This window comes from Aegilops tauschii, chromosome 6 (genome assembly GCF_002575655.3).
Source record: "Aegilops tauschii subsp. strangulata cultivar AL8/78 chromosome 6, Aet v6.0, whole genome shotgun sequence".
Classification (NCBI taxonomy): Eukaryota; Viridiplantae; Streptophyta; class Magnoliopsida; order Poales; family Poaceae; genus Aegilops; species Aegilops tauschii.
In genome coordinates, this window is record NC_053040.3 from 110,690,447 (window position 1) to 110,834,625 (window position 144,179).

Consider the following 144,179-nt stretch of genomic DNA (forward strand, 5'->3'; position numbering starts at 1 on the left):
CATCTTCCACATCCACCCCCCTCTTCCATCCAAGCAAGATCCTCGATGGAGCAGCAGATCGAGCACATCGGCGGTGGCGAGAACGCCGACTTCGTGGAAATCGTTGGCGGCGAGAACGCCGACTTCATGGAGATCGCCGGCAGCGACCAGGTCAAGATGGCCAGGTTGACGGAGATCCGTTTTTGGTTTCACAACATATTGCAGATGAACTGGACGGCAATGGCCACTTTGAAGCAAATGACGAGGAGGGAGAGGGCAAAGCTCCCCCCCCCACACCCGCACAACCGATGCACAAGGTCGAGATCCTCCTCTGGGCGATGGAGCAGGCCGATTCGTCCAGCCCGTGGACCAGGCGTAGGTGGTGGGCGTTCAGATCCAGGGTAGAGCATCCACTGGATCAGGAACCCACGGTGCACGAGGTGCCGTTGCAGATTGTGGAGCCTCCAACCGAGTCGGAGATGACTCCGAAGCGCAAGAAGAGGAGGACAGTGGTCGCGACATCGCTTCCCCGCCGTTTTCCACGCTTCCCTCGCCGCTCTCCTCGTCTGAACGGCGGCCGTAGCTATGTTTAGGGTAAGATTGCTGAATTTCATTCATCATTACTTGCCACTTGCTTAATTTGATTCTCTGCAATATGTTCTTGCTACCTGTGTACTTGAATCCGTAGCCTCTGGATGGCAGCTTAGTTTGATCTACGAGGCTGTAATGAGTCTAGGCATATAGCATTGCTATGTTTAATTGCTACGTTTTGATGTGAATGAGTGGTATCCATGATAGGAAATTTTGTCTGTCACCTCAAGAGTTGTGTTCAAATTACGTGATGCAATCTGTGTAAATTGAACTTGCAATATTTTGGCTGCAAGAAGTGCCTCCAGAAAAGTTCAGTACACAGTTTAGAGTGATAGACTCTGGGTTGACACTGAAATATTTCAATATTGCAAGTTTAGTAGATAGTTGTAGGCATTAAAATATTTCAGTACTGACAGGTTCACACTGAAATATTTGAGTAGTGCAATTGCAGTACACACAGGTACACACTAAAAAATTTCAGTAGTGCAATGCAATTTTAGTACACACGGGTAGACACTGAATATTTCAGTACTGCAGTTTCAGTACACGCACGCAACCCCAGAAATATTTCGGTGTAGCAGTTTCAGTACACGCGCGTAGCCACTGAAAAATTTCGGTGGTGTTGTATCAGTACAAGCACGTAGCCTCTGAAATATTTCGGTGGTGCACTTTCAGTACACGCACGTACCCACTGAAATATTTCAGTGGTTCACTTTCAGTACACGCACGTACGAAATGAAATATTTCAGTGGTGCTGTTTCAGTACACGCATGTAGCGACTGAAATATTTCAGTGGTGCTGTTTCAGTACACACACACGTAGCCACTGAAATATTTCAGTAATGCACTTTCAGTACAGAGATGTAGACACTGAAATATTTTAGTAGTGCCATGTCGGTGATCTTGCATCCAAATATTTAGGGCTTCCTAATGATTCAGCAAAAAAATAGACATAAGCAGTGAAATAATTTTTGTAGGGATGTTGGCTTACTCATGTTGCCGTGCTGTACAACCTTTTGCTTCACTTCCTGTAAGTGCTTCTTGCATGTGCTATGGCCTACATGCTGTTTACTCTCATCACAGCAGTGATTTTGCATCTTGCAAAGGTCTTATTAATTCAACATTGACTTCTATGAACTTTGTATTCAAATTCGTATCCTCCTACAGTTGTTGTGACAGATTTCCTTGGCATCTTCAAATTACCGTACTGTCATTTTTCCAATACCAACTGTATTCAATCTGAAACTTTCAGTTACTTATATGGTATAGGTGGAATCATGGATAGGTTGCTGAAGATGCTGCGCCTCACAATAAAAGTCCCTTGCTCAACCTCAACATCACAAGCTTTTTTGCATTTCTAGTTATCTCACTATTTCATGTGATGTATTTGAATACCAGAAGTTGTTATGCATTACAAGTTCAATCTGATAATCGTAGTACCTGCAGTCTGTGTGTTATCTGTTTTGTATGTGTGGGATCAAAATCTAATACGGTTCTGATTCCTGTTTTCATGGCCTTGATGCTAAGTTAAGTACATGCTGGTCAGAGTGATCGGAGGGAAGGGTGGCGCTGGTGGGAAATATTTGAGGGTTTTATCGTCGTGATAACCCTAGAAAATTAATAAAAACGTCGAAAATCAATGGAACTAGTCATGGATGCTTCTCATGTTGGTACAAGGGTGAAGAAAGAATACAGGTCCATTTGAAGCAAGTCGAGAAAAACCCGTCCTTCCACACGGACCCTTACCTCCTACCGGAACGGCCGCCGGTGAAGGATCGACAACGTGCGCTTCTTGCGTCACCTCCGAGAAGTATTCTAAGCATTTAATCATATTAGAAAATCCATACAAATGCCGACAACCTTACCAAACTAGTCATGCTTCCTTCCCATGTTGATACAAAGAAGTGGAAATTTTTTGGGTCCATTTACATCATGTCCGGCAAGTATTTAAGCAGTATAAATTCAAAAAAATATAAAACCTTGGAAACCTAACTTTGTTTGTGCAAGAGATCATGTGTGCCAAATTTTGGGTGATTTGGAGGTGGTCGAAAAAATCACCGCATTCCGGAGGGACTATTTGGTCTAACTTAAGACGTTTTTTGAACAAAGGTGCTTTTTTCCACCACCTCCAAATCACCTAATTTCTCTATGACACGGTGACCCACATGTGCCAAACATGTCCATGAAAGAAAATTTGGAAAAAATATTTTACAATGCCCCCTTGAGGTATAGACCGATGTTTTGATCAGTCAGTCTAGAGGGCAGTATAAATTCAAAAAAATTAAAAAATATATAAAACCTTGGAAACCTAGCTTTGTTTGTGCAAGGGATCCATATGTAAAAACCCCATACGCAAAAAAGAGGCCCAACCAAAGTGCCCGACGGAGTTTCGAACCTAGGGCATTAGTTTGTGATGGGGAGGGTGTTACCGCTGGGATGATGATGCATTTTCATACAAATTACGTGCCCTCATATTTAAGAAATTCATTTACCATACCTATTATGTGAACCACTGCTGGTGTCCACGTGTCAGCAGTTTGAAGGGCGGCGCGGGGCATAGCGCACGCGAGGTGCACGGCGCGGGGCAAACCCCACGCGTCCACACTGTGGAAGGCCCTGGTAGGTGAGACAAATCACCCCCTCGACCCCTCGGTAACTCCAAGAGGCAGACGCATTCATTTTCTTTCCCAATTCGGGTAGAAAACCGTCGTCCTCTCCCACTCCAGCCATACCACCTCGTTCTCTCCCAAACCCTCCTGGCTTCCTCAGCAAACCACTCCCCCTCCTCGTCTCGTCGACCGCCGATGAAGCGCGGCCGTGAAGATGCGGCCGACGAGCCGGAGGAAACCATCGGTGGAGAGCAGTCTGCTGCCGTGGGTGCCGCCGCGGTTGCAGCGGCTGAGTCCGCCGTAGCAGCGACCGCTGGCGGTGCAGCAACTGCTGTGCCTCCTCCCGCTGCCATCCCAGCCGTCGAGCTACCAGTCGAAAAGTGTGTGCACGAGAAGGTGGGGGAAGATCTGGACAAGGAGACGGCGAGGCTCCATGAGGGAATCGAGGAGGAGTTCTACGGGGGGGGGGGGCACTGTGGACGAGATAGAGTTCGAGATGGCTATGGATCCCAGGAAGGGCGGCGACTTCGACGAGGATGTCATCGGCGAGCTGTCGGAGGTTCTACTCTGGTTTTTTGAGATTTATTTTTCCTTCATGTACTCTGTTTTTTCATGGCATTGGGGGTTTTCTTGTTAAGTACATGAGAATCAAATTCATATGGGCGTGCTAGTTGAAAGGATCTAGCATAGATTTTCTTGCATAATGAATGGTGGTTTTTGAATCTGAATCATTTTCTTAAAGTATTGATGAGGTATTTCTACTCATGTACTGGCCCCTCCATAATATTTGCGTACATGTAGGATTGTAGGGATCTAGCATAGATTTTCTTGTTGGATGATGATTTTAGAATCTGATTCATTTTCTGTTCGAATAGACAGAAGAAAAAAACCACTAGTATAGCTAAAACTCCATCAAGCAGGCAGATGATGCATTTGCAATATAATGGCAATTTACTGAATTGACACAAAGTTTCCATACTGATCTCTTGAAACACCACCCATCGACTTATGTCCTTCTTAACTATCATATGATGCATCTACATTCAGTTTTAATTGGTAAGAATCCTGTTCTGACCACATGATTATTTCTTTGACACCATTTCCTGTTTTGGCAATTGGTCTGCCTTGTTGCATGAGGACAGAACCAATACCTTGACCTGATGCATCTGTTTAAAAAGTAAAAGGTAGGGTCAAATAAGGCAAACCCATAACAAGAGCAGTGACCAGACAATTCATCAATGTTGTGAAGGCCTCAATTTGAGCATCTGACCACTGGAATGAATCTTTTTTTAGACAACATGCCCTGAATACTCAACTTGTATTTGTAAAACTAGAATTCAAGTTCTGAATCTTTTTTTAGACCACCGGAATGAATCTTTTCAGTATATATTTGTAAAACTAGAATTCAATTTCTGATTCCAATAAATAGACAAAAAACACTTTGTTTTGCATGACAACATTTCATGTTCCAAGTTAAGTTGCTCCAAAGTATTTTCCTCACCGGTATCATCAGAGTCACAAGATAAGGGATAAAGATAGTAGCCCATAGCTCCTTTGTAACTACCGACGACTAGACAGTTGGATTTAATCCTAATTAATTGCATATACCAATTGATGAGAGGCGTCGTAGCAAGGCATTGCATTCCACTGTAATAAAGCTTGGTCTATTTTGACATTTTGATTATGTCGTAAATCTAGTATCGACGCATCACTTGACAAGCACACTCACATCAGTTTAATGTCAAATTAGTCATACGAAATGACAAAACAATCTCTCTCTCTCTCTCTCTCTCTCTCAGATAGATGAAATCGAGCTGTATGGGCTGTAGCGTAGTTCTGCATTATGCGTTGACTTGTCAGTGTGCTCTTGGCATTTTCGTCCATACTAACAATGTTGGAGAATTAGTATTGCTGCTCTCATAAAGAATTATGGTTTCTTGATTCCAGTAGATAGGAGAAACCCCCGAAGCCTTTTTTCTGATTCCAATCAGAATTACACCTGTAACAAGTATCAAGTATCATTAAACCAAGCCACATTATGAATTCTTTCATGTGTTAACTATGTAATGCTTGTGCACTAATCTATCAATGCAACTATTCCACCGTCCATATTATTGCATGTCAAATTATTTGGGTCAATTATGTATGTGCATATACGCCTTATTTCAAGCAAATAGATAGTTGTCATGTTACACGTCTGTACTTTTCATACATTCTAATTAAGAGCAATGTAGCAGAACAGAGAGACTGAGTTCTTCTTCGTGTACTAATTCACAGGAGGATGACGATGATGTGGGGTATGACATGGACAGCAGGCACAGCAAGAGTCGGTACATCATGAGGCAGCTGATTGCTGGAAAAATCAAGTACCGTTTCTATGGAAAGCTTGGCTGCCCCTTCTATGGCAAGGCGATCAAGGGCGGCATAGATGGCTTGATGCAGCATGCCGTCTCCACTGGAAACTCCTACAGTAGGAATCAAAAGGCCAGTACTCTGGCAAAACAAGCGGCCTACGGGCGCTTCCTCAAGATTGTCAAAGTCAATGAGCCCTACTACATCCCGCCGCGCCGCCGCCGAACAAGGGAGACAAGTGATGTGCTGCTACACTGCTGCTGCTGCCCCAGGACCGCTGTGTCCTTTTATGTTATCGGTATTCGCTGGTCGAGTCTAAAACTTATGGTCTATGGTGTGTAAGAACTTATGTCCTATGGTCTATGGTGGGTGTGAACTTATGGTGTGCGGTCTGCCATTTAACTAAGTGTTTGCTGCTAATCTGCTTAAGTGTGGTCTAAGTTATTAATACTATTTTGCTGATGCATGTTAGGTATTGTACAATGGTAGATGCTAAGGGTGATGCTTAGAAAAATAAACCAGGTTTTTCTGAAGCACCATTGCCTATTCCTACAGGACAGACGCCTAGTTAAGCGTCTACCCTGTACAAATAAGCACCGGTGCTTAAGAAAAGCCTGGTTTATCTCTCTAAACACCTCGCCTAATCACCTTGCATTGTACAAGGCCATAGCAACTCAAGTATCGTACGGTGGTCTATGTTATGTTTGATGTGTTATTCTTCCGTTCTAGAATCGTATGGTGATGCATGCTAGGAACTCTACTACAATGACTATGGTAATTATACCTTGGCATGATTATGTTCAGTTTATAACTCAGGATGTTCCAGCCATATCTATGACCAGTTACAACTGAACTATGCATTAGTTTTTGCCAAAAGTAAAGCATGCAAATGATTGCCAATTCTACCTATTGCCATTTGAAGCTTTGTACTGAGGATGCATTAGTTATTGCAATAAGTAGAGGATGCCCATGTTTCCCAGAAGTGCCTGTTTCCACTTTCTGGTAAGAACTGGACATGTATCAAATTATGCTAAAAGTAGACCATGGGCATGAACATGTATCAATTGCTGCTTCCTATTTGTGTTTGAATGGGCTCAACATATCTTGTGATGGTTTAGGGTCTCTGCGTGACTGTGATGATAACTCAAGATGTTCCAGCCATATCTATGACCAGTTATAACTCAACTATGCATTAGTTCTTGCCAAAAGTAAAGCATGCAAATGATTGCCAATACAATCGTATTGCCTGTTCAATTTTTGTACTGAGGATGCATTAGTTATAGCAGTAAGTAGAGGATGTTCATGATTGCCAAAAGTACATATATCCACTTTATGATAAGAACTGAACATCTATGAAATGATTCTAAAAGTAGAGCATGAGCAAGATCATGTATCAATTGATGCTACCTATTTAAGTTTGAATTGGCTCAACATTTGTTTGGCTATGGTCTTGCTGTCAAATTTAAGTGGATCATTTAACATATGATCCACTTATGAGTTTAAGCAAACAACCTATTTGTTCATGCATAAAATAAGCGCAGTTTAACAAGGGTATCCAATTGCTTAACCACGTGAAGTTGTGCAAACTCTATGAGGGTTCAACTACTAAAAGAGGGCCCGACAACGATTAAAAAAAGCTATGATCAGGAAATACCTTCTCTCGGAGACGTCGGCGCCGAGTTGATGGCCGCGGATAGTGCGTGGCAAACTAGAAGTGCCCTATAGCGCGGTAGACGGCGGCAAGGATATACGGCGGGTTCATGCGAGGACGGGGCGGCGAGAAGAACACTGAAGTCCGACCCCTCATGGCGGTGGGCGGTGGCCGGCAACTCCTGTAATCTGTGTGTGCCCGGGTCTCCGATCTGATCTTGCAGCGGTCGTGGGAGCTGCGGATGGCACGACCGGGTGGTTAGAATGAGGCGCTGTAATCGCGGTATTTAGGGAGGGGTGGCCGCGTTGAGTTATGTGAGATTTCAATAATATCACAATGATATCCCAAAAGATCTAGAAAATATTGTCCTTGCTTTTTTAGTATTAACAATGGTTTCTTCGTGTCGCATATGCCCAAAAAACACCATGCGTGACAAAACTTGCAATACATGTTGAAAATGGTCGACATTGTACTAATGAACGAAAAAATCATGCATGTGACGAAACTTCCAAAATTTGTTGAAGATGGTTGATTTGGAGATGTTCTACAATTTCACTGCAATATTACATATTTATTTTATAATTAAAATTTAATGATGCAAGGTTTTACATGTTTTTCAATTGTTTTCAAACTTAAACTTTTTACACATGTCCAAGAAAGGCAATGTGGCAAGGTTTTACATGTTTTTCATTGTTATCAAACTTAAACTTGTCACATAAGACACGTGTACCTAAAAATAGGAAGTGTTATTTTAGTATAAGTCAAAATGTCTCATAGGCAAAAAAAGATTTCATAGGAAAAAGCCCACCTACCTAACATGATATTTCACACACCACAGCCCGCATACGACTACAAACCCAGTGATATGGGCTAGGATGCAGGCCCGTAGTGGGACTAAACTCAGACGCACGCGCACCCAGCAGTGCACAGAGCGCGGTTGCCACGACGGGCTGCAACTGCGCCCCACCACAACTACCCCCACGTCCTAGACGAACCGCCTCCCCCACGTCCCCATCCCAGGCGTGAAAAGCCCCAAATCGACTACATCACTGCCTCATTCCGAGAACCTCCATTGCCGCTTCCATCTCTTCTGCAAAAAACCCACAAACATCTCTCTTCAAAGCCCGCAGTCGCAGGACGAGGGCAATGGCGGAGGAAGCATCTGCCAAGCGTCATTGTGGCCAGACGTCCCACCAGAGCGGCAACCTCGGCGTCGTTCACATTCCCGGTCAGATGCGCGAGTACACTGTAACCCTCACAGGGGTTGAGCTCCACGGCAAGGAGACGCTGGAGGTCGTCTGCACCAGCAAACCAGACAAGGCCGACGAGATGATCTCTAGGATCAGGAGGAGCGCCTGCGGCTCGTACCCCCACATCATGGGCGTTGATGTGGAGTTTACCAAAGATGATGAACCTTCGCAGATGGCAGCAGTTCTGCAGATCAGCGTGGAGGGTCTCTGCCTCGTGTACCACATCACTGCGGCCACAAAATGGTGAAGTATCCTACTCATTCACCCTCTTCCATTCATCAATACTGCTCCCTCGAAATTTCATTAGACTAGTTTCATACTAGATGTACTAGTGTAGTTTGTGAAAATGGATGCACTAGTGCAGTTCCTCAAAGTAGATGCACTAGAATATATTTTGACCCTGATGCAGTTGATTAGTATCTGAAACTGTTGCACAAGATTAATTTGTGAGGTTGATGTACTAGTGTAGTTTCTCATCTTAATTCATTAGTGTAGTTTCTGAACTTCATGTAGTGAAGTAGTTTCTGAACTTGGTCTGGTGTTATTTTCACCACCGAAAAAACTTAAGAACTTGGTGAAGCAGAGGTATATGTTATTTTATTCAAAATAATAAAACAAAACTGGCACTAAGAAAGCAAATAGATCATTGACTCAACTATATATTCCGAAAAGAAAAATAACATGGTGTACTTGATTTTAATTTCAGAACTTTGTGTACTAGTTTCTGAACTACATTCATCCATGACTTATACTGTATAAGCATCTACTCCATGTATTATTCACTTGTAAACCATAAAAAACAGAAGATTAAATCTTGAAAAAGAAACACTAGTACTCCATGTATTCATCACATGTCTCTCCCCTAGCAGGCCAAAGCGCCTCAAAGAGCTCCTACAGGAGGATAAGTTGTTCACCTTTGCCGGTTTCAGCATTAAAAATGACAGGGACAAGCTAAAGTTGTCTGGTTTGGAGATAAACCCCAACAAGCACATCGACATTCAGCGCAACTGGAGAGTTCCATACAACGGAAAACCGTACGACTCCTTGGTTGATGTTGCAGCCAGCGTCATCCACCCATTCTACAGAAAGATGAAGAAGAAGATCGATAGGGAGGCAGACCATAAACTGTGGGGGGACAGCCCACTGCCAAATTACCTCATCGAGTACGCAACAATAGATGCATACGCCACCTACAAGTCGTGGAAGATAATCGACAACATCAAAAGAGGTCTGGAAATTTCAAAAGAGCAGGAAGCGGACCCCTACTACCACTGCCACTATGCGGGATGAGGAGACATCAAAGTCTGCCTTCGTGTTGCTTGCGCTTGTGCTTGTCATTTATCTTGTTGTTTGAAATTTGTAGTTTGCTTTTCTTGGGTTAAACCAGCTTGTTTATGTCATGTGTGTCAGAGTTGAACCAGTTTGTTTATGTCCTGTTTGTTAGGGTTGAACAAGTTTGCTTATGTCATCAAGTACATAGTTTGCTTATCTCGTTAAATAAGTTTGCTAGCTTCCTATTTTGTTTATCCATCAAAACAAATATTCAAGTAAATTGTGAATGGAACTTTGTGGCTGCTCTTCAATACACCCTACGTAAACTAATATAAGAGCGTTTAGATCACTATTTTAGTAATCTAAACCCTCATATTAGTTTACAGAGGGAGTACTAGTTATCAATGGAACTAATCACAGAAGGTTGTGCCATGTGTAGTTTTGGTTCAGAATTGTATGGAAAAGTAAACAATTACTACAATTAGAACTAAACTCCATTAACCGAACCTACGAAAAAGGGTCCCCCAACCCCCCCAGCTTTATACTATAAAGCAACAACACCAAGCATCCAACAACAAGTCAAGACAGATTCAAGCTCAAGGAAGTCTCAAATAACCACTGGGGCAACAACAAAACAAGCCCCAAACATAACAAGTTCATTTCACAGCGATACATGGCCCATTTACTGAACCTAGATATATATAGATAGGTACGGTAATACACGGCAAGTACTCGAAAACAAGAGCTAACATACCAAGTTCATTTCACATCGAAACATGGCCCAACCAGTTCTAAATGAGGTTGATGGTGATCATCATCCTCAAGTCACGGCGACGGGTGTTCGCAACAGTGAGTAGGATGCCCTTACCTACCCAAAGATTCTTGCCATGAAGGAACTTCTTCCACCCCGCTCGGTTGAAGACAGTGCGACCGTCCATGTCCACTGCGTAGGCACAGGTGGTGATGGAGCCCGTTCTGGTAAGGCGTAGTCCAGCAGTCATGCCTTCTTCATGCGGCTTGATGCCACAGCTAACAGATAACCTCTTAGGTAATTTCTGAAAATAGTTGATATGATATATGAGCATGTCACGTGCAATTATCAGCAAATCATACACTTGAAGACACATATATCATTGGATTCAACACTGAGCATATATATCATCACATCACTACACTAGACGCTAATCATCAAATTACTACAGTAATTAAGCATATCATTATTTACTACGTACACTAACCATATCATCGCATATTACTACACTACATAAGGGTATATCGCATTACTACAACCCATGCATACCATGAAAAATTCTGCACTAAATGAATCCTACACATGGCATATCATCACAGTACTACAACATGCATATCATATCAACTAGTACACTTATTAAGCATGCATATCATGTAATTACCACAGTAAGTAAAATACCATGAGATGTTGTTTAACATTCGTCCTTGTGAGGCGGGTCACGAATGGCATCCCGACGTAGTCTTCACGTAGCGGAAGCATGTCCCAGAGGTTGCACGTTTCATCGCCGCTCAGCCTCAGTCTTTGGGCATAGAGTGCTTCATCAAGTGGGTTCTCATCATCATCTGAATCCTCACCATTGTCCTCCTCATGAACTTCATCCTCACTATCGAAAATCAAATTCAGATAGATAACAGAAATCCTGGGCCTTTCTCCTCTGAAGGAGAAGCTGATCAATTCACCCCCACTAAGACGCAAGCGGGCGATGAAACGATCCCATTCATCTCCTCCAATCTGGGTTATCGTTCGCCCCTTATGGACCTGCATAGTGTACGGCCCCCCGAGAGCGTCGAAGGTCACGGTGTCTCCGACATTGAATGCCAGCCTCACGTTGCATGGGATGATCTGTGCAAGATAAAAACAAATAACAAACACAATGCATTAGTGGAAATAGCAATAAAAAACAAAATTAATGAACTGTCAGAAGGTTCATATAAATTGTTACCGCTGCAAAAACAAAAGTAGGCTGGAAGTAGATGCCGAACAGCGTGGCAGTACAAAGGCTGGTCCGGCACCGTGACTTGCACCGTCGACACGGTGCTTCCTCCATTCTACACAGAACATGTTGAACTCTAAGTTGAATTGTATGCTACCATAGTACAATACAAAGATCATACATATAATAAATCATAGTGACAACCTAAAATGCAATGCCTATTAAATCTGTTTACTATCATCTAACTAATAAATCCCAATCAGATCCAATCCAATGTCAGTACTACATACTATAGTGAAGAACGGATGAATTATTTTGATTTATTTTTTCACACATAGGGCCTCATTTTGATTTGCACAGGGCCTCTCTTTTCCCTGGTACGGCTCAGTTCCTACACTACGACATCCATCAATCTATCAAAGAACCATCATATCCATCAACAAATCATCTACCGCATGTATCAAATAAAATTTCTGGATCAGATCCGCGCCCTGAGGGAGACGCATGCGGTTTGGGAAGGGAAGAAGATTCGCGAGGGGGGTGAGGGGAGATCTCACCTACTTGCGGGAGTTGGCGGCGGCCGCACAGATCCGGCGGCGAAGAGAGGCGGCGTCGGGAGCTGGCGGTGGCGGCGCTTGTCGAGAAGGGGGCGAAGAAGTTGAAAATGATGTGGAGTACTAGGTGCACTTAGCCAAATGTGGTACATGTGGTGGCACATTTGTGTGGATGACAAGGGGACCCCACGTGTCGGTACCCATAGAAAAAAATTGGCATTTCCAACTGCCTCACGGGGATTCGAAACAGGGCCATGCGGGTGTGTGGTAAAGGGTCTAACCAGTTCGGCTGATGCAGTGTGTTCGGCTGAACCAATTTGCCTCTCCTTAAGACATTTATCCAGACACAGACACACGAAAAAAAACCATGCACCAAGGCTGTGCTCCATGTGTGGCATACGTGGTCCTGTGAAGCTGCAACTAGGACCAATGTTGATATATGTTGTTATTAGCTAGGGTACCAACACTATATAATGGCCTATGTGATCCTTGCTAGTAAAAAACCATTATCCATGTTGGCCCAAGTGGCACGTTTGAGTGCAACGTGTAAATATTGGTGCATTTGGCCCTTATGGCATCCGTGAGTCCAAAGAGACCATGATTAGTGAAAACACATGAAGATTGCTACATGACGGGCTGTTGGCGTGTCTTGGTATGCACTGTGCGTGCAACGTGACTACGAAAAGTTGTTGCATGTCGAGACGTAGTTTATCGGTGCATGTGGATCCTATGGGCTTATTTGTTCCTTGTTTGGGGGCATGGTGCGTGTTGGCCCAAGTGACATGTGTCAGTGCATTGTGACATCTATTGGTGCATCTGGCCCTTATACCAATTATTTGTGCAAAGATATCAAGATTGACACATGTCGATCCATTGTCGCATCTTGGAGTGGAATTTGACTAGAAGAATTGGTGAATGATTTGGACCCCTTATGGCACGTATCAATCTAATGAGACCAATGTTGTTGCATGTTGGTCAAGATGGTATCGACACGTGCAGTGTGAATATTACTGGTACATGTCTGTCATTATAGCTCTGTGTGTCGAAGGAGAACAAGTTTGGTGCATGCTCTTGTGTGCCAAGATGTTATGTGGGAACAAAAAAATGTCAATAGTTCATTTCTGTGGGCCCAGAAACAATGAGAATTATTTCTGGAGTACCTATTTGTAAATTTTGCACAGCTCTAGCTGGGTGTTGATGTGGAATGTGTTTTTTCCCGCGGTGCACTTACAAACTGGACTCACTTGTCACAAATCATGTCAACCCACCCAAAATGGCGGATTAGACCTAGCTGCAACAAATTACCCCAATATGTGTTCTTTTGTGCAACAAACCTGTAAAGTAGATGTTCTATGCAAATGTAACACCAAAAGTAGGTAATTTGTGCAATTTCCTCGCTAAACCACAGGTCAAAAAAATAAAAATATAAAAATTCATGACAAAAATTAAATGAAAGCGGTTGGGGCGTGCACGAGCGCACGACGCCACGCGTCTAGCCTCTGTAACTCCAAACGTCCACCCCCACACGCCAAATAAAGGCCGCCTCCCCCACCCCCCACCCCTGCTGCTTTTCTTCCCCAAATCAGCAAAAACCCTCTCCTCTCACCTCGAACCAACCTCCTACGAGCCAGCAACCACCTCCCTTGCCCTTCGTCGTCGGAAGATGAAGGACGGCCGTGAAGACGCGGCGGTGGAGAAGGACGCAGCGGTAGAAGCAGTGCAGAAGCCTGCTGTGGTCATTGCCGCCGCGGTTGGCACGGCCGAGGGCGCCGTCACGGCGATGGGAGGCGGTGCACCATCTGCTGCGACTGCTCCGGCCGCCGTCGCAGTGGTCGAGCCTGCGGTCGGGGAGCATGTGGAGGAGGAGGTGGCGGTGGATCTGGAGGAGCAGAGGCTCAAGCGGAAGCGCGAGCAGTACGAGCTCATCGACAAGAGCTACGAGGAGGCCCACCTCGACGCTCAGGAAGTGCAGGACGAGGCCGTCGAGTTCAACGAGGAGGTCGACGACGAGCTCTCGAAGGTACTACTCTTTTCTGTTCTATTCTCCTACTCTGTTTTTGGGGTTTTCTCCCTTGGGGTTTTCTCCTGAATTGCATGCAGCACGGATTAGATTTTGTCCAGATAGGTTATGTTTCTTGATCTCTCCCTTAGGGTTAGGATTATTACTAGTTGTTTCGTACATTTGGAAGGAAACCCCTTCAATCTGAAACCTGGCATGGAACAGTAGTCATGTAGGCCTAAAATCCCCCTATGCGTGCAACAGTAGTCATAATCAGTTCTGCTATAGAAAACGGTGTATTTGTTAGGTATCACCTCTTGGATTCGTACGATTTCCAAAACGCAGGAATAGGAAAAACGTGGGATTAGAGTGGCATGTCATCTTGAATCCTACAGGATTGTATGAGTGTTTGATTGTGCATACTAAAAACGTAGGATTCTTTCAGACAGGTCTGAGTGGATGGAAAATTTCCTACAAATTTGTTTATTTAATGACAGTCAATAAGAGGATCAATGATTAATATCTAGAACATGAAAAGTTGACATGCAACAGTAAATATTTATCAACATTGCTTGAGCTTCTATAAATGGTAACTTTTTAAACATGTACTCTGGAAACAACTTTGAATATTTGCTGTTGGATGAAGCCAATCCAACGGTGGACAAATGGGAAATCCCAGCATTTTTGGCCATTCGATATCTTATTTACTACAAAAGAAAAATTCCAAGCATGCGTACTATATAGAATATTCCATTTGTAAGCTCAAGCACAATGCTACCTATGCAAAAAACACCTCATAGCACTATGTTTATCCTGTTAGTACAACCCCTGTTTAAATCAGTACAACCCCTGTTACAACTATGCTCTGTTCCTCAATTGTGCAACCCATTATCTGGTTTTGCTATTCATGAAACTATGCTCCTTTCTTCAATAGTGGCAACCCATTATCTGGTTTTGGTATGCATGAAACTGGGCCACATCATCGAGTCATGCATCTGGTCAGTACTGATGCATGCACTAACAATTTACGGCCACTGCCTGCCATTAACAACAAACATGGATTAGTTCTTCTCTTGCACAAATCAATCCATGAAACTATGCCACATCAGTAATCATGCATGCCAAGTCCATGCAACAGTACATTTCTAGCAACAAAATTTTCTATTGCATTCTTACTATATAGAATTTTCCATTATTAAGGGTAATCATAATGCTCCATATGCACAAAGCTGATACCACATTTTCTCCTTTCTTATAGAATCTTTCTTACCTTAACAGTGCAAACTTTTTCTATCTGCTTCATGATTTCCATATAATGAAGTTGACTATGCATCTTATTTTCAATCTGATTACCAAATCTGTTGAGTCCTAGTAAACAGTACATTTATTTAGTTGTCAGAAAAACTGGTTTATTTGATGAAAATCATGAAGCCATACAGCTATATTGTGAAGACATTTTCTGATTGCAGTCAGCAATTCATTGCAGAGTTTCTTATGTACGCACCCTATGTAATTATTAGCAACAAGGATAAGTAATTAAAGCCATAATTTCTTATGTTCGCAACCGATGTACCTCAATCCAAAATTTCTCTTTTTTATACATAATTCATGACTTCATTCATATGTTTTGTTGTCTTCAAAATATCAAGTGAGGGCAATCTTTTGTTTGTTGATGCGGTAGTTTTACTTTGTAGTATGTACTCATCTAGTTTGAATATCATTAAATTAGATATTGTCTGGTATCCCTTTATGATAAAACCAGATCATACAACATATTGTTGCAAGAAATGGCAAGAAATGATCCTTTTTTTGGAATGATCTATTTTCAGTATGAACTAAAATATGTGCTTGAATGCAGTAAAGTGATTTGTTCATACCGTAAAACCTGAACACTTTAGTTAATTGTCAACTTAGATTGTACAAATAGCAGTACTTTAGAGGGGAGAACAGCTACGCATGCAAAGCAAAGAAAAAAGAACAAGAAAGATAACAAATAATACATAAACATATATTGCAATACATGAGGTACATGTTGTGTGAATCATCTGATTGGTCATATTTTTGTATTCCTACTTTAGGAATGTACTTGATACTCTTATGAAATGCTACATTTCTGTATTCCTAATCTGACATAGCTGTCGATCAACTAACACACAGGAAGGTGACGAAGATGTGGATGTCAACTAACACACAGGAAGGTGACGAAGATGTGGATGATAGTAAGGAGAGCAGGGACAGCAAGAGCCGCTACGTCCTCAGGAGGCTGCGGAATGGGGAAATCCCATACCGCAGCGGATACAACAGGCTCGACGGCAACATAGCTCGCCCCTTCTGCTACGCGATTATCAAGAGTGACTACGATAGCCTGATCATGCATGGCACCTATATCGGCCGTGGTAATGTGAGGAACCGCAAGCCCCACGTCCGGGCTAAACATGCCGCTTTTGGTGCCTTCCTCAGGAAGTACGCGAAGGGGCATCTGCCAATCTACCTCCCGAGGCCTCCTCGTCCGGCCAAGATGCCAAGGATCTGATGCGCTGCTTGGTTGTTACTGCTGGCCCACCCTAGTTAAGACTGTTTTTATGTTATGGTTGTCGTGTGATACTTCTGCCCCACCGTACTGCTTGAACTTATGCGCCGGTTTATCTTTTGGGTTTTGACTGTTTAACATGCTATGTTTAAGTGTTTGGTAGTACATTGCTCATTTCTGGTAATGGCCAACTTCCAATGCTACGTGCTTAGGTACATGCTAACAATAATAAACATGGTTTTCTGAAGCAGCAGTGCCAATTTGTACATGATAGGCACCTAATTAAGCGTCTACCCTGTTCTAATAAGCGTCGTTGCTTCATCAAACTATTGTTTATCTTGTTAGCACCTACCCTAAGTGCATTGCGGTCAACCTTGCCTAATACCTCCACTATGGTGATATATGGTACATATATGTTATGACTCTAACTGAAGATGCTAATGCTATATCTTGCACTGAATTTGGTATGTTTAGAAATAATGACATTCAAGTTATTTCTATGGACAGTTAAACCATTATAAATGAGCTTGTATTAATAGCTGCCAAAAGTAGAGCACACAAATGTTTGCCAGGAGTACATACTGCCATTTGAAGCAAAACAAATGAGCATGCATTAGTAATTGCCAGAAATGTAGCATGCACATGTTTGCCAAAAGTACCTATTACCACTTTTTGACATGCACTTAGGTTGTACTATAAGATATTGCCAAAAGTACATCATGCAAATGATTGGCAGAATGACCTATTGGCAGTTCAACCAAAAGAACTGAGCATGCATCCCTAATTGCCAAAATTACATAATGTTCGTGATTCCCAAAAGTATGTACTGCGACAGCAGAGATTGCTATATTGTGGTATGTTATCATACCCTACTTTTTACGGTCTTAGCTGGTGTTAGCAAGCCATCTTTCACCGCTCGTCGATGCACGTTTGATAAAGTTCAATCACCAAATCGTAAATGACAAATGTATCATAAGTAGTGCTAACTACAGTGCTACCCAGTACGTACCTAAACTACCATTTGGTTAACTTGAATGGGCTCGATATAGCTTGTGATGGTTTTTGATCGTCTTGACATGGAAGAAGCCACTTGTTTAGCAATGGTCTTGCTATCAAATTTCACTCTGAGCTCTTCCATAGTTTTTGTTTTTTTAGCTTGCACTTCATCGACAAGCTTCCTCGGGCGTCCACGTCCTCTCCGCTTTTTTGGGGAGCTCGGGGTGTCGGGATCCTTTGGGGAGCTCGACGTGTCTGACATCTTGCACTCAACAGTACCGATAATTTCTTGGACATCGTCTTCTGAACCCATAGGTTGCGATGCAACGTGGGCTTCATATGTCTCCGCCTGTAAAGCAGACATGAGTGCATTCGGTAGCGTCATGGCACATATGAATAAAATAAAATATCCGTGCTTTTCGCTAACCGTTATGGGGTACTTGTATGTTTCCATGCGAAGACTGTTGCAATCTGAACGCAGCAAGCTTGAAACTATTTTCCAGCTAAATATATCTATCTGTGACTACATTTGATAAGCGACACATATGTCAGCACAGCGTTCAGTCATAAGATATTCTACAAGAAAATATAGTGTTTGGCTCACCTGCTCCACTTTGTCCGTAAATACTTCACCGTTCCATGTCAACATGTACTTCAGTGTGAAAAACGCACATGAATGCCTGCAGTGTTTAGTTTAGGTTTTAGTAAACTTGGACGTGTCGGCAAGGAATAATTTAGGAGGTTGTACGTACCCGTCATTCTGTTGCGGTATGTCGTCATAGCGTACTACTTCCCAGTCGGTAAATTTGATGGGCTTAGCTGGTGTTACCAAGCCATCCTTCACCGCTTCGTCCATGCAGGTCTGAATCGCCTCCACCTAGCATAATACGAGTATTATGAAGGGTTACGATGATTTGGGAGTTCATGTGCCATGTGACAGTAAAGAGGCAGGAAGATAAAGCTTACAAGAGCAGTTTCCTTGGACTCGTCAAATTGATTTTTCAAGGAGTTTATGATTTGAATCTCTTCTTTGTCGAAATTGAACACCATTGCCATCCAGTGGTTATCATTCACATTCAGCGGGATGTGGACCTGCCGTAAAGTCAAAGAGGACTCATTCCACGGAATAATGTATATAAGGTAACAATTATGGTTCGGGGGACCCCTGAAATATTTCATCTACACTATCTATTACGATATATGAAAGTGAGGAAAACAGTTACCTTCCGGCGTCCTACAAATTTATTTGCAATACGCTGAACCCACGATCTTCCATGGCCCTTTGGAATAACCCCTTTTGTTTGTAAAAGCTTTCTGGTTTCATTGGGGGATATGCCTGAGGTAGTATCAGTCTCAACTCCGCTGATGTGAGCATACGCCATAATAACCTGCCAAATTTGTAATCATATAATGATGTGCCAACAGTTCAAATAGTTGATGTACAATGGAGTACAAGGGGCTTACATCACCACAGATGTATTTTTATCGTAAATTGGCTTCAGTTGTTCCGCTCTTAGGGGAATGTCTCCGATTTGAACGACTTCAACAGGGCCATGTGTTCCCCGGATGAAGATGGCTGCCTCTTTGTCCTCAGCGGTGATCATTATCAAACAGAGGCTTCATCGGTGTGATTCGAGGATCGTCCTTGTCTGGCAGGACATGTCTGGCACTTGGTGTTGGAGTCGAACTACGTGGCGTAGATGCGTCGAACTTAGGAGTCGCCATGAAGGGATCACTGCACACATTGACTTGTTCCTACAACAATAAAAAATGGTCAATTATAATTAGTTTGGCAATACTACTTATGTGGTGGGCCATAATTATTACCTCGACGCCTGCTTTCTGTGACTCGGATTGTCGGCTGACTTTAATTTTGTTTTTTAATTCCTGTAACAATTATAACAATAATGAATATGGAGGAACATATTCGTAACAATAAAAAATGCACAACATGACATACCATCAGTTCCCTCCTTAAGTCCTTAATTTCGTCCTCGAGCAGCGAGAGCCTAGGATTACTGCCAGATTTACTCTTAATGTCGATTAACTCTTCGCTCAGGGTGAGGAATTTCGCAAATCTATGCTGAAATTCCATTAACTGTCTGCCTATCTTCTTTTCTTGCTCAGCACAACGTGCATTCAGGGATGCAACAATCATTTCCACCTGTGCAAACGAAATAACACCCCGTTCACAAGAAATCAAAATGAATGAGTTTTGATGCGACCTTTTACTGATCTTGGAAAATGAAAATTGTCTTTGTTGGGCTTACTTGGTGGCTACTCATATTTTGACCTTGTGATTGTGCTCGAGATGAATCACCTTCATCCACACGTACACATTTTTTGCTTCCTAGATCCTTTCTATTGTTGGCCTCTGGTTGTCGAGCACAAATTTCCATCACAACCTCTGAATCTGGTACAATGAATCAGTAGTAGCAAATAAATAACCGGATATATACATGGGTCAAATCTAGAAACACACCAGTCCTTTATGAAGACCTCCTGAGGTGTATGCTTCCGCTCTTATTACGCACGTGCATTCGTCCCATCGTGCGACCAATGGTGGGGGTATAGGAGTATACATCAATTTGCCGGAACGCAGGTGCTCCCAGTACCAAATCTTCACAATAAATTGAAGGAAATATGCCCTAGAGGCAATAATAAAGTTATTATTTATTTCCTTATATCATGGTAAATGTTTATTATTCATGCTAGAATTGTATTAACCGGAAACATGATACATGTGTGAATACATAGACAAACAAAGTGTCACTAGTATGCCTCTACTTGACTAGCTCGTTGATCAAAGATGGTTATGTTTCCTAGCCATAGACATGAGTTGTCATTTGATTAACGGGATCATATCATTAGGAGAACGATGTGATTGACTTGACCCATTCCGTTAGCTTAGCACTTGATCGTTTAGTATGTTGCTATTGCTTTCTTCATGACTTATACATGTTCCTATGACTATGAGATTATGCAACTCCCGTTTACCGGAGGAACACTTTGTGTGCTACCAAACATCACAACGTAACTGGGTGATTATAAAGGTGCTCTACAGGTGTCTCCGAAGGTACTTGTTGGGTTGGCGTATTTCCAGATTAGGATTTGTCACTCTGATTGTCGGAGAGGCATCTCTGGGCCCTCTCGGTAATGCACATCACTATAAGCCTTGCAAGCATTGTAACTAATGAGTTAGTTGCGGGATGATGTATTACGGAACGAGTAAAGAGACTTGCCGGTAACGAGATTGAACTAGGTATTGAGATACCGACGATCGAATCTCGGGCAAGTAACATACCGATGACAAAGGGAACAACGTATGTTGTTATGCGGTCTGACTGATAAAGATCTTCGTAGAATATGTGGGAGCCAATATGAGCATCTAGGTTCCGCTATTGGTTATTGACCGGAGAGGTGTCACGGTCATGTCTACATAGTTCTCGAACCCGTAGGGTCCGCACGCTTAACGTTACGATGACAGTTTTATTATGAGTTTATGAGTTTTGATGTACCGAAGGAGTTCGGAGTCCCGGATGAGATCGGGGACATGACGAGGAGTCTCGAAATGGTCAAGACATAAAGATCGATATATTGGACGACTATATTCGGACATCGGAAAGGTTCCGAGTGATTCGGGTATTTTTCGGAGTACCGGAGAGTTATGGGAATTCGTATTGGGCCTTAATGGGCCATACGGGAAAGGAGAGAAAGGCCCCAAAGGGTGGCCGCACCCCTCCCCATGGACTAGTCCGAATTGGAGTAGGGAGGGGGGGCGCCCCCTTCCTTCTTTCTCCTTCTCCCTTCCCTTTTCCTACTCCAACAAGGAAAGGAGGAATCCTACTCCCGGTGGGAGTAGGACTCCCCCCTTGGCACGCCCTCCTCCTAGGCCGGCCGCCTCCCCCCTTGCTCATTTATATACGGGGGCAGGGGCACCCCATAAACAATTGATCATTGATCTCTTAGCCGTGTGCGGTGCCCCCCTCCATCATATTACACCTCGATAATATCGTAGCGGTGCTTAGGCGAAGCCCTGCGTCGGTAGAACATCAACATTATCACCACGCCGTCGTGCTGACGAAACTCTCCCTCAACACTCGGCTGGATCGGAGTTCGAGGGACGTCATCGAGCTGAACGTGTGCTGAACTCGGAGGTGCCGTGCGTTCGGTACTTGATCGCTCGGATCGTGAAGACGTACGACTACATCAACCGCGTTGTGTTAAATGCTTCCGCTATCGGTCTACGAGGGTACGTGGACAACACTCTCCCCTCTCGTTTCTATGCATCACCATGATCTTGCGTGTGCGTAGAATTTTTTTGAAATTACTACGTTCCCCAACATAAATTACTTCGTCAATATAGAGATATATAGAAAAGAAAAATCAATGTACAATGTTAACTAGTGATGTTGCACGAACCTATAGCAGAGGTAGATTTCCCTGTAGAGATACTTGATCAAGAGAATTAAATTTGTGTATGGACATGAACAAGTGTTTCATTGTGAAACATCCCCAGTTCAATCTCGGAAGGCTTTTAATATCCGCAACAAGTTTAAGGTATTTCGCATCGACATAAGATTGTGTTGTTGGTGCTAGAACTGTGCCAATAGCGAATAGAACGAACCGCGCCAGGAAATCATTGTCCGGTGTTTTGGAACTTAAGATCTCTCTCTCTCAAGGTCAGCCAGATCAATGCTCCCATTTTTTCGAAATGTGTTAAACAAAGTTGGATCCGGTGCGCTTTCCAGCTTTTTATCGACATCCTCCCCTTCTATCGCAAGGCCAAATATATGGTGCACGTCTTCTGCGGTGATAGGAATGGGTGTTTTACCTATGGTAATGGACGATGTCTCACTATCGAAGCTCTTTGCTAGTCTTATCAACATAATGCGCCGGAGTTTAAATTCATGAATCATGTTTAGACACCCAAGACCGGTATCGCTTATGATTTTCTCTATGTGTTTTGATGACAACAATTTCATGACTTTGGCGAGCCTTGACGGTGAGCACACTAACTTCATATGGCCGTGTTTCCTCAAGATTTCCTACAAAAGTGGCAATAGATTTTATCGAGTATGAAAGAAGGGTCTGCAAGTACAGTTTTCAAACGAAATGTCAACTACGTACCTCATCGGTCATTTCGGAGACGTGTTTTTCTCCATTAGCAGGACTTTTAACAGTAGTTTCCATTTTACTGGCACCTATGGAACAGAAGCAAAACCGGTTCAATTTATTTGACCTTCACGTTGAGAAATGTGTAACAAAAATAAAATCTTATACGCAGGCACGGTTGAGTTTATTAAATAATATGAACTACATGTAACTTTAAGCACACTACAGATTTTGGTCATGCATAACATTGGGACAGTTCAACTAGGGTTTTGGGATTGCATAAACATACGACGTGTTATTTCATGAAAGAGATACCCTTGTTGTGGTATTACCTCTTCGGACGTTCGTGTAGTGTGCCAAGATTGATTACAAGATAGTTATTAATGAGAGCTATGATCAGGTAATCTTGACGACTGGAATAACTTGTGGGAAACCTATTAGGGCTTTACTAGTACACGTGCGTGTCTGAGAAAGATTAAAAAGAGCTATGATCACGTAACCTTCTGTCATCGGCGGTGGCGGCCCAATGCTCCACGCGGATAGTGCGTCCCACACTAGATGTCGATGTGTGGCGCTCGATGGCAGCAACAGGAGCAGCGGCGCGTTGACGCGCGTAGTAGGCGGCGACAACACCACTCATGTCCGACCCCTGAGGCGACATTGGCGGTGGGCGGTGGGCAGCGGGCGGCGGGTGGCGGCTACAATCTGATCTTGTAGCGGTCGTGGGAGGTGGTAGGGGACCTGGATGCTGCGGGTGGTTACGAGGGAGGAGCTGTAATCGTGGGATTTCGGGAGATCTGGGAGGCGCGAGTTATGGGAGGTTGAAACATTAGCATGTAATTGGCCAAAACAAATGTAATGTTCCGAAGAAAAACCAAATGTGCCGTCGAGAAAGGAATGCATTTTTTAAGTGGTAAAATATGTTGTTTGTTCTGAAAATGTCCGAAAATTGGCCGTACGTGACTAAACTTGCAACTTCGCTGAAAATGGTTGAAATTTGAAAGTACCCCAATAATTATCATGGCTTGCAACCCTGCAAAGTTGGGTTGATTTCAGGTAGGTCAACAAACCAGCATGTGATTTCGGAGGTGCCAGTCAAGGCCGCAAGGGCGTGTTTGGGGGCACCCCCATGTTTAGTAGATCATCTACAATACAAAATGATGTGTACTAATTCCCATGGAATCCCATGACCAAAACAAGCTGCCATGCGAAATGCTTCTAAGTTTAGACTAAGATTTACACATGAAAAAACTTTCAAACTTAGATGAAAATGGTTCAAACTTGGCATATGTATCCCTAACATGGCCATGGATTGTAACGATACAAACTTGGCGGTCATTTAATATAGGTCAATAAACCAACATGTGCTTTCGGAGGGTACAAGGATAGCCCGGAAGGGCCCGTGTCGGGCCACCACCTTCAATACACCATGTACATAGGATTCCAAGTTATTTTTATGCCATCCCATGAACCAAATCAAGCATGCATGCACAGTGCATTCAAGGTTACACATGATTTTCATGATTTTTTCACCTCCCAGACGGTCTACCCGTAGACAACCATCGAAAGTGGTAGCACATGATGCCTTCAAGCTTTATTGCCTAAGGTTAGACCTAATTGACACCATACCAAGTGCGAACATTGGTTCAAACTGGATTCCATCCATGGAGTCGATGCAGTACACGCACTGCCTCCGTCGAGAACCTTCGTGCTACACTATCGAATGTACAAACCAAGTAGATCATGCTTCATGTGGAATGAACCCAAGTTATGACATGCAATGGAAAATGTTTCATTACAGGCTTCCAGGACAACATCAAAATGAGTTTCAGCAAAATTTGCAAGTTTTGGCAATTGCGGCCACTTTTCGAGCATTTATGACCGAAAAATGGAAGAAAATGGAAAATCTAGTAGAAACTTACAACCATTGTGCATGCATGCTTCATTTGGTCATGGGAGGCCATGAAATATATTTGACAAAAGATAAAGATGGTGTGAACATGGAGGTTCCCCGACACAAGCCCTTCCGGCCGAGCCTGGCGCCCTTTGAGAGCAGATGCTATAGTACTATCCTGAGCTGTATGAAATCGACCCAACTTTTTGGGGTGACTATTGAAGGCCATGTTTGAACCACTTTTTGTAAAGTTTGCAATATGATTCACGTGTGGCCAGTTTTCGAGTATTTTCGGCCGAAAAAATTACCGTACATGCAAAATTTTATGTAAACGGAATAGCATTTTTGCATGCTTGCTTGATTTTGTCATGAGATGTGCATTAAAAGCTTGGGAGAATTTCACAAATTTCATGTTGTACTTGCTTCACAAAGTGGACAGTGCAGTTCGAAGGTTCTAGACGGGAGCAGTTGATGTGCCCGAGCTTTCATACGACATGGAATCCGGTGTAGGCTAATGATCCAACTAGGCTTGGTGTGTCAACTAGGTCCACCATAAGACAAACAAAGTGTAATGCATCATGTGCCCCCTTTTTTCGATGTGTGGCTAGGGGGGTAGACCATGCAGGCGATGTTTCTTTTTCGCTTCGAAATTGCAGAAGGATTATAAATTTTGGACAAATTAAAAACCATTGTGAATGCATTATTGATTTTGTCATGGGAGATCATGAAATAAATTTGGCATCATTTGTGGATATTGTAAACACGGAGTTGCTCCAATACGCGCCCTTCCTTTGGGCTAACATGGCATCCTCTGAGAAGACACATGCTGGTTTGTTGACCTTTTTCTTGAATCAACACAAACTTTTTGGGGTAACAACTCATGGTCATGTTAGTCCTCCATGCCAAGTTTGAAGTATTCTTAGTAAAGTTTGCAACTAATGTCACGTGGGGCCAGTTTTCGGGCATTTTCGATATAAATAAATCCCAATAGGTGGAGAAGTTGTCGAAACTGAGAACCATATTTGCATGTTTGCTTGATTTCTCATGGGACGGCATGAAAAAAAGTTGGAATCATTTGTATGTGGTGTTAACAAGGAGGTGCTCCCGGACTCGCCCTTCCGGGCTAGCCTGGCACCCTCCGAAAATGCCCGACGGTTTGTTCACATATCTTAAGTCAACCGAACTTTTTTGCGGTGACAATTCATGGCCATTGTACGCCTCCATGCCTACTTTGAACCATTTCCGACAATGATTGCAAGTGTTGTCACGTGCGGCCACATTCGGGCATTTTCGTCCGAAAATGAAAAACTTCGCTAAACTAAAAACCATTTTGCATGCTTGCTTGCATTGGTCATGGCATGTATAGTTGTGAAACTTATTTGGAAAAAGGACAAGGCCAATTTTGGAATTGTATATCGTTCAAACTTGTTTCGAACCAAAAACCTAGTTCACCCTTATGAAATGTATTTTTTAGCACAACATAATGTTCTTTTTTTTATCTTGATGATATATGTTAAAAGATCCCATAACTCACGCACGCCACCTCTCCCGAAATCCCGTGATTGCACCGCCTTCCTCCTAACCACCTGTGGCATCGGGGCCTCCTACCACCGCCACGACCGCTCCAATATAAGATCGGAGACGCCGGGCGTACACGCTTTTCGAAATCTCCGGACGCCGCCGCCGCCATCGTCAGCTTAGGGGTCGGAAGTGACTGCTCTTTTCGCCCCTCCTCCTCACGTCCCTCTCTCGAGCGAAAATGGTTAAGGAGATCAGTGTGGTACGTATTTGGACTATAGAATCTGTCAGATCTGAATTCAACTGCTAGCACTAATCTTTAAGACTGTACGTACTAGTAATGAGATTGATCTCGATTTGCAGTGTGGCATTTGTTTGGACACCAAGGGTTTGTGCCCCGGTGAGCATCGTATGAGGGAGTTTTGTACCGTCACCCTGCGCGCGGGATTTGCAAACAAGACAGTAAGATCCAGTCTGACATGACCCGTAGCAAATATCATGAGAAATTTAGTACTCCGTCCGATCCAAAATTAATGTGTTAGATTCATGTAGATACGCATGTATCTACTCATGTTTTCTGCATAGATACATCCGTATGTACAAAAATTTGTCCACAAATTTTTCGACGGAGGCACTAATATTGAACGAATATTGTACTCAGACCCTTTGTACTCAGTCAGTTGTTCGTAATGTTTACTGCAAAAAGAGTTATATTGCATGTTGATTTCTTAGATGATAAAATGGTTTTGTGTACGTGCATGTAAATTTAAATCTTCTATGGGGTTATATGATAATACTGCTAAGAAGTAGTGAACTATACTATGCTAGTCATCTATGATTGGACAAATTCTTTAGATTAACAGGCAGTTCATATATATTAACAATCGTACATATGCTACTCAGGTAATCCCCTGCTACGACAGATACAGTTTCACGCAGAAATTTGGAGTGCCCTTGGGAAAATGCGGGAACTTTGAAGCAAGTTTCAGTACCAATGAGGGGTTTGAATTCCCATGTGAGATTACCAATGACAATGAGTTGACATATATTTCAGGGGAGTCTTGGAAGGAATTTGTTAGAGTTTATACGCTACATGTGGGTCAGGAGATTACGTTCAGTACTGACAATTCAGAAGTACCAAGTAGCGTTGTGACAACTGGGAATTTGCCTATCATACATCCGAGTAAGATACTTTTTTGCTCCTGCAAGTTTTATTACTCTAAATTTATCATATACCATATATAATAAATTAAATTGTATGTGCTATAATATTGTAGCATACTACCAATTGTCCAATGAGAAAAGAGATATTATTGACAATGTCGCTATAACTGAGGGGACAAGCTTAAACTGGAGAATGATGGAGTATGTCATACGCCAAGTGATGGACCTTGACAAGTTAGTGGAGCGTCATGATGCTGGAAACTATGATCAAGGAAGAGCATATGCATTCCTCCATACGTTGACATGGTCAGATTGCAACAAGAACTTCTCGGTAACCATCTTTCTGTTCTTCATTTACTTTGTGTCATTTCAGTATGTTTTTAGCTTTGTTCCAAATTAATTGTTCTTCCTTTACTACATAACAATAAGTTTCCACGTGTTGATGTAACAAATATTGTTTTCAAGCAGAATCTGCCTAATCGTGTTGTCCCCGAAGAAATGGAGGAATATGGTGCCATAACCATTGTTTGTCATCCACACAGTAGTGTGTCAAGTACATACACCATTTCTGATATTGACGGTCGTGTCTGCGTCAACAAATGGAACGAGTTCATGAAGAAGGAAAAAATCTTGCTGTTAGGACAGAAGGTGCTGATGTTGCTGTACCTGGGAGATCATGGGATTTATCTGTTTGTTTCCCATGTTCCTGACGTGCCTCTAGAGTAGTTTTGGCAAAACGTAGTGTGATAAAATAAATTAAGGGATTTTTAAGTCATTGCTGTAATGGCATACTTTATTTTTCTATCATGGTACTCTTGTGTTCGTGCACAACATAGTGGGCAAGAATTTAAATGGTCGTTTACGTTTTTCCATTCGATTGCCTTCATTGCAACTCGGTTTATTCATTATTTTTTAGCAATTTTAACATGCTCCGTCTTGCCCCTTATTTTCTCATAATAGTCAAGAAGGTAAGAAATAATCAAAACAACTATTTCATGCAATCATCGTGTAAGATTTATTTCTTACTCTTACCTATCATGTTAAAAGAGGGGTGGGGGCCGGGGGGTGTAAGAGGTATCATGTTAGAACACCTCTTCTTATTAAGTTGTTATTACATGTGACCATGATAATCGCCTTGATACGATCACAAATATATTATTTCTTCACAATCAACATCACACACAACACACACAACACCATTACACTAGCCGTCAACAGCTTCAGCATGAAAACAATTTGTCTCCCTAGTCCTAACATCGTATAAGCTTGGTGCTTCGTAATGGTTGCCACATTGCTCTGACTGTAATTTGTCCTGCCTCCAATGTTGCCAGTCTTGGCACATGCATTCTTTTCACACTTTTTTTAGCGTTGTAGCTGTTCCCTTCTATCCTGTGCCGCAGCCATTGCATCAAGGGCATAAGCACCAACAAGGACACTTGTACCAACAAGATGATCCACGTACTCTAGTTCCCAGCGCCAGAAATCACATGGATCCTATGAATCAAGTGAACTCAAATCAAACCAGCACTAACGAAACAGTAGAAAAATTACTCATGCAGTAAATGTCATGTAAAGGGATTGTACATCGTGGTGCTTGCACTTGTAGAACACCCAACCATCATGCTCTTCGGTACTGGAGAGATAGAATCTAACCGTTTCACCACAGTCAGGGCAAGGGATCAGGGGCACATCAACTGATCGGCCCCTCAGCGCGCACCTAATCGAGCTCGACGACGACATGGTTGATTTGGTGTCAGGCGACTGTGGCAATGACAGACGGTGGTCGTAATCCTTTGGGTAAGGAAGAACTAGGGACTCCTCCGCTGGGCTAACAAACCCTAACACCAGGACCAGAGCATCGTGCTCCCTCTAAATAGGCTAACTAACAAATCTCCCAACCGACTAACCCACCCTAAAATCACGGACGGACCATCCATGCGCATTACTTGTAAATATATCGTCAGATATCACGGGAGATATGTACCCTTCCATCGTACCGCATATCCCTCCCATCTTTTCTTTCCGCATATCGCTCCTTCCTTCACCGCCCAGAAAGTTTTGGTGCCCGGAGGTAGCCGTCGCCGGGATAATCGCCATCGCTCTGCGGAAGCCCACGCCGATGGCCGAGTAAAAAGAAAAAGGTATCATCCTCCACGTCTCCTCCCATCTCTTGAAACGTTCATACTTTTTCCGTCGATTGGACCAAAAAGGAGGTTGTGATGAGATTTGAGATGCCATATTTGTGTGCAAGATCTTTGGTATTTGTTCCTGGCGGATTAGTTTTTCGTCGAAGGTACTATTTTGGTGCAAGATTGTGTGTGCTTGTATTTACTTGGAGTAAAGGCCGTTATGAGATTAGATGTGATTGCAAGTTCACAGTAGTTCATTATATGATCTGGTTACGGAAATATTATGTTGGTGGAGCTAATTTTCTAGCCCTTTCTGCTATACTGGATTACTATGAATGATTTGCATAAGGTTGGAGTGAAGAATTTTATGCAAGAGCTTTGCGATTGGTTGTTAGGGGATCCTGATCATACTTTCTAGTTATGGATATTTTTTTGTCGTTGGATTTTCTTTACAAGACCTTTAGGCTATGTTCCATTAGTAGGAATGATTTGGATGATGTTTGATTTAGCCACTTAGATGTGGCGTACAAAGACTTGTTCTCAATACTACAGTAAAGGAGTTGCTGGATTATTTAGGACTGATTTGGATGAGGTTGTTCATACCAAATTAGGAATACGAATTTTAGGAGATTAGAGCGTTTGGTGGAAATTCATGACTCAGTTTGTCTCACACATACCATGCTATTCTATATTACGAGGTATTTAAATAGTCCTATTTTTTAGTGAGAATCGGTATATTTTGACAATCTGGATCTCATTAATCGCATTCTACTATCTGGCGTTGTAGGCACCATGGATTCACATGTGCATGGCAATAAGCGTGCGGAGTAACACAGGTTGTTGCGTGAAGCCCGCCGGGAGATCGACGCGAAGGTCCAACACGAACGTGATGAGATGGACAGGGCACTCAAACAAGAACGTGCGTATGTCGATAGGATGCTTAAGGATGAGCATGCTGATATGTCTTAGAAGATTAAGCAGATGCGTGAAGAGATGGAAAAAAAGTTAAATCAGGACTGCGAGGCCATGGAAAAGAAATTCTAGCTGGCGTACAAGGAGATGCAGCTTAAATTGCAAAAGGATCGGAAGGTTGTCGACGGCCTTATACAGACAGAGCGTGTCAACATGGACGCGAATGTGTTGCAAGCACGTGCCAATATGGACATTAGGCTGCAACAGGAGCGCAAGGACATGGACTACAAGGCTATGGTGGAGCAGGTCATGATGGAAGGAAAGATGCTGGAAGACCGTGCGATGTTTCAATCCCACGTTCAATGCCACAGCAGTCAACCGCAAGAGCATGTTTTCAGTACTCCCCCCGTGAGTACCTTGCAACGATGCTATTCAGTCACGATCACGACCGATATTGTGTATTAATAGTTTTTTTTGTGAGTAACTTTGTGTAAGCTATTCATATGCAGTCCAAGAAGCGTTACGCGGCACAATCTCCAAACACTAAAGGCCTAGTGATGTTGGTGTCACCCGTTGAATGCCACAGTTCTCCACTCGAAGAACATGTCTTCAAGTCTCCACCTGTAAGTACGTCGCACCCATGGTAAACATTCACATCCAACATTTTGTATGACCATATTTAATTCGTGTGTAACTCTATGTTGGCGATTCATACATAGGCTAAGCATCCAGTGACGGAACATTCCCGAATCCTCGCAGATGAAGTTTACATCCCATATAATAATAGGGTAACTTTGTCGCGATGTTGCTACGCACAAAAAAATTTATTTATGGAACTTTGGTGATTGCAATGTATTAAATTTGACGTGAGATACTCGTATGTAGGTGCTGGTAATGGAATTTTACATTCATAGGGATTATGAGCTTTCGCATGTCCCGACAGGATACTTTGACGAAAGACCCATTGAGATGAGATTGTTTGAACCCGGCGTATTGGACTATGATTTTCTCATGAAAGAAGTGGCTGGATATGGTTATAAAAAGGATTCAGATTTGTACCACTTCTTACCTGAGCATGCGTGCAACCTACCGGAAGGAATGTTCCTGATTTCAGGACTAGGTGATTTTGCAAAGATGATTTCCCACCTGAACGGCAGCAAAACATGTCATTTGTATTTGGTGTATAATCGTCCACCGAAAGATGATTATGAGTGGTGGTCGGACATGGATTTAGAGGTTCCTATTCTTCATGTTACATCAATTTTGCGGCTTCATCATCCTTAACCTTAAATTTTTCCTAATATGTTCTTATGATTTTTGACAGGAACTGCTCATCCGAGACATGCAGGAGGCAGAGGGTCTGGCTAGAGAGCTTGAGGCAAAGGAACAACCGAACTCCTTAGGTTACATTGATGTACCGTGTAAAAATATGGGAGAAGGTGGGTCGTCGCCAAGTCTGACGCAAACTCCAACGACCAATACGAAGAAGTCACTGGATTTTGGCACCGGAGACGAGCTTCCGTAGGAGGGCTAATGTTATTTTAAATGTTTTAAGCTGGAGACAACATTTTTTGGTTTTTTTACGAATGTTTGCTGTTATGGAACAATTCATTCACGATGGAGGTCTTGTAACAACATTTTTCCTAGAATGTGATTTCCATTTCCGACGCGACATGCATGTGTTTATACCCAACTGTACACTCCATCCGTTCCTAAATACTATATGTTTTTTAAGATATTTCAGTATGAACTACATACGGATGTATATAGACGTATTTTAGAGTGTAGATTCACTCATTTTGCTCCGTATGTATTTCATACCGAAATCTCAAAAAAGACTTATATTTACGACCAGAGGGAGTAGTTGTTAATGAGCAGGTGCTGTAGGATCATGTACAACTGCGAATGAAAAAAAGTTGCTGCAAAATGGTGCAAGAAATAAACCAAATGGACATTTTATGTGGCACAAAGTGACAAAATTGCTGGCGAATCATCCTCGGGATCCGCGGAGTCAGACCTGTCGAGATCTGCTCCGGGATCGGTGCGGTGTCAGGGCGCATCGAAGCACAGGCGGATCCCTGCCAAAGCGCACGAGAAAGGGTCGTCGCATGCCCGCGCGTCGTCACCCGGAGACAGGCCGACCGAATTAATCTATGCGGGCCCCGCACATGTACGCCTGTCGGGCCCAGTTCGATAATCCCGCGCCATCCGCCTGCTGTGCAGGTCCATGCATGCACGTAGGTTTCCCACATCCGCCACGCCTCCTCCCCCAAAGCTCGACCCATTCAAGCAATTCAGGGCGGGCCGGCCCACGTCGTGCCGATCTCGTGCCAGGATCACGTCTTACTATTTTTAGTCCCACCTCGCCCCCCCCCCTGAGCAAGTGCTGCACCGGCTTAAATACCTTCATCTATTTGATTATCACAAGCGTTGGTCTTCCTTGCACTCTACGTGGAGGATATGTAGGATGAGTATGATTAATCATCTGTATTCATCCTATATATTCTTCAATTGGAGAGCAAGGATGACTGATGTATTTTTTAGGATTTATAGAAAATGCAAACCAAATATCGCAAAAAAGAGAATTTGAAATAAGATGTAACATGTTATTTTTTGAGTGGTCAAGTAATTTTTATGTAAACAAAAGGAAAAGGAAAAAAATAAACAAAAGGAAAAGCGTGGGCCAGCCTAGACATCTAGACCCACGCGTGGTCCAGCACGCGGGATAGGCTGGCCTGTGAAAGCCCATCTAATCTGGCCCATCGCGTGGGCGCACCAGGGCAAAGCAGACTGTAGTTGGAGTTTAGTCCCACCTCGCCGAGCGAGAGGGAGACGCGCCAACTTATATACCCGGTTGTGCCTCCGCACTCAAACTCCTCTCATATGCAGGCAGTACTTTGCCTAATGTTTCATGCTCTTTGCCCAGTTGGCCCCACCAGCAGAAGAGTAATCTGCACCCCGGGCCTGTATCCTGGCCCATAAACTGTTGGGTTCCTAGTCGTATACATGCCGTGGTGTATGAAAAATCCTGCCTCTTGTATGGTAGGTGTGCATTTTTTTGCATTCATATTGAAATTAGTCAACAAAATTGAACACATGCTCACTGACTTACCTAGCTTTGTTTGTGCAAGAGATCATGTGTGCCAAAATTTGGGTGATTTGGAGGTGGTCGAAAAAATCACCGCATTCCGGAGGGACCATTTGGTCTAACTTAAGCCATTTTTTGAACAAAGGTGATTTTTTCCACCACCTCCAAATCACCCAAATTTTTTATGACACGGTGACCCACATGTGCCAAACATGTCTATGAAAGAAAATTTGGAAAAAATATATTTTACAATGCCCCCTGGAGGTATAGACTGATGTTATGATCAGTCAGTCTAGAGGGCAGTATAAATTCAAAAAAATATAAAACCTTGGAAACCTAGCTTTGTTTGTGCAAGAGATCATGTGTGCCAAAATTTGGGTGATTTGGAGGTGGTCGAAAAAATCACCGCATTCCGGAGGGACCATTTGGTCTAACTTAAGCCCTTTTTTGAACAAAGGAGGTTTTTTCCACCACCTCCAAATCACCCAATTTCTCTATGACACGGTGACCCACATGTGCCAAACATATCCATGAAAGAAAATTTGGAAAAAATATATTTTACAATGCCCCTTGAGGTATAGACCGATGTTTTGATCAGTCAGTCTAGAGGACAGTATAAATTCAAAAAAATATAAAACCTTGAAAACCTAGCTTTGTTTGTGCAAGAGATCATGTGTGCCAAAATTGAGGTGATTTGGAGGTGGTCGAAAAAATCACCGCATTCCGGAGGGACCATTGAGGTGCAGGAGATTTCGTGGCCGCAGAATATCCCGTAGCCCTTTCTGGAGACAGGACAGCGACGGAATCCGAGGCAGATTAGCCTGCAGCAGTCGGTTTCGGGCGGTCCTGATCTTCTGTGGCAGCGGGCCAAGGCGCTGGTAATAGTGGAGCCGCAGAAGATCCAGGGCGCCTCGCAGACTCATCATGAGCCCATGATGCTGCAGGCCCACTGGAGTCAGGGGCTGTCTCCACGTCCGCCTGGCGAACGGCGGGGCGCCGCTTGTAGCACACGGGCTGGGCCGCAAAGCGCGTGCGTCCCTGACCATTATCTGGTTGCCGCGTGGCCGCCGATTATTGGTGCGGGCCGGAGGGCGCGCCTCGCCCGGTCCGAGGTGGCCGCGTGTCGAGCGACAGGTCGGAGGCGCGCGTGCAGCCGACCGCAGCTGGCGCGTCTGGTTGATCTGCCATGGATCCGCAGCTGTCACCTGGCGCTGATCCCGGAGACGATTGCCTCGGACTCTGCGACGGAAATCCCGAGGAGGATATGTTCCCCACGCCGCGGCACACGCGATATAACTCGCCCGGAACGATTTCTTCACCTGTTTCTTCGCCGTTTCACTGTTTTGTTCGCCTGGCTCCCCTGTAGCATGGTGAGTTGTACATGCCGATACAAACACACTGTGATAAGAAGTCGCAAGCAGTTTTCCTTGCACTCTACGTGGAGGATATGTAGGATGAGTATGATTCATCATCTGTATTCATCCTGTATATTCTGCAATTGGAGAGCATGGATGACTAATGTATTTTTCGGATTTATCAGGCTTTTATTTTGTTTTCGGGAGCGAAATATAATTCCTCCATTACATCTATTTCCAAATTTTATCGTGCAACCTAAACAAGCTACACGCTGGCCACGAAGAAACCATGATTCTTGAGGTTGCACTTGAAAAACTCACATATAAAATGCAAAAAAATATCCCAAACTAATACTGTTACAAGGGGGTGGACAACCAAATAGCTGAGTCATACAATATGAGTTAGTCACTAACTGACAGAATGAAGTATTTTAGAGAAAAGGTCACACGATACTAGACATAGATGACAATGCACATGCCAACATCAGGTTGATCGTCGACGTACTTGATGTCCGACCGTGCGCACAATGTTGTAGCTATCATAGTTCTGCTTTGAGATCCTGCACATAAGGATATTATTAATGCCATGGAATATATTTGGACACATTAAAACATTAAATTATGGCATATTAGGTACCTCTATCAACTTGGCGCACGTACGTTGATTGTGACCATCTGCCTCATGACAATAGCTACATCTACCCTTTGTTCTGGTTTTCTTCATCTTTGCCTGTAGCCTTTTCTTCGGAGCACCTCGGCCTGGCACATGCACGGGATCCAGAACCTTTTTGAAACCTTCACCATCAAGGTTAGCCGATTGTGGCATCAACGGGCCAAACCTAATGCTGTTACCCTGAGCATTAGTTGATCCCTTGCTATCAGCTTGTTCACTTGTTGATCCCTTGCAAACATCTTGTCCTTCCAAAACCCTTTTTAAATGCTGAAACGCCTCATCAGAGTGGCATGCCTTGAAACATGCTGCATGACTAAAATTCCTTAGCTTACGGTACCTTTGTAGGGTTGTAGAGTATGCATACATCTCGCTCTTTCTGGTCGGTGCGAATGCACATTTTGCACTCATTGTCCACCTAGTGGGAACACAACACCTGGGCAGTGTTTCTTCTTGTAAAATTCCCAATATGTAAAATATGTGGGAACATGGTGTGCCTGCGCATTCCAATTTGCGGCAAGAACAACTGATACTGCGAAGCATACCTTCCTCCGACTCCGTGCACACTTCGATCTTTTTATCCATTCTTTCCTTCTTAGACACAACGTATGTGGTAACCTCTACTGCATCAAGTACCTCTCTGATCTCACATTTTTTGACATCATCTATGCTCCATAAGACCAACTTAAACACAGCAGAAGTGAAAACTTTCGCGGCGTGTTTCTCAAGAACTGAAGCATTTTCCTCTGTGAACGGAACGGACTGTAAGGCCTCGACGTCTTGGAGAGCCTCATTCAAGCGTCACGACGTAAGGCAACGCTCATAGTGCTCTAGCATTTGAAACAACGTCATCTTAGCCTCAAGATGCGTATGTAGCAACGAGTTTAAACTCTCACTCCGCTGATTGCTGCTCAGTCCTAGAAAACAACGGCCCTCAAGATATGGGGCACACCACAGTTTTCTCATCTTATACATCTGATGCAGCCAGGAGTTCTCACTTGTTACTTTATTTCGTTGTAAGAAGTGTAACCATTTTCTCTCATGCTCTTCAATGGAAGATGTATCATATATGAAAGATCGGAATTCCTCCTTTACCGCGTCATCATGCCGATGGCGTACAATGTTCTGCTGAATGTGCCATATAGAGAGCCTATGGTTTGAGTCAGGCCACACCACCCTGATTGCTCTCTGCATTGCAAGGTCCCCATCCGTGATCACAGATATAGGATGCTTCTGTCCCATAGCATCAGAAAAGGTCTATAACATCCACTCGTATTCCTGGCTTGTTTCATGTGAAATGATACCACATGCAAAAATAACGGTGCTGCGGTGGTGATTCAACCCGACAAACGGCACAAATGGCAGATTGTACTTATTGGTTCTGTATGTGCTATCAAAAACAATAACGTCTCCAAAAGACTCGTAGTCAAGTCGGGATTGACTATCACACCAGAACAGTCCCTTCAGATGGCCAGCTTCATCAACCAAGTACCTGAAGACAAAATCTGAATCTTGCTCTTGCCTCACCACCATGTGATTGATCACCATTTGAGCATCCTCGGAAGAAATTGTTTCCTGCTTGTTAGCATGGCAGAAATTGTAAATGTCCCTCATAATGCATCCAACCTCATCATATCCACTGTATTGCATGCACATAATATCCATAATATGGTGTTTTCTGATCCTAGATTTTTCCATGTCTGCAATGTCCGCTTTCTGCTCATCGCTAATTCTTCTGTGTGAATGCAAAAGACACGACAGATCCCGTGGGGCTAGGGGATGGTTGTGTTCATCGATGAAATCCTTGACAAACCACTGACATGTTTCCTCCTGTCTTGCAATCACCAATTTAGCTTTACACCCTACACGAGTTATACTCCGTGGCCTCCTCTTTCTATCTTCCATCTTCCTCTTCATGTGCTTCTCTTCACGAACCCCTTCACGACAACACACAAATTTCCTTAAAATTATATGGCAGTTGGATCCATCCCACTCGACATAGCTTCTCCGGACACTAAAACCTTTCTCAAGACCATATTTGTTATAGAATGTATAACCTTCATCCTCACTATTAAACATCTTGTTGGCAATATGATAGTACTCCATCATTGATTCGTGACTTGCGTCCGCCATGTCTTCCTACATCACAATTCGGACGAATAAAAATCTGAAAGGACAGACATAAATGCATGCAAAACCCAGTACGAAATCTTGCATGGAATTTTAAACTTTGCTCCTTGTACATGTTATGGCAAGCGATCATAAACGTCCATAAACTGGGTCCCCCGTAAACTAGTGAAGTGACCATGGATGATGAAAAATTCTAAATTGAATTGCATGCACTAGGGAAACCTAAATCGATGATGACTAAACAAATCTAAGTAGGAAGTGTGGGCTACAAATCAAAGTAAGTTGAGATTCGGGCGATTCATACCTTAAGATGCAAGTCCGGAAGCGATGGGATCAGCGGGGGGCTTTCTCCTATACCGCCGCCGCCGTCGCCGCCGACACTGCCGCCGTAGATGTCACGCCTTTTATAGTAAAGGGGACCAGGAGGAGGATGAGAACGACGCTGACGACGGTGAATTGGTTCCTCTTGCCGGGCTCGTCGGACAGAAGGAAGAGGACGAGAACGACACCGACGACGGTGAATTGGTTCCTCTCGTCGGGCTCGTCGGACAGAAGGAAGAGGACGAGAAGGAGGACTTGACCGAGCTACTAGATCTATACGTGGTTCTGGTCGTGGACGTGATCGGTTGAAATTTTGTTTTTACCCTGGACCATTATGCCCTTCTCTGATTAAACTAATTAAGTTAATTCATTCTTAATCCCCCACCAGATCGGACAGCTAATAAAAACCGGAGGGGTAAGTACTCGAAAGTACTCCCAGTACCGCCCCAATCACCGTAAAGGAGCTCATTCTTTTAATATAACATGAATGCACGGCCAGCTGCATGTTGTTGACAATTTTTCTTTCTTTTGAACGAGGCAAAAGATTCGCCCTTTTCGTTTCATTGATTAAGGAGTTTGAAAGTTACACACCGACATTGTACTCTCGCGGCATGACATTACCCAAATGCACAGTATCTGCATAAACTCAAAGCATTGCTTCCTCCTTGATAGCATTAACTATCACCGCCACAGGTGTCACTTTGTTCCTAATGATACATGCTTTTTTTCTTTTCAGATTTCCTATCCAACAAGGTGGATCAGGGAGGAAAGGGCCTTCTTTTGCTGAGCATGGTTGATTATCTCTTCCAACCAAGCCTTGATCGTGACGAAGCTATGCCAAGTTGTTGTATCAACATGAATGTCCAGCCAGGAGAACACCTCCCTCCAAATTCGCGTTGCGACCCAGCACTTGAAAAGGAGGTGGGCCGTAGATTCCCGCACTTGCTTGCATAAAGGGCATATATTGCAATTGGGCCATCCTCGGCGTTGGAGTCTATCCATCGTCCAAATTCTGTTTTGAGTGACTAACCAAGCAAATAATTTGCACTTGAGCGGCGACCACGCCTTCTAGACCATGTCCTGATGTTCCGAGTGGACAAGCCCAACAAATTGTGCCTTGTAGGCCAACGAATCGGTGTAGGTTCCTCCATTAGAGAGCTTCTATAAGATACAATCTTTGACTCCAGGCTGAATGTTGACACTAGCAAACATTCCCTAGAGCTTGGTGAATTGTTCCATGTGAACAAGCGTCATCCCCTGTTGAGTGTCAATATGATTAACCCAAGCACTATCACTCAGGGCATTCACCACCGTGGCACCTTTCTTGCGAGAGATCTCAATTTTTTGGAGCAATGTTTTTTGGTCTCACCCCTCTAATCAAGATGACTCCCAAAATCTCGCTGTTGTACCTTCACCAACCGTAACCTTAGTTGCCGCCAGGAAGAGACCCCGGTCCTCCTTGTTGCATGGTGTCCCCAACCCATGCCAAGCTCTCGGGGAGGGGGTGGGGGTCATAACCATCTTAGATGCAACGTTAAATCGAACTTCCCAAGGTTAAGGATACCTAGCCCTCCAAATTCCTTTAGCTTGCAAACCAACTCCTAATTGACTTTGCACTTTCCACCAGACACCTTGTCTGAGCCCGCACAGAGATAGGCGCGCCTCAATTGGTCAATCCTCTTCAGCACCTCCACCGGGAGGTCAAGTGGTGTTAGATGGAAAATTTCCACTGCGGTAAGCAACACTTTCACAAGGGTCATTCGCCCTGCAATAGCCACATGTCTCCCCATCCATGGTGCAAGCTCCCCACGCAAATTTTTCTTACAAGTGTTGCAAGTGGACTCTCCTTAATCTTCTGATAGCTAGTAGTAGCCCAAGGTAACAGATGGAGATGGAAGATCGGGAGACCGGGAAAAACTGCAAGATGTCATCAAGGTCAATGCTCTCATAGTGAATAGATGATACTAGACTCTTAGCACATTTTGTGACCAAGCCAGTGGCGTCCCCGAAGGAGGCGAGCTTAGCAGTGAGGGACTGGACATCATCCTTAATAGGGGCACAGAAAACAGTTGCATCGTTGGTGTATAGAGAGGCATGAATGCCCATATTCCGACCAATGAGATGGTGGAGGTGGCCATGTGAACTGGCTTTGCTCGGCATATGGTGCAGTGGGTCGATGGCTAGCATGAAGAGCAAAGGAGACAACGGGTCTGCCTGGTGAAGGCATAATCGGATCCCCCACGATTCTATTTAGGAGAACCCAGGAAGAAGCCGAGGAGAGCAAGGCCGAGATCCAATCTCGGAAGCGAGGAGGGAAGCCGTGGTGAGTGAGTGTGTCATCAGGTAATCCCATCTGACAGAGTCAAATGCCTTCTTATTGTAGAGCTTGAAGAGAAACGTTGGTGTCTTGGTGCGACGGAATTTTCGGGCCAAATTTTGAACGTAAAGGAAGTTGTGATGGATGCTTCACCTCTTGATGAATGGACTATAGGCAATGGAGACAATATCACTCATTTGCGGAGCCAGACGGATGGCAAGGATTTTTGCAATAAGGTTGGCCATGGCATGGATTAGACTAATGGGCCTAAAATCAGTGATATCCGGAGTGCCATCTTTCTTTAGGATGAAAGCAATATTGTTGAGTTAAGCCAATGAAGATTTTCCACATGGAGGTTCGAGAAGTGGTTGATCGCAAGCATGACGTCGTCTTTGATAATATCCCAACATACTTTGAAGAATTTCCCTGTGAAACCATCAGGCCCCAGAGCCTTGTCACTAAGGAGGGCATGAATCGCCGCCGTGCCCTCCTCCTCCGTGATGGGGTCCCCAAGATGGGATCGTGGTTGGCAGTAGGAATGGCAGCCCAATTGATTGTCTTGATTCGTGGGTTGCTCTTTCTAATTTCTCAGAGAAGTGTGCATGAACAATACTCTTTTTGTGATCATGATCCATTACCCATCCACTCCCATGCCTAAGGCTGTGAATCAGATTTTCCCTCCTCCTTCCATTGATTTTTAGGTGAAAATAGCAAGTGTTAGCATCTCCTTCTTTGATGTTAGTGACCCTGGAGCATTGCCTTTTTCCTAGCCATTTCCATGACTGCAAGGCCGACCATCCTTCTTTTGAGCCTTTTCCGCAGGCTGTTGACAAAATGGGCTTGATTTTCACGTCTCAGTGCGATAATAACATGTGCATTTCTTTGCGTTCAAGGATATGTCCATGGCTTAGCCGACTGAGAATACTTCATCTCTCATATGCATTTGTTGTAAAAATAAATAAAATAATATTCTAACACATTGCAATAATTTGATGGTTTAGTAGAAAAATTCTTTGTTCTCATAGTTTAGAAAATGTCTAATCATGCACGGATCTCGACGTTGAATAAACAGTCTCGGGATCAACCTAGGAGGAATCTGAATTTGCCATGCAACTTAGAATTAGCAAAACCTTTGAAACATACATATTTTGCAAACATGCTTTACTCGTGTTCTCTTGTGCAGCAATTGTGTGTTAGACTTCGTATCGTAGCTCTACTGTGTAAACCATACCTTATTGGTATTGGACTTGTATGTCATCAATATATATATGTGATAGGCCACCCCTTTGAGGGTTGAGCCAGTTCCCCCAAAACTTACGTTTTACATGGTATCGAGTCTAACCTAGGTCCTCTACCTCCACCCCACCCGCCGCCGCCGCACCAAAACCCTAAACCCTAGGGCTGCCGCCGCCGGCGCCATGACCGCTTCCGCTTCGGGCGCCGCCAGCTCCGGGTCTATTCCCGCGTCGCTTGCCGCCCTCCTCAACCTCCCACCTCCCCCTGGCTCCGTCAGTGCCTCAGTTCTTCAGCACCACCGCTGTCGGCGCCCTGTTTTCAGCGCCGATCCCACCGTCACCGCCCGCGACGGCCTCAGCACCAGTCGTGCCACCGGCGCCCGCGATGGCCTCCTCTGGATCCTCCTCGACACTCGCCGTCATCCCAGCGACCTCGAGGGAGACGCTGCCCGCGGAGCCACCCGCGGCCTCGCTCACGGCACCACCCGCGGCCGTGATCCCGATCGTCCCTGCGCCGCCACCCGCGGCATCGGTCGTGGTCGTGGATCCTGTCGCGGCTCCGCCGCCAAACGTCCCTACTGCTGGCGCAATCACGCCCATCGGGACGTTCCACTTCGACAACTTGATCACCATCCGACTCACGCCGGACAACTACTTGTTCTGGCACGCCAAGGTCCTACCGCTGCTACGCAGCCGGTCTCTCCTAGGGTTTGTGATGTAGGGCGGATCCCTAGGTGGCCGATCTTTCACGAAAGGAGCGGATCCCTACGAAGAACGTGATGAACGCGAGGGGAAACACGAGGGAAACACGAGAGAAATCACTCAACCAACAAGAATAGATCACACAAGCACTAGATCGATGAACACAAAGGTAAGATACAAGATCCAAATCCAACAAAGGACGATACAAATGTAACCGGTTCTTCTCCGTGAGGAGGTCTTGAATCCACGAGGGGATCTTCCCGTGAGGGGTCTTGAATCCAATTTGGATCTTCTCCGTAGAGGGGCCGCGGTCTCTCTCGTGGAGTAGATCCGATATGGATGAGCAATGCTCTATCTCTAAATGAGCTAATCCTTTGCTAACCCTAGAAAGATGGGAGAGAAGGAGTATATATAGTTTAGAGGGTCGAAGGGGTACACGGGCGTCGGCCCTTTACTGTGCGCAGACAGGGTGGGCCAGATGTCCGGGCCTTCCCGAGGGGCCGGATGTCCGGGCTGGAGGTGAAAACTTCTGTATGTTCTATGGCGTGGCGCCAGATTTCCGGGCTTCTGGCCGGATTTCCGGGCTGGGGCCAGATGTCCGGGCTGGACACCGGATGTCCGGGCCCTGTAGACTTGGGCGTCTGGGCTGCTGCTGCTGTGGCTGCTCCAGGGGCCGATGTCCGGGGCCTTGGCCAGATGTCCGGGGCCTGGAAGGTGAACTTGCCCGTTTCCGTTGGTTCTCTTCATCCATGGACTTGGTGGCTTGTCCGTCTTCACGTGCATCCTCGGGAGGTTCCTCTTGACACCCAATCATGCATAGCATATCGGACTTAGGTAGTAGCCATGTCTCGAGTGGATCATATGTGATATCACTAAGGAAGGAAGTCACCTCGTTCTCGAGAGCTCTAGCTCGTGCTCATGTCATAGGTCCTCTTGGCTCTTGATGAGACGATGGTAGGTCCATGGGGATGATCGTAGGATGCTCCGCATCATCTCCCCTCCCTTGGGAAAGATCCGACCTCGGATCAAAATCCTCATCACCATGGTACGGGGAGAGATCTTTGATGTTGAAGATGTCGCTCACGGAGTACTTGTCTCGTGGGATGTCGATCTTGTATGCGTTGTTGTTGTAGCATGCAAGCACCTTGAAGGGTCCATCCGCTCGGGGTAGTAGCTTGGACTTGTGTTCCTTGGGGAAGCGATCCTTGCGAAGGTGTAGCCACACAAGATCTCCAACATTGAACATCATGGGTTGCTTGTTGACGTTGAGCTTGGTCGCGAGTCGTTGTACTTGGCGCTCGATGGTGTTCCTTGTATCTTCATGCATCTTCTTGAGGAAGTTGACTCGGGCACTCGCGTCCATGTTTGTGCGCTCTTGTAGTGGTAGAGGTAGAATGTCCAATGGTGACAATGGGTTGAAGCCATAGACGACCTCGAAGGGGGACTTGCCGGTAGTCGAATGTCTTGCACGGTTGTAGGCGTACTCGGCGATAGGTAGGCACTCCTCCCACTCCTTGATGTTCTTCTTTATCAACACGCATAGTAGAGTGGAGAGCGTGCGGTTCGTCACCTCCGTTTGGCCATCGGTTTGTGGATGGTATGCCAAGAGAACAAAAGCTTGATTCCGAGCTTGGTGCACAAGGTCTTCCAAAAGTAACTCAAGAACTTGACGTCACGGTACGAGACAATCGTCTTTGGCACTCCATGAAGTCGCAAGATTTCCCTACAAAACAAATTTGCAACATGTGAAGCATCGTTTATCTTGTTGCAAGGAATGAAATGAGCCATTTTGGAGAATCGGTCAACAACAACAAAAACGGAATCCTTGCCATTTCTAGTTCTAGGCAAACCAAGCACAAAGTCCATGCTAATATCTTCCCATGTATGATATGGAATTGGAAGTGGCATATAGAGGCCATGAGATTTGGCTTTAGACTTAGCTTTGCGACATGTAGGGCATCGTTTGGTGAAGCGATTGACGTCGCGAAACATCTTGGGCCAAAAGTAGTTCTTGGAGAGCGTAGCAAATGTCTTGTCGCATCCAAAGTGTCCCATGAGTCCGCCTCCATGAGATTCCTGCAAAAGCAACAAGCGAAGAGAGGACTCGGGGATGCAAAGTTTGTTAGCTATCATAAGATATCAATCTTTGATGTAGTATCGATCCCAAGAAGTATGCGTCAAACACTTGGCATAAGGAATAGCAAATGTGGGGCATGCTCATACAAGTCTTTTATGTGCTCAAAACCAATGACATTCAATTCAAGTTGAGTGACAAGCATGCATATACGGGAAAGCGCATCCGCCACAACATTTTCCTTACCTTTAATATAATTGATGACATAAGGAAAAGACTCAATAAACTCACTCCATTTAGCATGACGCTTGTTCAACTTAGTTTGACCCTTAAGGTATTTAAGCGTTTCATGGTCGGTATGGATGATGAACTCATGAGGTCATAGGTAATGTTCCCATTCATGCAAAACTCGCACTAAAGCATATAGCTCTTTGTCATAGATGGGGTAATTGAGTTGTGCTCCGGAGAGTTTCTTGCTAAAGTATGCAATGGGGCGCTTCTCTTGCGTTAACACACCTCCTATGCCATTACCACTAGCATCACAATGAATTTCGACAGGTTTGTCAAAGTTGGGTAATGCAAGCACGGGGGCATGAGTAAGCAAATTCTTAAGCTCATTGAAAGCAATATCTTGGGATGGTCCCCAAACAAACGGTGCATTTTTCTTACTCAAAGCATGCAAAGGTGAAGCAATGGTGCTAAAATCCTTCACAAATCTACAGTAGAAACCGGCTAAACCAAGAAAACGACGCACTTGTTGCAAATTGGTTGGTTGGGGCCAAGTTTTAATAGCATTGATCTTAGATTCATCAACATGAACACCCTTAGAAGATACTACAAAACCCAAGAAAACAAGCTTATCAACACCATAAAGGCATTTTTCCATATTAGCATAAAGTTGCTCTTTTCGAAGAGTTTGTAGCACGGTGCGAAGGTGGGTGACATGTTCTTTGAGAGATTTGCTAAACACATATATCGGACGGTGATAGCATTGATAGGTCTACTATCGGAGCACATGCGAAAGGTACCGTCTCGTTTTGGCACAAGTATGACCGGTACGGCACAAGGACTCAAACTTTCACGCACATGTCCATGATCTATGAGATGCTTTACTTGCCTTTGTATTTCTTTGGTTTCTTCGGGGTTGACGCGGTAGGGAGCCTTGTTTGGAAGCGGCGCTCCGGGGATGAGATCGATTCGGTGCTCAATGCCTCGTATTGGAGGTAGACCCGGAGGTAGCTCATCGGGGAAAACATCTTGGAATTCCTGCAATAAAGAAGATAACACCAAAGGTAGATTGTGAGGGTTGTTAGTTTTTGGTGTCTCGTCCTTGCACAATAGGACATAGTGTAGGACACTGGATGGGATCTCACACACTTCTCTCATCTCACATTTGGTGGCAAAGAGAACTAAGTTTTTCTTGTCGCTCACCGTGGAGGCACTCAATTTGGGCTTGTGGCGCTCACTCTCTTTTTGGTGGTTCGCTCTCTCACTATTCTCTCCACGATGGGTGTTTTGCTTGTCGGCGAGCACTTGGCTTGGAGACATAGGACGTAGCACAAACTCTTTCCCCTTCATCTTGAAGCTATAGTGATTTGTACGCCCATTGTGAATGACACCTCGGTCAAATTGCCATGGCCGTCCAAGAAGGAGGTGGCACACGGTCATCGGAAGGACATCACACTCCAAAGTGTCTTCATAGGCGCCGATCTTGAAAGAGACTTGTACTCTATGCTCGACTTGGATGGTGCCAGTGTCGCTTAGCCATTGAACCTTGTAGGGGTGCGGGTGCTTCATCTTGACCAATTGGAGTTTGGAGCATAGTTCTTCACTTGCCAAGTTATGGCAACTCCCGCCATCGATGATGACCTTGACGGACCGTCCATTGATGCCGGCCTTTGTGTGGAAGATATGGCATCTTTTATCTTCGTCTTGTTGATGTTGAAGAGTCGAGACCTTGGAGACAACAAGAGCGGGACTTGAGTCTTCGTCACAAAAGATGTGATCATCTTCTTCTTCATTCTTCACTTGTTGGTGCATGGCCACTTGCTCAAGGGCTTCCATTTCTCCTTCACTCATGGAGTCATAGGTTCCGTCGTCGTTGAGGATCATGGTGCGCTTGTTTGTGCACTCGAAGGACTTGTGGCCTCGGCCTCCGCATGTGAAACATTTGATGGAACTTGTCTTGATGGTCTCATCGGTTGGAGTAGATGATGATGAAGCTTTCGGCTTGAAGTTGCTTGTAGTAGGAGGACGACTTGAGCTTGTCAAAGCTTTCTTGTAACTTGACTTGTCGCCGTTGCTTGTAGATTGCTTGTTTGAAGGTGTTGGAGTCGTCGAAGCTTGATTGTTGGAGAGGCCATAGGACTTGGATGAGAACTTGGCATACTTGAAGTCATCTTGTACTTGCCGTTCCGCTTTGGTAGCTTGATGAACTAGCTCGATGAGGTTCGAGTATGGTTGGAAGTCGGCAATCTTCTTGATAGGGTTATTGAGTCCATTCAAGAAACGTGCCATAGTTTGCTCATCATCTTCTTTGACATTGGCTCGTATCATGGCAATCTCCATTTCCTTGTAGTACTCTTCAACGCTCTTGGTTCCTTGCTTGAGTTGTTGGAGTTTCTTGAAGAGGTCGCGGTTGTAGTAGTTTGGCACGAATCGTGCTCTCATGACATCCTTCATTTGTTCCCAAGTGGTGATGGGTGGTTCACCTCTTGCCGCTCGGCGCTCAATGACTTGTTCCCACCAAATGAGGACGTAGTCTTGGAATTCAAGGGATTCCACTGTGATCTTCTTCTGTTCTTCGTAGTTGTGCAAGCGGAAGATTTTGTCAACCTTCAATGCCCATGATATGTACTCTTCGGGGTCATTGCTTCCGGTAAACTTGGGCATGGTGAACTTTAGCCTGCCATATCATTGCTCTTCATTGTGTTGGGGTCGGGGATGATGACACCCATGTCGTTGAGGATTGACAATCTCATGTTGCTCTTGGTGAGGAGGGTTGTCTTCCTCATGTTGCTCTTGGCGAGGAGGGTTGTCGACCTCATGTTGCTCTTGGCGAGGAGGGGGTCCATTGTCTTGTTGCTCTCGATGGACTTGACGTTCTTGTCTCGCTTGAGGAGGAGCTTGTCGATCTTGACGAGGAACTTGTCGAGCTTGTCGATTCACGCGTGCTTCGTAAATCCTTTCTTGAGCTTCGTGGCGAAGTGCTTATTGATGTAGTCGATCTTGTCGGCCTCGATTGGCTACGACACGACTTGAATCTTGAAGGGCACGTTGCGCCTCAAGTGCTTGAGCTTCAAGTAGTTGATGTTCTTGACGTTGTGCCTCGGCGTCTTGTGCATCTTGATGTTGTCGCGCTCGCTCCTCTTGTTCTTGTTGTCGTTGGCGTTGCCGATCTTGTGCTTGTGCGAAAGCATCTTAGTTTTGACGATGTCGATGCTCTTGAGAGTCGGTGTCGTGTAGAGGATTGCGGTTAGCTTGACGGTCTTGACGCGCGGCACGACGAAGAGTGTTTGATGTCGGTGTACTTGAACCGGAGAGGGTGTCGTCGTAGTGTCGACTTGAGCGGCTCCGTCTTGACGAGGACGAAGTTGTAGAAGAGCGGACCATCATGGTTCGGATATCTTCTTGGAGGGAACTCATGGATTGTCGTAGGTCGGTGGCGAGATTGTCGATGTGGTCGCCCAAAGCAAGTTGTTCTTGATGCAAAGCCCGATGTGCACCAAATAGTTGAGTCTTGGTGACGTAGGATGACATGTCGTCGTCTGTCTCCAGGAAGAGTGGGTTGGTAGAAGTACTTGGCCTATCCATCATTCCAAACAAAGATATGTGAGTGGGAGAAAGAGAAGAACCAATACCAAATGTACCTTGACCGATGTTGAAAATGGGTCAAAGATCACTCCAATGTGTAGCAAGGAAATAACACAATTGGTACCAATTCTTGTCGGTTCTCACACCTACACAAGTAAAAGCTTATGGTGGAGCTTGGTTAGGATGGTGGCACAAAATTTGATGCAATTGTAAGTGAGACTCAATAATGTTGGAAAAGATTCACAAATTTGCAAATGCAACAAGTAGACCAATAGCAAGATATGGTACACGGAAACACACACGCAAATAGATAATGTGGGGTTGGGCAACCAAGGATGAGCCAAAATGTGGAATCCACCAAGATGCTCTTGTTGCACAACACTAGAGAGACGCTAGCACGATTGCACAATAGGCGGATACGAACTTGTGCACAACCTACTAAGCAAAAATGCAACGACTTCTATCCCAAGTATGTTATATTTATGATGTTTCTATGCTTTGATCCAAGATAATCGAGTATGACAATCTTAATGTTGTATGATGCTATGGTTCTTGCTTATAAGCTCTTTGTTTATCTTTCCCTTTTTCTTAAAAGCTTGTTTGGCTCTTTGTTGTTTGAGCTCTTTTCTCATGCAATGCTTCACGAACCAAGATAGCATTTGTGTATGCGAAGACAACTTTCTGACACAAGAGATGATACCAAGATATGCAACTCAATGATGGTATGTATGCTATGGGAAGTATGAACACTAATGTGCACAAGTCACGTTGCCGGCAATACTCAAAGGCTTGTCTCGATGGATAAGCTACACAAAAGTAAGGCTATGGGGTATCAATGCAAATGCAAGAGAGTATGATGATATCATGATACCAAGATGATAAGAAGGTGAAGGTGATACCAAAGTGATGTAGCCGTTCGTAGTAGTCCTTGGCGAAGATGAGCGGTGGTGATGTTGATGCCGAACCGTACCTAGATAGCCGAAACACAATAGGACACGGAAACCACAACTCAAATTCTCAAAGCAAAACAGGTCAAAATTGTCGGAGTTGGTAGCGGGAAAGGCTATGGTGGTGCTATGCGGAAGTGGTGGTGGTATGCGGAAGTGTATGTGGGCACCGGAACAAAATTTGGCGAGGGTTAGGCGGGAAACGGACTGGAGGATGGAAATTTTGCTGTTAGGGGCCGGATGTCCGGGCTGATGGCTGGATGTCCGGGTCGGGCCGGATGTCCGGGCTTGGGATCCGTGGATGAACACCGCGTGGAGAGGTCAAATCCGGGGCAAAATTCGGAAGATTTTGTGGATGGAAATTGGGGAAAAGATGGGGAAAACTAGATCTACCTGCAACACACGAAATCCGCGGATCAAATCTAACAAAACTTCATCACACCAACAAATCAAAAAAAAATTGGGGCTGTTTTTGTGGGTCAATTTTCGGATTAGGACGAAAAACAACAAAATCAAGCTAGAAAACAAAGAGAGGGGGCTCCGAAATCGTGATCAACGTGGCTCATGATACCAAGATGATGTAGGGCAGATCCCTAGGTGGCCGATATTTCACGAAAGGAGCGGATCCCTATGAAGAACATGATGAACATGAGGGAAACACGAGGGAAACACGAGAGAAATCACTCAACCAACAAGAATAGATCACACATGCGCTAGATCGATGAACACAAAGGTAAGATACAAGATCCAAATCCAACAAAGGACGATACAAATGTAGCCGGTTCTTCTCCGTGAGGAAGTCTTGAATCCACGAGGGGATCTTCCCGTGAGGGGTCTCGAATCCAAGGTGGATCTTCTCCGTAGAGGGGCCGCGGTCTCTCTCGTGGAGTAGATCCGATATGGATGAGCAAAGCTCTATCTCTAAATGAGCTAATCCTTTGCTAACCCTAGAAAGATGGGGGAGAAGGAGTATATATAGTCTAGAGGGTCGAATGGGTACACGGGCCTCGGCCCTTTACTGTGCGCAGACAGGGGGGCGGATGTGTGGGCGATGGGCCGGATGTCCGGGCCTTCCCGAGGGGCCGGATATCCGGGCTTGGGGGCCGAATGTCCGGGCTGGAGGTGAAAACTTCTGTATGTTCTGTGGCGTGGCACCGGATTTCCGGGCTTCTGGCCGGATGTCCGGGCTGGACGCCGGATGTCCGGGCCCTGTAGACTTGGGCGTCTGGGCTGCTGCTGCTGTGGTTGCTCCAGGGGCCGGATGTCCGGGGCCTTGGCCGGATGTCCGGGGCCTGGAAGGTGAACTTGCCCGTTTCCGTTGGTTCTCTTCATCCATGGACTTGGCGGCTTGTCCGTCTTCACGTGCATCCTCGGGAGGTTCCTCTTGACACCTAATCACGCATAGCATATCAGACTTAGGTAGTAGCCATGTCTCGAGTGGATCATATGTGATATCACTAAGGAAGGAAGTCACCTTGTTCTCGAGAGCTCTAGCTCATGCTCGTGTCATAGGTCCTCTTGGCTCTTGATGAGACGATGGTAGGTCCATGGGGATGATCGTAGGATGCTCCGCATCAATTTGTTGATGGTTCGCTACCATGTCCGCCGCAGGTCATCCCTACCATCCACGGCCCGGCCATCAAGCCGGAACACCGTATGTGGGTGCAACAGGACCAGGCGATCCTCTCTGCCATCCAGGGTTCCCTCGGCGACGGGGTCGCTGGCCTTTGTCTCTTTGCCGCCACCTCCATGGACGCCTGGACGACCCTGGAGCACGCCTTTGCCTAGGTCTCTACCTCCCGCTCGATGGCCCTTCGCAGCGAACTCGCCGACATCAACAAGCTGGACTCCTACGCTACGACCTACTTCAACAAGATGAAGGTGCTGGCGGACACGCTCACCTCTATTGGTCGGCCGCTTAGCGACGAGGAGTTCGCCGGTTTCATCATCAAAGGCCTCGACGCCGACTACGACAAGCTCGCCGAGGCCGTCCACAACGCCAAGCCAGTGATGCCTCCTCGTGAGCTCTACTCACGCCTCCTCTTCACCGAGCAACGCGTCGAGGCTCGTCGCTCCTCCGCCACCATCACCGCCCAGCCAGCGGCCTTCTGGGCCTCTCGCGGCTAGCGCCCATCTGCCCCGTCACCTGGCAAGGCAGCCCCGCCCCCTGCATCGACCCTAGGTGGGGGCCCTAACACTAGGGTGGTGTGCCAGCTATGTGGTCGTGAACGCCATGTCGCCTCCAAGTGTCACCACCGCTTTCAGAGGAGCTTCCTTGGCATCGGCAACGACGGCAAGGGCAACGAGCGCCAGTTTGCCATGGCAGACTTTGGTCCTCCCGCTGCCGCCCCGTCTGCCCAAATCGCCGCCAAGGGTAAGGACCCGCGCGTCGAGCAGGGATACACACCATCCTACCCTGTTGATCCAGCCTGGTACATGGACATCGGCGCCAAGGATCACATGATGAACGAGCTCAACAAACTCTCCACCTACCAGCCCTACTACGGGCACGATCAGGTTCACACCACCAATGGTGTAGGTATGCCCATCTCTCATATTGGCCAAGCATCTCTTTTAACTAGTCATCCCTCTAGGCAGCTTCATCTTTGTAATGTTTTACGGGTACCCTCGGTAACTCGTAATCTTTTATCTGTCCCTAAGCTCACCCTTGATAATCATGTCCTATGTGAATTTCACCCTTTTAATCTTTTTGTTAAGGATCGAGCAACCCGGGACGTTCTGCTTAGTGGCCGGTTGAGCCAAGGCTTGTACCGTTTGGAGGATCCATCCGCCCCGTGCGTCTTCAGCGGTGTTCGTGTGTCACCTTCCCAGTGGCACTCTCGCTTTGGTCACCCCGCCACACCCATCGTTCACCACATAATCCACCGTCATGAGCTGCCATTAGTGTCTAGCAATAAAGAGATGTCCGTGTGTGATGCCTGTCAGCAAGGCAAGAGTCATCAGCTACCTTTCGTTTCATCTACTAGAGAAGCAAAGAACCCTCTTGAAATTGTGTTTTCTGATGTGTGGGGTCCGGCACAAACTTCTGTTAGTGGTCACAACTATTATGTCAGTTTTGTTGATGCCTATAGTCGCTTCACTTGGCTTTATCTTCTTAAGCGCAAATCTGATGTGTTTGATATATTCATACAGTTTCAATTGCATGTTGAACGTCTACTCCAGCATAAAATTATCCATGTTCAATCAGATTGGGGGGCGAATATCGCAACCTCAACACCTTCTTTAATAAGCTTCGGATCTCTCATCGTTTATCATGCCCGCATACACATCAGCAGAATGGCGCTGTTGAGCGCAAACATCGCCATATAGTTGAGACCAGCCTCACGCTTCTTGTTCATGCTTCTATACCCTTTCGTTTTTGGAGTGATGCTTTTGCTACCGCGTGTTTTCTCATTAACATATTACCTACGCGTGTTCTTAATATGAAAACTCCGATTGAGCTTCTCTTAGGTGAAACTCCTGACTATACCTTTTTTAAGGTGTTCGGGTGTGCCTGCTGGCCTCATCTTCGTCCTTATAATGATCGCAAAGTTTAGTTTCGCTCCAAAAAGTGTGTGTTCTTAGGGTATAGTTCTCTCCATAAAGGCTACAAGTGTCTCCATGTCCCAACCAATCGAGTCTACAAATCTCGGGATGTTGTTTTTGATGAGTCCGTCTTCCCCTTTTCTGCCATGCCTCAATCATCCACCACAGCACCATCTATATATTCATCTCCTCTTATGCCTGGCCAATTTGAAGATGTTGCATATTCGCCTGTGTTGTTACCTAATCATGGTGCAGGAATTGGACGTGGAGCTCGCCTGGAACTCCTCCGTGACGGACCCGCTACGTCGCCTGTGGTGCACGTCGATTAGCTGGTGCATGCACCGCCTCCCGCCCTCGACCCTGCACCGGGCGCCCCGTCTCCAACAGCGCCTGGGCCGGAGCCTGCGATCGGGCCAGAGCCTGCGACGGCCTCCTCTGAGCAGTCTCCGTCGCCACCTCCTCGCCTGGACTCCCCTCAATCGTCGCCCTCACCATCCGCGTGGGCGTCCTTGGTGCCTACTTCGCCCGGGTCTGCAGCGGCTCACACGCCGCCGGGGCCTACGTCGCCTGGCCTGTTGTCGCCTGGTCCGCCGTCGCCCGGCCCGACGTCACCCGGTCCTTCTTCGCCGGAGTCCCCTGGACCGGCCTCACCTGCTCCGGACATTTCGCCGTCCCCGGTGTTTGCTCCCCCGCGGCGTCCACACACTCGCAGCCGCAGTGGCATTGTTCGTCCCAAGGAGCGCACCAATGGCACGGTCACCTATCTTGCTGCTTGCCTGGCTCATGCTGTGGATGATCCAACCGCCGAACCACGCAGTTATCAAGCCGCTATGAGTATTCCACACTGGAGGGCTGCTATGGAACAAGAATATCATGCTCTTATGAAGAATAAGACCTAGACGCTTGTTCCCCCTCCGTCTCGCGTCAACATCATTGATTCGAAGTGGGTGTTCAAGGTGAAGAAACATGCAGATGGTTCCATTGAGCGCTACAAAGCGCGCCTCGTAGCTAAGGGCTTTAAACAGCGTCAGGGCCTGGACTATGAGGATACATTCAGCCCAGTTGTCAAGCCTACCACTATTCGACTTCTTCTGTCTCTGGCAGTTTCTCGTGGATGGTCTCTCCGCCAGCTTGATGTGCAGAACGCTTTTCTTCATGGATTGCTTGAAGAAGAGGTTTACATGCGGCAGCCACCTGGATTTGTTGATCACACTCAGCCTCATCATCTCTGTCATCTGACGAAGGCCATATATGGACTGAAGCAGGCTCCCCGTGCCTAGCATGCTTGCCTGGCTTCACTCTACGCACTCATGGGTTCATTCCTTCGACGGCTGATACTTCACTGTTCTTGTTTCAGCGACCGAGTGTGACCATGTACCTCCTTGTGTATGTGGATGAAATTGTCCTGGTGAGCTCATCTCCGACAGCTGCTGATGCTCTTGTGACTGCACTTGGTCGTGATTTTGCAGTTAAGGATTTGGGACAGCTTCATTTCTTCCTGGGTATTGAGGTCGCTCATCAGTCTCGTGGCAGTTTGGCTCTCACCCAGAAGAAGTACTCTCTTGATCTCTTGCGTCGTGCTGGTATGCTCAAGTGCAAGCCATCGCCTACGCCCATTTCCTCCACTGACACCCTTTCTGCTGCTGATGGTGCTCTTCTCTCTCCTGAGGATGCTACTGAGTACAGGAGTATTGTTGGTGGCCTGCAGTATCTGACGATCATGCGTCCTGATCTCTCCTTTGCGGTTAACAGTGTGTGCCAGTATCTTCATGCTCCTACTGATATACACTGGTCTGCTGTGAAGCGCATACTGCGTTATGTGCATCTCACTGTCTCCTTTGGTCTTCACCTGCGCCCCAGTTCCTCCGGCGTTCTTTCTGCATTCTCTGATGCTGATTGGGGTGGGTGTCCAGATGACAGGCGATCCATGGGGGGACATGCTATGTTCTTGGGTCCTAATCTGATCACCTGGAGTGCACGCAAGCAAGCCACTGTTTCCCGTAGCAGCACAGAAGCTGAGTACAAGTCGGTTGCCAATGCAACTGCTGAACTTATATGGATTGAATCCCTACTTCGAGAGCTAGGAGTTGCTCAGCCACATCCTTCGGTCCTTTGGTGTGACAACATCGGTGCTACGTTTCTGTCGTCAAACCCAGTGTACCAAGCACGGACTAACACATTGAGATTGACTATCATTTTGTGAGGGAACGTGTTGCACAGAAGCTACTACAAGTCAGGTTTATCTCTTCAAAAGATCAACTTGCCAAGCCTCTACCTTCTCCCATGTTTGAGGTCTGTATGCGCAATCTTAACCTCCTAGATACTTCAGGAGTGAGTTGAGATTGAGGGAGGGTGTTAGACTCCGTATCGTAGCCCTACTATGTAAACCATACCTTATTGGTATTGGACTTGTATGTCATCAATATATATATGTGATAGGCCACCCCTTTGAGGGTTGAGCCAGTTCCCCCAAAACCTACGTTTTACATTGTGCAAACAAAGTCTTAAATGTTGCCATGCATCTTTAGATCTTCTTCCTATTAACTCCACTCTCTCCTCCTGTCTGCAACCTTGCAAGTAAATTCAAGAGTATTCAATTAAGGCAGAAACGTTAACCTTGCAACTCCAGCTGTCTATAATCCCAACGAAATCTGATGAATCCTAAAGACGGTGTAAAGCTTCCTCTCTGTCTTGCAGACGCAGCGCACAAAAGACAACTAGACTCTGCTTCCCTCCTTTCCATCTTTTCTGCCCGCCTCCCCCTCGTTGCGATATCAAGAAGAGGACGAGCAGGCAACGACGCACATGTGGGGCTCTTGCGCGCCGACGGCCATGCCGACTACGAACGAGCTCGAGGAGACGGCGGAGCTGCCGTCCGGGTGGCTGCAGATCGCCACCACCTCCTCCGCGACCAAGAGAAAGCGCCGGCGAGCTGGGACACCAGGTAATCAGCTAGTTTACACCGATGCATACACGGTTAGGAAGTTGCCGAGATATGTTAGCCTGCATTGTGTGAGCCCTGCTCCAGTGCTCCCCCTAACCTAATTTCGGAGGGGTATTTTTGTCCCCGCGAGTTTTTTTTCCTGGCCCGCCGCAGCCCAGATCCAAGCCCTGTCTAGCTCTGTATAACCCATACCGTATACGTACCCTGGTCCAAAAAAAAACATCACACGACCCCACATCCACGTAAGACCTTCCGAATCCAATCATTCACGCAAGCAGCTCCATCAATCTCGCGAGCATTGACGCAGCTCCATAAGTCACGTAGTAGATCTTCAGCAGCGGCTATCTCGTCGCCGGCGATCTCGTCGGACAGCGGGCGCGACAACGTCGTGAATCTCCAACGAGCGCGCACAGGTACCGCATCCCGCGTCCCCCCTCTAGTCTCGCTCGCGGCAACATCGAACGAATTGCCGCCGCACCAGTGGTAGTGGTTAACCTAGCGGGGCGGGTAACCTAGCTACCCGGCGGCGCATGCGATCGTGGATCTTGTTTCGGTAGTGCTGCTCCTCGTGATCTGGGTTCACGTAGCGTCGGTTGCCATCGCCTGAGTGCACCACCAGTATTGTTATTTGATGTGGCGGCTAACCTAGGTATCCGGCGGCAGAGGTAATCACAGATCTAGCTAGGTTTTGAGATCGTGCAGTTCCTCGCGATTGAAAGTGATCACGACGGGTGCCGTGGCCATCTTCCTTACTAAGTTTGGCAGATCTGAACGGCCTTGGTTGTGGTTGTTTACATAACATCCGTGATCGTGTGCTATGTGTTGTATATTTCATCATTGATAATGTTTGCACATGTGATGATACATATTATTGGTTGTAGGAAATGGCGGACGAGCAGTTAACTGATATCATGGTAGACATGGAGTTTGGAGAAATGATGAAAGACTGGATAGAAGATTGGTCAGATGATGAAAATTCAGATCGTGAAGATCGGTCAGAGAATGGGAACGAATGGGACGATCTTAATGTTAGTGACATTGTCATGTTGTAATTTTTTGGTGGCATCCGACAACATTAAATCTTTGTGTTGAAAATTTATAGATCGATGAGCTTGATGATGACCAGGAAAACAACTCGGAGCTCTCGAATGAAGAATACATTAGTCAGGTACGTAAGTGAAAAATTTTGTTGGCATGCAAATTGAATTTCTTCTGGAATATTATATGATAAGTAATTATGTATTTGTGTTGTATTTTTCAGTTCATTTCCGAATGTCATAATGCGTACGACTATTACGGTGAATCTGACGCGGAGACAAGCCTTAATGACGAATCATTAGATGCACCTGATTCTGGGGAGTCCGAGTCGTCGGTCATCATGAGTGAGGTATGTGTGTAATCAATGTTCTATGGAAGTAAGTAATGTTAAACCATAGAAAACTGTTTTCATGGCTGTGGTTTGATTGTGTAGGTGACACAAGATGATGGGGCAAAGAATGTCCAAGATACTGCCAGTGCAGATGATAAGAGGGATATGTTCATGCAGATAATGGAAATGACCTTTACGTCTCACGATGCTGCGTATGATTTCTACAACAGCTATGCTAGAGATAATGGTTTTAGCATTAGAAAGAATAAGGTCAGGTATAGCAAAACGGAGTCACGTCATATGCGTTATAGGCGGTTTGTTTGTTCGAGACAAGAGAAACATGACAGCAAGTTGCTAACCGAGGAAGGACACAGCCGTAGGCTCAGAGCCGAGACACGCTGCTTTTGCGAAGCGCACCTGACCGTCAAGCTTGACCAAAAGCGTGGGGTTTGGTATGTTGAAAGTTTTGAGGGCAAGCATAGCCATATGTTGGCAGGACCGGACGAGGTACCTTTTCTTTGGTCCCACAGAAAAATCAAAGAGTACCAGAAGCATGAGATAACGTCCATGGGAGCTGCAGGGATTAGAATTCACGGCATGATGGATTGCTTCATCAGCAAACATGTATGGTACGGCGGTGTTGGTTTTACCAGGCGTGAAATATACAACCTTTGCGCCAAGGAGAAGAGGAAGCTGCTTTCAAAAGGTGATGCTGCCACAGCCATAGGCATCATGGCCAGTAGGAAACAGAGGGATCCTAGCTTCTTTTTCGAGTACAAGCTAGATAAGGAAGGACATTTGAATAGGATGTTCTAGTGCGACTCCCAGTCTTGTCATGACTATGAGGACTTCGGCGACATGCTTGTATTTGACAGCACGTACAAGATGAACCGCTATGGTATGCCATTCATACCTTTTGTTAGTCTTAACAATCACCGGAAGACCAATGTTTTTGGTTGTGCATAGTTTCGGACGAGATCGAGGAGACATACGTGTGGCTTCTGCAGACTTTTTTGAGGTCCATGTGTCAAAAGATGCCTAAGAGTGTTATCATAGACGCTGACGCTGCGATGATCAAGGCAATTCGCGAAGTCTTGCCAGACGTGTGGCACCGTATATGTACGTGGCACATAGAGAAAAATATGAAGATTCACCTCAGTCACAAGTCCTTGAAGGAGTTCCGAACTCTTTTGTACTACAGCACGTCCACGACCACGTTTGAGGAGAGATGGCACGCATTTTCCAGAAGATGGCAGTCGGAAAAAACTGTAACATGGTTGAGGCAGATGTATAAGAAGAGGAGATTGTGGGCCGCGGCTTATCTAACAGAGGGGTTTTGGCTTGGCATGAAAAGCAACCAGCGGAGTGAAAGCCTGAACTCATGCCTTCACCTCCACCTAGACGGTGAAATGACCCTGGTGGATATGATTTTGCACTATGAGAACGCCGTTGTGCGTATCCTTGAAAACAAGGTGCAAGATGACTGCACGGCCTCACAGAGTTTACCGGTGCTAGTTACTAGCTCGAGGGAACTTGAGATAGCTGCTTCTCACGTCTTCACTCCAGCAAACTTCTATATGTTGCAAGATGATCTTAGAAAAATTGACAGCATGGAGATTGTAGAAATTAAGCTGGGAGACGGATCACAATAGTACATCGTGGCCTAGAAGTTGTAGAAATTAAGCTGGGAGACGGATCACAATAGTACATCGTGGCCTAGAAGAATAACCGGAAGCGCCGTTTTTGGGTGGAGTATACACCAGTAAATTCTGCAGAAACTATAAGGTGCAGCTGCAGAAGAATGATTCGAAAGGGTCTACCTTGCAAGCACATATTCCATGTACTAAAGCACTTGAACATATCTGAAATACCAAAGTGTTTAGTTCTTGTTCAGTTCATGAAAGAAGCAAGGTTGGGATAGACCGCGAGGCGCACAAGCGATCTGTTGGGATTTGGTTGGACTGGGGCCGGGGAAAGAATGAAATATAGCCAGGTCAGTGTGTTAGCGTCTGAAGCTATGCATGTGGCATGCAAACACCCTGCTTTCTGGGATCAGTTACAGGAGAGTTTGAAGCTGTGATAGCTAAGAGTCATGAGTATGATCTGCTACAGGAAAATTTGTTGAAGCAAACAAATGACATCAGTAAGTGTGTAGTTGAATATGTGGACGATGGTGAAGGCAACATGATTGAGGTTAAAGATCCTATGAAAGTGTCAAGCAAAGGTGCAACAAAGGTAGATGAGAGCCGCCCTATCTCGAAAAATGGTAGACCACTCTCTTTTGATGAGTTGAAAACCCGGTGCGGTGCTTGCAAATTGGTAGGACACACTAGACGTAACAAGAAATGCAAACTTAATCAGAAGTAAGTGTTTGTATGCATTGTGGATTATTAAATTTTGTATCATTCATTAACTTAGCTTGTCTTTTATCATGCGCAGAAAAGTGGAGAAGGAACAAGAGTAGAACACTTGCTTCAATTATTTACTGTGTTAATCGGCCGGCTCATACTTTGGCTAAGGTAGCTGTAGGCGATTGTGTTTCTTTGGTTTGGAGACTTTCGCCCCCTGATTGTATCCTTAGTGTATTAGCAAACGAGATCCCAGTCTTTGTTTAAATAAAGTAAGATGTTTCCCTCTAAACAAAAATCAAAAAAATTCTTTACTGTGTTATGGCCGGGGCGGGAGGTAGAAAGAATATTGTACATTTCCCCTACCCATGTCCTAAATGCCATTAAATAAGTAACTGTACCACTCTCCTCCCCACCACACACTCACCCACCTCCCACGGGTGCCGGTTTGAACTCCCCTCTTATTCCCACCTACAGTAGATCGAGAAAACCCTCGCCGGCGACCGCTGCAGCCGCCTCCACGGAGAGAAGCCTCGGCTGGCAGAGAGCGATGATGGACCTCGCCGGCGATGACAAGGGGTGGCGCGCAGTTGACGGAGGTGTGCGGCTGGTTCCCCAACACGGAGATGTTGGTCAACCACGCGCGTGGCCTCGTCAAAGTCCTCACCGACACCGAGAGGAAGCGCGCCTTCCCCTACGGCCGTGGCGTCCCGCCGGCTGTCCTCCTCGTGTGGCCACTGCGAGAGGCCATGCTGAGCGACTCCCCTGTTCAGCGTGCAAGGTGGTGCATGTACCGCTCCACCACCATGACGCTGCGGCCAGATTTAGCACGCGTCGCATCGAGGGCGGAGCGCGTCGACGTCGAGCTCGCTCTCCCTGTGCCCGTCAGCCCGGACTACCAGGTCTGCCACGTGCCGAAGCCAGTGCTGCCGTTGGGCTCTGACGTCGTGGAGGACGACGTGGAGGAGGTACTGGTCATCCCTGATGACCATGAGGAGGGCGAGGAGGACGCTGTGCAGATGGTAGCGCCGGTCGCCGTCGAGGGTGGCAAGACAATGCCCATCGACGTCGAGCTCCTTCCCCTCCTCCCTGACATAGTGAAGGTGGAAGAAGAGGAGGTGGCTCAGGATCAGGTGGCTCAGGATCAGGTGGCGCAGCTGTCGAACAGAATGGCGGTCAAGAAGAAGGCTTCTCCGTGTTTGGTGCGCCGCTCACGCCGCCTCAAATTTCTGAAGAAGTGAAGATGGGCACAGTTGCTGAAGGAGGAGGAAGCTGCTGGTTATCTTAAATTAGGTATGCTATTATATGTTTCAGCATATAAGTTAACATTATTTTGGGTTTGATGTTGGTTAGGTATGCTTTTATATGTAAGCATATAAGTTATGCAATCGGTACGGTTTGATCGGGTTCTTTGTGGCTGAAGAACTGAATATCTACTGCTCACCCTAAGTGTCAAGTTCAGTTAAATTTCTGAATGTTGAATATGTACTGTTGCTTTGCTTCAGTGTTGCATCAAAGGAGGAGGAAGCTGCTAGATGTTGCTCCTATGTTGCAACAAGACAATGAACTGGGCTGCTGCATAAATCAGTAGTGTTGCTAGGTGATGTGCCCATGTGCATCACATACCAAATATAGAACATGCCAAAAGTGCATTGTCTGCCAAATATAGAACATGCCAAAAGTGCATTGTCTACCAATCATGATGGCCCCATGTTATTTATGCTGCAATCTCTGTTACACTTTGCCCATAAACTGAATAGCAAATAATTCAGCAGCATTTCATCATGTCAATTACAATGATGTCAATAACTTTACGAACAATCTACTTGCTAACTATGACAGCAATCATAATGGCAAGTAGGCCAAGATACAGAAGACCTCCAAATCCTAAAATCCTATCCCTATAGAGCAATATTTCCTTGTGCATCTTAACCATTGCCCTCTTTTCTTTCTCATTCCTTTTAATTTCAGCTTCATATTCTGTAATCTTAGTCTCCAGTTTCTTGTTCTTCATGGCAAGATACTTAATGACTGACTTTGCTTTGCTATCCCACTCCCCATCAACCCATTTAACATACTCAGAAGTGATATCATCCTAAATAAATCATGAGCAATTCAAGTCATCTTATAACTGAACTTGTCACTGCAAGCGTTAAACACTGAACTTTTTTGCAGCTTGACCGCAATAGCAGTACTAGTTTGAAGATCATGCTCAGTAGACTAACCTCAAACACACATCCCCCGAGTGCGCTGCCAAAATTGTCTGCATCTATGCAGACACGGCCACCAGGAGTTTCCTGATGACCACATAGATGGAGCTTGTCATGGCCACAGGTGATGAATTGTGGGCGATAATGCTGGGATGTAAAGAACAATGGTAAAGAACTTACCTTTTTGCCACCAAAGTGTAGCACTGAAGAAACCCTAGCCGTGGGTTCTCCCGGCCCGCCGCCGCCCACGAAACCCCCGCCTCCTGTGCCACTGAATCTACCCCACCTGCTTGCAGGACCCAGGGTTCGACCTAACTTGCGGTCGCCACCGCTCTTCTCGCCGCAGCCGCAGCCGCCCGACGCCCAGCTCGCTGTCATGCTTTCGCCGTCGAGATTTGGAGGCGCAAATGGAGAGAGAGGGCTAGGGATTTGGAAAGGGAAACGAGAAAAGGGGAAAGATCGATGTGAACCTGGCAAAATGGGCTGGTGTAGCGCTGCCGGCACAATAGCCCGCCTGTGGGGCCCCTCACGTGGTTAGATGGGCCGTGCCTGGCATCATGGTGAATACAAAAAAAGTTAATTATACATATAATAAAAAACGACGGGTTTGTAAAACAAAATAGAAAAACATGATGCCTGACAACATGCCATAGAGCCAACGAGCTGGCATGCCTAATTTTGATCAGTGTAATATTACATTTTGGCTCGATATATTTACTTATCTACCATGACTACTTTTCATAATCATGTGATGAGGGGGAATTACCAGGAGATTATGCAAGATGATGACATGCAGATAGCTAAGGCAGAAGGCTTAGCTTGGTAGAGTTTTAAAAAAAGTAAAGATTGTGAAAAATTTAATATGAAACTTACGAGAGCAATTGAAGAGAAAAATAGACTATTATAAAAAATTGGAGAACGAGAAAAATATTAAGCAAGAACACTTGATAAGTGAAGTCATGAAAAATACAATTATAAAAAATTGGAGAACGAGAAAAATATTAAGCAAGAACAATTGATAAGTGAAGCCAAAACTTTATTGGTACGACCAAATTGTCTTCTCCAAGCGAATTGTATGACCGAATTGTCTGATACGAGCGAATTGTCTGACAGACACATACACATATATGTGTCACAATATTCGAGATGCCCTATTTATTACATAAAAATGATAGAACCCCTAAGATAATCATGCCGTCGAAACCTTCGACCGGACTAAATCCAAACCACTAAAACTTCAATCTTGCATGCCGCATGAATTCTTCAGGCATGCCTTTTCCTTGCGATTTCGCGAATTTTGTTCTTCACACACTCCATCGTATTCGAAGGTGACATAATCAACTCCGCGACGAAACGTCTTCTCCTTGCGTCAACGGTGGCCTGCAAAAAATGACATAAAGGTTACATGAACCGAAGTTGCTACACGACCATAGTAGCTAGTCTACAAACGCAAATAACAACATACCTGTGAAAAATCGCGGGTCATTCGGTCCCGTCCCAATGTTCTAGACATTCTGTCACAAAAAGGCCACAAGAGTTCCTGGTACATATGCTAACATTAGCGGTGGGCAATACGAACATGTGTGTTGTTGTTTGAATGTGCATGATGTCCTATTAACTCACCCATCCTCTTGCTGGGGCATGTCATACTCCTTGATAGGCCACTTACTTACGTCCGGATATTTCCCTGGTGTAATAAGATTTGCTAGGTGCATATCGTGTGCTATAGCCATTCGCTATAAAGAGGATAGTGTTAAAGAATAATCATAAACAACATGTAAGACCAATGGTACAAATGTTGGTTATATTACCAGTGCTTTCACAGTCTTTTCTGTCAGGTCCAAAGGATAGAGCGAATCGAGAACTTGGAATTCTTGCTTGATCAAGTGCATGACCACGGTCATCCAGTGGGCATTGTCGATATTCAACGCGATATACGTCTACAGTGCAAAAAACCATTGTGGATCAAACGAAATACTTGTTGAAATATCCTGTAGTTAAGAATTACAAACATAACGTACCTTATCATGCACAGTATACTCTTTCGTGACTCTATTAACTGCTCCAGCTTTGGACAGAGCACTATCCATGTTGCAGCTCGACGGCAATGGATCGTCTCGTGCGATAGCACGATCTATAAGAAATTTGGACCTCCACGCTGGACAGAGGTAACGATCATGACCAACGCGCAGCTCCAAATGTCCCATATAAGCATCAATCACCTTCATAGAATATCAGGGCATTACATGTTGAAAGTTGAGACATAGATTATTGAGAATTTTAATAACAGGACATGCAAGTAGTACTTACATCGTCCGACAGCCATCTGTGAGTTAGTACCGGTCGAATCCTTTCAGAAGTCAGAGATATGCCACACCCTTCACTGTAGTAAACTTTCTTCCCCTTATTTTTCTCGGTGCTAGCAGCTAACTCGACAAATGAAACAGCTGCATCAATTATTTCCGGCATCAACTCATCTGCCACAACCTCCGGCTCATGATTTTCAGAAAACAGAGCTGCATGAAATAATATGAACATCAACAATGGTGATCATATGCATTCGTGGCATATAACAAAATAAGAAAGTTAGTTACGATACCTCTAGTAGCAGTAGAAGTACCGGAGGGTTTCTGACCACGGTTGGGACGCCTGCTGGGCTTGTCAAGTGCGTAGGGGGGTTCAAATTTCTTAGGAACGGTTCTCTTGCGCTTACCGGACATAACTTCCTCATCCTTATCGATTGTTGCACCCTTTTTTCCATTCGCCTTAGCAGTGAACTTGCTAACAGAAGATGGACAAATGTCTATGTCTGATGAAGGTGCTTGAGTAGAAGTACCAACGACCCAAGGGTTTTCGGGTGTAGCGCCACATTCATCATTACGCCTAATAGGTGAAGCTTCCTTGTGTCCATTCATCTTCCGTGGGGTTTTCTGTTTGGCAAACAAAATCATGTGAACATTTCAGCACGTAAATAAATTAAAGGAGAAAATTATAGACAGAAATATATATACATAGTACCTCAGGTACGGTTTTATGGTTGGGAACCACTTCATCAGGCTGCGTCATGTCAATGACAGGCTCTCCGCGTGAGTCTATGTCATCCTTGTACACGAATTCCTTCTTTTCATATGGACCGTTCTCGAACGAATCCAGTTCTTCATCCACATCATTGTCCGCGGATGGCACGGCAGCAGCCAGCTTGTACATGACACCTGATTTGTTCAACTTCTCCAACAACCTCTGCAATAGAAATATAAATTTAGTAATTCTAGCATGGTTTAAAACAGCAAACATACTGTAAACTATAAAGTTTGGGTGTGACACCTCAGCAACTTGATCAGGGATTTGCCTCATCTGGGTGTGTATGAAGTCCATGCACCGCTTCATTAGAAGCTCCATCAAATCTTCCGACATTGGGGCTGTCGTCGACTTCTTTGCGTTTCCATTTGCAGGCTTGGTTTTTGGCTTCATGGTAGGCACATTATTTGGGATGTTGGGCTCCTGAGCCCTATACTCCTGGGTGATATTATTTTCGACCTGCATGCGATATTGAAGTACATGTGATGAATAAAAAATAAATATTATTAAGTTACAGAACATTTAAGAAAGACGGAACACAATGACTTACCCTGACGTTACCACGGCCGCGCCCATTGTCATAGTCGAACCGATCTCTCCTAGTGGCTGCACCTTCGGTCCAGTTCCTCATAAGAGGTTGTATGGACAAGTTGGGATTATAGGCGCATTCGCCTTCGACCGGTTGCACCTTCTCCCAGTACAAGTACTACAAAAAAATATAAGGATTTAGAGTTAGTACAATACATCACATAAAATTGCAATGATATGATAATTGACATTATGCAACAGGTCTCATATGTGTACCTACAAAGGAGCCAAATTGCCTTTCGGCCATTGGTGGAGGTGTTTGCCTTTCTTCACCATGCGAAGGCAATCAAGGAGAACACGCATGGTGAAGGCATTCCAGTTAATCTTTGAAATACGTTTCACATCATCGACCAAAGCGTAGTACTGCTTTGGCACAATCTTGCTCAACATGGGAGCAATAATTGTTCCTACCAGGACAAGGACTACTTTCCGAAGGAAATCGTCGTCGGTGGCTTTACTTTTAATTAGGTCCTCAATGAGATTATCTATCACTATGTTTTCTGATGTCTTACTGAGAAATTGTGGCGGCACCCGCTCCTTGATGTCCTCGCCTTCTTCAGTCAGAATGTCCGAAGCGGACAGTCCTTGGTTCTCGAGGTTAAAGATGCACTCGACGTCGACCGCACCGAGAGTCACCTCCCCAACCTGCTCTTGTATAATGAATCTGGCCGTGCTGGCCTGAAAATTCTCAATCATATACCTAATCAGTAGGGTACGCATCTTAATAGATGGTATCTGCAGCATGCTGCGCAATGTTGTATCAACCACTAGCGCGTTGACCGCTCGATAGAGCTGCAACAAGCTTGCACCATTTCTCAACGGCGCATACTATTTCTCCATTCAGCTCATCTATCCTGTTGAAAGAAAATATATAACTTCGTGACATTAGCGAACACTAAAGCAAAAATAACAATAGACATGCAAAAATATAAAACCTTCTGGCAGTAGCTAACACTAATGCAAAAATAACACTAATGCAAATACAAAACTAGCACCATGTATACTGCAACATGCAGCCAAGCGTGTGCTAACATGAGGCAATAAAAAAATAACTACAATTGGTAATTGAATTTACATGCATCTGATCATGTTTTTTGAGTATCAGATAAATTATATAATCAATAAATTTAATATGGTAAACTGTTACTAATTCGTCTGGTTGTCTTATTAATAGGGTGACAAATTGATCAGCTGTAAATAACTAGAGTCTATAGCAATGGTACCTATTTGAGGTTCATCAACATATAATGCTAATAACTCTTTAATGTTCTATGTGCACAACAATATAATTGGATCGTGTGACAAAAATATAATTGGATCATGTGACAAAAAATCTATTGCATCATGCTTCTCGAGAAACAACATCTTATTCTACCATGCTATGAAAGAACCAAAGATTGTTTTCATCTACGCCATCTGGTCATAACGCATCTAGTCGAGTTGATACTAGTTGAAAATATGTGGTAAACCTAAGTCCATCAAAGCAATGAGACGGAGGGAGTAGCTTGCTATGAAGGCGCGAGGTAAGGAGGACAATTTACTTGATCGGTCGACGAAGATGAAAGAAGTCGGCGATGCGTTGTCGACGTAGTTCCTCGAGGTCGGCCTGCACGTGCAGACGACCTTGATCTTCTCAGGGTTTTTGTGGCGTGTGGGATGCGGCGGACGGAGCTGTCGACGACTCGCCGGCAGGAGGCGATCTAGTCAACGACATGTGCGAGGAGTAGATTATATACGAGGTGGACTCCTAGGTCGTCGTAACTTCCCTGTGGCCAATCTCGCGATCTATATTTTCCTCCATTGAAGCGAGGCTGAATGTGCTCCTCAATCGTAGGGATTAGGAACATATGGATTAGCACGATCCCAGAATTGTGTAACAGAACGGCAACTACTCCCGTGATCGACGTGCGTGTGATCGACGTGCATGGAAAGCGCAGCGTTGTGGGCCCCAACAATAGGGATCCGACAGTTATTTGCGGTCTGGGCCGGCCCACCTACCTGCATTGTTTCTTCCCTCAAAATAAATATCATTGGTTCTTCCCTAAAAAAACTCTTTGTGACACCTATTAGTTATTGTATACTTGTATATGTTCAACAATATTTATAGTATCTCTATCATTTCTACAATATTATACATTCAAATGTATTGTTCCTCTTTCCCTTTTAATTTGGTTTTCCTGTTATTTTATGTTTTCTCCTTCTTATTCCTATTTTTTTTTGTTCATGTTTCATAATTCCATATCACTTCTTCTCATTGTTTTCAATTTCATTTCAAATATGTATGATTAAATGTTGTCCTATTTATGACTTCCTAATTGGTGGGACCGGCACCACATTCAGACCTGTCCTCCGGCAGACCCGAATGGTCCTGCTTGTACATGGTGCATGTGGAGGCATGCATGAGATGACCCCAACTTTTGGGACCATGTGGGCATGGCCAATGTGGTCACCCAGGGAAGGTGTGCACAAATTCAGACACAAAACGCACGTTGCGTCACGTGGGGGCAGTGTTGTAGGGTTTTGTCGCCGGAAAAACCCTAGAAAATGCATCGAGTGTCGGAAATGAACGATACTTGTCATGCATGCATGCCATGGTCATCCTAGGGTATGCATAAAGTTTGGGATCATTTGGTGGGACCGTCAAGGAAAACCACTTTCAGACCTGCCCTCCAGCAGACCCGAATGGTCCTGCTTGTACATGGTGCATGTGGAAGCATGCATGAGATGACCCCAACTTTTGGGACCATGTGGGCTTGGCCAATGTGGTCCCCCAGGCAAGGTGTGCACGAATTCGGACACAAAACACACGTTGCGTCACATGGGGGCAGTGTTGTAGGGTTTTGTTGCCGGAAAACCCTAGAAAATGCATCGAGTGACGGAAATGAACGATACTCGCCATGCATGCTTGCCATGGTCATCCTAGGGTGTGCATACAGTTTGGTCTCAATTGGTGAGACCGAGAAGATAAACCTGCTTCTAGTACATGGTGCATGTGGAGGCATGCATGCGATTGTCCCAACTAGATTTGATTTAATAATATTTCAAGTATCAAACAGAAAATAAAATTTATAATTAGGAAGGACAACATATTATCTTACATTTAAAAAATAATTCAAATGTAAAAAAGATAAGATCTATCAGAATGAAGAAGTGCAATAGAAGATAACATATTATCTTACATTTTGGAAATATTTCAAATATAAAGAAGAGAGCAAATATTAGAATGAAGAAGTGAAATAAAACAGAACATTTTATCTTACAAACTAAAAATATTTCAAAAATAATAAAGATAAGAAATATTAGAATGAACAATTGAAATAAAACACACCATTTTAGTTTATATTTCGTAAATATTATCAATATACAAAAGAGAACAAATGAAATAAAACACAACAGAATTTGGCATATTTTTTTAATTTTAGTAAACACTGTTAGAAATAATATAGAAAAAAATAGATTTGATTTTAAATATTAGAAATATAAAGAAGAAAAGAAATTTTGGAGTTAAGAAGTGAAAAACAAAGAAAATATAAAACAGATCAGCGCGCGGGTAAGGCTGCCCTGGGCCAGCCCGCCCCAATTGGGCCCAAGGCAGAGCCGTGCAGGGCACAGCGCAGCGCACAGCCGTGGGGTGGTGGGAGTTTAGTCCCACCTCGCTAAGCGAGAGAGCGCCGCACCGGTTTATATACCCGGCTGCGACTCCCCTCCCAAGCTCCTATCATATGCAGGCAGTACATTGCCTAACTCTCGTCCCCTCTGCCCCGTGGGGCCTACTAGCAGCAGAAATTCTGCACCACGGGCCTGCATTCTGGCCCATGAACGGCTGGGTTCCTAGTCGTATGCTGGCCGGGGTGTATGAATTCCCCTGCTCTGGTAGGTGGGCACATTTTTTGGCATTTTTCCATGTGTTTTGATCTTCAAATCACACACTAAATAATACACATGCTCACTTGCATTCAATACACATTTTTTTTGCATATATGACAAGTTAATGTTTTCACCTTCAAATCATCTAATAAATTTTACACATGCTCACTTACATGTAATACACATGGATATTAATGGGATTTCAAAAAAAATGAGGTCGTGGTGTATGAATTATCCTCCCACATGCATGCCATGGTCATGGTAGAGTGTGCAAAAAGTTTGGGATCATTTGGTGGGACCGGCAAGGAAAACCACATTCAAACATGCCCTCCGGCAGACCCGAATGGTCCGGCTTGTACATGGTTCATGTGGAGGCATGCATGAGATGACCCCAAATTTTTGGGAGCACGTGGGCATGGCCAATGTGGCTCCCCAGGCAAGGTGTGCACGAATTCGGACACAATACGCACGTTGCGTCATGTCGGGGCACTGTTCTAGGGTTTTATCACCGCAAAACGCCTACAAAATGCATAGAGTGTCGGAAATGAACGGTAATTGCCAGGCATGCTTGCTATGCTCATCGTAGGGTGTGCATAAAAGTTTTGATATCAATTGGTGAGACCGAGAAGAAAAACCTGCTTGTAGTACAAGTGGAGGCATACATGCAATTGTCCCAACTATATTTGATTTAATAATATTTTAAGTACGAAACAGAAAAGAAAATTTATAATTAGGAAAGACAACCATGAAAAGTGAAATAAAAGACAACATTATATCATACATTATTTAAATTTATAACTATCAGAACAAAGAAAAGAGGAGAATATAGAAAACAGAAGAAAAATTTGAATGAATAAGTGCAATAAAAGACAACATATTATCTTACATTTAACAAATAATTCAAATATAAAAAAAGATAAGATCTATTAGAATGAAGAAGTGAAATAAAAGATAACATATTATCTTACATTTTCAAAATATTTCAAATATAAAGAAGAGAACAAATATTAGAATGAAGAAGTGAAATAAAACAGAACATTTTATCTTACAAACTAAAAAAAGTTCAAAAATAATAACGATAAGAAATATTAGAAGGAAGAATTGAAATAAAACACACCATTTTAGTTTATATTTCGTAAATATTATCAATATACAAAAGAGAACGAACAAATGAAATAAAACACAACAGAATTTGGCATAATTTTTTAATTTTAGTAACCACTGTTAGAAATAATATAGAAAAAAGAGATTTGATTTTAAATATTAGAAATATAAACAAGAAAAGAAATTTTGGAGTTAAGAAGTGAAAAACAAAGAGAATATCAAACAGATCAGCGCGCGGGTAAGGCTGCCCTGGGCCAGCCCGCCCGAATTGGGCCCAAGGCGGAGCCGCGCACGGCACATCGCAGCGCACAACCGTTGGGTGGTGGGAGTTTAGTCCCACCTCGCCAAGCGAGAGAGCGCCGCACCGGTTTATATACCCGGCTGTGACTCCCCTCCCAAGCTCCTATCAATTGCAGGCAGTACATTGCCTAACTCTCGTCCCCTCTGCCCCGTGGGGCCTACTAGCAGCAGAGATATTCTGCAGCACGGGCCTGCATCCTCGCCCATGCACGGCAGGGTTCCTAGTCGTATGGAGTCCGTGGAGTATGAATTCTCCTGCTCTGGTAGGTGGGCACTTTTTTGCCATATTGACATGTGTATTGATCTTCAAAACACACACTAAATTATACACATGCTCACTTGCATTCAATACACATTTTTTTGCATATATGACAAGTTAATGTTTTGACCTTCAAGTCATCTAATAAATTTTACACATGCTCACTTACATGTAATACACATGGATATTAATGGGATTTCAACAAAAATGAGGTCGTGGTGTATGAATTCTCCTCCCACATGCATGTCATGGTCATGGTAGGGTGTGCAAAAAGTTTGGGATCATTTGGTGGGTCCGGCAAGGAAAACCTCTTTCAAACTTGCCCTCTGGCAGACCCGAATGGTCCGGCTTGTACATGGTGCATGTGGGGGCATGCATGAGATGACCCCAACTTTCGGGAGCATGTGAGCATGGCCAATGTGGCCCCCCAAGCAAGGTGTGCACGAATTCGTAGGCATGATTGGCACATGTGGGTCACCATGTTCAAGAAAGTTTGGGTGATTTGGAGGTGGTGGGAAAAATCACATTTATTCAAAAACTGGCTTAAGTTAAACCAAATAGCCCCTCCGGAATGCGGTCATTTTTTCGATCACCTCCAAATCACCTCAACTTTGGCACACATGATCTCTTGCACAAACAAAGGTAGGTTTCGAAAGTTTTATATTTTTTTGAATTTTGTATTAATTTATAATGCCCTCTAGACTGACTGGTCAAAACATCGGTCTATACCTCAGGGGGCATTGTAAAATATTCTTTTTCCAAATTTTCTTTCATAGGCATGATTGGCACATGTGGGTAACCATGTTCAAGAAAGTTTGGGTGATTTGGAGGTGGTGGGAAAATCACATTTGTTCAAAAACTGGCTTAAGTTAGACCAAATGGCCCCTCCGGAATGCGGTCATTTTCTCGACCACCTCCAAATCACCTCAATTTTGGCACACATGATATCTTGCACAAACAAAGCTAGGTTTCCAAGGTTTTATATTTTTTTGAATTTTTTATTAATTTATAATGCCCTCTAGACTGGCTGGTCAAAACATCGGTCTATATCTCAGGGGGCATTGTAAAATATTCTTTTTCCAAAATTTCTTTGAAATTTCTAATGCCCTCTTATATTTGTTTATAATGCCCTCTTATATTTTCTTTGAAATTTATAATGCCCTCTTATATTTTCTTTCTATTTTTTGAATTTTTTTAATTTATAATGCCCTCTTATATTTGTTTATTTTTTAATGCCCTCTTATATTTGTTTATTTTTTTAATGCCCTCTTATTGTTTTGAAATTTTTTTATTTATAAAGTTAGGTTTCCAAGATGGCTAGGCTAGCCCATGCTTTTCCTTTTGTTTATTTTTTCCCTTTACCTTCAGTTTACATAAAAATTACCTGAGCACTCAAAAAATAACATAAAAATTACATGACCCCTCAAATAATAACATACCAAAAATTCAAAAGGTATTTTTATCAAACACATCTTTTTGAATATTTATATTTTCTTTTCTTATAAATAAGTGACATTTTCAAAATTCTGATAAGTAGGGTAATATAACTTTATTAAAAATAAAGTAGACCTTATTTCAAATTCCTTTTTTTTGCACACATTATTTTTAACTAGTATTACATTACTCTTCTAAATTTACATTTAATTCCTTCACACTTTGATGATGGAATATTTGCTCTGTTATTGCAACATTGGTTCAAATGATGGAACATTTGATCTTTTTGCTTATTCAAATTATGCATTGCTGGAATGTGTGAGGATGAACAATTATCAGTAACTTTACGAAACCCCATGTACTATAATTCATGACAACCAATTTGGAACATTGCCAGATTCAATATTTGGTATAATTGGCACATGCGCACAGCATGTTGCACTTGCCCACAGCATAGACAAGTGTTGCAGCATGTCTGAAGCAACACTGAAGCGCCATTTGTGATCATTGCACCATCGAAACAACAAGTAAACATGAAGGAAGCATTCACCACCAATAAAGTTAAGGCCACACATATATAGATAGCATTCTAGGTTACCACATAGGTACTAGGCAGTTCACAACAGATCCAGTTCAGACACACAATACATTACATTACATTAATAGAGGTAGTTTCCAACCAGTTCAGACCCAGATGCAGCTTTCCAAAAGTAAAACATCATCAAATATACTGATGATGAGTACGGCTTCCAGCTTCTGATGATCAGCATGATGTAGGACTAGAGGTTAGGGTTTCTCAGGACCTTCAGGAGGGCAGAATGCTCAGCCCTGATCTTGTACTCATCACTGGAGATCGATGTAGCCCGGCAATGTTCCATCAGATGCTCCAATAACCCAGACCTGGGCTTGGGCTTGCTGCAGAAGGGGCAGCGGTACTTTTCCGTTCTCCAGTTGTGGTACATACCAGGTCCTTGGGCCCTGATCTTCAACACCACCTTCTCTTCAAACGACTCGACGTTCCCCTCGACCACATCATCTCCTGATTCATACTGCACACATTAATGACTGACATTAATACATTATGCATTCAAATACTATAAACACGTAATACTAACTCAATGATAACATTTCAACTAGTCCTTACCTCATACGGCTCATCTTCATCAGAGTCATATGGGTAGAACCCAGTCTTGTCCCACTTCCTCTTGTTGCCCACAAGATCCTCCTCCTCCTACTATATTGTCAAACAAACACATCAATTACAATGAATTGAATTGCAGTTCAAACAATGTCATTACAGACAAAATTGTGAATGTGAACCACATTGATATGTTGCAAGTGACCAAATGCTTTCCTTATAAATACAGAATCTAAGCAATCAATCAACAGACAAATGCTTTCCTTCATAAGTGCTAATGAAAACCCAAGCAGGATTCTTGACATTCCCTGGATTAACCCAACACTTTTCTTTTGAGGGAATCCCCCCCCCACACACACACACTACTTAATGGAAACATATAGTATATTTTGTTGCTAGGATCCTGCCTTGGAATGTTTACTTCATAGTTATACAATGGTGACATCCTAACTGCATATTTTTGTAATTCGTCATAAGTATTTGCACAAGAGGAAAATCTCTGGCCAGGTTAATTTTATGAGGCTGGACAAAATAGGCCTGCCTACAACATTTGGTTTATAAAATTTTGGGCAAGGACAATATTTCAAGGCCATGTTACTGTTTTTAGGCCACCCTTCTGCAATTGTAAAGTGAGTTATCTCTTAGCCCCCTAAATATAAAATTACATCCATTGCTACTAATTACAGAAGCCAACTACAAATTTTAATATGCACAAATTACTGTTTTTGGGATAATGCAGCAAAGCTCCTACACATATTAACATAATGCAGTAGTTAATTAGGTACAACTTCAACTATAAATGCATACATCTCCAACAAACATCTAAAATTTCATTACTTACCTAAACAACAACAAATTATACTATAGATGAATCTTGTATCATCTAAATCAATTCATTGGCACATCAAAATTAATGCATTCCAAATCAAATATGTTTCCATCCAGTATCATTGAACCACAGATCAAATCAAATAATCATATATGTCTGCAGCATTGAAGTACAGATCTAATAATCATATGACGTCTATCTGACCTTAAATTCCCTAAATAAGGTATTCAACCTCATACTAATTAAAATTTAACAAGCAAAAATTCCACTACTAACCACTGGAAAAACCCCAAGGTGCTTTTATCTCTGAAGCAACGGCATTGGAGAGGATGTTCAATGCTGTAAATATCTTTGAAGCAACGGCAAAATTCCACTACTAACCCAAACTAAATAAGCATAGACTGCCCCTTCCCCTCTCTTTCAGAAGCCCCAATCCAACACAAACAAATCCAGCCCTTGAGAAGCTCTTTTTGATTAACATGACAACACCCATTACATGAGCACATCCTTCACTATATTTACAACCAAACTAATGCACCATCTAATCACCTCAGGTAGACATTTTCCAAAAACACAAGGACATGCACAACCCATCTCATAGCCTCTGCCTGACAGGCATCAATCAAGCATCAAAGAATTGCAACTATGACAACATGCATCAATCAAGCATCTAAGAATTGCAACTATGACAGGCATAATTCCTAGAACTAAGCATCCATTTAATTAATCATCAAGCCAAAGAACTAAAGCAGGCACCAACCCAAACCAATAGAGAAGTATATATTTGACTAATCCATCGTCTAATCCTCAAGCCAAACACCTAAAGAATTGCAAAAATTCCACTACTAATCTAATAAGCATCTGAAAAAAACCCCATCCCTCAATCCGGCTACTTCTAACCTAATCTAATAATCATATGAGGTCCACCATTCTTGCACGAATCAAATACACAAAAACCCTAATGCAGAGAAAACTCTACATCCAACAAATCTAACCAAAAAACCTTCTGGCCACAAACCCTACAATCTAAAAACTACCACATTAAAGTGATAAGGAGATACCTTCTGCTCCGCCTGCTCCTCGCCAGAGCCGGCCTCCACCTTCTCCACTTTGTGCGCCTCGCCAGAGCCCGCCTCCATCTTCTGCGCCTCGCTAGAGCCCGCCTCCACCTTCTGCGCCTCGCCGGAAATCGCCAGAGCGGGCGCATCTGGCTAGACTGCGCCGCTGCAGCCCTCCCCCGCCTTCTCCAGATCTGCAGCGGGGGGAGCACCGCGCTGGACGCCGGCACGTCCCCTCACAAAGGTGCCCGCAGCGACCTGCCGCGCCTGCTCCACCAGATCTGCGCCCCAATCGGGGCGCTCGCCTCCTGCGTCCGCCATGGCGATGGAGAGGATGCGGTGAGGGCGACGAGGAGGTTGGAGAGGAGAGGGAGTGGGGAGAGGGAGACGATGCGGCGGGGGGAATGGTGGGTGATGCGGCCGGAGGTGGTTGCCGTCCACATTTATATGATGGGACGGTTTTGGAATCTACCCGTGACACGTGTTGCCCCACGCACGGGCGGCTCCACGCGTGCACGAAACGCCGCCATATACAAATACGTATACGGCCGGGCATACGATCTAACCGGGCCCGTACGGGCCTCCCAGGGCTCCTCGACGGCTATACGCGGGGGCAACAAAGACGATCGTGCCCCTCGTTATGAACCCTTTTTGGTTCATCCTGGCCGTCAATGTGTATTTCCACCTCGCGTTCAGCCGGGGGAGCACCGGAGCAGAAACGGCATTGTGTCTGTGGAAAAGCTAGCACCTGACATCCATGGACCTCGCGGCGCACAGACCCGGACGCGGAGGTGGTGGCGCTCTCTCCGCGGGCGCTGCTGGAGCGGAAGACGTACGCGTGCGAGGTCTGCGACCAGGGGTTCCCGCGGGAGGCGAGACTGCAGACGCACCGGCTGTGGCACGGCGTGCCGTGGGAGCAGCCGCCGAAGCGGCAGGCCGGCAATGCCAATGCGGCGCCGCCGGCCCGGAAGCGGGTGTTCGTGTGCCCGGAGCCCAGCTGCGCGCACCACCACCCCTGCCACGCCCTGAGAGGCCTCGCCGGCATCAAGAACCACTTCCGCCGCAAGCACGCCGCCCACCGCCAGCGGGCATGCTCCCACTGCTCCGGGTCCTACGCCGTGCACGACGGCTACATTGCCCACCTCAATGCATGCTGCGCCCGCCTCAGCTACCCCTGCCGCTGCGGCTGCGTCTTCTTCCGGTACGTAATTTACGACGTGATTATTGGTGCCCGGCCCTCTACTAATCGGTGGCCGCGTCTCCAAATGCAGTGCAGGGTGGACAAGTTTGCAAAGCACCAGTACACGTGCAGTGCCGGCCCTCCACAGGCGGACGCGTCGTCGGCGCCGGTGTGCGGGGCGTTGTCGGAGCCGCGGCAGCTGGCGACAGCACTGTCCCTGTCATGCTTCGCCAGCCCGTCCAGTGACATCCTCGTCGGCGGGGTGATTTGGACCGGCGACGCGGCAATGCGGAGACCGAGCGCCCCCACGTTCCACCGGCTCTTCGACGAGCTGCCGCCGCCCGACACCAGTTGCGTCGGGCACGACCTCGAGCTGCGGCTCATGCCGCCATCATGCCACGCAGCGCCGCGCTCACCGCCGGCGCCCATCTCGCGGGGAGACGACGACGCCATCCAGCTGTAGCTTTCAATGGCCCAATGCAGCGGCGAAAGCCGTGGGGCAGAGGTGCGGCAGAATTAGATGATGCATGCCCGTGTTTTGAGTGTTTTGATGTGCATGCATGGAACTTTCCCATTGGTTTTCTTGAAATATCAAAAGTCAAGTGTACTGACCGAAATGGACGCGCTGCTGCATGCATGCAAATGCAACTGGACAAAATTTAACCGAAACATGGTTCACGAACCGGCTTAGCTAACTGGAGGCGCTTTATTTTTATAAAAAACTGGCTACGATGAGGATTATAGAACACCCTGTTTTATAGCACTTCTAGTGTACAACTGTTCCTACGAGAGACATGCATGAACAATAGCAATCTCTAGAAAGAGACGAGGCCGGAGACCATGCTGGCACGCTGCTGGTACATGGTGCAACAAAGTGTCCTTGATGGTTCGTTAGTGAAATCAGAGAGAGCCCCTCTTTCTTTTATTATACTACTAAAAAATGAGTAAGGTTCTTTTACCTGCCAGCGGACTGCGTTCCGCCAAGTTTTCGTCCGTTCCTCCACCGCAACCCTCATCCTCTTTTTTTTTTCCCTCGGTCCACCCTCTCCGGTGCTTCTCCCTTCTCTCCCACACCAGCGCACCTACCGACGAACTCTGCACGCCACCTCATCTTCCACCCCTCGCCATCGCCGCCGCACCGCATGAGCCTCTTCTTTATACCCCGTTTTGGCATCATCTCTGCCCTGCGCGGAGCCTTTCATCGATCTGGTCGTGTTTCCCGTCCGACATCTCCATGCCGCGCTCGTCTACCCTATGATGTCGTATTGGACGTGTGGGGGCGTCGTTGGGGGCTGCAGGCATAACATATCTTCAACCATGAACTGGAGTTAACTAACACCTTGTGTTAGAAAAAAAAAATCATTTTGTTATTCTGTGTTTGTGAGCAGTCTATCATGATTCGGTTCAGTTGGACGGTCTTCTATGGCTGCATAAGAAATAGTACGCATCTAACCATCCAAGATCCAACATTCTAAGATTTGCTTAGCAACTTCTTTTTTTATGTACTTGGGCAGCTAATTAACTGATTTTAAGGTGGATTGCGGAAGAAATTGCAATAGATAGTCATGATATTTGGCACTTTTAAGGTGACTAAAAAATAGCCGTATGTGCCTTGTTGAATTTTATTTTGAACCATCCATCATATTAGACACAAGATGTTGGCTTGAAATATCACATGCCTTTATTAGGCATCTTTAGGAATGGAGGTTAGGCATTGTCAGTGAGTGGGTGGGGAGAGGGAGGGAGGTGGGGTGTGAAGCATATCATTTCTGAAATTACCAACAGCTACCGATACTTGGTTATTTTGAATGCACAGAAGTTTCATTGTTTGTCAATTTTATCCACGACCTTCATGTATTTATAGGAAATTATTTTCAATACTATGATTGTCACTCTCACTATCTATTATCCTCCTTGATTATCTTGCATTGCAGAATTCTTGTACGATTTGAAGTATCGATCGAGAAAATAAGCGTCTAAATTATATTGTCAGTGAAGTATTGTCAGTGAGTGGGTGGGGAGAGGGAGGGAGGTGGGGGGGTCTTCTTCACGCCCTCCTCTGGCCCCCGCGTCGCTCCGCTCGGGGCGACACGGGAGGCGACGAAAACCCTAGCCGCCGGCCCCCCTTCCCCCCTCCTCCCCCTCTCGCCGCCGCCCGAGGAGGCCTCCGGCGAAGCCCGCGTGGTCGCCCAGGACGGCGGCGGCGAGGATCTGGCTGCTTCGCTCTTCGCGGAGGGCTTTGGGCGCCGAGGCAGCGGCCTCGGGTGGCGCGGCGGCGTCGTTTTCTGCGGCGAGCGGCGTTGCGGGTGTTGTCCCCCGTCTCCTTGGTCGCGAGGGCGGCAAGTGACGGCGGGCGCTGGCGCCGGTCGCAGCGGGGGCGCGGCATCCATGTTCGCGTCTGGATCTGAAGGCGGCTTCCACTTCCCCTCAGAGCGCTCCTCCTCGCCGGATCTGGTCGCCGGCGGCCTCTGGACGCCGGATCCGTGGTTGGTGGGGTTGCCTAGAGCAGCGGAACTGGACCGGGAGAAATCCCTGGCTGGTTCTCCGGCCACGGCGTCGACGACACGGGCAGGTGTCGTTCTCCTCCTTGGAGGCTTCGTCGAGGTTCGTTTCCTCTCCCTCCTGCTCCATGACCCGGGTGAAAACCCTTGTCTTTTCAAGACTGGACGGCAACGGCGCAACGTGCGTCGCCACCTTCTTGAAGGTGTCGTCTTGGGCATGGTAGGAGTGTGCAGAGTGTTGTGAGGTGGGTGTCGGGTTGGCTGCGTCAGCAACGAGGGAGATGAAGCTTGGTGCTCTGTTGATGTAGCAGTGTTGCTCTGCTTTGGATTGCTCGCCGGATCCTTGCTTGCTTGCTCGTCGTTTGGCGCCATTCTTGGGCAGAAAGGGGATAAGGCTCCCCTCTTTTGCTAGCAGCAACTTGATACGGTGGCTTGGGCATGGAGCCTATCCATACGGGCTTGATCTGCATCCTATCAGGTTGCTTCATCCTGCTTGTTGTTCGTTTGTTCAGTGTCAGTGCCTTTGTGCAGTTTTTCCCCTTGGTGGTTGTAGCGGCGACCTGCGGTGTGGCAATTCGGCTGGTTATCCTCGTGTAGTGTTGCGTCGGGTTGAGTATCTCCCATGGTGCCCGGCGTCGTGTCCAATCCTGGCTCTAGGGTGAGCTTCTCCATCTTCCAGCGGTCCGGCGCCTTTCGAGCCAAGGCGAGGGGCAGGGGTCCCCTCTGGATTTGGAGAGGAGAGGATCGAACAAGGTGTCACCCTTCGGGGTAGATGAGGGCGCGACCATCGCTGTACTTTGTCTCCGTTTGAAGAACCCCTCCGTTGTGCTCTGCTTGATCTACTTCAATTGGTGGACTCCATCGACTTCTAGCTAGTGCTTAGTTTGCTTATCCCTCGCGGGCTTGTAGTCTTTGGTGCTTGTAAGCTGCGTCGGCAACACTATGTATCTGTTGTTGTTTTTCTGTTCTTGTTAGCTGCTTTTCGCAGTTGTCTCGTGGTTGTAACGATGGCCTTGTGTAACCCCTGGCCGGTTGATGGCTTTGTTAGTTCAAAGTCGGGCTCCCCTGGAGCCTTCGTTCCAAAAAAAAAAAAGCGTCTAAATACCAAGTAATTTGTCCGAGAATTTGACACTTCGGTTTAGGAATTCAGTACTGTTTTCTTCATCGTACTATCTTGAGTTTGTTGCGTAGGAAGTATTGACTATCTTTCTAAAAGGATAATTAGAAGCCATGTGATCATAATGCACTACTACTTTCTTCATGTTTACATGGAAGAATGGATTGGTTAAAGAGCACAAGCAAGTACCATTTTAATTTGAAGTGGTACAGTATGTTTTGTTGTTGTGAGAAAACTTTTTAATATGGTACTTAGAGATTTACATATATATATTTGACTCATGCATGGAATGAACGCACGCTATGGAGGAACTTTTTAATCAACCGATTGATGTATGGCGGGAATCCCCTATATTTAGTGATTTATGATTCATGCAAGTATATGGGGAGTATTTTAGCCACATCGTAGGAAAATAATTTAAAATAGAGATTTGTGGTGAACTTGGCTACAATGATGTGAGCTTGCTTCCTTTTATTTGAACTTCGTGTTTAGTATCCTTGATTCATGCTTGCTTTGACACTAATACGTGAAATTGATGCTTACATATCTCAATGTTGCTCAAAATACCATGTTTGTAAGATCAGGTAGATCTTTTGGTGATCTCATAGCATCATGTTTTTTTCATTATAATCTTGGTTGTGTTGAAAAAATGTTCGCTCCCGTAGCAACGCACGGGCAATTACCTAGTTGGTAAAGAAAACACGGTGCAACAAAGAGACAACAAACACTATTGCATAGGGCATCTCAAACGCGAACCGCTAAAATGGACACGATATCTGTCCGTAAACATCCGAGGATATGGATACAGGAGACGACTTTCCAACCGTGTATCTCAAACGGCTAGACACATTTCAAAAGGAATTAGAACAATGTGAACGATTTCATGCAAACCCCGCATTCATGAGACTTTCGACATACTTCATTAAATAGAAGTGACCGAAAGTTAAACTAGTCTAAATCTTCGCCGACGTCCATGCTACAAGTCCTTGTTCCTTCCTATGCCCGGCATTTTTTGCCAGCCGTGAGCTCCAAGTCCTTGTTGTTTCCTATGTCCGACATTTTTTGCGAGCCGTGAGCTCCAAATCCTTGTTGTTTCCCATGCTTGATGATGCAAGGTACAAGCGCTCCAGCTCGTACCCTACGTCATACTAAAGGGACACAATGACCCCCAGGATTCCATGGCGGTTGACAGTTCACGTTACGAGCGCACGAGCTCAGATAGACGGTCATACCACCCTTCGATGAGTCAATTGCAAGAAACCACCACATTTGCGGCTAGGTTTGCAGGAAACCACCAACTCGTTAATCCGTTGCAGAAAACACCGGAAAATTTGTTAAGTCGTTGCAAAAAGCACTGATTGGGTGATTTGGCCCGTTTGATCACTTTCTGACAAGTGGAGCCAGATTGTAAGGAGCTTAACCGGCAAAAAATTAGCACACACACCCCTAGATATTTACAGAAAAGGCAATCAGGCCCCCGGTGTGGACAATCGCGGCGCACTGGCCTTGCCGTCCAGTACGCACGGACCCAACGAACCGTCGTGCCCCGCCGGCGATCGACGCCGGCAAGGACCCCGGCCCCGGGAGCTCGCCGAGGTGGAAGCAATGCCGCTTGGCGCCGGAGTGGGCGCCGTCCGGCCGAGCGGCCTCCGGACCAGACTTCAGATCCCCGTGGAAGAACCTGCTGCAGGGCACCGACATGCCGGCGGTGGCCGAGGCCGGGCAGGAGATGGTCTTGCCCCCGAGCTCCGGCTGCGAGTGGCCGCCCCCGCCGCAGCCCTTGGTCGTGGAGCCGGCGCAGCCGTGCGTCCTGAGGCGCAGGCGCGGGCTGAGCACGCAGGTCTTGGCGGCGGCGGAGTCGGCGCCGGCCGCGAGGGCGACGTCGACGACCAAGCCGAGCCCCACCGGCTCGGCGTCCCAGGTCCTCGGCGAGCGCGGCGAGCGGAGCAGCAGCGCCTTGGGGTCAAGCGGCGACGTCGGGCTCCGCTCCGACTCGCCGGCGCCGTCCGGCGCGCGCTTGGCAGCCGCGAGCCCGATGAACAGCCTCGGCACGGCGAACAGCGCGCCCCCGCCGCCGCGGGGACCGGGGGCCTGATTGCCTTTTCTGTAAATATCTAGGGGTGTGTGTGCTAATTTTTTGCCAGTTAAGCTCCTTACAATCTGGCCCCACTTGTCAGAAAGTGATCAAACGGGCCAAATCACCCAATCAGTGCTTTTTGCAACGACTTAACAAATTTTCCGGTGTTTTCTGCAACGGATTAACGAGTTGGTGGTTTCCTGCAAACCTAGCCGCAAATGTGGTGGTTTCTTGCAATTGACTCCCCTTCGATGGAAGCAACATAAAGCATTGTTTGCCAACGATGGGTCATGGTATGAGAGAGCTGCTCGTACCACCGGTTGTACCGTCCTTGGCGAAAGTAACAGTAGATCTTGATTTCCAAGACGGCCTTTACTAGAAGCTGGCCGCTTCTACCCGCGGTCGTACCAGTCTTCGACTTCACCAACAGGTTTGAAAAAAAAAAACTCAAGGCCATTAATGGTACGAGCGGCGGTACATGCGCTCGTACCATAGGCCGCTGATCGGTCTGTTTGCCCTATTCTTTTCAGATTTGGTTTCGATTTTATTCTAACTTCTTCTATAAGATTGGTCTCGAGGATATAAGGGTTCGTAACTATTACATAGGGGTTTTGTTTACAGGTGTCTCTTAATGGGCAATTCCCGACCAAAAAGAAAACAACCGACCGAGACATGTATTTTTTTACGGGGTTATTTAAATAGAAAACGATGATCCAAACAGGGCTTTTGCCACTAAATTATGTAGTTTTGGAATGTCGCCGTGTATCCTTGAAGCGCAGTCTCTTCGCTCTTGTTGAAGTAGCAGTAGTCAAACGGAACGTAACCACTAAACTAAACTTTGCATCTCTCTCTCTCTCTCTCTCTCCCCCTCCCTCCCTCCCTCTCTCTCTCTCTCTCTCTCCTGCAACTGCATGCTAATCTAGTCTAGGTCTCAGCGTTGCATAAATATGTGATGTGTTCTTCGTGCAATATAGTGTGTCTTCTTGTGTTTGTGCTTTTCGTGACAGAAAATGGTGTCGTCTTGCCGAGGTGTTTAGCCCAAGCCAGGTCCGTGGACGATTGGAATCTGGAAGTAGAAAAACCTCGGGTCCTTCCCCATTTTGCACTGCCAGCTCCATTTTTATGGTAGCCATCAAAGGAGGGAAACAAAGATGGCACGTCAAACAGTTGCCTCTTCCGTGAAAGACAAACCCCGAGAGGTTGCCACAGCCTGAACCAGCAGACGGCAGCTCCTGTGCAGCAGCCCGGCCGCATGCATGCATCTTGTCGCTTTGTCCACAGGCTCTTTGCGGTCTCGTCTCTCGTCGTTTCCATCGTTTGACGTGTTTCGTGTCATCGAGATCTTGTAGAATCTGCGTGACTTGGTCCGCCTGTAGCCATGCATCAAAGGAGGCAAGCAAGGGATGAGCGTTCGTCAACCGGTTGATTGCCTCTTATGGGAAAATAGAAAAGAGACCTCTGAAAAGTTGACATGCAGCCTGCTCAGGGGTCGCAAAGAGGTTTTCACAGGTCTGCAGCAGCCTTGCTACATCTACTGTGCACCGGCCAGCACCGCATATTTGTCTTTTTGCACGGACTTGCGGTGTACTATCTGCGTGCATGCATGCATGCATGGTCTACTTTCTCTTGCAGTTTACACGATGGCTGTTCTTGTGGGAGTACAAGGCACGACCACGGAGTTCTTCATTTTCTGAGTACTGTAACCATTTAATAGAGTATGCGATCATTTTATAGAGCACTGTTGCCATATCGCATGCAGTATATATGGATGTCGTTCAAGGTTACAAAATAAACTAGTGGTACTAGCTAGTGTTAAGACGGATGTACAAATGTACACTCGACCGTCGTGTTATTACATGTGATAGTATATATGGATACTACTCCCGCCTTCCACCGCTTTTATACTAGTACTACCTCGGTCTTAGTTTATTGATGCCCTTATATTTTATGTCAAAATTTGACCTTAAAGTTCACTAATAAAATGTTAATGCATGTAATAAAAAAATATATCATTAGAAACTATGTTCAAATACGAATCCAACAAAATATTTCTTTATGACATGCATTATTATTATTTTTGTTAAATCTACTATTAAAATTTAGCACTAAATACTAAACCAGGACGGAGGTAGTAGTACTTCATCCTACACTAGCAATGAAGGTTTCTTAATTTTGCCCAATTTGGTGCCCTACGCCCCTACCCCATCGTGTATCCATCTTCATTAATTGTCACCACCTGAACATTCATCCTGGCGACCCGGCATAAATGAAGCGTGAGCAAATGATTAACCCAAAATTTAATGCCGCATGCGAAGCATCCAAACCTTAAATGAACGGCGAGTTGCCTACCGTTGCAAAAGTTCACTCTTGCAGCGAGACGAGGTGCGCTCATAGATTGTGTCGTTCAATGCGACTCAAGACCGCCAGGTCTCTCCCTCACCATCCGTCTCCTGCATTTATTTCACCGCATGCGACAATAACCCGTGCAGGTCATTGCATTCAAGCATAGCCCGGGTGAGAAAACTTCATTTCACATACACATGTCTTGTATAAAAAATCTTAAAAATATTTAGCATACTGTAATAATTTGCTCATCTAGTTACAAAAAGACTGCATTCTCACAGCTAAAAAAATACTTTCTGGGCATAACAAAGGAATAAGAATTGCCATGCCATTCAGAGTTAGCAACACTTTTGAAACATAGGAGTACAAGTTTTTTGACTTTAACACATGCTTTTACTCTTGTTCTTTTGTGCAACAGTTCCAAGCTGCCCCAAACATACACCCATCATATGTGTAGAAACAAAAAGTCCTAATTTCTAGGAGTGGCCTACAGCGTGACCGTCGCGCAGCGCACATGCAGCTGCAAAAACCTCAAGACGGTGGAAACCTCAGTGCCTCCTTTTTTGTCTGTCTTCACTCCAAGACTCTGCCTTTCCCTCCCCATCTCTCCTGGCTGCCTTTCTCCTTACAATAGTCGAGATGAGCACGATCGCCACGGCCGCGCCGGCTACGAACGAGGTCGAGGAGACGGCGGAGCCGCCGTCCGGGTGGCTGCAGATCGCCGCCCCCTCCTCCGCGACCAAGAGAAAGTGCCGGCCAGCCGGCACACCAGGTAATCGACGCCGATGCATGCATTACATTCGTAGGTCGATCGGTGCCAAGATTTGGTAGCCTGCAGTGTGTATGTGGAAATGTGGAATGGCACCTCACATCCATGCGTGGACCTCGCGGCGCGCAGACCCGGACGCGGAGGTGGTGTCGCTCTCCCCGCGGACGCTGCTGGAGCCGAAGACGTACGTGTGCGAGATCTGCAACCGGGGCTTCCGGCGGGCGACGAACCTACAGATGCACCGGCGGCGGCACGGCGTGCCGTGGGAGCAGCTGCAGAAGCGGGAGGCCGGCAAGGCGGCGCCGCCGGCCCGGAAGCGGGTGTTCGTGTGCCCGGAGCCCAGCTGCCCGCACCACCACCCCTCCCGTGCCCTCAGCGGCGCCAGCGCCGTCAAGCACCACTTCCGCCGCCAGCACGGCGCCCACCGCCAGTGGTCCTGCTCCCGCTGCTCCAGAGCCTACGCCGTCCACGGCGACTACAAGGCCCACCTCAAGACCTGCGGCGGTAGCCGCACCCGCGCCCGCGTACTCCGCTACCCCTGCCACTGCGGCCGCGTCTTCTTCCGGTACGTAGTTGACGCTGTGATCATTCGTGCCCGGCCGCGTCTAAAACTGTGAATGCGGTGCAGGGTGGACAAGTTCGCATATCACAAGCAAACGTGCCGCGCCGTTCCCCCACAGGCGGGCGTGCCGTCGGCGCCGGCGTGCGGCGCGTCGTCCGGGCCGCAGCAGCAGGCGACATCACCGTCCCTGTCCAGCTTCGCCAGCCCATCCAGTGACATCCTCATCGGCGCGGTGTTTCGGCCCGGCGCCGCGGCATTGCGGAGCCCGACCGTCCCCACGTTCGTCGGGTTCTTGCCGCCGCCAGACACCAGTCGCAGCAGGCACGACCTCGAGCTGCAGCTCATGCCGCCATCGTGCCACGCAGCGCCGTACTCACCGCCGGCGCTCATCTCGCGGGGAGACGACGGCGCCATCCAGCTGCAGCTCACCATAGGCCTATGCAGCACCGACAACCGTCGGGGAGAGGAGTTCAGGCCGTCGTCATTCCAGGCGCCACGTGGTCGAGCCCGGTGGCGGCGTGCAGTCCACCTCCACGGAGGAGCAGGAGGAGCTGCGGCCGGTGATGGCCGTGAAGGCGGAGCTGCAGCCACGTGCTCTCCATCGTCACCGAGCCCCTCATCCTCGACGGCATACGGCGGCGGCGTCACCAGCCTGCAATGGGCAATGCGTAGCTTGCCATCTTGGACTGCCTCTTAATTAGTTGCCTTTCTGTTTTTACCGCGCGGTGAGGTGTGGACTGTCGTGCGGTTGATCAAGCTGCATGAAAGCTAAGCAATATGGTAGTCTGCTGATCGACTAGCTAGTTTGTGACTGATGTCCTTTCCTGTTGGATTTTCTTCAAACAATCTCATCTATCTTAGCCGGAGCTGGGGAGAGTTCATGTTGCTACCTGCAAATTGAAGGTCAGATGTTCGAAAACATGCCCAGAAACCGGCTTAGCATGCATACTGAAGGTTGGTTTTATAATTAGATAAACCCGCTATGACGATCGTCCCAAACGGATGCAGGCGGACAAAATGGATCGCCCCATTGGAGTTGCTCTTAAACCTGCAATGGGGAATTGATGAACTTGCAGTGAGGGATCGATGAACTTGTGCCGGAGGAGGAAGATGTGACTCCTGATGAGGTGATAGCTCTGGCCATGGCGTGGAGGCGTTCGACAACGAAGAGTGGAAGAACAAAAGATTAAAGTGGGCTCAGGCAATGTGGATAACAGAGGTCAGATAAGAATCTGAAGCAGAAGAACAAGAAGAAGAAGCAGCAAAAGAAGAGAAGAAGAAGCAGTAGCACAGCAGCACCAGAGGAAGAGGAAGAGGAAGAGGATGAACTTCCATCTAGTTAGCATCGTTGAACCTTCCCCTATTCAGCCATATTGACTCTTAATAACTTGTAATGTCATTTGCTAGTAGTTAGGATAAAACGCCATATATTTCCTAGTTAGGTCAAGACAATGTTCAGTGTGAGTGCGGTAAGGTCACGCTAGTGAGAAGTGGTGATCACATCTTTAGCAGTTTGCAACCAAACAACGACAAAGCAGGCAATCAAATAACATGCTAACTAATTGCTCTCTTCATACATGAAGCCTACTACATGCATATGTTGATTTTTACTCTACATTTGCCCAACCAGACCCAATCGAAACAAATATATAAAATGCCCTGAAACAAAGATGTGAACCAAAAAACTACCGCCACCAAATCAAACACTCGGAACTGGTAGAACCCTCGAGCTGCATGCACGCAATGCTATGCTGCTTCCGGAATGCAAAAAACCGCAGGGCTCAACACGTAAGACAAACTTTTCATAGAAATAACACAAGCCGACATGACCTACCAAACATTACATTGACAAATACAGGGCTACAGGATAAGGAAGTGATTATACTATATGGAGATACAACGACCAGCATGAAAAGTTCGACCACTCAAAAGAAAAAAGTATGAAAATTTCGAAAAAGGACAGAGAAGATGCAGCGACAGGGCTGTGCTACGATAATGTCCAAAGTCCGGCAGCCTTTCGTCCCCTGCCCCTGCCCCTGCCCCTGCATTTGCACCAAAAGAGAGAGTCAAAACATGTCTAGACTCCGGATTTGACCGTGCCACGCCACCGGCAACGAGCAAGGGCTGTTACTCTTTTTTTCTTTTTTTTAGGGTCCAAAGCCTGTTACTCTTGCGAGTAATATGGTAACTAGTCTTACTTGGCGACTTTTTTTTTACATCAAAGCACTCTTTTTTTCTCCCTTTCTTCCTTCCCGACTAGAAATATTTCTCAGTGATATGTGAGTGGATAAATTTACAACCATACTAAAATATCAAGAGCTAAAAACATATTTATTGAAAAACATTTATGTAACACATTCAACATGAAATTTATGATGTCTGGCAGATTGGAAACAAACACAATGATGACTTACCACCAAACCCCAATTAGGATGTCCGTAATGGGAGTATCATATGTAGTATCATGCGAGCCAGCTAGACTATTTTGATGAGGTGGCATAGAATTAAATGAAGAAAAAAAGAGTTGAGTATCATATCATGATACCATATCATGTTAAATTATGTGCTACTATGTGCCATGCATGACAATAAATGAAGTCATCTATGATACCAACATATGATACTTGTATCATATACTATTATCATATGCATGATACTAGTATATGATACTCCCACTACGACCAGCCTTATATTTCCGAACGTGGTTGTCACACCAATGTGTACCTGCAAGATCTCCCCCCTTCCTCCAACCCTCCCTCCCCTCCCTCTATATCTCTCCCTCCCCCTCACTTTCTCTCAATCTCTCTTGATCTCGAGTGTGTCTCCTTCTCAAGAAGGCTCTAGCGCTCTAATAGTCGTCTCGTGAGTGAGTCGTCATTGTTGCCCTTTGTGGTGGCGGCGACGATGAGGAGGAACACCACAACAGGTTGTTGATGTTCTCGACCTTTTCCCCGTGGTCATGGTCACCTCTGTATTAGCAAAATGTTCTAGACAATTGTACTCCATTTGGGGAAGTCTATATAAGTAAAAAAAAATTTCCCAATTTGGGGGAGGAGGTGGGAGGGGAGGGCATTGGCCCCCTACCCCCAAATGAAGTTCCAAAAGTTGTTCATTCACCAAATCATAAAGGCAACTTATTGGATCAAACATATGAACTATTACCGTAGTGAGATTGAATAAAATAAGTCTAGGTAGTACTGCCCAATTTGGTTGATCTAGATGGTAAGTCATAGAAAGGATGCCAAGTTTTTGTCTTATATGCTAACTAGGCGTGCAAAGTGATACATATGATGAGTACACGAGCAACTCAATATATTGCGATAATGTGTGATGCTTGCCCAGAGCTGGTATATTTCTTCGCAGCGTGGTAGTGACACCGGGTAGCCTAGTGTTGAATGTTGTTGATTATCAAGTGTTTAAACTGATGCAAACTAGAAGAACGAGATTTTAGCTTACAATCACACAATTCATCCAACCCAGGCGCATGTTTTCCAAGTTATGGACAATATGCTTGTCCGCTAGAACATTTTGTCCAATGATTCCAATTGTTAGCAGAAAAGACAAGATCGACTCATGCATTACACTTGCTAAGAATGTTGCTAGGAAAATAGATTTGAGGATTTTGCTAATCCAATATGGCAACTCAACAACTAAATTTTGTACTAAAAGTTAGTTTACTATACCTCCAAGTGCTTGACGGTAATGTATTCTTTTATCAACAAATAGGTACAAATAAACAGTGTATATGTGATTATAGATTAATGCTGATTATAAGATATAAGTGCCCTAATATACAAAACTGGTTGACAAAAGACAATTTGCGGGGGTGGGTAAGGGGCTATAGCCCCCCGCCCCCGCCTAATGCTAATTTGGGCAGTCGTTCATAGTTAATAAAGTTAGTTAAGTACGTGGAAGCGCATGTAGAGTATGTTTTACAAACCAAATCCAAAAAATAGTATATTTTACAAACCAGATCCGAAAAAGAGTAGGTTTTACAAATAAAATCATGTTACACACCAGGAGTACTCCGTTTTACCATGATGTTCTGGGAAATTCTACACAAGCAACAAAGTTATTTTTCTTTTTGAGGGAAATAGCAGGACTCTGCTGTGTATTTTTATGAACTTTTAGATAAGTAATACAGAAGTAATGTCCAAAAGGATGAAACAATAACTACACGGGCACTAATTAAGCAAAAAAAAAAAGAACCTAAGAGAAGAAGAAAATAACCAATAGAATACAACATCAAGAGCAGAATCATCTAAAAGCCATATCCAGTCTTCAAAGTCACTGCATCCTTCCTCTTAACTCTGTAAATGACCCATTCTAGTTCCTCTTTGAATTTTCTCCTGAAAGTATATAGGCTTGGGGTGATATGTTAAAGATGAAGTCATTCCTAGTAGTTCAAATAACCCAAGAAACTAAGATGATGATCTCCATAGCAGAAGTCACATTCAGAGGCTGTTTAATATTTACAATTTCCTCTTGTATGCCCAAATGATCAGGGGTCCAATTGGCACATGTGTATTGGCAACAGAATTGAGCAAAAGGGCAGTAGAAAAAGAGATGATCTCTTATTTCTAGCTCCTCCATGTGGCACAAGTATAGTCCTCCATAACGATATTTTTCCTCCGCAAAAGAGCTCTCGTATTCAGTCTGTTATTAACGAGAAGCCAAAAGAAAATTTTATACTGTACTTGAGTGGACAACAAATTTTCCAAAGCCATTTTAGAATTGGCAAAATCTCTGAGGCTATGATCAAAGCTTTATATGCCTTGGAAACCTTATAAATGGCAGAACCAGGAGAAAATTGCCATAGGTCATGAGCATCAATTAAATATGTATTTTTCCAGGGAGCATCAATAAAATTCAACTCCTGCATAGTTTTTCAAACTCCCGGTATTCTTAATTTTGCCTGATTGGCGCCCTAGCCCATCCTCTATCCTGAGTGTATGTAGTAGGTGTATGTTAGTATCCACGATGTACCGTGTTCAAAATAAATAAATAAATGGCACATCCTCTGTCCTCAATACATTCTCAACTCCTGCATAATTTTTTTCATCCTCTGTCCTCAATACAGTCTTAACTTCTACATAATTTTTTTCAACTCCTGGTACGTTGGCTACAGAGGATTAGCACTGCAGTAGTAGTACATGAGATTAGGGGAACCGTTATTATTTGGACATGAAATTAAACTAAGTTAACCTACATAGGGAAGCATTAAATGAGTGAGCCGATCGAGCGGCACTTCCAGCCCACCACTGCAATTTCTACGTTGTGTCACTCTTGTCCCAGTGACTACCACTGCATATACTCTTCCACTGTAGCCAACGTACGTGTTGAGACGAGACACGTTGGGGTGACGCTTACAGCCATCTCTTCGACCTTTTCTTGCAAACTGCGACACATGAAGAGAGAGAGAAGCAGTGAAGGAGAGAGAAGAAGGAGCGAAGGGGCTAGCTGTGACGTGAGACCCGTGCTCTCCCATCCGTGACACGACGGAGCGGTCCGCTTCCGTAGCGACACATGCGAGGCAGAGAGGCCGGGAATTCGTCGGAAAACGTAGCCATCGCCGTTTGCTCCATGGAGAGACGAGACGGGTGCTCCGCGGCAGTACACCAGCCGTGCTTCGCATCACACAGTGTGTCACCAATCCATGTCCATCCACGCCAGAGCTTCGATCTGCTCCTGCTCATCGAACCAGTGTCCGACTCACGCCCATGCGTCGCGGCCCCGCTCACCCCACGGCCGGCCTACCTGAAGCCCTAGGCTCGGTAGGAGGCAACGGGGCAGGCACTGGGCCAGTGGTGCACCGGCGAGGGCGGCAGGTGGCAGAACCGGAGCAGAAGGCTGGCAGAGGGTATACATGTCTTTGCACCGATTAGGCAAACAGAACGCCGCGACCAATGAGGATCCAGATCGGCCCTACTGGGAAACCCTGCAGTGCAGCCCATGGAAGGCTGCATGCTTCTGCTGCGGCCAAGGTGATGCAGAGGCTTGCGCATGCATGCGAGGGAACGAGAATTTTTTCCTTGTGATAATAAAAAGGAAAGAGGCCAGACCGTGCATCGGTGCATGCATGCATGGTGCACGGCACAACATTAGCAGGCGTACGGTACTGGAGATCATGAGGAGCGCGTCCAATCGACATCGACACGTCAATTTTCTTCTTCTTTCGATTATAAGTATATACTCTTGGGTTCGAATCAAAAGGCCAGGGGCATCATTACGTCCACAGGCTCATGCACCATGCGAGCGACTTGACAATGAACCGAGAAACCGGCATGCAGTTGGCTGAGCACAGCTTGTTACACCGAACCATGGATGGATGGATGGACGACTCCTGCAGCAATCTGCGCAGCATGCTCTACCCATCATAGCGGCATGCTCTACAGCGAACCATAACAAATGGCTAGTATTACTAGATTTTGTGTGTGTTTATAAGTACTCCATCTAACTAAAATTGTTATCCCCTAAAAAAACACTAAAACTGTTACTCTAGCGCCGATAATGACAATGTGTCAAATTGGAAGAGTCCTTTTGTTTCTCAGGTTAGAGCAACTCCAACGGCCGACCCAAACCGATGGTGTTTTTGTCCGTTTTTTGTCTGTTTAGGTTGGCCGCCCGCCCGTCATCCGCCCTCTTTTAGTTTTGGGTCGGCAGTGCGCCCAACGAGCCGACCCATTTCATGACCGCGCGCGTTTAAGATCATGTCGTCGCCCTGGTTTTGGCGCTCCAGCGCGCAGGAAAGGTTCGCGCGCACGGGGGAAAGCGGCCTAGCGCGCGCTGGTTTTGGCGCTCCAGCGCGCGGGAAAGCTTCGCGCGCGCGCCGCGGCCGGCGCTCGTTATAAAGAAGGCGCTCCTTCCACACTCTGTCCGCCGCCCACTCTCACCGCCTCTGCGCCACCATGTCGATCCGCCGCCTGGGCGCTTCGGATTTTCGCGGAGTCCGCGAGCGCCGCTCCGGCGCCTTCTCCTCCGAGATCTGGTTTCGCGAGAAACGTCTCATCCTCGATACCTTCGACACCGTAGAGGAGGCCGCCCGCGCGCACGACGCGGCGGCGTGGCGCCTCCTGAGGCCTCGTCGGGATATGAATTTTCCCAACGTGTCGAGCCAGCGGGCGCAGGATCTGGCGCCTCTCCCGCGGCTTTTCACCGACGAGGATCGTCGTGTCCACTGGAGGCGGCAGCGTCGCCTCGCCATTGCAGAGAAGGACGTGGAAGCCTTGGTGGTGTGGCGCGGAGGCTTCCCGCAGGACATCGTCGACGAGCGCCAGTTCTACAAGCAATTGAGGTTGGAGAGGGACGCGAGGAGGAGGGAGCGAGCCGTCTATCGGGAGGACAAGCGTTCGCGGAAGCAGGCAGCTCAATTGAAACTGAAGCTACGAGAAACGTCGGGTTGGGACTTTGAAGACGAGCAGCTTGCTGACGCCTACCTTGAGACGTCGGAGGAGGACATTACCGAGTCGGAGTCAGAAAGCGAGGAGTAGTAGTCTTTTTCTTTTATCTCTGTAAGCTAGAACTATCTATGTATCCATTTTAATCTGAAAAAATGGCCGGCGGCATCGATGACGTAGCAAGCGGGCGAGGGTGTGAATCCACTGTGCCGCCGACCAGCGAGCCCGGTGAGGAAAGAGGGCGAGCGCGCTCGTCCGTCTTGTGTCCGCGCCGACGCAAATCAGGCTCAAAAAATGGACCGGGAATGGGTCGGCAGGCGGACAAAAGCGGACGCGCGTCCTTTCGGATCGGCGCGTTGGGCCGGCTTTTTTGTGCGCGCCGACCCAAACGGACGGCCGCGGCCGAAATGTTGTTACTGCATGACGAATTGGAACAGAGACCAACATGCATGCACGCCCAGCTGCTGACTGCTGATGGGACAGAGACGCAAGAGGCACCTGTTTGCTAACGCACTTCTGCTAACAACAGATTACATGGAGAGCACAGGGCTATAGGCCAAGACACTGATGCTAAAGTGATACTACTAGCTTGGAAATGATCCGAAGTAGAGAGAGAGAGAGAAAGAGAGAGAGAGAGTCCGGCAGCCTTCACCTCCGCCCCTGCCATCGTTGCACCAAATGAGAGGGGGGAGGCATGGCGAGACTCCGGATTTGACCTTGCAACGCCACCGGGAACGAGCAAGGCAACAAACGAGCACGCGCAGATCCACGCAGCAGCTTGCGTCGTTTGACCTCAGGGCCTAGCTGCTAGGATCGAGCAGCTAGCTAGCCTCCTCGACGACGCGCGTGCACGGGCCTCCACGCCGGCCGGTCACGTTTGCTGCGGTGCTGCGGTGGCCAGCGGCTGCGCTCGCCGACGCACGTGACGAGGGACGGCGGTGGCGAGAGAGAGCACGCATGGTGCGCCGAGGTAGATAGCATAGCTCCCTACTGAGACGAGAAGATCTTCCGTGCATTTCGCACGTAAAGAAACAAGGTGCGCGGAACGAAAAGCTGGCTATGGCTACTCTGAAGATAATAAGCAAGTTAAAAGCATCCGGAGTCCTAGAACTTGCTCTCAATGTGATACTTTAGTCCTCTAACTTGAAATTTGATCCTACCCAGTCCCTCAACTTGCATAAGATATGCAAATTTGGTCCTGGCGAATCAGAGAGCGCCATATGGATGTGTGGGTGCATACCCGGTCAGCGCGTGCTCTTTTGCAAAGAGGCCCCTGATGTTGCTGTGAATTAACCCGCATTGGCAACAGCGTCGTCATCGTCGCGATCCTTCTTGAAGGTGTTGTTTGGTATGCGGCGGTCCGGAGTGCTAGGAGCGTGGTGGAATTTTCCGGTGGGCGCGGCGGTTGCGGGTCCTCATCGTTTTCGTTGATCCGTCGTTGTTGGCATTATTTTCTCTTCAATTCCTTTTTCTTTTTTTGGGCTTGCTTGTGCTGAGGCCCCAGCGCGGCGGTTGCGGGTCCTCATCGTTTTCGTTGATCCGCCGTTGTTGGCATTATTTTCTCTTCAGTTCCTTTTTCGTTTCTTTTGGGCTTGCTTGTGCTGAGGCCCCAGCGTGTGGTCGTTGCTTTATAATATAAAGCGGGGGCAACCCTTTTTCGGTAATTAACCCGCACAGACCAAACCATCAACTCAAACGGAAAAACCAAAACGCAAGCTCACGTCCGTCCGTCCGAAACGCAACCATCAACCATGCATGCATGCACGCATGCCACAGATATAGGTAACCAGCTAGAGGACATGGGGGCGCAGAGAACTCTCCTCGCGAGCTTCCTGCTCGCCGCGTTGGCCACCCAGGCCTTCGTCGCCATCTCGGCCAGGACCGGCCCGACGGACAAGGCAAGCCAAGGTGCGTACCTAGCTACTCTGGATCTTGTGCATGCAGCTTGTGGTGAGTAGTGAGCTAGGTTGTAACAAATGTCGTCTCGTGGCGTGCTCGCAGATGACGTGAAGAAGCCGGACTATACGCCGTCGCTCGACCCGCACAACTTCCCCGGCCACGGGGGCACCACCGTGCCGCTTCTCCGGCACGCCGCCTTACCACAGTCCACAGAGGCTCCGGCACTACGCCGTCGCACGGCGGCTCCGGCTTGACTCCGTCGCACAGCGGCTCCGGGTCGTTGCCTGACCCGTCGCACGGCGGGTACGGGACGCCGCCTTCGCACGGCGGCTCTGGTTCGTTGCCTGACCAGTCGCACAACGGAGGAGGTTACGGGTCCACTCCGGACGCGCCATCCCACGGCGGAGGCGCGTACGGGAGCTCCCCGACGCCTTCCACTGGCGGTGCCTACGGCAGCTCACCCACGCCGTCCCACGACGGGCCTACGGGAGCTCCTCGACGCCGGCCCACGACGGAGTCTCCTACAGCGGAACTCCGGCTGCACCGTCGCACAGCAGCCACGGGTCTGTCACACCGACGCCGCTCATCCCAGTCGACCCCAACAGCCTCGGGACATGCGAGTAAGCCACTTACACCGGCACGTAACATTTTCTTTCTTCTGCGCATACCACGAGTTAACTCACTGACGTGTTGGGCCCGTGACGCTCCACTTGTTTTTGCACGTAGCTACTGGAGGACGCACCCCATGTAGACCTGGTCGGCGCTGGGGAGCTGGCCGAGCTCGGTGAGCCACTTCTTCGGCGCCGCCGGTGGCGCGGTCGCCGGCGGCCCGAGCGTGAGCATCAAGGACGCGCTGGCGAACACGAGGACCGACGGCGCCGGCGCGCTGCTGTGCGAGGGCACCCAGCGCTGCTCAACTCCATGACCCGCCCGGGGTTCGCCTACACCACCCAGCAGGTGAGGGACGCATTCGCGGCGGCGGCGGCGGCTGGTGGCTCCGACAGTGCCGCGGCGGCACAGGTGGCGGCGTTCAAGAAGGCCAACTAAGGGAAGAAGGCATAAATCGACTGGATTGCCATCGAGTGGGCTTTAGCTAGCTTAAAGCTGCAGGTGGGACTGATCGTGGGAGTCCCACCACAGCCCCACTTAATCCCAACACACTTTGGTGGGTGATAGCCAACACTCCATCAGTTTTTATGTGGGTTTATATGGGCATAAGTAGGATCCCACTTCCGAGCGACACGAATCAAACTGGCCTGACCATCACCAACGCCAAACAGAAGGCGCTTTTCTTAGACCGGCCGACCAACAACCTAATTACCCCCTGATCTCTTGATCTTGCTATCCTGCATAAATATGCATGCACGTCCTGTTGTCTGCACTATGGATCAAGCAAGCTGACAACTAAACCTGCACTGAAGCAGGTACAAGCCGCTCGTCGGTGTCGTCGTCCGCGAACGTAAAGACCCGACAGCAGGAGGCGATCTTGTCGATGAGGCTCTCGGCCTCGGGCTCCGGCGATGGCGGCGTCAGCTTGCTGGCCTCCGCGGCGAAGACGAAGACATCCTCGGGATTGTCGAGTTGGAGCAAAGTGCAGCAGCGTGGTAGACATCCTCTTCTTAGGCATCCTTGACACGTCCATGTTGACGTCCGGTCGGCACTGGCGTTGGCGAGGCCAAGTGCGAGCGCCCGCTGCAACGCCTGCCGCTGTCCCAGGCATCCCCGCGCCGAAGCCGCCGGTGCCCACCATTCCTACAATGCCACCAGTGCCAACCGTGCCCGCGCTAACCACACCGCAGGTCACATGCAGTGCCGCCGATGCTGGCCGTGCCCACGCTCACCGTTCCCCAGGTCATGTTGCTGCCCATGCGTGCCGTCCCCGTGATCACTTATCTGGGATTTATGTTGCCGGCGACCTGTAGGTCGGGGTTGCGGCTGGCGGCGACCTAGCCATCCCGTCCGGCCAGGGTAGCGCAGGAGGGAGAGGTGCGAGGAAGGGGAGGACGGGAGGGGATGCGGCGGCGGCGGTGCGGCTCCCCCGCGGCGCCTCTGTTTCTGTGAGGGTAAGTGAGAACCCGATAGGCTGATATAGGTACCCCAGTTAATTTTTCTTTTTGAGGATGTCTCAAAAAAAACTGCAGTGTGAAGCTAGCTGGTTACCTATATCTGTGGCATGCGTGCATGCATGCATGGTTGCGTTTAGGCCGGACGGACGTGTGCTTGCGTTTTGGTTTTTTCGTTTGAGTTGATGGTTTGGTCTGTGCGGGTTGATTCACAACAATGCTAGGGGCCTCTTTGCAAAAGAGCACACGCTGACCGGGTATGCACCCACACGTCCACATGGCGCTCTTTGATTCGTCAGGACCAAATTTGCACATCTTATGCAAGTTGAGGGACTGGGTAGGGTCAAATTTTAAATTATAGGACTAAAGCATCACATTGAGAGCAAGTTCTAAGACTCCGGGTGCTTTTAACTCATAATAAGCAGGCGCGTCGAATCCAATCGATCTCGATCCGTCAATCTGTTCACAGTCCATCATTGCGTCTGCGGGCTTCAGCTCCATCGCATCGCATCGCTCGACCGACCGACCTGACATGGAACTGTGAGGTGCATCCTCGAAAGCACAAGCACCTGTCAACTGCGAATGTGCGATACCAGCAATGAGCGCGTTCGCTCGGGCGGTTTGTGTTAGACTGATGGATTCTCAGATTAATGCATCCGCTACGTATCTACTATACCACTGTACTGGTTGCGGATAATTTTGGTTATTGGTTGTTGGATGAACGGTGAAGAGTTGGCAAATCCAAGCATAGTTATCACTGGATATCCTATTCACCACACCAGATTAATTTTGCCGCATGTCATATCTAGATGATTCCATGGCTGAGATGAAGCACAAAGCTTTTAACTATGTCCAAAACTCAAAGCACTATATGTTTCTCCCCTGTTCTAGAATCTTCCATAATTTAATTCTGCAAATTCTTTTGCTAGCGTTCTTGTTTTATTTCTTTTTTTATTATCAATGCAAAATATGCAAAAACCTCGTGGCTTTATTAAAGAAAAACAAAAATAAAAACTTATTGGTGCAATAGCATATCAATGTGCACATGCCTCCAAAAGAATTGTCATCTACTTTTGCTTTATTTTATTTTTTGTATCGAAAGCCTTTGACGATATCTTCATAAACTGACCTATATTCATTTTCAATGGGATGAACTACGATAATAAAATATAAATCTCATGTGTCATGCATATATGACTCTAAATTTACATACTTTTCCTACAATAATGTGATATGTTAATATTATATTAATTGTACTTTGGTTACGTAAGTTCTCGTCTGCAATCCATATGTTCCTTAGACTGTTAATGTCTACCAATATATGTTGCTAGCCATAATCCTACACGTAGAAAACATTTGTTATGGGAGGAACTTACGGGCATACGTGTCACCCCCACCAATCTCTACCACACCTAATTTTCAGGGTGAGCCCTTCCTTATTCCCAACCAGCACATGCCAAGCCGATGTTCGTATGTCTAGTCCGTAAAACGCATCCATCCTCACTTGCACCATAGCCTCAATTAAAACATAATTTCTCAAGTTTTCATTTAGCTAATGCATTAGCCAAATCCTCGAAGGTAAATATCTTATCACGGTCACCCCAATAGTAGGAGACCTTGTGGCCGATGATCTGCAACAACCGGAAGCGCCGGGAGTACCAGGCTCCCATCTGAGTTCATCCTGCTCTAGCGTGGTTAGGGCTCTCCAACGCTGACCCTCAAACCATAGGGGAATCAAAGCATGATTGACCGGTAAGAGGAGCTTGGAGGCCGGAGTGCATTGCATTACTGAGAATTGTTTGGAGGAAGTCAACATCCATAAGAAACAACAAAGGAGATAAAGGTGTTAGAAATATGCCCTAGAGGCAATAATAAATTTGTTATTATTATATTTCCTTGTTCATGATAATCGTTTATTATCCATGCTAAAATTGTATTTATAGGAAACTCGGATACATGTGTGGATACATAGACAACACCATGTGCCTAGTAAGCCTCTAGTTGACTAGCTCGTTGATCAATAGATGGTTACGGTTTCCTGACATGGACATTGGATGTCGTTGATAACGGGATCACATCATTAGGAGAATGATGTGATGGACAAGACCCAATCCTAAGCCTAGCACAAGATCGTGTAGTTCGTCTGCTAAAGCTTTTCTAATGTCAAGTATCATTTCCTTAGACCATGAGATTGTGCAACTCCCGGATACCGTAGGAATGCTTTGGGTGTACCAAACGTCACAACGTAACTGGGTGGCTATAAAGGTGCACTACAGGTATCTCCGAAAGTGTCTGTTGGGTTGGCACGAATCGAGACTGGGATTTGTCACTCCGTGTAAACGGAGAGGTATCTCTGGGCCCACTCGGTAGGACATCATCATAATGTGCACAATGTGACCAAGGAGTTGATCACGGGATGATGTGTTACGGAACAAGTAAAGAGACTTGCCGGTAACGAGATTGAACAAGGTATCGGGATACCGACGATCGAATCTCGGGCAAGTACTATACCGGTAGACAAAGGGAATTGTATACGGGATTGATTGAATCCTTGACATCGTGGTTCATCCGATAAGATCATCGTGGAACATGTGGGAGCCAACATGGGTATCCAGATCCCGCTGTTGGTTATTGGCCGGAAAACGTCTCGGTCATGTCTGCATGGTTCCCGAACCCGTAGGGTCTACACACTTAAGGTTCGATGACGCTAGGGTTATAGGGAATAGATATACGTGGTTACCGAATGTTGTTCGGAGTCCCGGATGAGATCCCGGACGTCACGAGGAGTTCCGGAATGGTACGGAGGTAAAGATTTATATATGGGAAGTCCTGTTTTGGTCACCGGAAAAGTTTCGGGTGCTATCGGTAACGTACCGGGACCACCGGGAAGGTCCCGGGGGTCCACCAGGTGGGGCCACCGGCCCCAGAGGGCTGCGTGGGCCAAGTGTGGGAGGGGACCAGCCCCAGGTGAGCTGGTGCGCCCCCCCACCAGGGCCCAAGGCGAAGAGAGAAGGGAAAAGGGGAAACCCTAGGCTCAGATGGGCCTAAGGCCCACCTAGTGGTGCGCCCCCCTCTCTCCCCCCTTGGCCGCCCCTCCAAGTCCCATCTAGGGCTGGCCGCCATCCCTAGAGGTGGAAACCTTGGTGGGGGCGCAGCCCCTCCCTTTCCCCTATATATAGTGGGGGTTTGGGGCTGCCATAGACACGAGAACATCTCCCTCTTGGCGTAGCCCTACCCCTCTTCCTCCTCGTCTCTTGCGGTGCTTGGCGAATCCCTGCTGGAGTGCCACGCTCCACCACCACCACGCCGTTGTGCTGCTGCTGGACGGAGTCTTCCCCAACCTCTCCCTCTCTCCTTGCTGGATCAAGGCGTGGGAGACGTCACCGGGCTGCACGTGTGTTGAACGCGGAGGCGCCGTGGTTCGGCGCTTAGATCGGAATCAACCGCGATCTGAATCGCTACGAGTACGACTCCTTCATCCGCGTTCTTGCAACGCTTCCGCTTAGCGATCTACAATGGTATGTAGATGCACTCCCCTTCCCCTCGGTGCTAGATTACTCCATAGATTGATCTTGGTGATGCGTAGAAAATTTTGAATTTCTGCTACGTTCCCCTACAGTGGCATCATGAGCTAGGTCTATGCGTAGTTTCTATGCACGAGTAGAACACAAAGTAGTTGTGGGCGTCGATTTTGTCAATTTACTTGCCGTTACTAGTCTTATCTTGATTCGGCGGCATCGTGGGATGAAGCGGCCCGGACCGACCTTACACGTACACTTACGTGAGACAGGTTCCACCGACTGACATGCACTAGTTGCATAAGGTGGCTAGCGGGTGTCTGTCTCTCCCACTTTAGTCGGATCGGATTCGATGAAATGGGTCCTTATGAAGGGTAAATAGAAATTGGCATATCACGTTGTGGCTTTTGCGTAGGTAAGAAACGTTCTTGCTAGAAACCCATAGCAGCCACGTAAAACATGCAACAACAATTAGAGGATGTCTAACTTGTTTTTGCAGGGTATGCTATGTGATGTGATATGGCCAAAAGGATGTGATGAATGATATATGTGATGTATGAGATGGATCATGTTCTTGTAATAGGAATCACGACTTGCATGTCGATGAGTATGACAACCGGCAGGAGCCATAGGAGTTGTCTTAATTTATTGTATGACCTGCGTGTCAGTGAAAACGCCATGTAATTACTTTACTTTATTGCTAACTGTTAGCCATAGTAGTAGAAGTAATAGTTGGCGAGACAACTTCATGAAGACACGATGATGGAGATCATGATGATGGAGATCATGATGTCATGCCGGTGACAAAGATAATCATGCCGCGCCTCAAAGATGGAGATCAAAGGCGCAAGATGATATTGGCCGTATCACGTCACTTTATGATTTGCATGTGATGTTTGTCATGTTTACATCTTATTTGCTTAGAACGACGGTAGCATAAATAAGATGATCCCTCACTAAAATTTCAAGATACGTGTTCCCCTAACTGTGCACCGTTGCGAAGGTTCGTTGTTTCGAAGCACCACGTGATGATCGGGTGTGATAGATTCTAACGTTCGAATACAACGGGTGTTGACGAGCCTAGCATGTACAGACATGGCCTCGGAACACATGCGAAACACTTAGGTTGACTTGACGAGCCTAGCATGTACAGACATGGCCTCAGAACACAAGAGATCGAAAGGTCGAACATGAGTCGTATAGTAGATGCGATCAACATGGAGATGTTCACCGATGATGACTAGTCCGTCTCACGTGATGATCGGACACGGCCTAGTTTGACTCGGATCATGTATCACTTAGATGACTAGAGGGATGTCTATCTGAGTGGGAGTTCATTAAATAATCAGATGAACTTAATTATCATGAGCATAGTCAAAAGGTCTTTGAAAATTATGTCATAGCTTATGCTTTAGTTCTACTGTTTAAGATATGATCCTAGAGAAAATTTAGTTAAAAGTTGATAGTAGCAATTATGCGGACTGGGTCCGTAAACTGAGGATTGTCCTCATTGCTGCACAGAAGGCTTATGTCCTTAATGCACCGCTCGGTGTGCTGAACCTCGAGCATTGTTTGTAGATGTTACGAAACATCTGACATACACGTTTTGATGACTACGTGATAGTTCAGTGTGTGATGCTAACGGTTTAAAATTGTGGCGACAAGACGGTTTTGAAACGTCGCAGAACATATGAGATGTTCCAAAGACTGAAATTGGGATTTCAGACTAATGCCCACGTCAAGAGGTGTGAGACCTCTGACAAGTTTCTTAAGCCTGCAAACTAAGGGAGAAAAGCTCAATCGTTGAGCATGTGCTCAGATTGTCTAAGTACTACAATCACTTGAATTGAGTGGGAGTTAATCTTCCAAATGAGATAGTGATGGTTCTCCATAGTCACTGCCACCAAGCTATTAGAGCTTCGTGATGAACTATAACATATCAGGGATAGACATGATGATCCTTGAGCAACTCGCGATGTTTGACACCGCGAAAGTAGAAATCAAGAAGGAGCATCAATTGTTGATGGTTAGTAAAACCACTAGCTTCAAGAAGGGCAAGGGCAAAAGGGATACTTCATGAAACAGCAAATCATTTGCTGCTCTAGTGAAGAATCCCAAGGTTGAACCCAAACCCGAGACTAAGTGCTTCTATAATGAGGGGAACGGTCACTGAAGCAGAACTACCCTAGATACTTGGTAGATGAGAAGGCAGGCAAGGTCGACAGAAGTATATTGGATATACATTATATGAATGTGTACTTTACTAGTACTCCTAGCAGCACCAGGGTATTAGATACCGGTTCGGTTGCTAAGTGTTAGTAACTCGAAATAAAAGCTGCGGAATAAACGGAGACTAGCTAAAGGTGAGATGACGATATGTGTTGGAAGTGTTTCCAAGGTTGATGTGATCAAGCATCGCATGCTCCCTCTACCATCGAGATTGGTGTTAAACCTAAATAATTGTTATTTGGTGTTTGTGTTGAGCATAAACATGATTGGATTATGTTTATTGCAATACGGTTATTCATTTAAGGAGAATAATGGTTACTCTGTTTATTTGAATAATACCTTCAATGGTCTTGCACCTAAAATGAATCTCGATCGCAGTGATACACATGTTCGTGCCAAAAGATATAAAATAGCAATGATAGTACCACATACTTGTGGCACTGCCATTTGAGTCATATTGGTATAGAACGCATGAAGAAGCTCCATGTAGATGGATCTTTGGACTCACTCGTTTTTGAAAAGATTGAGACATGCGAACCATGTCTATTGGTATATATGCATGAAGAAACTCCATGCAGATGGATCGTTTGGACTCACTTGATTTTGAATCACTTGAGACATGCAAATCATACCACATGGGCAAGATGACTGAAAGGCCTCGTTTTCAGTAAGATGGAACAAGAGAGCAACTTGTTGGAAGTAATACATTTGATGTGTGCAGTCCAATGAGTGCTGAGGCACGCAGTGGATATCGATATGTTCTTACTTCACAGATGATTTGAGTAGATGCTGAGAATATTTACTTGATGAAACACACGTCTGAATTATTGAAAGGTTCAAGTGATTTCAGAGTGAAGTTGAAGATCGTCGTGACAAGAGGATAAAATGTCTGTGATATGATCATAGAGATGAGTATCAGAGTTACGAGTTTGGCACACAATTAAGAAATTGTGGAAATTGTTTCACGACTAATACCGCTTGGAGCACCATAGTGTGATGGTGTGTCCGAACATCATAACTGCACCCTATTGGATATGGTGCATACCATGATGTCTCTTATCGAATTACAACTATCGGTTATGGGTTAGGCATTAGAGACAACCGCATTCACTTTAAATAGGGCACCACACAATTCCGTTGAGACGACACCGTATGAACTATGGTTTAGGAACCTAAGCTGTCGTTTCTTAAAAGTTTGGGGCTGCGACGCTTATGTGAAAAAGGTTTCAGGCTGATAAGCACGAACCCAAAGCGGATAAATGCATCTTCATAGAATACCCAAAACAGTTGGGTATACCTCCTATTTCAGATCTGGAAGCAAAAGTGATTGTTTCTAGAAACGGATCCTTTCTCGAAGAAAAGTTTCTCTCGAAAGAATTGAGTGGGAGGATGGTAGAGACTTGATGAGGTTATTGAACCGTCACTTCAACTAGTGTGTAGCAGGGCACAAGAAGTTGTTCCTGTGGCACCTACACCAATTGAAGTGGAAGCTTATGATAGTGATCATGAAACTTCGGATCAAGTCACTACCAAACCTCGTAGGACGACGAGGATGCGTACTACTTCAGAGTGGTACGTGATCCTGTCTTGGAAGTCATGTTGCTAGACAACAATGAACCTACGAGCTATGGAGAAGCGATGGTGGGCCCGGATTCCGACGAATGGCTCGAGGCCATAAAATCCGAGAGAGGATCCATGTATAAAAACAAAGTATAGACTTTGGAAGAACTACTTGATGGTCGTAAGGCTGTTGGGTGCAGATGGATTTTAAAAGGAAGATGGACAATGATGGTAAGTGTCACCATTAAGAAAGTTCGACTTGTCATTAAGATGTTTTCCGACAAGTTCAAGGAGTTGACTACGATGAGATTTTCTCACTCGTAGTGATGCTAAGAGTCTGTTGGAATTATATTAGCAGTTACTGCATTATTTATGAAATCTTGCAGATAGGATGTCAAAACATTGTTTCCTCGACGATTTTCTTGAGGAAAGGTTGTATGTGATACACTGTTGGGGATCGTAGCAGAATTTTAAAATTTTCTACGCATCACCAAGATCCATCTATGGAGTATACTAGCAACGAGGGGAAAGGAGTGCATCTACATACCCTTGTAGATCGCGAGCGGAAGCGTTCAAGTGAACAGGGTTGATGGAGTCGTACTCGCCGTGATCCAAATCACCGATGACCGAGTGCCGAACGGACGGCACCTCCGCGTTCAACACATGTACGGAGCAGCGACGTCTCCTCCTTCTTGATCCAGAAAGGGGGAAGGAGAGGTTGATGGAGATCCAGCAGCACGACGGCGTGGTGGTGGAAGTAGCGGGATTCCAACAGGGCTTCGCCAAGCGCAAGCGGGAGGAGGGAGATGTGTCACGGGAGGGAGAGGTGTTGCAGGGGGAGAGGGAGGCCAGGGGCTGTGGTGCTGGTGCCCTCCCTCCCCCCCACTATATATAGGCCCCCTGGGGGGGCGCCGGCCCTGGATCCCATCTACAAGGGGGGGGGGGGGCGGCGGCCAGGGGGGAAACTTGCCCCCCAAGTCAGGTGGGGCGCCCCCCACCCCTAGGGTTTCCAACCCTAGGCGCAGGGGGAGGCCCATGGGGGGCGCCCCAGCCCACTAGGGGCTGGTTCCCTTCCCACTTCAGCCCATGGGGCCCTCCGGGATAGGTGGCCCCACCCGGTTGACCCTCGGGACCCTTCCGGTGGTCCCGGTACAATACCGGTGACCCCGAAACTTTCCCGGTGGCCGAAACTTGACTTCCTATATATAATTCTTCACCTCCGGACCATTCCGGAACTCCTCGTGACGGCCGGGATCTCATCCGGGACTCTTAACAACTTTCGGGTTTCCGCATACTAATATCTCTACAACCCTAGCGTCACCGAACCTTAAGTGTGTAGACCCTACGGGTTCGGGAGACATGCAGACATGACCGAGACGCCTCTCCGGTCAATAACCAACAGCGGGATCTGGATACCCATGTTGGCTCCCACATGTTCCACGATGATCTCATCGGATGAACCACGATGTCGAGGATTCAATCAATCCCGTATACAATTCCCTTTGTCAATCGGTACGTTACTTGCCCGAGATTCGATCGTCGGTATCCCAATAGCTTGTTCAATCTCGTTACCGGCAAGTCACTTTACTCGTACCGTAATGCATGATCCCGTGGCTAACTCGTTAGTCACATTGAGCTCATTATGATGATGCATTACCGAGTGGGCCCAGAGATACCTCTCCTTCATACGGAGTGACAAATCCCAGTCTCGATCCGTGCCAACTCAACAGACACTTTCAGAGATACCCGTAGTGTACCTTTATAGTCACCCAGTTACGTTGTGACGTTTGGCACACCCAAAGCACTCCTACGGTATCCGGGAGTTGCACGATCTCATGGTCTAAGGAAAAGATACTTGACATTGGAAAAGCTCTAGCAAACGAACTACACGATCTTTTGTGCTATGCTTAGGATTGGGTCTTGTCCATCACATCATTCTCCTAATGATGTGATCCCGTTATCAATGACATCCAATGTCCATAGTCAGGAAACCATGACTATCTGTTGATCAACGAGCTAGTCAACTAGAGGCTTACTAGGGACACGTTGTGGTCTATGTGTTCACACATGTATTACGATTTCCGGATAACAGAATTATAGCATGAACAATAGACAATTATCATGAACAAAGAAATATAATAATAACCATTTATTATTGCCTCTAGGGCATATTTCCAACAACAACCAGAAGGTTTTGTCAATCCTGAAAGATGCTAACAAGTATGCAATGCTCCAGCAATCCTTCTAAGGACTGGAGTAAGCATCTCGGAGTTTGAATGTACGCTTTGATGAGATGATCAAAGATTTTGGGTTTATACAAAGTTTATGAGAAACTTGTATTTCCAAAGAAGTGAGTGGGAGCACTATAGAATTTCTGATGAGTATATGTTGTTGACATATAGTTGATCAGAGATGATGTAGAATTTCTGGAAAGCATACAGGGTTATTTGAAAAGTGTTTTTCAATGGAAAACCTGGATTAAGCTACTTGAACATTGAGCATCACGTTCTATAAGGATAGATAAAAAAACGCTTAATAGTACTTTCAAATGAATACATACCGTGACAAGTTTTTGAAGGAGTTCAAAATAGATCAGCAAAGAAGGAGTTCTTGGCTGTGTTACAAGGTGTGAGTATTGAGTAAGACTCAAGACCTGACCACAGCAGAAGAGAGAGAAAGGACGAAGGTCGTCCCCTATGCTTTAGACGTAGGCTCTACAGTATGCTATGTTGTGTACCGCACATGAAGTGTGCCTTGCCATGAGTTAGTCAAGGGGTACAATAGTGATCCGGGAATGGATCACATGACAGCGGTCGAACTTATCCTTAGTATCTAGTGGACTAAGGAATTTTCTCGATTATGGAGGTGGAAAAGGAGTTCGTCGTAAAGGGTTACGTCGATGCAAACTTTGACACTAATCCGGATGACTCTGAGTAGTAAACCGGATTCGTATAGTAGAGCAGTTATTTGGAATAGCTCCAAGTAGCGCGTGGTAGCTGCATCTACAAGATGACATAGATATTCGTAAAGCACACACGGATCTGAAAGGTTCAGACCCGTTGACTAATAACCTCTCTCACAAGCGAGATATGAACAAACCCCATGGGTGTTGGATTCATTACAATCACATGGTGATGTGAACTAGATTATTGACTCTAGTAAACTCTTGGGTATTAATCACATGACGATGTGAACTAGATTATTGACTCTAGTGCAAGTGGGAGACTGTTAGAAATATGCCCTAGAGGCAATAATAAATTTGTTATTATTATATTTCCTTGTTCATGATAATCGTTTATTATCCATGCTAAAATTGTATTGATAGGAAACTCGGATACATGTGTGGATACATAGACAACACCATGTCCCTAGTAAGCCTCTAGTTGACTAGCTCGTTGATCAATAGATGGTTACGGTTTCCTGACCATGGACATTGGATGTCGTTGATAACGGGATCACATCATTAGGAGAATGATGTGATGGACAAGACCCAATTCTAAGCCTAGCACAAGATCGTGTAGTTCGTTTGCTAAAGCTTTTCTAATGTCAAGTATCATTTCCTTAGACCATGAGATTGTGCAACTCCCGGATACCGTAGGAATGCTTTGGGTGTACCAAACGTCACAACGTAACTGGGTGGCTATAAAGGTGCACTACAGGTATCTCCGAAAGTGTCTGTTGGGTTGGTACGAATCGAGACTGGGATTTGTCACTCCGTGTAAACGGAGAGGTATCTCTGGGCCCACTCAGTAGGACATCATCATAATGTGCACAATGTGACCAAGGAGTTGATCACGGGATGATGTGTTACGGAACGAGTAAAGAGACTTGCCGGTAACGAGATTGAACAAGGTATCGGGATACCGACGATCAAATGTCGGGCAAGTACTATACCGGTAGACAAAGGGAATTGTATACGGGATTGATTGAATCCTTGACATCGTGGTTCATCCGATGAGATCATCGTGGAACATGTGGGAGCCAACATGGGTATCCAGATCCCGCTGTTGGTTATTGGCCGGAGAACGTCTCGGTCATGTCTGCATGGTTCCCGAACCCGTAGGGTCTACACACTTAAGGTTCGATGACGCTAGGGTTATAGGGAATAGATATACGTGGTTACCGAATGTTGCTCGGAGTCCCGGATGAGATCCCGGACGTCACGAGGAGTTCCGGAATGGTCCGGAGGTAAAGATTTATATATGGGAAGTCCTGTTTTGGTCACCGGAAAAGTTTCGGGTGCTATCGGTAACGTACCGGGACCACCGGGAGGGTCCCGGGGGTCCACCAGGTGGGGCCACCGGCCCCAGAGGGCTGCGTGGGCCAAGTGTGGGAGGGGACCAGCCCTAGGTGAGCTGGTGCGCCCCCCCCCCACCAGGGCCTAAGGCGAAGAGAGAAGGGAAAAGGGGAAACCCTAGGCTCAGATGGGTCTAAGGCCCACCTAGTGGTGTGCCCCCCTCTCTCCCCCCTTGGCCGCCCCTCCAAGTCCCATCTAGGGCTGGCCGCCACCCCTAGAGGTGGAAACCTAGGTGGGGGCGCAGCCCCTCCCTTTCCCCTATATATAGTGGGGGTTTGGGGCTGCCATAGACACGAGAACATCTCTCTCTTGGCGCAGCCCTACCCCTCTTCCTCCTCATCTCTTGCGGTGCTTGGCGAAGCCCTGCTGGAGTGCCACGCTCCTCCACCACCACCACGCCGTTGTGCTGCTGCTGGACGGAGTCTTCCCCAACCTCTCCCTCTCTCCTTGCTGGATCAAGGCGTGGGAGACGTCACCGGGCTGCACGTGTGTTGAACGCGGAGGCGCCGTGGTTCGGCACTTAGATCGGAATCAACCGCGATCTGAATCGCTACGAGTACGACTCCTTCATCCGCGTTCTTGCAACGCTTCCGCTTAGCGATCTACAATGGTATGTAGATGCACTCCCCTTCCCCTCGGTGCTAGATTACTCCATAGATTGATCTTGCTGATGCGTAGAAAATTTTGAATTTCTGCTACGTTCCCCTACAAAAGGATCTCCCTGCCTCACTCCCCTTCTGCACTTAATAGAATTGGGATTCAAAGACATCATTCAAAAGAACATATGAAGTGGATATACACAAAATACCTTTCAGCCAAGAACACCTTTTAGTCCCAAAACCCTTTTGTTGTGATGTGAGCAGTATCATCTGATGTCCAAGCTTGTCAAAGGCCTTCTCAAAATTCAATTTTAGAACCACAAGATAAGCCTTGGACCTATACCAATTGATGTAGGTATTCATAAGCGAAAGCAACACAATCCTGAATGGTTCTAGACTTGAGTAAGCCACATTAATTAGTATGAAACCCATTCAAGAATAATTGCACCTCCCAACCCAACTGAAACTCCATAGTAGCTTGACAATGGAATCGATCCCACTCTCCCCACTCCTCCCTGCCCAAAGACGAGTTGTCTGAATCTATGTTTCGTTTAAATTTGTTCAAATTCGTTGTGTATTTTTTCTATTTAGAGTTGTGTATATGACATTGGATTTTGACTCTGTTAGTGTAGAGGAGCTCGATTAGCACTATAACCTCAATGTGCTCAATGGTAGAGCAGTTCTTGGATTGTTTGTTCTCCTCAGATGATTCAGATACCGAAGCTCTCCAAGACGATGATGATGGAGAGGTTATATAGTTGTGCAATGGGAGATGGAGGGTGTTAAAAAGAGGGGCCAAGCAAGGACGCAACACGACCGTTTGTGATTTCACCTAAATAGACTGGCCGACCAAAATTTGCCTAGGTTAGAACATTTTTTTGCCATTATGTCTGTACACTTCGTATCACTTTCTGCGGTGCTTTCGGATGTATAAGCGGTTGTTCGAGCGCATTGCCCACGTTTTTCAGGTTTTACTACACAGTTGTTAAATTTGTTCAAATTTATTTATTCACAAACAGTTTGGCTTATTTGTTGCATTCGGACCCTAATGTTCTTTGCATTTAGACCTTTTATTTGTTGAAAATTTTGAGTTTATTTATTTGAAATGTTGTTGAATTGTGTGGTGTTGAAACATGACAACGTTGATTTATACTGATGCAAAATTGAACTTACAATGGAGTTTATATGTAAAATGGTAGAAGAGGTCAAATAATAAAAGTCGCTATTTCTGTCAATCTGAGTTTGCATATTTATGTTGCGGTCTTTTAAATGTTCTGAAGGACGCTGAAAACAGGTTTTAAAAACAGCGGATTCGGAGAAAGTTGCTCTATTTTGGCCGATGGACCTTACTCGGAAGCTCAAAGTGTGATCAAAGTCATGCATGCTCCTGCTACCTGCACTTGTGCAATATGGGAAGACACAAACCTCTGCACATGCGATTTTGCAAGAGAAACACGAATTATTTCTTGTACTTTACTAGTAGGAATTTAAAGTTTGAACCATTGGTCATAAAGCCTTTTTTGGCGCCTCTGTGTAGTCTACCTTTCCGGGGCATATCCTAGAGAGAACATGCGGTTGAGGGAGCTCCGTTTTCACGGAAGAGCAACGTACTTTTGCTTGCCCCATTTAATGGCGACCGTCGAATCACATGGACAGAGAGACAGAGATTCTTCTGGTACAAACGGATAAACATGCATGCATCATGCATGCCATGCTATGCCAATGCTAGTACCGGCGGCCCGAAAGCACCACAGACTAGCTTCTAGTTCCAACTTCCAACCCCACACACAGAGCTTGCAGCACCAAAGGTACAATGCCTGCGCCAATGGGGACTCGGCGACCAGTAGTAGACAATCTTTTGCTTTGAGAGAGCAGAACAAGACACATGCTACGGACACATTACACAGCCAGCACAGGATAGACCGATAGAGGCTGATGCTACACTACACACACAGGAGAAATTTCATGGAGATTTCTAACTAGAGACAAAGAGACACGCAGTGGTAGAGCAGTGCCATGCTTGCTCAAGACCAGAGTCCAACAGCCTTCCCTCCCTTCCCCAGAGCGCCGTTGCACCGAAGGAGAAAGGGAAGGCATGGCTGGACTCCGGTTTGACCGTGCGACGCTGCTGCTGGTTACCACGACCAACAACATACGCCTCACATGCATCTTGTGGCGCTGCTGGGCTTTGCGACCCCGCGCTGGCGACGCCCACGGACCACGGGCTTGCCTGCCAGCCGCTGCGCCCGTGGCGTGGCCGGCAGAGGAGTGGCGGGAGTGACGCGGGTGCCGACGCGCGTGGCCTCGCCGGCGACGGACGGGTCGGCGGCGCCGTCGCGCGGCGGCGAGAAGACGGCGGGGAGCCAGTCGTCGGTGGCGCACGGGAAGGTGGAGTTGCTGAAGTGCTTCACCAGCGCCCTCTTGCCCTGCAAAACCAACACCATCGAGCGTGCGTGAGACTCCGTTGTTTGCGCCTCTATACATCAATCAGCACGTACGCCTAGCGCATGCATGGTGGCTAGGCCGGGATCATTGCGCGTTTGACGCGAACGAACGATGGCGAGCGAGGCGTGCGGTACGTACCTGGATACGCGCGGCGCAGATGTCGATGACCTTGTTGGTGCCGAACACCGTCCAGCGGGCGCCGTGCAGGGCGGCGTGGAGCCCGCGCGCCGCCTGGGCCGACGTGAGGTTCACGAACGCGTACCCCAGGTTGCAGCACAAGCTAGAGGCAACAACCAACGATTTCTCTTTCGTCAGGATTTCTTCGTGCAATTTTTCCAACAGATCCACTCGAACAGATAAGTAATGGAGTATAAGATTATTCAAGAAAATGTACTAGTACGAACAAAATATACGTCTACTCTGTAAAGTACTGATGCTTTCTGCCAAAATAAATTTAAAAAATGCTTAGCACAAATACTTCTTTTCCAGGCTTTATCCAGACCAAGGACCAGCGAGAAATGCAGGAAAGAACATCATGCTAAGCTAAGCTTATAGCTTTCACAGTGTTGTTTCGCACACAACGAGAAATAATCATAGCAGGAAAGAACATCATGCTAAGCTAAACTAAGCTACTACTAGTACATTTCTTGAAAAGACAAAGGAGCAGTATCTGCTGCTAGCTTATCCATTAACATGGACATGTTTTATTCTTCTTGTTCGTCTTGTCACTTTGTTCTTTGCCTTTGTCCGACGAAAGACGACAGGGGAAGAACATAAAAGGAGGTTTAACTTAACTTGGCACCGATCCACTTGTTACAAAGATAACCTTTTTGTTGCACAGTTTCTTTATTTAAAGAAAACTTTTCGTTCCAACTTTTCACAGTGCTTTGAGTACTAGTACTGCACATGTAAAAAAAAGAGTACTAGTACTGCCCAAAAAAGGAAGAAATGCAGGCGGTAATTTCATGTTCTTGTGTGGGGGTGTTGCGGCATTTTATCACCTGAAATCCATGGGCAGGTAGAGGAAGTCGTAGGCGGCGGGCACGTCGCCGGCCTTCTCCTTCCTGTTCTCGCGGGCGCAGTGGTCGTCCAGCAGCTGCATCATCTCCGCCGGCCTGCGCGCGTAAAAACGCCAAGATTCATCGGCTTAAACGCACGAAATAGACGGCCATGCAGTGAGGATCTAACTGGAAGGAGAAGGTCGCCGGATATGTACTTACTTGAGCCTGTTGGGGATGTTCCGGATCATGACGGTGGTGACCTGCGGGTCGCGCCACTCCGGCGCGGGCCGCGGCGTCGGCGGCCTCGTCGTGAACGCCGGCGAGGGCGACCTCGCCGCCGGCTCGCAGGCGAGCTCGGCTGGAGCAGCCTTCGCCTGCCGCCGCCAGAGCTCCCTGCTCCTTCTCCTCCCCGTCCTGTGCTGCTGCGCCTGCATCCCGCGACGCGGCCCGGCCTTCCGTCCGCGAGGCTTCACGGACTGGGCCGCTCCCGCGATGGCCGCGGCTTGCGCCTGCTTCTTCTCGTCGTCCACGTCGACGGCCCAAAACATGAGCCTGTGCGGAGGGAGGCCGTGCGGCCGCGCCGAAACTTTCGGAGCCTTGCGGCTCGAGGGCACCGGCGCTGTGGGCGGTGGCGACGAGGGGACAGCCTCGGTGCTCCAAGGCACCGGCGCAGCCGGCAGCGGCGGCGAGGGGGCTTCCTTGCCGGGGAAAGTCTTCACCGCTGCCTGCTTTGGTGGCGCCGAGGGGACAACCTTGCCGAGGCGGCACTGCGGCGCGGTTGGACGCAGCAGCGAGGGGGGAACCTTGCGGAGGCGGCGCTGCGGCGCGGTTGGACGCAGCAGCGAGGGGGGAACCTTGCGGAGGCGGCGCTGCGGCGCGGTTGAACGCAGCAGCGAGGGGGGAACCTTGCCGAGGCGGCACTGCGGCGCGGTTGAACGCAGCAGCGAGGGGGGAGCGAAGTGGACATGACACCGGAATGCCGGCTGCGGTGGCTGAGGGACGCCGTAGATTGGTCCGGGAGCGGGAACGAATGGCGGGGGCGGGGACGGGTAGCTGGCGAAGACCGGGAAAGTCATCGGGCAGGCCGCGGCGTGGTACTGGGGGCCGCCCATCGCCGTCTTGTGATGAGGAGGTGGGGGTGGAGGGAGGGGGCCGCCCATGGCCGTCTGTTGACAAGGAGGCGGGAGTGGAGGAAGCTGGAGGTTGCCGTGGTAGACGTACTGCGGCGCGTCCGCCCTAAGTTTGCTGGTGGTGACGGCCATGGCCGGAGAAGAGGCGTGGGTGGAAGCGGCGAGGTAACAAGAACGTTCTCCGACGAGAGCGAGCGAGTGACAGAGGCAGCTCAGCTTTGTCTGGCCGGGGACAAGGGCGGGCTGGGTTTATAGCCAGTGGGAAGTACTGGTGGTAGGGCACCTCCTTTTTGGGTGCAGACTGGGTCACTGAAACCGGGCCCTACTTACGGATACGTATACTGAGGCTCTTGCGCGGCCAAAACCCGGTCGAATTTGAGCGCGGGCGATCGAAACGTTTCGGCCGCTTGATCGGTGGAACAGGATTTACACTTTTTTAAGGAAAGGATTTACACTCTTGGTTTTCAAGCAAGGTTAAAAATGATTAGAGCAACTCGAACGTGCAGACTTTTGTTTACTTTTTGTCCGTTTAGATCGTTCACCCGCTCGTCGTCCGTCTTTTTTTTATTAGGTCGGTCGTTTACAAGCTAAATAAATAATAAAGTGTCTCAAATATATATTAGAAAAAGATACATCTATTGGTTGCCAGCGTGAGCCCACATATACTCAACCAAATCATCTTACAGCTGAATGTAATGCATTTGATGATGAAATTGGATGAATTGTGCAAACGTTGCCGCTCCTCCATACTCAGGCACAACATTGTCACCCTGAAACTGAAACCCTTGGTCGTAGATACATTCCGGACGCTCATCCTTTACGATCATATTATGCATGATCACACAAGAAGTTGTCACCTCCCATAACTTCTTGGTGCTCCAAGTTCTAGCATGATACCGAACGATGCCCCATCGAGATTGCAGAACATCAAAGACACGCTCCACATCCTTCCTAGCACTCGCTTGCTCTTGTGCAAAGCTCCTCCTCTTCTCTCCTACAGGTTTGGAGATTGTCTTCACAATAGTAGTCCACTGAGGATATATACCATCAACTAGGTAGTATCCTTTGTTATAGTTGTGGCCATTGATGTTAACATTCGCTGGCGGGCAATTGTCTTCGGCAAGCCTTGCAAACACCGGAGACCGTTGAAGCATGTTGATATCATTTTGAGATCTGGCCATGCCGAAGAAAGAGTGCCAAATCTAGAGATCTTGTGAAGCCACAGCCTCAAGTATGACGGTGCAAGCTTTGACATGGCCCCTATACTCATGCATGTCGGTACAATCATGGAGTCGAATGATGCGACTTTCTTTGAAGATATCTTTCCCATGAACACTACTAGGAAAACCTTATACACGGAATATTACCAGCAGCGCTGTTTAAAATAAGGTGTTACTGCTACTTAGCAGTAGCGCATGGCACCAAACCGTGTTGCTGATATACACGTAGCAGTAGCGCGGCAGCAGGAAAGAGCGCTACTATTAAAATTGCCACGACGTTGCCTCCAGACTAGGTATAGTAGTAGCATTGTTTTGGTAACCGCGCTACTGCTATTGTACTTAGCAGTAGCGCGTTTCTCCAACACACGTTGTTGCTATGTTTAGTCCCCTCTTGGAACTAAGTTTAGTCCCACCTCGCTCCGCGAACAGGGTGTTTACCATCTTAAATATGTTACTTCTCAAACTATCACAACCACTTGGTCTTTATTGAACTCTATGTGTAGGATTTGTGGCCGCAATATGAGTCTTCACCGGTTCCTAAACGGTGAGGAATCATACTGACAATTTAGATTCTACACAAAAAGATCTTTGATGTATTTTTGATGCTTTTTTTGCATGCTTAGCCTTAGTATTAGTGTGTTTCCGGGAAAAAGCGCTACTGCTATTCCTTAGCAGTAGCGTGTTTTCTCGTAAAAGCGCTATTGCTATTGGGCCAACGCTACTGCTATGGGTGCCTTATCCCCAGTTCCTCCTTCGCACCCGACCTTCTTCTTCCTCCCCTCACTCTGCCTCCGCAGCCGCCGCATTGCCATCTCCACCGCATTGCCGCCGCCGTCCTCCCTCCTCCTTCCTCGGTATGCCCTCCTCCCTCCTCCTCCCACTGCCCTCCTCCCTCCTCCTCCCACTGCCCTCCTCCCTCCTCCTCCGGCCAAGCCCTCGTCCCTCCTCTCCTCCGCCAGCCCTCCTCCCACCCCCTCCCTCCTCCTCCTCCTCCTCCTCCAGCCAAGCCCTCCTCCGCCAGCCCTCCTCCCACCCCCTCCCTCCTCCCCCTCCTCCTCTCTCCTCCCCCTCCCACTACTAGGGAAAAGCCTAGTAGTAGCGCGGGTTTAATGCCTACTAGTAGCGCGGGGAACCGCGCTACTAGTAAGGCGCTACAGCTATTACTTAGCAGTAGCGCGTGCGGCACACGCTACTGCTAAGACATATAGCCGCGGCGCGTGTTTACTCCAGCGCTACTGCTAATCTAACTAGTAGTAGCGTGTTTCCTGTCCATCTCTACTACTATTTTTTTTTCATTTTTAGTGTATTTATACGTTATTATACAAGTTTTGGTACAATACCAATTATGAGGTTGTTATATCATTATGTTCATAACAGTGTCGGAAATGAAGGTGGATTAGGTTCAAGTGAGGCAACATGTGGTGCACGTCGAAAGTACTACTAGTTTGGACTAGTAGTACTTTCGACGTGCACCACATGTTGCCTCCACTTGAATCTAATCCGCCAACACAAGCTATATAATCATCATCATAGTCATTACCACCAACACTAGCTATTTAATCATCATAGTCATAGTGTAGCACATCATCATCTTCAAACTCTTTCTAATTAACTAGCTAATCACTCCTACTGCTCTCTCTCAGGTAAAATAGCATAAAACATGTGTAGCACTCCTGCTTCATCATATTGGAGCATGCAGATGAACCTGTCTCCTAATTGTAGATTGCGCTTCTGATTTTTGCCCCCTAGTACTTCTCTGCGATCCTTCACAATTTTGCTCCAGTCTTTGACTATTAAGCGTTCCTCGGTGTTAGAAATCCTGAATGCAATAAAGTACAATGTAGGATGTCTTGGCCGTAAACTAACCATTCTCATGCGACCTTTAGTCTCGATCCAATGAGGCACAACATTCATGGAGAGTCCTTGTTGAACAGTTGAAGAACATCGTAGTAACATACTTAGCAATGAAGTTTAGCTTAAAAAATAATGCATGCAAAAGATGCACTGAGAACAAATATTAAAAATCTTACCATCCTTCCTAAATAGATGTGACCGTAGTTCAATACGAACACTATTGGTCGCACGTTTTGAGTACTAAGATTTTTAAGTCTAGGATAATAATTTGTCTTGACAGCATCAAGATCCTGAAGCCATGAAACATAATGACATATCTCCTCGCAGTTTAGTTCAGCCCCGGGACATTGGATGGTCATGTCTACCAAGCGCCGGACATGTTTGCTTGAATGAAAATAAGTTGTCAATAGAAATTAGTTGTCAACTGTTTTTGAATAAACAATATCCAAGACATAAATATGGTTGAGAAACTCACATAGTGGTAGAACTGGAGGCGTCTACACATCGACCCAGATGTCTCTATTACCTTCAATATCATCTTCCGGACGAATATCAAAGGTGATAACCATATCAGGCTCAAATGCATAAGCCTTGCATAGTCCTTGCCAAGTTTTGCATTCAAAATAGGTGTAGGTGTCTGCATTGTATAATTTTGCGTCGAAAGTATAACCATGCTCGGTCTTCAAGTAAAATCTCTTTACCTCCATAATTTTGATAAGACTGAAACCTATCTTATCCAAGACAAAAACTCTTGCATGGCAGGGGATATGCTAGTAGAATAGTAAAAAAATTAAATTATAAGTTGAAGTAAATGAAGCAGAAATCATGCTTAATTACGAATAAAAAAGACTTGTCGTTGTGACTTACTGTATCCACTTCGAAGGTCTCGTCCAACTTGATGCTGAAGCGCCTATCATCAACTAGGAAGATTCTGTCGCACAGGCCGCGCCCGTCTTCGCAGTATTCGCAAATACCGAAATCCTTTTCGTCGTTAGACATTTCCTATGTTCATAGTTGAAACATTAATTGAAAATCGATCGAAGGCAACTAGTAGGAAACTCAACACACAAATCCGGGCCACTCGATATTTCCTACATATTCTAGCACAAGTCATGCCAAAATTCATGAAAAAATCCGGCATGACCTTTGCTAAAAAAGGACATATCGAGCGCCTGAAATTTGCCGGAACGGAAATTAGTCAACACTCCGGCAAAACATAGGCCACTCGGAGGTGTAACCTGCTAACATGACCATTGATGGTCATTGCATCATCATATGAGCATTCAAACTTGATTGTCATTGCATTTCAATGGTTGAAAATATGAGCAAAAACATTTTAAAATATCTTATAGGACTCATATTGACATGGAGATTTGGCTGGTCTCACCTCGAGGTCGGAGGGGGTCGGTGACGGGGACGACAGCGGGGATGCTGGAGGGGCTCCTAGATTTCTGCAAAAACAAAAACCCTATAAGCTATCAACTAATCAAATGCATATGCCTTGCATAGTGGGGTCCAATTTGAGCATTCAAAATAGGAGTACTCCAGTTTGAGCATTCAATAATAAAAACAAAATCGTAAAATAAATAAGTATAGAAATTAGCGTGCATTCAATAAGCAAAAGTAAATCATGTCTTGTGTCTATACATCGTCGAATATTATCACTAATACATCCCGAATAGTATCATACATATGACATCACTAATACAACTAAAACCCTAGCGCACGACGGGTATCGGCGCGGGCGGCGGAGACCCAAAGAGAAGGAACCATCACAGGATCATAGCTCCAGTGAGATCCCTGGAGAACGTGACAGGTATTGGAGAACCTGTGCTCCAACGCAAACAAGTAGCGACGGATGTGCGCGTCCTCCTCGTTGACACGGTGACCTACCACCTCCGCGGGGTCCTCAAGCCTCTGCATCGTCACTCGCCCACGCGACCACCACCAAAGAAGGTTCGGGTCAACGACGGGCTGGCTCCTCACCAAGCTGCGCCCCCGGTAGGTAGCGCCTCCCAGTACCAGCCCGGCGGAGCCCAGTACCGGACATGCCCCATCTGGTCAAGCAGGTGTCCTCCGCCGAGTCGACGACGAGGATGCGGGATAGGCATCGTCGACGTCGATGCGGGAATAATTGCTTTAACTAAAAAAATAACAACAAATGTGACATGTTCAACTAGTTCTATTAATTCAACTAGTTCTTACTAAAAATAAACTTACTATAAATAAAAATAAACTAGTTCTTACTAAAAATAAACTAGTTCAACTAGTTATATTAATTTTCTTACTAAAAATACACCTTTTCTATTAATTCAACTAGTTCTTACTAAAAATAAACTTACTATAAATAAAAATAAACTAGTTCTTACTAAAAATAAACTAGTTCAACTAGTTATATTAATTTTCTTACTAAAAATACACTTGTTCTATTAATTCAACTAGTTCTTACTAAAAAACTAGTTCAACTAGTTCTATTAAATTTCTAACTAATTCTATTAAACACTACTGCCCTAGTTCTTACTAACTAATTAGTACCTAGGAACTACTGCCCTAATTACCATCTAATTTGATGAAACCTAACTAATTTGATGCAATCTAAAATTTGAAGAACCCTACAAAATTTAGCTAGGCAGAGGTTGGGGAGGGGGCGGAGGAGGCGTGCTCACGTCGGGTGCCTGCGGCGAGGGAGTGGCAGGCGGTGTCGAGGTCGGGGTCGGGGCCTCGGGCGCGCGGCGGAGGGCGGCGTCGAGGTCGGGGGCGGCGTCGAAGTCGGGGTCGGGGTCGGGGTCGAGGGTGTGCAAAGAGCGACGGGAGAGCGCGCGGCGGCCGACAGCGATGCAGGGCAGCGACAGCGGAGGAGTAGGGATTTGAGGGAAGTGGCCGTGGGGGAAGAACGAACCGTGCGGTTAAGTCAAAAGTAGCAGTAGCGCGTTCCAGGAAGTGCGCTACTGCTACGTTAGATATAGCGTGTTTCTGAACATGCGCTACTGCTATTCCTTTCTCTTTTTTATTTGCTTTCCATTTAATTTAATTTTCGTTAGCAGTAGCGCCTTTCTTCGTAAATGCGCTGCTACAAAACAAGTAGCAGTAGCGCTGTTTCTATAAGATCGCTACTACTATGTGTAGCCTATCGGCTTAGCAGTGGGAATTTTAGTAGTAGCGCTTTTATGGCTAGACGCGCTACTGCTATATATGTATCTGTAGCGCGATTTTCGCCAACGCGCTACTGCTAGTTAGCACTAGCGTGCTTTTTTAACAAGCGCTACTGCTAAAGTTCTGTGTATAAGGTTTTCCCTAGTAGTGTCCCATCCCCTGCTCCCTCCTCCCTCCCTCATCTCTCCTCCCTCCTCCTCCCTCCTCCCACCCCCGTGATCCCTCCTCCCTCCATCATCTCTCTCCTCACTCTGTTTTTGCATTATGTAGTTTTCTTTAATGTTTTTAATACAATAGAATGTAGATTATTTACATTGAATAGAATGTAGATTATTTCAATGTAGGTCTTTTGAATAGAGTATAATTTTTAGTAAATGTAATTCATTTGGATAAATAAGAAAATTAGTAAATATAGGTCTTTTGAAATGAATATTTTCAATGTAGGTGTTTGAATAGAGTAGATTTTTTTAATAAGTGTGACTGAGCGCCAAGTTTGTATGCTCATGTGTTTATGCTTAGTTGATTGCTTATAGTGTTTAGAGTCAATTAGTAAAAATTCAAACATAGTTAATAGATTTAGTTGATATGTAACACTTTGATTGTAGAATGTAGATTTTTTGAATAGTATGGATAGGTAGAATTTTGTTGTAGATGGTTGATATAAATTGTTTTTGTTTATATTTTGTTTCAAATATGATGGAGATTTAGACATGTCATATGTAGTGTTGTGTACTACTAGTGCTTGCCCAAGTGGCCTATGTTTGCAGGGAACACCTTAGAGTGGCCTATGTTTTTTTGGAGACTTTATTAATTTCCATTCCGACAAATTTCAGGCACTCGATGTATGTCCTTTTTAGCAAAGGTCATGCTGGATTTTCCGTGAATTTTAGAATGGGTTTTGCTAGAATGTAGGAAATATCGAGTGCCTTGGATTTGCCTGAAAGAGCATTAAACGACATTTTGGGTTGACTTTAAGTTTGTTGGGACTCCATACATGACAGTCTAAAAACAGTGAGGGAGTGTCCACCATATATGAGAGAAGAAGAATGCCGACTGTTGTCGTGGGGGTCGCTCTTCCTCTTCTTTCTCATGATGGACCTTTTGGTAATGCACGGGAAGGAAGAGAAGAGCGACCATTGATACGTCTCCAACGTATCTATAATTTATGAAGTATTCATGCCATGTTTACAATAATTTTATATGGTTTTGGTATGACTTGATTAGAACTAACCTGGACTGACGTTGTTTTCAGCAAAACTACCGTGGTGTCGTTTTTTGTGCAGGAATAAAAGTTCTCGGAATGGCCTGAAACTTTACGGTGATTTTTTATGGATCAAAAGAGAACCCCAAAGCACAAGAGTTGGACCAGAAGAGTCCCGAGGTGACGACAAGGTAGGGGGCGGGCCCTACCCCCCGGGAGAGTGCTCCTATCTTTTCGCTGCCTTGTGGACCCCCTTGACTTGAGACCGACGACAAAACTTCCTATAAATACCAAAACCCCCCAAAAGAAACCTAGATCGGGAGTTCCGCCGCCGCAAGCCTCTATAGCCACAAAAACTCAATCTAGGCCCTCTCCGGCACCCTGCCGGAGGGGGCCATCATCACCGGAGGCCATGGAGGAGGAACCCGGAGGGGGCCATCATCACCATGGAGGCCAAGGACCAGAGGAAGAACCTATCCCCATCTAGGAGGCAGACCATGGAGGAAGCACAAGGGGGAGACCCTCCCCCTCTATCTCGGTGGCGCCGCCGCCAGGGGAACCATCGCTGCGGAGATCGTCTTCATCAACATCACCATCTTCATCACCTTGCTCAACTCTTTTAAGCGGTCCACTCTCCCACACCCCGCTGTAATCCCCTATTTGAACATGGTGCTTTATGCCACATATTATGATCCAGTGATGTGTTGCCATCCTATCATGTTTTGAGTAGATTTCTTTTGTCTTTTGGGTTGATTGATGATCTAGATTGGTTTGAGTTGTATGTTTTGTTTTGGTACTGTCCTATGGTGCCTTCCGTGCCGCGCACACGTGAAGGATTACCGTTGCAGGGTGTTGCAATACGTTCATGATTCGCTTATAGTGGGTTGCTAGAGTGACAGAAGTTTAAACCCAAGTAAGGGGGTTGTTGCGTATGCGATAAAGGGGACTTGATACTTTAATGCTATGGTTGGATTTTACCTGAATGATCTTTAGTAGTTGCAAATACTTTCTAGAGTTCCAATCATAAGTGCATATGATCCAAGGAGAGAAAGTACGTTAGCTTATGCCTCTCCCTCATATAAAATTGCAATAATGATTACCGATCTTGTTAACAATTGCCTAGGACAACTCCGCACACCGTTCCATCATTATTCCACACCCGCTATTTATAATATATAGTAATATATTCTAGCTTTATGTTAACATCACCTATTTTTATATTTTAGCTCTCCAATATCATGCAAAGTTATCCTCTTCATACCCACAACATAGTTTATTTCTCATTTCTAGATGGAAGCAAACGTTCGGTGTACGTAGAGTCGCATGAGTGGCACATAGGACTTGATAGAATATTGATCTTACCTTTAGCTCCTTGTGCGTTCGATACTCCATACTTATCACTTCCACCTTTGGAAATTGCTATGATGATTCCTTGCACTTGGGGATTATCAAGCTCTTTTCTGGCGCCGTTGCTGGGGAGCAATTGCGTGGGGTTGATATTCTCGTGTGTGCTTGTTTGCTCTTCACTAAGTAGATTTTGTTTTCCCTTTGTTTTTGTTTTCTTTAGTTGTGTGTTACAGAAGTATACGAAGTTTCTAGATTGCTACAGACTGTCTTGTTTTTGATAGATTCTGTTTTCTATGTGTTGTTCGCTTATTTTGGCGAACCTATGGGTTGTATCGAGGGGTATGAACCATGGTGAAGTTGGAATACAGTAGATATAATGCTAATATGAAATTGGAATGAGTTTACAACAGTACCTAAAGGTAGTGATTTGCTTTGTTATACTAATGGATCTCACAAGGTTTTTTGTTAAGTTCTGTGTGGATGAAGTGTTGGAAGATCGAGGAGTTGTTGATATGAGAAGAATAAGGAGAGGCAAGAGTTCAAGCTTGGGGATGCCCAAGGCACCCCATGTAAATATTTCAAGGATACTCAAGCATCTATGCTTGGGGATGCCCCGGTTGGCATCCCATCTTTATTCCTCAACAATTATTGGTATATACCTCGGTTTTTGTTTTGTTCCATGATATGTGTCTTTTCTGTTTACTTTTCTTTTCTTTTCCTTTATGCACCATGCTATTATGGGATGGTCCTTCATTGATTTATAAAATGCTTCATGTGCTTTGATACATCTCCAACGTATCTACTTTTCCTAACGTTTTCCTCTTGTTTTGGACTCTAATTCACATGATTTGAATGAAACTAACCCCGGTCTGACGCTGTTTTCAGCAGAACTACCATGGTGTTGTTTTTGTGCAGAAATAAAAGTTCTCGAAATGGAACGAAACTTTGTGAGGATTTTTTACGCAATAAAAGAGAATTTCTGGAGCCAAGAACCATCGGAGGGGGGCACCTGGGTGGGCACAACCCACCAGGGCGCCCCCTCCAGGCGCGCCCAGGTGGGTTGTCCTCACCTGGTGGCCCTGCAGACCCTGAAACCGACGCTATAAAATCACATTTTTCTAGAAAAAAATCAAGGAGAAAGAATTATCGCATTTCACGTGACGGAGCCGCCGTCACCTCCTGTTCTTCATCGGGGGGCCAGATCTGGAGTCCGTTTGGGGCTCCGGAGAGGGGGATCTTCGATCTTCGTCATCACCAACCCTTCTCCATCGCCAATTCCATGATGCTCCCCACCGGGAGTGAGTAATTCCTTCGTAGGCTCGCTTGTCGGTGAGGAGTTGGATGGGATTCATCATGTAATTTAGTTAGTTTTGTTAGGGCCTGATCCCTAGTATCCACTATGTTCTGAGATTGATGTTGCTATGACTTTGCCATGCTTAATGCTTGTCACTTTGGGCCCGGGTGCCATGATTTCAGATCTGAACCGTTTATGTTATCACAATTATATCCATGTTCTAGATCTGATCTTGCAAGTTATAGTCACCTACTACGTGTTATGATCCGGCAACCCCGGAGTGACAATAGTCGGGACCACTCCCGGTGATGACCGTAGTTTGAGGAGTTCATGTATTCATCATGTGTTAATGCTTTGTTCCGGTTCTCTATTAAAAGGAGGCCTTAATATGCCTTAGTTTCCAATTGGACCCACGGGAGGGCAGGACAAAAGGTGTCATGCAAGTTCTTTCCATAACCACGTATGACTATTTACGGAATACATGCCTACATTATATTTACGAACTAGAGCTAGTGCCGTATCGCCCTAGGTTATGACTGTCACATGATGAATATCATCCAACAAATTACCGATCCAATGCCTACGAATTTATCTTATATTGTTCTTGCTAAGTTACTACTGCTATCGTTACTGTTGCACTTGTTACAAAACTACTGCTATCATTGTTACCGTTTCTATTGCTATTGCTACTATTATCAAAACTATCATATTACTTTGTTACTGATCACCTTGCTGCAGATAATTAATCTCCAGGTGTGCTTGAATTGACAACTCAGCTGCTAATACTTACAAATATTCTTTGGCTCCCCTTGTGTCAAATCTATAAATTTGGGTTGAATACTCTAACCTAGAAAACTGTTGCAATCCCATATACTTGTGGGTTATCAAGACCTTTTTCTAGCGCCGTTGCTGGGGAGCATAGCTATATTTGTTGAGTCACTTGGGATTGTTATCAATTTATCACTATGAAGAATCTGAAGGATGCTAAGACTAAGATTTATCCGTCTAAGACGAGGGGAGGTAAGGAATTGCCATCTAGCTCTGCTTTAGATTCACCTTCTGTTATAAGTAAACTTGCAACACCACCACATGCTATTAATCCTGATATGTCACAAATTATTGATGATGCTACTTCTGCTATGAATGATACTTATGATGATGCTAGTACCTTGCTTGATGATGATGATGATGTGCCACTAGGTGACTTTTCTTGATGAACAAATTGCTAGAGTAAGACAACATGATATTGTTGAAACTGATGATGAGCTTGAAACTGAAAATCTTGAAACACCTACTAGAACTAGCCCTCCTAGATATGAATTGCCAAAAGTACCAGAAGGTTATGTTATGAATGAGGAGACACTAGAGATATTCTTGCTTGTAAGGATAGAGATGATCTAGATAAATTATTATGCAAATATAAAGAAAAATTCTTGAATGCTAGAATGCAATATGATCCTAATTTGCTACTTTACCTATCTTCATTGATGATAAGGATTATGAATTCTCTGTCGACCCAGAGTTAATTGCTTTGGTTGAATCTGATCCTTTCCATGGTTATGAAACTGAAACTGTTGTGGCACATCTTACTAAGTTGAATGACATAGCCACCCTTTTTACTCATGATGAGAAAACTCGCTATTACTATATTCTCAAATTATTTCCGTTTTCATTAAAGGGTGACGCTAAAGCTTGGTACAATACTCTTGCTCCTGGTTGTGTGCATAGTCCCTAGGATATGATTTATTACTTCTTTGAAAAACATTTCCTTGCTCATAAGAAATAAGCTGCCTTACAGGAAATATTTAACATTGTGCAAATTGAAGAAGAGAGTCTCCCAGAAGCTGGGGGAGGCTTTGTCAATTGCTTAATGCTTTTCCTGATCACCCTCTTAAGAAAAATGAAATACTTGATATCTTCTATAATGGACTAACCGATGCTTCTAGGGATTTCCTAGATAGTTGTGCTGGTTGTGTTTTCATGGAACGAACTATTGGGCAAGCTGAAGAATTATTGAATAACATATTGAAAAATTATGATGATTGGACTCTTCCTGAACCACCGCCTAAACCAACTCCGAAGAAGAGGGGTATATTAGATCTCAGTCCCGAAGATATGCAAGAGGCAAAGAAATCTATGAAGGAAAAAGGTATTAAAGCTGAGGATCTCAAAAATTTACCTCCTATTGAAGAAATACATGGGCTTGATACACCACCACCACCTAAGGTGGTAGAGGTAAATTCTCTAATGAAATTTAATGATAATGGCAATCCTCACAATATGCACCCTAGCCAATGCCTTTATGAGTTTGAAGATTACATCAGAAAGCAAGATCACTTCAATGCAAATGTTATGAAACAATTGAAATACAATTCTGATATGATTGCTCGCTTGAGTGACTTGTTATTTAGAATCTCAAATGATGTTAGAGGTGTGGGAAAGCATGCTTCTATGGTTCGAACTCAGTTAGAACAAGTTGTTAAATCTCAAAGGGAGTTGCTTGATGAAATGAATAATAATATAAGTGACTTTGCTGTTAGAGTAGCAACTAGAGGAGGTAAAATGACTCAGGAACCACTTTATCCTGAGGGACACCCAAAAAGAATTGAACAAGACTCTCAAAGATTTAACACTGATGCACGTAGTCCTCTAAAAAGAAAAGGAAGAAGAAAAATGATTGGACTTTGCATGCCTCTAGTGAACCTGAAGTAGAAAAACCTCCTGATAATGATAATGAAGTTTCTATCTCTGATGCTGAAACTTGGTCTGGTAATGAACACTCACCTTCTGATAATGGAAAACATAATGATGAGGTTCGTGAAAATACTCAAACAAATAGTAAAGAACCAGACAATGATTTGGAGATAGAACCTGCAGTTGATCTTGATAATCCCTAACCCAAGAATACAAGATATGATAAAAGAGACTTTATTGCTAGAAAACACGATAAAGAAAGAGAACCGTGGGTTCAAAAACCTATGCCCTTTCCACCTAAGTCAACTAAAAAGAAATATGATGAAGAATTTGAACGCTTTGCTGAAATGCTGAGGCCAGTCTTTTTGTGCACTGGCTTGACTGATATCTTGAAAATGCCTCCTTATGCAAAATACATGAAAGACATAATCACCCATAAGAGAAAAATACCGGAAGCTGAAATCTCCACTATGCTTGCTAATTATACTTTTAAAGATGGAGTATCTAAAAAACTTGGAGATCTGGGAATACCAACTATACCTTGCTCCATCAAAAGAAACTATGTGAAAACTGCTTTATGTGATGTAGGAGCTGGTGTTAGTGTTATGCCTTTATCTTTATATAAAAGACTTGATTTGAATAAACTCACACCTACTGAAATATCTTTGCAAATGGCTGATAAATCAACTGCCATACCTATCGGTATTTGTGAGAATGTGCCCGTTGTTGTTGCTAATGTTACTATTTTGACTGACTTTGTCATACTTGAGATGCCCGTGGACGACAACATGTCGATTATCCTTGGTAGACCCTTCTTGAATACTGCAGGGGCTGTTATTGATTGCAATAAAAGCAAGGTCACTTTTCATATCAATGGTAATGAGCATACGGTACACTTTCCGAAGAAACAATTCCAAGTGAATGGTATTAATGTTATTCAAAAATCTCCATCAATCACTATTGGAAGTTTTCAACTACCTCTACCTACAGTTAAAAAGAAATATGAAATGCTTATTGTTGGGGACATTCATATCCCCGTTGAGGTAAGTTAGTGCTTTACGAAAGTTCTCCGGTTTCATGCTAATCAAAAGTGGTTGTTAATAAGACTTGATCAACCTTATTAGTGGATCATTTTTGAGAGGTATGAAGTTGATGAATTTAGTAAGCACTACCTTCTGTCCCTACCTTTTTTTGTTTTATTAGTTAAATAAAAAATGCCATGTTTTGTCTGTTTTCCGAATTTCCCATGCAATAAAAAATGACCCAAAAATAAAAGTTCTCAGAATGCTATGAAAATTTAATACGATTTTTTCTGAATATTTAAGAATTTCTCATGCAAACAATATCAGAGGGAGGTGCACCAAGTGGGCACAACCCACCTGGGCGCGCCAGGACCCCAAGCACACCCTGGTGGGTTGTGGTCCCCATGTGGGCCCTCTCACTTATCTTTTCATACCACTTCATCACCTAACTCCAGAAAAAATTCACCATTGCTCTCTCTCGTGTTCTTGCTCTCAAACCCACGGATTTCGATCTCTTTGCTCGAAGCTCCGTTTCCGAAACTGTTTCGGGGGATTGTTTCTTTGTATGTTACCTCTCCGTTTGTCCAATTAGTTTTTGCTTTAGTGGTTTATATTTTGAATAATTAGATACTCTTGGTGCCGCTAAGCTTGCATGTTGAATTCTTAGAGTTCTAAGTAGTATGAATGCTTGCTATGGCCTCTATGTATCCCTATGAGTAGTTGCTATCAATCTTGTAAAGTTTTGTTGTAAAAAATTTGGGGACTATTTTTTTTCAGAATTTTGTTCATAGGAAAAAGATGAATATATTTAGGAAGTTTGCTTCCAAGAAGAACTCCAAGGGAGTTATAGGGGAGTCGTCTGACAGTGATCTCCATACCCGGAGATTGGCAGAAGTGCGGCTGTGCAAATGGCCGCATACCCCGTTCATGGAAGGGGCTGGAATCCTTCAAGAGTTTGCACAATATGCTGCTAATGCCGGCCTCACCGACTTCATCACAGCTGAATGTGAGCAGTATCATCTCCTCATAAACTCCTTTGTGCAAAGTTTTACTTTCCTTCCTAGGAATAATCCTCCTGAGGTGTAGTTTAATTTATACGCCGAACCCCATTAGATACCTCTTACTGAGTTTTGTGAAATATGCTTGCTTCCTTCTGATGGTGGTTTGGTAGAGCCTAGTGATACGTCTCCAACGTATCTATAATTTATGAAGTATTCATGCTATTATATTATCCATCTTGGATGCTTAATGGGCTTTACTATGCACTTTTATATTATTTTTGGGACTAACCTATTGACCCAGGGCCCAGTGCCAGTTCCTGTTTTTTCCCCTTGTTTCAGTGTTTCGAAGAAAAGGAATATCAAACGGAGTCGAAACGGAATGAAACCTTCTGGAGAAGTTATTTTTGGAAGGAAAGCTACCCGATAGACTTGAAGTGCACGTCAGGAAAGAAACGAGGGAGCCACGAGGTAGGGGGCGCGCCCACCCCCCTAGGGCGCGCCCTCCACCCGCGTGGGCCCCTTGTGGCTCCCCTGACATACTTCTTCACCTATATATACCCATATACCCTAAAACGATCGGGGAACAGAATAGATCGGGAGTTCCGCCGCCGCAAGCCTCTGTAGCCACCAAAAACCAATCGGGACCCTGTTCCGGCACCCTGCCGGAGGGGGGAACCATCACCGGTGGCCATCTTCATCATCCCGGCGCTCTCCATGACGAGGAGGGAGTAGTTCACCCTCGGGGCTGAGGGTATGTACCAGTAGCTATGTGTTTGATCTCTCTCTCTCGTGTTCTTGATTTGGCACGATCTTGATGTATCGCGAGCTTTGCTATTATAGTTGGATCTTATGTTTCTTCTCCCCCTCTACTCTCTTGTAATGGATTGAGTTTTCCCTTTGAAGTAATCTTATCGGATTGAGTCTTTAATGATTTGAGAACACTTGATGTATGTCTTGCCGTGCGTATCTGTGGTGACAATGGGATATCGCGTGATTCACTTGATGTATGTTTTGGTGATCAACTTGCGAGTTCCGCCCATGAACCTATGCATAGGGGTTGGCACACGTTTTCGTCTTGATTCTCCGGTAGAAACTTTGGGGCACTCTTTGAGGTTCTATGTGTTGGTTGAATAGATGAATCTGAGATTGTGTGATGCATATCGTATAATCATACCCACGGATACTTGAGGTGACATTGGAGTATCTAGGTGACATTAGGGTTTTGGTTGATTTGTGTCTTAAGGTGTTATTCTAGTACGAACTCTAGGGCTGTTTGTGACACTTATAGGAATGGCCCAACAGATTGATTGGAAAGAATAATTTGAGGTGGTTTCGTACCCTACCATAATCTCTTCGTTTGTTCTCCGCTATTAGTGACTTTGGAGTGACTCTTTGTTGCATGTTGAGGGATAGTTATATGATCCAATTATGTTATTATTGTTGAGAGAACTTGCACTAGTGAAAGTATGAACCTTGTTTCGAAACATTGCAATACCATTTACGCTCACTTTTGTCATTAGTTACCTTGCTGTTTTATATTTTCAGATTACAAAAACCTATATCTACCATCCATATTGCACTTGTATCACCATCTCTTCGCCGAACTAGTGCACCTATACAATTTGCCATTGTATTGGGTGTGTTGGGAACACAAGAGACTCTTTGTTATTTGGTTGCAGGGTTGCTTGAGAGAGACCATCTTCATCCTACGCCTCCCGCGGATTGATAAACCTTAGGTCATCCACTTGAGGGAAATTTGCTACTGTCCTACAAACCTCTGCACTTGGAGGCCCAACAACGTCTACAAGAAGAAGGTTGTGTAGTAGACATCACCTAGGTCTGCGGAGTTTGAAGGCTTTTATCGTACTCTGACAGTGGGTGATGAGAGAGGGGTGTCGAGTATCACCGCCGCTGGCCTGCATTTTCCTGCTGTTCATTATTTTACTCTTTTCATTGCAAAATGCTTGCTTGCTAGAGAGAGGGTGGGTGCACTTAGTGCCCCAAACCTTGCTGTTTTACGTCGTGCACTTGAAGGAGACAACACTTATAGCTTGGGAGCTATTGTGGCACGTCGCCTTCACATTAATAAATCCAAGGGTAAAATACATGGAGGTATTTACGCCACTCGTTTGGCGGCTCGCTTTAACGTTGAGATACGCTTGCATGATTATCCTTTGCCCAAGGTTTACCTACATCGCACAACGGAACACCACCAGTTTATTGCTACTGATTACCCTAACATCCCTATTTCGTATATCCTTTTTCATTGTGAGAACTCATGATATTATTCCATTTCCTGCACCTGCTTTGTTTGATCCTATTGCCAGGGGTGGATGCAGGATTATGCCTGCGGATATCATCGTCTACCGGAACAACTAGGCTGCAACAGAGGAGGAGCCTCAGCAGTGGGATCCATAGGTGCCCGCTCCTCAGCAGTTCGACAGGGGACCCCAAGGTTTCTTCGACTACTGACTGATTACCAAGTTAGGCCAAAAGCCTAAGCTTGGGGGAGTACATATTCTCACCGACATTACATTCATGTTCACACGTTTCATTCCAGTTGTCGGTGTCCACACTTTTTCATTGTATTATCCATGTTAAATTTATTTTCTTGCTTTCTTCTTGTGTGTTTAAAAAACCTTGAGAAAATACAAAAATATTTCCTACTTCTTTTTTATTTTTCTTTCTAGAGTAGTTAGCTCTAGCACTAAAAGAAAACCCAAAAATATTTCCTTGTTCTTCTTTTGCTTGTTGGGAGCTTTCCCGTGTAAATAGTTTTTCTCGTTTTTGCTTTTCCCTTTTATTTGCTTGTTCAAGAAAACCAAAAACTCCAAAAATATTTCAGTATGTTTCTCTGATTTTCTTTTCTTTTTATTCGAGTCGTACCGAGGAGAAGACCACGATGAAAATGTTGAGTGGCTCTCATATGCATAATTGTTGATCTAACAAAGAGCCCATATTACCTTGTCTTCTCCTGTTGAATAAAATGTTTGCAGATTCCAGCTTAGTCCATGATACTCTTGTACTATTATTATTTTCACATCATTTAATCGTGCAAGTGAGAGGCAAGAATGACGATATTTGATGAACTGGTCGTGGCAGAGAGAAACGGGTATGAACTCGGCTTGTTCTGTTTTTGTAAATATGTTTAACCTAGTATCCATGATTCAGCCCATTATGATTAAACATATTTGCAATGACAATTAGAGATTATAGTTTCTCATGCCATGCATAAGTAGCTAGGGGTGGATAATGATTTATCTTGGATATCAACATTGCGTTAAAGTGATTGTGATGTAGTATGATGATATGGTATCCTCCTCTGAATGTTCGAGTGGCTTGACTTGGCACATGTTCATGCATGTAGTTGAATCAAAACCAACATAGCCTCTATGATATTTATGTTCATGGTGTTCATATCCTACTCATGCTAGTGTCCAATGTTACTTATGCATAATGCATGTTCATCACCGTTGTTGCTCTCTAGCTGGCCGCTTCTCAAACTATTTGCTAGCCTTCGCCTGTACTAAGTGGGAATTCTGCTTGTACATCAAAAACCTTGAACCCAAGTTATTCCAGATGAGTCCACCATACCTACCTATATGCGGTATTACCCTGCTGTCCTAAGTAAATTTGCATGTGCCATCTCTAAAAACTTCAAATAAATATCCTTTTTGTGTGCCTAGATCGTTCATGGAATGACATGAGGTAGTCGGTACCTTCCATGCTAAGCGGGTTATTCTTAGGATGAGTGTTTATTCACTCACCATCGCACGAGAAAAGGGCGGTAATAGGGATTCCCAGTCCCGAACTCAAATTGGAAATAATTAAACAAAACTCCCCCGGGACTATTGTTGGTATGGACAACACTCGTTGTTTCGGACAAGCCATGGAGTGTGATTCTTGGTGGAGAGGGAGTAAACCTTTACTTTTATTGCTTGGGAACTGCCACTAGTGTGCTTACCATGGAAGATATTGATAACTGATGGTCGTGAAGTAAACAAGAAGGGTGCATTTCTTAAAATATCATTTACCTCTGTTTTAAAAACTTGAGCTCTGGCACCGCTGTAAATCACTGCTTCCCTCTACGAAAGGACTTTCTATTTACTTTTATGTTGTGTCATCACCTTCTAAAATAAGCGCGAGGAGCTGAGAGCACTGCTGTCATGCTGATGCATTGTGTGTAGCTAATGTTGGGTGCATCATGACTGGATCTTTTCTACCATGAATTACAATGTTTAGTCACTGCTTGAACTTTGGAGGTGCTCTACATTTATGTTTTGCGGTCTCATAAAGGGCTAGCGAGACACCACTATTGTCATCTTATATCATGGTTGTTTTGATAACGTGTTGCCATTTGAGATATCTTATTATTGCTTGCTAGTTGATTATGACATTGATATGAGTTAATATAATTTTTAAGAGTTATTGTCGACATGGTTAGTTATAATATTGGCTGAAAACATGGGTGCGGTTTAAGCTTATTTATGCAAACAAGAGCAAAAGAGTTCGTAAAAGTTTTTTCTTTTTCACTTTCAGTTTATCAACTGAATTGCTTGAGGACAAGCAAAGGTTTAAGCTTGGGGGAGTGGATACGTCTCCAACGTATCTACTTTTCCTAACGCTTTTCCTCTTGTTTTGGACTCTAATTTGCATGATTTGAATGAAACTAACCCCGGACTGATGCTATTTTCAACAGAACTACCATGGTGTTGTTTTTGTGCAGAAATAAAAGTTCTCGGAATGGAACGAAATTTGTGAGGATTTTTTACGCAAAAAAAGAGAATTTCTGGAGCCAAGAACCACCGGAGGGGGGCACCTGGGTGGGCACAACCCACCATGGCGCCCCCTCTAGGCGCGCCCAAGTGGGTTATCCCCACCTGGTGGCCCCGTAGACCCTGAAACCGATGCTATAAAATCACATTTTTCCAGAAAAAAACCAGGGTGAAAGAATTATCATGTTTCATGAGACGGAGCCGCCGTCACCTCCTGTTCTTCATCAGGAGGCCAGATCAGGAGTCCATTTGGGGCTCTGGAGAGGGGGATCTTTGATCTTCATCATCACCAACCCTTCTCCATCGCCAATTCCATGATGCTCCCCACTGGGAGTGAGTAATTCCTTCGTGGGCTCGCTAGTCGGTGAGGAGTTGGATGAGATTCATCATGTAATCTAGTTAGTTTTGTTAGGGCCTGATCCCTAGTATCCAATATGTTCTGAGATTGATGTTGATATGACTTTGCCATGCTTAATGCTTGTCACTTTGGGCTCGGGTGCCATGATTTCAGATCTGAACCGTTTATGTTATCACAATTATATCCATGTTCTAGATCCGATCTTGCAAGTTATAGTCACCTACTACATGTTATGATCCAGCAACCCCGGAGTGACAATAGCCGGGACCACTCCTGGTGATGAACGTAGTTTGAGGAGTTCATGTATTCACCGTGTGTTAATGCTTTGTTCCGGTTCTCTATTAAAAGGAGGCCTTAATATCCCTTAGTTTCCAATTGGACCCCGTGATCGCTCTTTGACTATAGCGCCAGAAAAGCTCCTGTCTGCTAGGACTACGTCGGTATTTCCCCAAAGAGGAAGGGATGATGTAGCACAACGATGGTAGGTATTTCCCTCAGTGAAGAAACCAAGGTTATCAAACCAGCAGGAGAACCAAGCAACACAACAAAAAGAGCACCTGCACACAAATAACAACACCTCGCAACCCGACGTGTTAAAGGGGTTGTCAATCCCTTTCGGGTAACGATGCCAGAAAATTGTAGTAGATTGAAATAATATATCGCAAATAAACAAAGTGCAGCAAGGTATTTTTGTATTTTTGGTTTAATAAATCTGAATAAAAATGCAAAGGAAAAGTAGATCGCAAAGGCAAATAATATGAGAAAGAGACCCGGGGGCCCTAGGTTTCACTAGTGGCTTCTCTCGAGAAAGATAGGAAACGGTGGGTAAACAAATTACTGTTGGGCAATTGATAGAACCTCAAATAATTATGACGATATCCAGGCAATGATCAATACATAGGCATCACGTCCAAGAATAGTAGAGCGACTCCTGCCCGCGTCTACTACTATTACTCCACACATCGACCGCTATCTAGCATGCATCTAGTGTATTAAGTTCATGGAAAAACGGACTAATGCAATAAGAACGATGACATGATGTAGACAAGATCCTTTTATCTATTGCGTTAGATATAGATCCCATCTTTTTATCCTTAGTAGCAACGATACATACATGTCGGTTCCCTTTCTGTCACCGGGATCAAGCACCGTAAGATCAAACCCACTACCGGAAACCTCTTCCCATTGCAAGATAAATAGATCAAGTTGGCCAAACAAAACCAAAATATCGGAGAAAAATATGAGGCTATAAGAGATCAAATAAACTCAAATAACTTTCATGGATATAAAAAGATATGACTGATCATATACTCAAAGTTCATCAGATACCAACAAACACACCGCAAAAAGAGTTACATCATATGGATCTCCAAGAGACCATTGTATTGAGGATTCAGTGAGAGAGAGAGAGCCATCTAGGTACTAACTACGGACCCCGAAGGTCGACAAAGAACTACTCACGCATCATCGGAGAGGCACCAATGGAGGTGGTGAACCCCATCCGAGATGGTGTCTAGATTGGATCTGGTGGTTCTGGACTCTGCGGCAGCTGGATGAATATTTCGTCGACTCCCCTAGGGTTCTGGTATTTTTGGGGTATTTATAGAGCAAAGAGGCGGTCCGGGGGCACCCGAGGTGGGCACAACCCACCAGGGCGCGCCTGGGCCTCCTGGCGCGCCCTGGTGGGTTGTCCCATCCTCGGGACTCCCCCAGGTGCAACCAGCGCCCAACATCTTCCTTATAGTCCATAAAAATCTCTGTAAAGTTTCGTGGCATTTGGACTCCGTCTGATATTGATTTTCTGCGATGTAAAAAAACATGAAAAAAACAGCAACTGGCACTTGGCACTATGTCAATAGGTTAGTACCAAAAAATGATATAAAATGACTATAAAATGATTATAAAACATCCAAGATTGATAATAAAACAGCATGGAACAATCAAAAATTATAGATACGTTGGAGACGTATCAGCATCCCCAAGCTTAACTCCTGCTCGTCCTCGAGTAGGTAAGTGATAAAAACAGAATTTTTGATGTGGAGTGTTTTCTATCATGTCATATCATATTCTTTTCTTTATAGCATGGACATTTGGACTTTTATGTGGTTCAAAGCAATAGTCTAGTTTTGACATAATAATTTAGATACTCAATTATATCAACAAGCAACCATGTCTTTCAAAATACCTACGCTAAAATGAGTTATCCCTAGCCCATCATGCTCAAACATTCATCCATTCATGAAACACACTCGAATATTAGCTACACCCAATACTTAAGTACGATCATATTGCCTCCTAGTTGGTGCTTTTTATGAGAGAAGATGGAGACTCAAAATAAAAATAAAAATTGCATAAAGTAAAAGAAAGACCCTTCGCAGAGGGAAGTAGGGATTTGTAGAGGTGCCAGAGCTCAAAGCGAAAAAACTTAGAGATAAAAACATTTTGGGAGGTGTATCCATCCCACCAACGAAAACGACTTAGAGTTCCGAACACTTTCCATGCTAGATATGCCATAGGCGGTTCCCAAATAAAAAATAAAGTTTATTCCTTTTTCCACCATACTTTCACTTTCCATGGCTAGCCGTATCCATAGTTGCCCTCCATACCAGCACTTTCCAAGGAATTTATTATTTGACAACACAAAGTAAATTCAATTTTTTTTTGCATTTCGAGACTCGGCATCCCTTATACCTTTGCCTTACTCTCGTGCAATTACAAGTGAATAAACACTCATCTTGAGAATAACACATCTAGCATGGAAAATATTAGCCACCCTTCACCGCTTCGCGAGCGAAACAAACACACAAAAAAGAAGTTTATTTTGAAAGTTAGAGATGCACATGCAAATTTGCTTAGAACGGCAAACGAATACCGCTTATAGGTAGATATAGTGGACTCATGTGGCAAAACTGGTTTAAAGGATTTTGGATGCACATGTAGAGGTCATATTTAGTGCAAAATGAAGGCTAGCAAAAATATTGAGAAGCGACCAACCAAGAAACAAGTAATCTCATAAGCAAGCATTAAGCATAATTAACACCGAATAATGCACCACAAGTAGGATATAATTTTCATTGCATGATTATTGAATTTCATGCATGCATAGGGAATCACGAACCTTAACACCAATATTCTTACTAGGGCACAATTACTCATCAACATAACTCACATATCACATCATCATATCTCAAAACTATTACTAAGAATCAAGTTTATTTTGTCCAATGATCTTCATGACATTTTTCTCTTTTCTTTATCCCTCTTGGATATCTATCACTTTGGGACTAATTTTCATGTGTTGCTTTTCATAAACTCAAACAAATATAAGTGAAGATCATGAGCATAACAAATTTTCTTTCTCTCAAAAAAATTTAAGTGAAGCAAGAAAGAATTTCTTCAAAATTTTACTAACTCTCAAATAAATCTAAGTGAGTCAAGAGAGCATTTCTTCAAAAATACTAAGCACACCGTGCTCAAAAATATATAAATGAAGCACTAGAGCAAGTCCATTGCTCATAAATATTTAAGTGAAGCATGGAGAGCAATTCTAACAAGTCATGACATAATTCTGTCTCTCTCAAATAGGTGTGTCCATAAAAGATTGATGACTTAAAACACAAAATAAACCAACCAAAGACACATATCATACAAGACGCTCCAAGCAAAACACATATCATGTGACGAATAAAAATATAGCCTCGAGTAAAATACCGATGGTCGTTAGAAGTAAGAGGGGATGCCACTCGGGGGCATCCCCAAGCTTAGTTGGTTGCTCATTCTTGAATAATAGCTTGGGATGCCGGGGCATCCCCAAGCTTAGGATCTTCTATCCTTCTTTCATCCATCGTAAGATAACCCAAAACTTGAGAACTTCAATCACACAAAACTCAACAAAACCTTCGTGAGATCCGTTAGTGAAAGAAAGTAAACCGCTACTATAAGTGCTGTGTCAAACCAATTCTTATTTTGTTTTTGTATTATATCTACTGTATTCCAATTTTTCTATGGCAAAAACTCATCAAAGAAAACCATAGAGCCATCAAAATAAGCACACAACACAAAGAAAACAGAATCTGTCAAAACAGAACAGTCTGTAGCAATCTGACTTAAACGAAAACTTCTAGAACTCCAAAAATTCTGAAAAATAGGACGACCTGAGAAATTTGTATATTAATCTTCTGCAAAAAGAATCAGGGCAAAAGCTCTTTCTGATAAAAAATAAGAATTAATTTCGTGAGCGCAAAGTTTATGTCTTTCTCAGCAAGATCAAACAAATATCACCCAAGAAGATCCTATCGGTTCTACTTGGCAAAAACACTAATTAAAACATAAAAAACACAATCTTAACAGTAGCATAATTGTGTAAGCACACAAGAACAGAAAGCAAAAAGCAAAATAAAATTTATTCATTGGGTTGCCTCCCAACAAGCGGTATAGTTTTACGCCCTTAGCTAGGCATAAGAATTTCAATGATGCTCACATGAAAGATAGTAATTGAAACACAAAGAGAGTATCATGAAACATATGACAAACACATTTAAGTCTAACATACTTCCTATGCATAGAAATTTTATAAGCAAACAAATTATCATGGCAAGCGAAAACTAACATATGCAAAGAAGAGGAATAAAACATTAACGATCTCAACATAACGAGAGGTAATCTAGTAACATGAAAATTTCTACAACCATAATTTCCTCTCTCATAATAATTACATGTAGAGTCATAGTCAAATTCAATAATATAACTATCATATAAAATTTTCTCTTTATGATCCGCATGTATGCAAGGTTGACACTCTTCCAAAATAGTGGGATAATCATCAACTAAATTCATGACCTCACCAAACCCACTTTCATCAAAAATTTCATAAGATTGAACGCTCTCCAAATATGTGGGATTATTTTTAGCTAAAGTTGACACTCTTCCAAACCCACTTTCAATATTATCGCAAACATCATGAGGCTTAAACAAAATTTCAAGATCATAAGAAACATTATCACCCCAATCATGATCATTGCAATAAGTAGCAGACATGAAAAAACAAGCATCCCCAAGCTTGGGGTTTTGCATATTATTAGCACAATTGACATTAATAGAATTTATAGTAAAATTATTGTAATCATGCTTTTCATTCAAGGAGCTATCATGAATCACTTCATAAATTTCTTCATCACAATTTTCAGATTCACGATTCTCAAGCTAAACTTCATAAAGATAATCTAGTGCACTCAACTCACTAGCAATTGGTTCATCATGATTGGATCTTTTAAAAAGGTTAGCAAGTGGATGGGGATCCATATGAATAGATTTTTAGCAAGCGAAGATGCAAGCATATAGAAGGCACATGGCAACACAAGCAAACAAAAGATCTGATGAGAAAAAGGCGAACGAAAAAGAGGGCGAATGAAACGGCAAATTTTTGTGAAGTGGGGGAGAGGAAAATTAGAGGCAAATGGCAAATAATGTAAATTGCGAGGAGATGAGATTTGTGATTAGGAACCTGGTATATGTTGAAGATCCTCCGTGGCAACGGCGCCAGAAATTCCTTTTGATCGCTCTCTGACTATAGCGCCAGAAAAGCTCCTGTCTGCTAGGACTACGTCGGTATTTCCCCAAAGAGGAAGGGATGATGCAGCACAACGACGGTAGGTATTTCCCTCAGCAAAGAAACCAAGGTTATCGAACCAGTAGGAGAAGCAAGCAACACAACGTAAACAGCACCTGCACACAAGTAACAACACTTCGCAACCCGACGTGTTAAAGGGGTTGTCAATCCCTTTCGGGTAACGATGCCAGAAAATTGTAGTAGATTGAAATAATGGATCACAAATAAATAAAGTGCAGCAAGGTATTTTTTTTATTTTTGGTTTAATAGATATGAATAAAAATGCAAAGGAAAAGTAGATCGCAAAGGCAAATAATATGAGAAAGTGATCCGGGGGCCGTAGGTTTCACTAGTGGCTTCTCTCGAGAAAGATAGCAAACGGTGGGTAAACAAATTACTATTTGGCAATTGATAGAACCTCAAATAATTATGACGATATCCAGGCAATGATCAATACATAGGCATCACGTCCAAGATTAGTAGACCGACTCCTGCCTGCATCTACTACTATTACTCCACACATCGACTGCTATCCAGCATGCATCTAGTGTATTAAGTTCATGGGAGAACGGGGTAATGCAATAAGAATGATGAAATGATGTAGACAAGATCCGGTTATCTATTGCGTTAGATATAGATCCCATCTTTTTACCCTTAGTAGCAACGGTACATACGTGTCGGTTCCCTTTATGTCACTGGGATCAAGCACCGTAAGATCGAACCCACTACCGGGCACCTCTTCCCACTGCAAGATAAATAAATCAAGTTGGCCAAACAAAACCCAAATATCGGAGAAGAAATACGAGGCTATAAGAGATCATGCATATAAGAGATCAAAGAAACTCAAATAAGTTTCATGGATATAAAAAGATATGATTGATTATAAACTCAAAGTTCATCAGATCCCAACAAACACACCGCAAAAAGAGTTACATCATATGGATCTCCAAGAGACCATTGTATTGAGAATTCAGCGAGAGAGAGAAAGCCATCTAGCTACTAACTACGGACCCGAAGGTCTACAAAGAACTACTCACGCACCATCGGAGAGGCACCAATGGAGGTGGTGAACCCCATCCGAGATGGTGTCTAGATTGGATTTGGTGGTTCTGGACTCTGCGGCGGCTGGATGAATATTTCGTCGACTCCCCTAGGGTTCTAGTATTTTTGGGGTATTTATAGAGCAAAGAGGCAGCCCGGGGGGGACCCGAGGTGGGCACAACCCACCAGGGCGCGCCTTGGTGAGTTGTCCCCTCCTCGGGACTCCCCCCAGGTGCTACCAGGGCCCAACATCTTCCTTCTGGTCCATAAAAAATCTCCGTAAAGTTTCGTGGCATTTGGACTCCGTCTGATATTGATTTTCTTCGATGTAAAAAAATATGGAAAAAACAGCAAATGGCACTTGGCACTATGTCAATAGGTTAGTACGAAAAAGATATAAAATGACTATAAAATGATTATAAAACATCCAAGATTGATAATAAAACAGCATGGAACAATAAAAAATTATAGATACGTTGGAGACGTATCACCCCGCCGCCACGGGAGGGTAGGACAAAAGATGTCATGCAAGTTCTTTCCATAAGCACGTATGACTATTTACGGAATACATGCTTGCATTATATTTATGAATAGGAGTTAGTGCTGTATCACCCTAGGTTATGACTGTCACATGATGAATATCATCCAACAAATTACCGATCCAATGCCTACGAATTTATCTTATATTGTTCTTGCTATGTTACTACTCCTATCGTTAGTGTTGCACTTGTTACAAAACTATAGCTATCACTGTTACCGTTTCTATTGTTGTTGCTACTATTATCAAAACTATCAAATTACTTTTCTACTGATCACCTTGCTGCAAATAATTAATCTCCAGGTGTGGTTGAATTGACAACTCGGCTGCTAATACTTACAAATATTCTTTGGCTCCCGTTGTGTCGAATCTATAAATTTGGGTTGAATACCCTACCCTCGAAAACTTTTGCGATCCCATATACTTGTGGGTTATCATGCTTCACTTAAGTGTTTTGAGTATGGCTTTATAGAATGCTTCATGTGCTTCACTTAAATCTTTTGAGTATGGCTTCATAGAATGCTCTTTGTGCTTCACTTAAATCTTTTGAGTATGGCTTTATAGAATGCTTCGTGTGCTTCACTTATATATTTTGAGTTTGGATATTGGTCAATCCACGTTAATTGTGGAATGCTCTATGAACTTCACTTATATATTTTAGAGTATGAATAAAGTTATCATTGAATTTTGGCTTGGAAGAGTATCATTAAAATATCGTGCCTAACTAAAAAGACATTAAAGAGAAGCTCTTGTTGGGAGACAACCCAATATTTACCCCTACTGTTTTTGTGTGTTCTCATGATTATGCACTATAGTAATCATGTTTTATAGCTTTTGTTTCAATAAAGTGCCAAGTAAGTCCTTTGGGATGATCTATGGTGATAGTTGATTTGATCTTGCTGAAAAACAGAAACTTTTGCGCTCATTGCCAGAATTTAAAAAGATCACAGAAGTGTGATTTTGATCTGAATTATTTACACAAGGTTGATATACAAATTTCCTAGGTTGTCCTATTTTTACAGAATTTTTGGAGTAGCAGAAGTATGATTGCTGCTCAGATCATTACAGACTGTTCTGTTTCTGACAGATTCTGTTTTCAATGCATAGTTTGCTTGTTTTCTAGTTTCTATGGCTTATATTGCTTAATATAAATTGTAGAAATAATATGGTACAGTAGGCATTGTGTGAGAACAATTATGGATCTTATCTTGACAGAACCAAAGTGAATGATTTGCTCTTTATCATACTAACCCATCTCACGAAGTTCATTAAGTTTTGTGTGGTTGAAGTTTTCAAGTTTTAGGTGAGATATCGATACGAGCAGAAGAAGGAGTGGAAAGACCCTAAGCTTGGGGATGCCCAAGGCACCCCAAGGTAATATTCAAGGAAGACTCAAGCGCCTAAGCTTGGGGATGCCCCGAAAGGCATCCCGTCTTTCGTCTTCAAAACCTTCGGTATACCTTACTCGAAGCTATATTTTTATTCGTCACATGATATGTGTTTTGCTTGGAGCATATTTTCATTTTACTCGCTGTTTGAATAAAATCATTGGATCTGAAATCTTTAATGAGAGAGAGTCCTCCCATAGCTATTTAACTATTTGACTACTCATTGATCTTCACTTATATCTTTCTGGAGCAGATTTGTCATTTACTCTCGTGCTTCACTTATATCCTATGAGTAAATGGTTGAATGAATTGAATATCATAAATCTGAAATTATATATGCTTATCCCATGGGGAGTAATGACTTCACATATAAGAATTATAGGTGGTAAAATTTATTGAAAGTTAATAAACACCGCATTGGTCACTTGAACAATTCATGAAAGAACATTGAAGGAAGAGAGATTTCACATATAAATATAGTATCTTGGACATCTTCTATGATTGTGAGCCCCATTAATTATTTTCAAACTTGAGAAAATTAGTTGAAGTTGGACAAGGAAGACAACGTAATGAGTTATGTTTTGGTATATTTGCATAGAAGTTATATTGTTATGGATCCTCTAACACGTGGTGCTTGCTTAGCCAAATTTTTGTACTAAGTAGAGATACTACTTGTGCATCCAAAACCCTTAAACCCCGTTTCATTCCATGAGTGTCCACCATATCTACCTATGGATTGAATAAGATCCTTCAAGTAAGTTATCATCGGTGCAAAAAGCAATAAAAATTGCTCCTAAATATGTATGATCTTTTATTGTAAGGGAAAATAAGCGTTGTACGAACTTGTGATGGTAAAGAAATAAAAGTGACGGACTACATAATAAAGGTTGCTATCACAAAGGGAAATACAACGTGACGTTCCTTTGAATTAAGGGTTTCCATATCCAAAATTAAAAAGTGCATGGCAATCTTTGCTTCCCTCTGCGAAGGACCTATCTTTTACTTTCATGTATTTACTTTTATGCAAGAGTCAGTAGTATTCCTTCTTAGTTCAACCTCATTTATTCTTTAGTTGGCAAGCATCATGTGGTGGAGATAGATCCAAGCATATATGGCCATTCAAATATATTTGATCATGAATTATTATTGTTGACAATTATCTATATGATAAATAAGTTGGGAGGCGAAACATTAAGCCCCTATCTTTCTCTGTGTTTGACGGATGCTATTTGTTCTAAAAATATGATTTGAGTGTTAGCAATCATGGAAGACTATATGATAGTTGAGTATGTGGAATTTGCTAAATCAAAGCTCTTACATAGACCCTTCCTGAAAGTAAGATGAATTGCAATTGTTTGGTGATTGAGAATGTAGTTTGCTAGTTTTCAGGAAACTTTATGGTCTATACATTAACATGTAAATAGCTTGTTACTTGATCGTGAGAAGTTTTATGAGATGAGCTACTGTTTATGATATATAATGATGCTAGAAAGTGTTTGGGACTATCATTGATCTAACTGTTGGGGATCGTAGCAGAATTTTAAAATTTCCTACGCATCACCAATATCCATCTATGGAGTTTACTAGCAACGAGAAGGAAGGAGTGCATCTACATACCCTTGTAGATCGCGAGCGGAAGCGTTCAAGTGAACGGGGTTGATGGAGTCGTACTCGTCGTGATCCAAATCACCGATTAACGAGCGCCGAACGGACGGCACCTCCGCGTTCAACACACGTACGGAGCAGCGATGTCTCCTCCTTCTTGATCCAACAAGGGGGAATGAGAGGTTGATGGA

The 144,179-nt window shown here is 45.2% G+C and overlaps 5 protein-coding genes and 2 pseudogenes across 5 annotated transcripts; 6 read left to right on the forward strand and 1 right to left on the reverse strand.

The window, feature by feature from the left end:
• The first annotated feature begins 8,327 nt into the window (after positions 1 to 8,327).
• Positions 8,328 to 9,721, forward strand: LOC141025871 (uncharacterized). Its single transcript, XM_073501800.1, has 2 exons — positions 8,328 to 8,674; positions 9,376 to 9,721. The coding sequence occupies exons 1-2, from the start codon at positions 8,328 to 8,330 to the stop codon at positions 9,719 to 9,721; spliced, it is 693 nt and encodes a 230-aa protein (XP_073357901.1).
• A 16,793-nt stretch (positions 9,722 to 26,514) lies between these two features.
• LOC141025872 (uncharacterized) lies at positions 26,515 to 28,163 on the forward strand. Its single transcript, XM_073501801.1, has 5 exons — positions 26,515 to 26,535; positions 26,637 to 26,735; positions 27,177 to 27,456; positions 27,551 to 27,768; positions 27,906 to 28,163. Exons 1-5 carry the CDS (start codon positions 26,515 to 26,517, stop codon positions 28,161 to 28,163), a joined length of 876 nt encoding a protein of 291 aa, XP_073357902.1.
• Positions 28,164 to 55,481: 27,318 nt separating this feature from the next.
• Positions 55,482 to 76,902, forward strand: LOC109733862 (protein indeterminate-domain 14-like; annotated as a pseudogene).
• A 4,544-nt stretch (positions 76,903 to 81,446) lies between these two features.
• On the reverse strand, positions 81,447 to 83,391 carry LOC109733863 (uncharacterized). The gene is made up of 2 exons (XM_073501802.1): positions 83,269 to 83,391; positions 81,447 to 82,169 (listed from the first exon to the last, which is right to left on the reverse strand). Exons 1-2 carry the CDS (start codon positions 83,389 to 83,391, stop codon positions 81,447 to 81,449), a joined length of 846 nt encoding a protein of 281 aa, XP_073357903.1.
• Positions 83,392 to 85,059: 1,668 nt separating this feature from the next.
• LOC109733864 (uncharacterized) lies at positions 85,060 to 86,606 on the forward strand. The gene is made up of 3 exons (XM_020293074.2): positions 85,060 to 85,192; positions 85,319 to 85,754; positions 85,818 to 86,606. The coding sequence occupies exons 1-3, from the start codon at positions 85,060 to 85,062 to the stop codon at positions 86,446 to 86,448; spliced, it is 1,200 nt and encodes a 399-aa protein (XP_020148663.1). The 3' UTR covers positions 86,449 to 86,606.
• A 6,053-nt stretch (positions 86,607 to 92,659) lies between these two features.
• On the forward strand, positions 92,660 to 93,241 carry LOC109733865 (uncharacterized). Its single transcript, XM_020293075.1, has one exon. It carries the CDS (start codon positions 92,660 to 92,662, stop codon positions 93,239 to 93,241), a length of 582 nt encoding a protein of 193 aa, XP_020148664.1.
• A 1,491-nt stretch (positions 93,242 to 94,732) lies between these two features.
• On the forward strand, positions 94,733 to 96,426 carry LOC109733859 (uncharacterized; annotated as a pseudogene).
• Positions 96,427 to 144,179: the final 47,753 nt, after the last annotated feature.

Coding starts and splice junctions, on each gene's coding strand:
- LOC141025871 (XM_073501800.1), top strand. CDS start 8,328: ATGGCGGAGGAAGCATCTGCCAAGCGTCATTGTGGCCAGACGTCCCAC. Junction 8,675..9,375: donor ATCACTGCGGCCACAAAATG/GTGAAGTATCCT, acceptor TAAAAATGACAG/GGACAAGCTAAAGTTGTCTG.
- LOC141025872 (XM_073501801.1), top strand. CDS start 26,515: ATGGTTAAGGAGATCAGTGTG. Junction 26,536..26,636: donor TGGTTAAGGAGATCAGTGTG/GTACGTATTTGG, acceptor CTCGATTTGCAG/TGTGGCATTTGTTTGGACAC. Junction 27,769..27,905: donor ATTGCAACAAGAACTTCTCG/GTAACCATCTTT, acceptor GTTTTCAAGCAG/AATCTGCCTAATCGTGTTGT.
- LOC109733863 (XM_073501802.1), bottom strand. CDS start 83,391: ATGGAAACGACGAGAGACGAGACCGCAAAGAGCCTGTGGACAAAGCGA. Junction 82,170..83,268: donor GGCTGTGGCAACCTCTCGGG/GTTTGTCTTTCA, acceptor CTTTCTGACAAG/TGGGGCCAGATTGTAAGGAG.
- LOC109733864 (XM_020293074.2), top strand. CDS start 85,060: ATGAGCACGATCGCCACGGCCGCGCCGGCTACGAACGAGGTCGAGGAG. Junction 85,193..85,318: donor CCGGCCAGCCGGCACACCAG/GTAATCGACGCC, acceptor CGCGGCGCGCAG/ACCCGGACGCGGAGGTGGTG. Junction 85,755..85,817: donor TGCGGCCGCGTCTTCTTCCG/GTACGTAGTTGA, acceptor AATGCGGTGCAG/GGTGGACAAGTTCGCATATC.
- LOC109733865 (XM_020293075.1), top strand. CDS start 92,660: ATGTCGATCCGCCGCCTGGGCGCTTCGGATTTTCGCGGAGTCCGCGAG.